Below are 135,367 nucleotides of genomic sequence, written 5' to 3' on the forward strand. Positions count from 1 at the left end.
AGGGTTTAGCTAGCGTCACACTGCAATCTTTAAAGGTCGTTTTCTCAAAATGAGTTTTTTCTCCTACTCTGAGTTCGAAATGTCCACTTCAGTAGCAGTTACATACACCAAACCTTCCAGTTGTATTCCTATCAATATTATGAAGGCTTTTACAGAAGGGTTTGGTCATATATAATTCATAGCCTGAATTATATAACATTTTATACCTAAAAACATGGTGAAAATTGATATTTTAGGGCTGTTGACAGTATTTTCTGATTTATGGAGTGATACAAAGAGATATCCAAAATCCCTTCTGTAAAAGCCTTAGATACTAATATGACTACAAAATGAAACAATAATTTTGATCCTGGCTTTATCCAAAATTCAGATTTCGGTTCCTGAAATGTGTTAAAATATGCGCATATTTCATGAGATAATGGTTCATTTGGATATTTAAACATGCTATTTCAGAAAACTTGTAATACAAAAAACAATTGCCTTATTGTAAGTAATTAACTGGAGAAATCTTTAGCTGATATCTTTAAGTTAAAAAAATTACCCTATTCACCTGGGGTGTCTCGCCTTAAAGAGACAAAATTAATGAATGCAGCTCTCGCCAAAGCTTCCAGGTTGAGTTCCTTGCTCCATACAAGCACCACCTTCAAGGAGAAATTTGAGAAGGAGTTTGGGCAGCGTGGAAACCCTGCCTCTGTTACCACACGCTGGAATTCTACACTGAGGCAACTGAAATCAGTCCTCAACTGTGACCACCTGAGACTGTCTACAGTTCTTGAAGATGGGGGACACAAAGAGACAGTATTCACAGCTAGATAGTGGAATCAGATTGGGGAACTAGTGGATGTTCTTCAGCCTTTTGGGGAAGCCACAGACCTCACACAAGGAGAAAAAATTGTGACCATAAGTGCTGTGGTACCCTCTATCCTTTCTCTTAATCACCACCTGGAAAATCAAAAATAGAAAGTGCGCTACTTGGGTGGCTTGATCCGTGGGCTGCAAGGATCACTCCAAAGAAGATTCAGAGGGATCTTTGTCAATGTGAGGATGGCAGATGAAGAGAGTGGTGGAGCAACCTTAGGCAAGGCAAGGCAAGGCAAGTTTATTTATATAGCACCTTTCAACACAAGGCAATTCAAAGTGCTTTACAAAAATGGAAGACATTAAGAAAATGGCATTTAAAATCAGTCATTAAAAAGAAAAGATAATAAAATAAACATTAAAAGAAAAAATACATGGATAAAAGTTACAGTGCAGTTTAAGATATGAATAGTTCAATTAAAAGCAGCGGCAAAAAGAAAAGTCTTCAGCCTGGATTTAAAAGTAGTAAGAGTTGCAGCGGACCTGCAGGTTTCTGGGAGTTTGTTCCAGATATTTGGAGCATAATAACTGAAAGCTGCTTCTCCATGTTTAGTTCTGACTCTGGGGACAGAAAGCTGACCAGTCCCTGAAGACCTGAGAGTTCTGGATGGTTCATAATTTAGCAGTAGGTCAGACATGTATTTTGGGCCTAAACCATTCAAAGCTTTATAAACCAGCAACAATATTTTGAAATCTATTCTTTGACACACAGGAAGCCAGTGTAAGGACTTCAGAACAGGAGTGATGTGATCCACTTTCTTAGTGTTAGTGAGGACTCGAGCAGCGGCGTTCTGAATTAGCTGCAGCTTTCTAATAGATTTTTTAGTGAGACCTGTAAAGACACCATTACAGTAGTCCAGTCTACTGAAGATAAAAGCATGGACAAGTTTTTCCAAATCCTGCTGTGACATTAGTCTTTTAATCCTGGATATATTCTTTAGGTGATAGTAGGCTGATTTAGTAACTGTTTTAATGTGACTGTTGAAACTCAGGTCAGAGTCCATGACTACACCTAGATTTCTGGCTTTATCTGTTGTTTTGAACATTGCAGACTGAAACTCAGCGCTAACTTTTATACGTTCTGCCTTGGCTCCAAAAACCATTACCTCAGTTTTATCTTTGTTTAATTGGAGAAAGTTCTGACACATCCAGTCATTGATTTGTTCAATGCACTTACTCAGTGTTTGAATTGGAGCATAGTCTCCTGGTGAAATTGTTACGTAAATTTGTGTGTCATCCGCATAGCTATGGCAACTTATTTTGTTGTTTTTCATTATCTGAGCCAGTGGTAGCATGTAGATGTTAAAGAGAAGAGGCCCCAAGATGGAGCCTTGAGGTACCCCACATGTCATATTTGTCAACTCAGATGTGTATTTACCTATATAAACAAAGTTTTTTCTGTCCTTTAAGTAGGACTCAAACCAATTTAGAACTGTTGCCGAAAGTCCCATCCAGTTTTCTAGTCGGTCTAGTAATATGTTGTGGTCAACAGTGTTAAACGCAGCACTGCATTTTCTTGCCAATCACTTCCTTTACCTTAGTTGGAACAATGATATCTATAACATTTTGAATTTTTGAATTAAAATGATCTACTAGCTCATTTACTGAGATGTTAGCAGGGGCAAGTGTGGATGAAAAATTATGAGTAAACATTTCCCTAGTATTTTCAGTTAAATATCGCTTTGTGGTTACCTCTTTCTGAAAAATGTTGTGAACAGAAATAGAGCTCTCAAAGAAAACACAGGAATGATCAGAGAGTGCAACATCAGCCATCACAACCTTTGAGATATTCAGACCCTTTGAGATAATTAAGTCCAGAGTGTGCCCCTTATTGTGCGTGGGCTCCGCCACATGCTGAGTTAGTCCATAGTTATCAAGAACACAAAACAGTTCTTTAGCCCCTCTGTCCTGGGGGTTGTCAACATGGATGTTAAAATCACCAACAATGACTAGACGGTCAAAGTCAATACACACTATAGACAGCAGTTCAGTAAAGTCATCAAAAAAGCTTGCACAGTATTTGGGTGGTCTATAGATATTTAGGAACAGAGCTCGAGAGGAGCATTTCAGCTGAAGGGCCACATATTCAAAAGAAGCAAAGTCCCCATAAGATGTCTTCCTGCATTGAATGGAATCATTGAACAAAATAGCAACTCCACCCCCTTTCTTATGCATTCTTTCCTGACTCATAAAACTAAAGTTGGGAGGGGTTGATTCGATAAGAACAGCTGCACTGTTATTTTGTTCAATCCAAGTTTCCGTTAAAAACATAAAATCGAGATTGTGCTCAGTGATAAAATCAAAGACCTGACATTTAATAAAGCTAGTTTAAGTTTGTTAAATACACTATCAGTAAGATTTTTTGTGACAAGCTGTGGCTGACATGGAATCACTGCTAACTTTGATAACTTCACACAAACGTTTGAGCACTTCCTGTTTCTAAGCTGATTCACCGCTCTTAATCTATTACCTACCAACACAGATATCGGCAAAGCTACAGGCAGGAAGGGCCCCGGCATGTGCTGGAAAGAGTTGAGAGTGCCAAACGCCCTTGAGCCTGGACCCAGCACATATCAGTAAGAGTTTGTTGCGTTTTGTACACACACATCCTTATCAGGCTTCGGAGACTGCAGATGCTTTCTTGAAGGGAGGGGAGGTGGTTGGCGTAGGCACGGTGATGAAGACGGGGGAGATGGTGCGCATCTCTGCTTCGGTGATTTTGGTGGGCGTTGTGGAAGGGCGGGGGTAAAGGACATGCTGCCAGGGGGGGGAGGTGGTTGACGTAGGCTTGTCTTCGGTGATTTTGGTGGGCGTCGTTGAGGGGCGGGGGTAAAGGACATGCTGCCAACCCTGCGTATCGCCTTCATGTGGTCATCGAACTACAGGGGGGAGGGCGAGGGTGAAAGGGTGAGCGGAGAGTAGAGAGAGCTGGGGGATTAATGAAGAGTATCCTCAAAACCTTACCCTTCTCTGACCCTATATTCCTAAAAGCTGCTCTGCTGGATCCCTCATTTGGCACCATGTGGTTGACCCATGATGTTTTGGTCACTGAAAACATCAAGGAGGCTGTGTCTATGATGATAAAAAGTATGTTATATTTTTGGTGGTAATCTAACTTAATATCACACCATAGATGAGATGAGTTATAAAATAAATTGACATAGATTGCCAGGACATGGTTTCTTATGATAACCCACTTATGTGTTATGACTGTTGGTATGCAGTATTCAACCCCTGAATCCATTTTGTGACTACCTTTTTTTGCTTGTGTTTATCAGACTGGATTCTCAAAGAGGTGACCAAGACCACCCCGACCACCCCAACCACCGATGAGCAGGACCAAATGACAATGGCAGAGCCAGACAGCCAGCCTGGGCTGTTCTCAGCATACCGCAAAAAACAGAAGAAAGACTCAAGTTCGAGTCCCCAAATTCAGCTGAACCACTATTTGGACATTTGTGATGGACAAAGCTGCCTTCAGTTTTGGGCCATGAACAGGCACACCCTCCCCTCTTTGTTCAAGGTGGCGGTTAAAGTTATGGCAGTCCCTGCATCAAGTGCACCTGTTGAACGTGTGTTCAGCCATGGCGGGGTGATAATGCGACCCCATCGCTCACAATTGAGTGACAAAGTGCTAACCAATTTAATTTTTTGCAAATGCAATGCAGCATTGTAAGTGGCTATTCACCTTGTGTTTCTAGGCAGCAAAATCGTTACCAGCTTGCTGCTTGTGAAATTCCACCTGGTTTGGTTCAGGAATATTCACACTAGCTAGTATTTTTGCCACAAAGTCAAAGAGACATCCATGTTCCATAAACGTCAGGCATGCTTGAAAACCGTTATACTTGAATAGTTTGAATACGTTTCCATGGCTTGATGTAATGTTTAGTTATGTAAGTATTTAGTGGCATACTACAATAATAATACTTGAATAGTTTGAATAACCTTTCATGGTTTGATGTAGCCTAATGTTTAGTATGACAGTAATGTTTACATTTTTGGATGTATATTTTAATTTATTTTCAATTTATTTTTATACATTAGTTTTTATTTCATACACTATTACGTTGTGAAAATAAGCTTTAACTTTAATGTTGGAAATAAAACTCAACTTTTCATAACCACTGTCTTTTAACTGATTTAAATGCGGAAACTGGGCTTATTCATCAGAATTTCGTATGACTTGACTTGACTTGCTTGACCTGAGCAATGACTTGACTTGACTTGCTTGACTCTCACCACAGTGACTTGGGACTTGCTTGATACTTGAAGGTCAAGACTTGAGACTTGCTCATGACTTGCACATGTAGGACTTACTCCCACCTCTGGGTTATACCAGTGGTTCCCAAAGTGGGGGGCGCGATCCCCCCTGGAGGGCGCAGAGGCATGACAGGGGGGAAAATGGTTATTAAGGCGAGACACCCCAGGCGAATAGGGTATTTTTTTTAACTTAAAGATATCAGCTAAAGATTTCTCCAGTTAATTACTTACAATAAGGCAATTGTTTTTTGTATTACAAGTTTTCTGAAATAGCATGTTTAAATATGCAAATGAACTATTATCTCATGAAATATGCGCATATTTTAACACATTTCAGGAACCGAAATCTGAACTTTGGATAAAGCCAGGATCAAAATTATTGTTTGATTTTGTAGTCATATTAGTATCTAAGGCTTTTACAGAAGGGATTTTGGATATCTCTTTGTATCACTCCATAAATCAGAAAATACTGTCAACAGCCCTAAAATATCAATTTTCACCATGTTTTTAGGTATAAAATGTTATATAATTCAGGCTATGAATTATATATGACCAAACCCTTCTGTAAAAGCCTTCATAATATTGATAGGAATACAACTGGAAGGTTTGGTGTATGTAACTGCTACTGAAGTGGACATTTCGAACTCAGAGTAGGAGAAAAAACTCATTTTGAGAAAACGACCTTTAAAGATTGCAGTGTGACGCTAGCTAAACCCTCCTGTTATCTGGATGATAGCTTGCGCATCGACGCACTCCGTGAAGGTATTTCACGTTCGGGGTCATTTGTTTTTTGTATAACCTTGCTTTGTGCAAGTGACAATTGTTGTCGTCTTCTCTGTGAACGTTTTTTTCTCCGTTATTTTGCCATTTTCAGATTTAAATTTCTAGCGGAAAGCTAACCAGGAAGTGCTTTAGCACACCACGTGACGCATCTGAACGAATCACGTTGTCAGAAATTGACACCAGCCAATGAGATTTCGTTTCTTGGTTTAAGACCCCTTTGCACTTTCACGATTGGTTGCTGATACAAAGGAAATGACCATATTTGGATCCGATGAGATTGTGCAGGAGAAACGGAGCTTTCCAACGATACCTCTGAAGACATGGTGCAAACAGCGGTCGCGGTACTTTATGTTACGTTAGAATGCTAACTATTGGTGAATGTAGGAGAAATCTACAGACGCAAATAGACAAACTATAGTAAAATAAACACTTAAATGTGTATTTTGTACGTTTTCCTTCCAAAAGCCTGAAAGAAAACATGTTATGGAATCAAAATAGCACAAAATCTCAAAATGGACCAGTGCAGGAAAAACGATGTTTTTGCCTGCCGTGTCTCGCCTTAAAAAAAAAAGAAAATCATAATTTGAAAAATGATTGATTCGAAAAGAATATGATACAGTACAGTACTGTTACGTCTGGGTCTCTGTGTTTCATTGCACTGAGCCTGTTTTTCAGGTCTCAGGCTCGAAAATGACATTCCCAGAACAAATGACCATATCTTCCCTTCTAAAAGGGTTAAATTAATAATCTTTATTCTCAAAGTAATGATATACCTGTGAGTTGTATGTAGAAAAGTCAGAATCAATATAGATGTTTTTTATTTTAAAGAAAATTCAGATTTTACATAGTAAAAAACTGTAAATTATAGTGTCCGTCCAAAAATTATTTTTTACTTATAGTGAAAACTACCCTTGGATGATGGGTTAGTAGACTAAAAGCTTTAGGAATCCAAAGTACAACATATAATAAGTACCCTGTATCAAGATTGATGCAAAACAAGTGAAATTTGATATTTTTAGAGAGATTTAGCCAAAAAACCCCACTTCTGGGGTCATTTGGGTGGATTTGACCTATCTCTGGCCCCCCTTGGTCGATTTTGATGAATGAAATCTCTTTGTAACCGCTAGAGCCAATGGAATCGAGGGAAAGTTCTATACACACCAACACGTTAACAAATAAGGAGTGAGAGTGACGCGTGACCAAAACCGGAAGCTGCATACTTCTGCATCATGAGGTTGTTAACATTGCAATTTATCAGTGGATGTCTGCTGGAAGCACAATAACTGCATAGTGTTTTGCATTGCTTTTAATTTCAGTTAATATAGTGGTGAGAGACTCCCAATACATTAGATTTATAAGTTCATTAATTGTCTCGTGTGATGCATATTTCCCGGTGAGCATGAAGCCTTTCAGAGTGGGGTTTTTCTCAGCTACGAGTTCAACTAGCTTTTTGAAATTGCTCTCCTTATCCGCATGCCCCCTGATTGCTAGGCCCTGTCGGGTTAGAAACTGCAGACAGCGCAGTTGCTCCATCATTCCATCTCTTATTTTTTCCTGCTCAATACGCTGTTGTTTGACAAGCTGTATGTTGACTGGTGTTTGACTGAAGAAAGCACACTTTTTTTTAATACACTCTGTGGAAATGAGACTTTTCGTGGCTGTCCAGGAGGCTTGGGCACTTTTTCCAGTTATTAACTCCGGTATTAACAAAGCTATCATCTCCACATTTTGAGAAAGTTACAAGCCGTTTGACAGCAGCAAATCTGCATATTTCACAGAAGGCCCGTTTAGTGGTTTTGCAAAGAATTAACCACTCTCTGTGTTTGTACCATTCTGCGTTGAAGTACCTTTCTCTTTACACAAATAATCTAGCGGTCTCCTTTTTTTACGACAGTTTAGCTGTACAGCTTAGTTTACCCGTCTCAATGTCCCGACAACAAACCTCCATGCAGTCGGAACCAGCCTGTTTCGGTTCAACGACGGCGGTGGCGGCGGTTTTGACAGTCTCTGTGGCCGCAGAGGAGCTACTGCTTTTGGGTTCATCTGGCTTCGCTGTTTCTATGATTGATGAAGGTCCAGGCTCCGGAGATGTTCATGTCAGGGATGTGACCTTCCAGCAGACCCGGCGTCATGGGCGGGCCCCATGGGGCCGGGCCCGCCCATCCAGGATTTGGGCCCGCTGTTTTAATCAGGGCTGAATACAACATTTTAATTGTTTTATTATTATGTTTGTTGTTGTTATTTGTAGAGCTTTGTCCTAATATTTATTTTTGTATTAAACTATGTTGAAAGATTAGTTTAATATCATTTTTTTATTTTGCTAGCAAATTCTGAATGAAATTCTGAATGAAAGGCTGCGCGCAAGACTGGTTTTTTGCTGGGTTGAGTCGTGTGTGGGTTTTTGAGGCAGGTAACTGGCTGGTAGTAGGCAGGAAGCTGTATGCTGGAGTCTGAAATACGATGCTCCATCTGTAATCTATACAGATAATTTATACAATTTATATATTTATATAAAGATATGTAGCTTTTCAAAGCTCACAATGAACAGATAGTAACAGCGTAGTGATTGGGAAAGAGAAAAAGTTAAACATTTCTCAAATCTCCAGCAGTCTTGTGACCTTGGATTATAAACTCCACAACGATCTGTTTAACCTGTTCCACTCTGAGCCTGTTTTTCAGGTCTCAGGCTCGAAAATGACATTCCCAGAACAAATGACCATATCTTCCCTTCTAAAAGGGTTAAATTAATAATCTTTGTTCTCAAAGTAATGATAAACCTGTGAGTTGGATGTAGAAGTGTCAGAATCAATATAAATGTTTTTTATTTTAAAGAAAATTCAGATTTTACATAGTAAAAAACTGTAAATTATAGTGTCCGTCCAAAAATTATTTTTTACAGATAGTGAAAACTACCCTTGGATGATGGGTTAGTAGACTAAAAGCTTTAGGAATCCAAAGTACAACATATAATAAGTACCCTGTATCAAGATTGATGCAAAACAAGTGACATTTGACCTTTTTAGAGAGGTTTAGCCAAAACCACCCCACCTCTGAGGTGATTTGGGTGAAAATGTTTTTTTTTCCATATCTCTGGCTTCCCTTGGTCGATTTGGTTGGTTGACACACCCTTCTGACCGTTAGAGCCAATAAAATCGAAGGGGGAGGCCCACACCCACACACGTTGTAAAGAGAAAAGTGGGGGCTTCGCGTGTAGAAATCGAAAGCATATTGGATTAATGTCTCCTTCTGGAATTTGGAAACTAAAAAGCAGTTGTATTGCTTATGGATTATCAGAAATAATTTCAAAGAAGGCACAGACACATAGGATGAACCTATGGATTAACTGCAGCATCGTTTTTTTATCGTTTTAATGCCATTGAAGACCACTTTTGACCAAGGTAAGCCATATTAGCGTTTTTAGCTACTTAGCTCCACATGTTATGATGTACGCTTTCGTTTATAGCGTCGCGAATGTTTATCACTGAGTGTTGAGGAGGGCACCGTTAGATTCAGTGTCTCCAGGACACCAAAAAAGAGTGGTTGTTTGTGCATCTAGGATAAGTAATAAGGGAGTTCTGAGTGAGTTTAAGTGCCGCATTACGTTCCATGTTTTCGCCCGTGGCTAATTCAGAGGCTGAGTGCTAGCATTGTGGGGTTTTTTTTGAAAAAAAAAATTAAAAAGATCAGTTAGCTGAGTTTCTTCCCGTTACATGGATATAACACATTCATAGTTTTATTCAATATTAAGATTCCTTAGACGTTGTTTCCTGCAAATGACGGTACCGGGCGGAAGGTGCGTAACAGGTTAACAAGATCAGAAATAAAACAGAGAAGAAGGAAGAAACTGAAATGTTCCAGAGGGCGGATGGTGAAATAAGAAATGGAGGATGAGCTCACATTTAATATCTGAATATGACAAAGAAATGTTCCAACCTCTGAATGAGAGTTTAGGCAGGTTCAGACTCATTAAATAAAATACCCTTTTAAATATTTAGCAAACAGTTTTTTATCAATCAATCAATCAATCAATCAATCAATCAATCAATCAATCAATGTTTATTTATATAGCCCAATATCACAAATGTTACATTTGTCTCAGTGGACTTCACAGTTTGTAAAGAATATCAGTATGACAATACGACACCCTCTGTCCTTAGACCCTCACATCGTACAAGTAAAAACGTCCGGAGAAAACCCACAGTTTAAAGGGGAAAATGGGAGAAACCTCAGGGAGAGCAACAGAGGAGGGATCCCTCTCCCAGGACGGGCAGACGTGCAATAGATGCCGTGTGTAAATTGAAAAGATAATACATTTACAACATAGGTAGTCCAAATGTTTGGAAATGCATCTGTCTATAATAAGAAGATGAATCCAGGATATCCATCCAGGACTTATGATCCAGGACCACAGCAACAGGCACAGCCACGACTCAAGATCCAGGGCTCGCGATCCAGGACTCAGGACCACAGCAACAGGATCAACCACGACTCAGGATCCCGGCGTAGATAGACACCAAAAAGAAATTTGGGGAAGCTGGGTTATTCGGAACATGAGAGTACACATGGTACAGACAGAGAGAAGGAAGAAGTAAGGTGTCCCCCGACAAACTAAGCCTATAGCAGCAAAACTAGGGGCTGAATCTAATCAGCCCTAACTATACGTTTTATCAAAAAGGAAGGTCTTAAGCGCACTCTTAAAAACGGATAGGGTGTCTGCCGCCCGAACACAAACTGGAAGCTGATTCCACAAATGTGGAGCTTGATAAGAAAAGGCTCTGGCTCCCATTGTACTTTTAGAGACTCTAGGAACAACTAACAACCCTGCATTCTTGGAACGCAATGCCCTAGTAGGACAGTAGGGTATAATGAGTTCTTTAAGGTAAGATGGCGCCTGCCCATTAAGGGCTTTTTAGGCGAGAAGAAGAATTTTGAATTCTGTCCTGTGTTCTATAGGGAGCCAGTGTAAGGCAGCCAGAACAGGAGTAATGTGGTCCCTTTTCCTAACTCTGGTTAGTACACGTGCTGCAGCATTTTGAATCAGCTGAAGCGACTTAACTGACTTCTTGGTACAGCCTGATAATAAAGAGTTACAATAATCCAGCCTTGAAGTAACAAATGCATGGACTAGTTTCTCTGCATAATTTTGAGGCAAGATATGCCTGATTTTAGCAATGTTACGTAGATGGAAGTAGGCGGTCCTTGAAATTGATGTTATGTGGGCGTTAAAGGATAAATCCTGATCAAATATAACACCAAGATTCCATACAGTCTCACTGGAGGCCAAATGAATGCCATCCATAGTTAGTATATCTTTAGATAATTTGTTTCGTAGATTCTTTGGGCCGAGTACAATAACTTCAGTTTTGGCCGTGTTTAACATCAAAAAGTTTAAAGTCATCCATGTTTTTAAGTCCTTGAGGCAGTCTTGAATTTTATTTAGATGATTAATTTCATCAGGCTTGATTGATAAATATAGTTGAGTATCATCCGCATAACAATGAAAATGTACAGAATGATTCCTTATAATATTGCTTAACGGAAGCATATATAATGTGAACAAAATAGGTCCAAGCACTGAGCCCTGTGGCACTCCATGGCTAACTTTGGTTTGCATGGAAGATTCATTGTTGACACATACAAACTGAGAGCGTTCAGATAGATAGGACCTAAACCAGCCTAAAGCAGTTCCCTTTATGCCAACTAAGTGCTCTAGTCTTTGCAATAGGATATCATGGTCGATTTTATGTATCTTCGAGTTGTGCCATTTCCATGCATTTAACCAAAAGTGAAATGTCAGAACCAAAATGCATTTAAAGAATGTACTTTTATGTAATGGAACTCAAGAATGTCAATAAAATATTGTAACTCTGTGGTTTCCTGTATTTGAAATCAGTGTGTGTATGTGTACATGTATAAGTTATGTTGTGGGGCCCATGAGTACTCAGTCACATCCCTACAATTTAAATGATTACGTTAAAGTTTAAAGACTTAATTAACCCCTGTGTTCTGTTCACATTTTGCACTATTTGGTACTGTTCAGCTCAAATTGACCCGAGCCAGGATAGCGGCTATAGCGGCTGTGTAAAAAAATACAGACATTTAAATGAACATACACAATCCCTAACATATGTTGACTATATCTCAATCTTAAAACAAATATTATTTATGATTAATGTTTGCACTCATTCCCTACTCGGAGTGTCATGCCCACAGATTAAGAGATGATGCTGATCAACAGAGACTAATACCCCTTTCCCACAAAAGCGGTTCCCGGGCCGGTTCGGACCAAGTGCCCGATTAAGAAACGGTTCTTCCTGTTTCTACCGCAGCGGGACAGGCTCTTGGCCCCAAAAAACTGTTATTATCCGGCACCACTCAACTGCCCGTCGAGAACCAAGAACCAATATGTCACGCTTACGTCGGAGACCGGGTGGAAATTAACCTGAGCAATAACAGTTTGTTTGTTTTACAGAATAAAGTTGTTACAAGCAGAAGCGCTCAGCAATGTGACTAGAACGTGACCACACATACAAAACACACTTATATAAAGTCAGGCAACACTAACCAGGCTTAGTGTGATGCTGTTTATTTTTAACGTACTTTTAATGGCCATCCGTTCGTTGTTATCTCCCGTTTTGAAGAACAGCACCCTGCTTCAGCGGCATTCGTTTTCCTGTTGTGTTTTTATCATAGCAGCTATTGGGTGGAATTGGTACATGGGCTACACAGGTTGCCATGTCAGACTATCACAATTAAATCCTAATGAAAAATACATCTGTAGAAAACGGCTCATCATCAGGGGTATAAGAAGGACAAGGAGAAGGCCTGGCTTCACTCTGTACGTGCAGTTTTTTTTGTAGCATTTAGAAGAACAGGGGGCATTTATTGTAAATGCTCAGGGGAAGGGGGAGCAGGGTTTACCGAGGGCAGTTATCTAGTGTAATAAATTAAATTATATGGGACTTTCAAGGGTTAGAATAATTTCAGTCAATCATTGAATAAGAGGTGCAATAAAATCCTTTTTTAATCTATGAATCATCCCACTGTAGCTGGACTTCAGACTGATGTCAGCAGTGTGTGTAGGTGTGGTTTGCTGCATGAAGTCTGTGTTTAAGGAGGTGTTGTTGCAGACTAACTTCACTTCTTCAGCTCAGCAGCAGACCAGCTCCTCCCTCCAAAACTAACTATGGTCAGCAAATTTGACCTGCTGAATGGTAAGTTGATAAACTGTATTCATGCTGTTGATTGTAACATTTTCATTTAAATATATATTTATTGTTACACATACATCATTTTATAGTCCAACTCTGCCATAGAGGGAAATGCTTACAAGCCAAACCTTTTGATTTTAAATCTGCAGTATATGAACTCCTTGGTGAGTGGAGAGGGAAGTATTTTTATTTTACAGACCAGCGCTGTTTTTATGGGCGAGGGGTGGGGGTGGATCTTTCAGAATTTTTTTTTTTAAAGAAATCCCTTGTTAACTTCATCTGAGAAGGTTCTGCTGGGTGGGCAGTATGGCAGCACTGGAGCACTACTCCGGTTTGATTGTTGACATGTTTGTTTATAAGAACCGACCCACCCTCTTATTGTATATCAGTTACTGATTGAACGCTACAGCTGATCTGATACTTCTGAAACTTACTGCAGTTTCACACCGATGTGAAACTGCTGTGAGGTTAAACTAAAAATCATCACTCTAAAGTATTGTATTGCATTTGTTTTCTGATTTAAGATCTAGTTAAAGGTATTTTTTAAATGTAATGTTAACAACAAAAAAGAGAACAAACTACTTTCTTCATACAATAGAAATAATTGTTCTATTCATGATCTGTAATATTTCTCCCATTTACTTTTACGTACAGGCCTACAATTTAATGCTGAGGGTGTAGGGGAGTTTTTCTGTCAGAATTAAACTTATTAGGGTTAGTAAGCTTGTAATAGGCTAGGTTATTTGTTTGCAGATGTGTCACTCACAAAACCTTATTATTTATATTTTCTGCACATCCATGACATCGTTTCACATCGTGAGGTGACACAGATTCGATGGGTACCCTCATTATCACTGAATTATACGAATTTGCGATGTTATAAACAAAAACATACATCAAAACAGGTGACGCTAGGTAGCTAAAAATGCTAACATGTTTACCTTGGCTCTGTAGTCTCTCCAAAGTGGTCTTCAATGGCATTAAAACGATAAAAACGCTGCTGAAGTTAATCCATAGGTTAATCCAATGTGTCTGTGTCCCTTTGAAATGATTTCTGATAATCCATGAGCAAACAGACGGATAATCCATGCTTTTACGTTTCTAGATGTCAGAGCTAGACTGTAGCTTCACTCTAATGCAAAATTACATGCACAAAGCCCCCACCTTTTTCTTTCACAATGATTGTGTGTGGGGGACTCCCTCTTCGATTCTATTGGCTCTAACGGTCAGAAAGAGGTGTCAACCATCAAAATCGACCAATGGGTTCCAGAGATATGAAAAAAACCCAATTTCCACCCAAATCACCTCAGAGGTGGAGTGTTTTTGGCTAAACCTCTCTAAAAAGGTCAAATGTCACTTGTTTTGCATCAATCTTGATACAGGGTACTTATTATATGTTGTACTTTGGATTCCTAAAGCTGTTAGTCTACCTTACCATCATCCAAGGGTAGTTTTCACTATAAGTAAAAAAGAATATTTGGACGGACACTATCATTTACCGTTTTTTACTATGTAAAATCTGAATTTTCTTTAAAATAAAAAACATCTACTGTATATTGATTCTGACTTTTCTACATCCAACTCACAGGTTTATCATTACTTTGAGAAAAAAGATTATTAATTTAACCCTTTTAGAAGGGAAGATATGGTCATTTGTTCTGGGAATGTCATTTTTCGAGCCTGAGACCTGAAAAACAGGCTCAGGGCTTAACAGGTTAAAGGTCCCATGTCATGGCCATTTCTACTGATCATAATTCCATTGTTGAGGTATACTAAAATAGATTTATACTGTGCCATTTTCCAAACTCACATTGGTTTCTCATACAGCATCTCTGTAAAGTATGTGTATTCACCGGTATTCACTCTCTGTCCTAAACGGCTTGCTGGAGCTCCTGCCCCCCCTCCCTGTGAGCCCAGTGTGCTCTGATTGGTCGCAACATTGAGAGGCTCGTTGCTGCGAGGAGCAGACAGGCTTCCGTGTCGGCGATACAGCGAGAACAAGCAAAACTCATCATGAGCACACACAAACACTCACAGCCGAAGTAAAAACAATAAGTGTGGCTTGATATTGAGTAAAAACAAGGTTTATAACACTGTGAGCATGGGTCTGTGGAGAGCATTTCTCCACGATCCCAACTTAGTAGCCCGAAAAACGTTTACCCATTTCAACAGTCGTGGTAGATACCTTGTTTGTTTTAAACATCATAAATACACAAACAACAATGAATACTTACAGGTTGTGTACCCGAATCTCCCGCTGGTCCAAACAAAGTAGGAACAGCATCGTTCTTCAGTGCCCTACGCTGTACATATCCGGCATGAATCGCCGAAAGGTTTGGGAAGCTTTGTTTCGTGAAAGGCTGGCAGAGGGTGTGGCATCTGGGTATTCACACGCCAGAGTACCCAGGAAGAAAATGAGAAATCTCCAACGAGGCGTTTTGGGGAGGTCTTTTCTGTGTTAGAGTTGTACTCCCTACAGGGTGTACTTTGAAGGTTTTTGACTCTGCAGACCGTTTACATGCATAAAAACCTTCATAACACGCAAGGGGACGGGTAATAACCGGAAAAGCATGACATGGGACCTTTACATAAAAACTAGGTTTTTGTGTATATCAGGGTTGCCAACTCTCACGCATCTGGCGTGTGACACACGCTTTCACTCTCAATCTCACGCTCTCACGCTGCCCAAACTATTCTCACGCCAAAAACAAGAATACGAAGACTATAAACGGTTTTGAAAACTTTTGTCACGTAGTGATCGTCTTCTCAATAGAACATCTTTGATAATGTCTTCTGGCCAATCAGAATCACGATAACGGCATGGTGTTGTTGCAGGAAGTCCCGACGGAGAATACTTTTGCGGTAGTACATCTCTATACATCGATACAACATTACGTGTTGATAGAAATCAACACGTAATGAAATAAGACCCCACGGTTTGATGATTGATAGGTGTGTGGGCTGTCTTTCATTTTGACACACAGAACAATGGGGGCTATCCACCCTTATCCACAATGTAAAGTAATTCACACAGCCTCTTCCCTCTTCTCTCTGTGAGGAGCAGCACTGCTGCAGCAGGTTCAGCTTTCAGAACAAAGTAACAAAAAACTAATATGGCATTCATTTTTTTAAATGTGTAGTAATAGATTTATTTATTTTTCTTCTCAAGAGAGTACCAGAATGTGTATTTTATGTTAGTATTTCAAAAAATCTCCTGGGGGAGAATCCCCCCAGACCCCCCTGCAGGGATCGGGTTTTCAGCATGTCAACTCTTTCACCTGTTGCAGGATTGGCTCCAGGTCGCCCTTTTTATTTACTACAAGACAAATGTGCCTTTTTATTTCATACAGTTCAATTTGGATTGAGACAGGGAAATAATCTAAACCTCACGCGTGGCGTTTCACTGACAGGGGGAGCGTGTATGTAATTACATTGCAAATACTGATTTGAGCCCCACCACTGTATGGGTTAGCCAGTGGCGAGCCGTCAGGGCCCTCTAGGCCCTCTGTGAGGTCCTAAGATATTCTAAAAAATAATATTTAAAAACATTTAAAAAATACATATCTTTTTTAAATATATATTTTTTTAATATTATTTTTGTTATATTTTTCATTAGTTTTACCGAAAAAAAAATTGATTTAATTGTATTTAAAATAACATTTCCAAAGAAATAAATCCTTCGAATCTGCCTGTTCAGTCTCTGTTGAATGTGAAGGGTTACATGAAAGAAGCTCGTCTGGCCCTCTCTGCGATTCACAGAGAGCCCGCTATAGTAACTGAACGAGAGAGTAATGTCAAATGACAGTACAATTGACCAATCATATCTTCCCTCTAAATGGGTGGGTTTTATTATCGCGGACTTTATGACTCCGCCCGCTGTGAAACTTTTCTTGTTTCCATAGCAACAACAACTTCCTGTCAACAGCGTGAACTCGCCTTTAAAATAAAAGCATGCCAAATTACACTTAAGACATACAACTGCAACGAAAGTAACAAACACAATGCAATATCATTTTCAATGTCAAAGAACACAAATTGGGTTCACAGGTGTGGGTCAGAGGGCCTAGGTATAAAGCTCACGGCTCCCCACTGGGGTTAGCCCTACCATAGATTACCCAACAAAAATACTCTGGAGCGCATGTGCAGATCTAAGATCCAGTAGAAATGATAAAAAAGTAAAACAAGTTTGCTGCTTATTGTTCTACTAGGCCAAAATAGAGTCAAAGAGTATATGAGAGTGAGAGTGTGTTAATTAATATATTTGGCAGTTTGGAGTAAGTCTGTAGATTTGTTTGTGTGTGTGTGTTTCATGTATAGGCCTCTCACGATAATTAATTTTGTTGGATACATTTTCCCGGAAATTATTGCGATAAACGATAATATTGTCGGCACCGTTGTATGACCATTTTAGACCACTGACATAATGATAATATATAATAATAATTCAAGTACATCCTTTCAAACTGCTAGTCCCATCCTCATGTAAATAGCAATTTATCGAGGTCAGAAAACTTATCGAGTTCATTTTTATTTATCGTACGATAAGTCAATTAATTGCTTATCGCGACAGGCACACAATAAAACAGTGGAAACAAACATGTTTGACTTTCATTAGTGAATGAAACTGTGTGCCCTTTATAGTCTGTGTCCATTATTGTGTATTTGTATATATTGTATATATATATCCTATATATATGCTAAGGTCCCGCTGCTGACACGATAGCAGTCATTTCGTGCGCATATGTGTAATTAAACCGAATTAAACCCATGATATCAAAATCTCACTCCAGCCAGGTACCCAAAGTTGGCAACCCTGGTATATATACCGGCCGTCCTCTTTTTAGGGCATTTGCTCCACAACTGTTTCAATCGAAGGCTGTCTGCCCGAGTTCCTATGCCCTTTTCCAGCTACTCTCCTATATTTCATGGTCATTCCCCCGCTGAATCCTTCCTAGCTGAATTATTTTGACCGCATTATCAGGGACATCTGGAATCCGACCGTGTGTCTGTCATGATCATGTTTTTTGTGTTTCACGTATTTCTTGTTTACTTTTAAAAAGTGTTCCTGCGACTTTGGCTGCGGTCGTCTTTCAACCAGGATGTTGTGGGTTAGAGCCCAGCCCGTACAGTCATCATGTCGACGATTCCTCTGGTGAGATACTGAACCCTGAGTTGCTCCTGATTGCCAATGGTGTGTGTGTGTGCGTGCGTGCGTGCGTGCGTGCGTGTGTATGTGTGGGTGCAACACACTCTCACTCCCTAAGCGTCCAGGAGCGACGCTCGGTCAGGGTCCCGTGGCGTCCAGTTGTGACGCGCCGAGGCTCCTTCAGCTTCATAAACGGACGCAAAGAGCTTTCAACTGATTGCAATGTATTCCCATCGGCGTCGGTATTTGACGCTTAGGGAAGCACGGCATTCGTTTGTGTCGGAGGCTGTTAAAGGCAATGTGAGCGTCCATTCCCATTGGATAACGGAGAATTGTACACCCGGAAGTAAGTATTCCCCTTACTGTCGATTGATTTGACAGTGATATCTCCACTACTCATCAACTCAAAAACACCAGATTACTGTATCCTTGTTAATTAAACGACATTGATAGGTTTTAGTGTGTGTACAATGCTTTTGTCACGTTTTCCCCTTAAATTCTGAGAAACAAGTCGTTTTCTATGAGTTTTGGATAGCCGAAGACATTACATTACCCACAATCCTCTGTAGCAACCATAGACTGTATAAAAAAATTAAATAATACATTATTCCGAGTGTGCTTGCTTTTCTCTTTGAAAGTCATCACATAACGGCATTGTAATACACGTTTCGGCTGCATTAAATATGACATATCTGCCGTAGTTAACTCTATTTATAGAGCCCTGATGACAAGACTTCTAGACAAACAGGAACTGCCGCCAAAACTGAAAACTTGACATGGATCTTAAATATAATAATATACATATAAATAAATACAATAAATATATAAGCAATTAAACAACATCTTACATTTCTTTTCACACAATACGTCTCCTTGCAGTATCAACACTAATTCGGCTGACTTTTATATTTGATCCAATTGGTAGATAGGCTGTATTTACGCCATAACGGTGCACAGCTGATAGAAAGGGACACCTACTGGTTAAAGCACGTTATTGCATTTTATAATTTTATTATTAGATATTAATAGGAGGATGTGCAAAACAGACAAACTAATAAGGCTTTATTTAAACATTAAAGAATACTTTAGGTTAAGGTCTTCTTTTGAATAAGAAAAAAGCTTTGGGGGTATAGAAGATGAATATGGAGGGATGAAACCCTCTTTGATGGTCACACATGCAGAGCACACAGCACACACAGTGAAATTTGTATCTACAGATAAATATTAAGCCTGACAAAGTACTTAACATCTAATATATTGCTTTCCTGCAATGTTAACTATGTTTAAGCACTTATTTTAACTGATATTATACATATGTATTATACTCTTATAAGATGTATGTAGATAGTATAAGAAATGTGCAGAATATGACAATGTAATGGTGGAGCTACACACATATTGATAGATGTCTTGTAATGCACTGTTGAGGAACCTGCGACCCAAGTTTTTCATTCATTGCATAACTACACCGTAGTTGTGTATAATATGATATGTCAATAAACCTTAGAAAATCTTGAAATCTTGAAAGGGATGTGCAAAATAGTCATTATATACAGTCTTTAATTAACTATTAGTGGAGAATAATGACGAGTAAAGAATATACTTTATAGGGATCCTATTAATATCTAATAATAAAATTATAAAATGCAATAACGTGCTTTAACCAGTAGGTGTCCCTTTCTATCAGCTGTGCACCGTTATGGCGTAAATACAGCTTATCTACCAATTGGATCAAATATAAAAGTCAGCCGAATTAGTGTTGATACTGCAAGGAGACGTATTGTGTGAAAAGAAATGTAAGATGTTGTTTAATTGCTTATATATTTAAGATCCATGTCAAGTTTTCAGTTTTGGCGGCAGTTCCTGTTTGTCTAGAAGTCTTGTCATCATGGCTCTATACATAGAGTTAACTACGGCAGATATGTCATATTTAATGCAGCCGAAACGTGTATTACAATGCCGTTATGTGATGACTTTCAAAGAGAAAAGCAAGCACACTCGGAATAATGTATTATTTAATTGTTTTATACAGTCTATGGTTGCTACAGAGGATTGTGGGTAATGTCATGTCTTCGGCCATCCAAAACTCATAGAAAACGACTTGTTTCTCAGAATTGAAGGGGAAAACGTGACAAAAGCATTGTCCACACACTAAAACCTATCAATGTCGTTTAATTAACAAGGATACAGTAATCTGGTGTTTTTGTGTTGATGAGTAGTGGCGATATCACTGTCAAATCAATCAACAGTAAGGGGAATACTTACTTCCCGGTGTACAATTCTCCGTTATCCAATGGGAATGGACGGTCACATTGCCTTTAACAGCCTCCGACACAAACGAATGCCGTGCTTCCCTAAGCGTCAAATACCGACGCCGATGGGAATACATTGCAATCAGTTGAAAGCTCTTTGCGTCCATTTAGGAAGCTGAAGGAGCCTCGGCGCGTCACAACTGGACGCCACGGGACCCTGACCGAGCGTCGCTCCTGGACGCTTAGGGAGTGAGAGTGTTTTGGTGTGTGTGTGTGTGTGTGTGTGTGTGTGTGCGTGTGCGTGTGCGTGTGCGTGTGCGTGTGCGAGTGCGAGTGCGTGTGCGTGTGCGTGTGCGTGTGCGTGTGTGTGTGTGGTGCTGCTCTGCATGAATGAGGTGTGAATTGGGTGTGAATGGGTGAATGACTCGCAGTGTGTAAAGATATTTGAGGGGTCCAGAAGACCTGATAAAGAGATTTATAAGTACAGTCCATTTACCTCCGTGTGTGATGTCTGTTTTTACTTCCTGTCTTTGTGTTTTCCCGCCTGTTTGTCTGATAGATGTCTTCCCTTGTGTTCGCTTTCTATGCATCGTCTATGATCCCCTCTGGTTTCTGATGTGTGGTTTTATTTTTTGCTTGTGTGATTCCCTATGTTCCTGCCAATGCTCCTGCACAAGTTGGGTATCCTTCTGATTTAATGTGTTGTGATGTGATTTGAGATTATATTGTTTGGTTTGATGTAAATGTGTTAATGTACAAAGAGAGGGGATATCAGATGTTAGAGGGTCTGACAGGCACTCCTTGTGGTTTATTTTTACAACCATAAAAGGTTCTATTTGGAACCTCAAAGGTATTTTGTGGAACTGCAAAGAACAAACATTTATTAAGAAAGCAATAAATCGTTTCTTTCTGTTTTTCAGTCTGTTCGTCTCAACCTTCTACAAACTGCCACAACACATACTCAGGCGATGCATACTACCACAATGATAAGGTTGTCCGGATTGTGATGATTGGGAAAACTGGAGCTGGGAAGAGTGCCACAGGAAACACCATTTTGGGAAAACAGTACTTTAAATCAGAGTTTTCTTTTGAATCTCTGACTAAAGACTGTGCTAAGGCCTTTGGGGAAGTGGATGGACAAAAGGTTGCTGTTATTGACACTCCTGGTCTGTTTGACACCAGCACTGATGAAAACAAGACCAGAAACGATGTTGGCCAGAGCATTGCTTATGCTGCTCCTGGACCCCATGTCTTCCTGGTCGTCATGAGACTGGGCAGATTCACCGATGAAGAAAAGTAGTCAGTGCAGAAAATTCAGGAAATCTTTGGAGAGGAAGCAGACAGATACAGCATGGTTCTCTTTACCCACGGTGATCTGCTCAAAGGGAAACCTATCGAAGAGTTCTTGAAAAACAGCAAAAAGCTGCAGGAACTTGTGGACAGATGTAAAGGGCAGTACCACGTCTTCAATAATAATCTGAAGGATCGTTCTCAGGTCAGAGAGCTGATCGACAAGATCAGAAATATCACAGAGAAGAACGGAGGAAGCCATTACACCAATGAAATGTTCCAGAAGGTAGAGAGGGCCCTAGAAGAGGCAAAACAGAGAATCCTTAAAGAGAGAGAAGAGGAAATGCGCAAAGAGCAGGAGGAAATGGAGAAGAAAATATCGGAAAAGTATGAGCAATCCATGAAGGAAATGAAAGATGACAGAGAGAGGTCAAAAAAGCTACTTGAAACTCTTGAAAGAGAAATGGAGGAGGAAAGGAGGAGATTTAGAAAAGAGCAGGAAAGGAGGGCCAGACAGGAAGCTGAAAACAGCCCTTTAATAATGAGGTTTATGAATGGCGTAATTAAAGCATTTAAATCCTTTACAGGTTGGCGTGAGAATTAGCAAACCTTTTTAATTAATCTTCACCGTCCCCCTTTTTGAATTTCGTTGTGTGGTGTGATTTATAGTTTTCTCAGTTATATCAGGGGTGAGTTGCGACCAAATACTAAACAGTGTCACAGAATGTCAAGAACAAAGATGTTAATATGGTAAAGTGGTGTTATTAATCTGATATCAACTGAACAATGTTTTTCAGATGTTGTGTTTTCATTGTTTGATTGCTTTTGCTTTTACTATAGGAAAAAGAAGAAAGAAGGTTTTGTACTTTAACTTCCTCCTCCCCGTAGGTTATGCAGACCTCTCTGAAATGTAGTAAGTAAAGCCATAAGACATGGGGAAAGCTGGATAGTGAAAGTTGTGTGTCTGCGTTCAACGGCTTAAGGGTTGCTTTTAGATGCACAAAGCGTGGCACATGCATGCACTTAGTTAACTGATATGGTTATATTTTGTCAGTTAGGCAAGGTGGCTTGATAACTCCCTCTACACAACTTTAACAAAGCTCTTGCTCTGCATTTCACCTATAGATGTACACTATTTAACAGGTATAAACAGGTATTTTTAACTTAATTTCAGTACCTTTTTAATTCCATAACGATGGCAGCCATATTAGACACTCGCCATGAAACAAGAAGTTGTTGTAACTTCATTGTACAGTCTCCAAACTACCAATGTTGCGTGCTTGATAAGTCATAGCACCACCTAAAGGCAACAGGGAGTCAGCCCCATGTGACAAACATTATGAAAATAACAATGTGTGGTCTACAATTGATGTTTGGTAACATTCTGTTTGTTAATAGTGTTTCTCTAGCACCACATAGTGGACATATAAAGTGGTGCAAGGTGTGCAATGTATATGTAATTTCCAGCAAATCACACTCCATGCAACATGTGTGATATTAATACTCTGTTGTTTACCATAGAACATAAATATGGCATCTTTCTGGAATTTAGTTTTTTGTGGTTTAATGGGTCATTTATCTCAATAATGTAAGAAACGTGTGGAGTGCATGCATGTTTTTCAGGTAATCACTGAAAAGACTGCACCACAAACAATGATTATTATGTAGAGATTGTGAATAATGTGTTGCTGAGTGATCATGAAATAAAGGGGAGGCTGTTGCTCAGTGGGTTAGTGCGCTGAACTTAGCGCGCTGAACTTTGAATCCGGGGATAGCAAGTTCGAGTCCCACTGCAGTCAGCATGTCGTTGTGTCCCTGGGCAAGACACTTCACCCCAAATTGCTCCTGTGGAGATTGTCCACAGTACTGAATGTATGTAAGTCGCTTTGGATAAAAGCGTCTAACAAGTGACATGTAATGTAATGTAAAGCTGATAATAAATGAGTAATGCTTTACTGACATCATTCGAGGTATATGTGTAAAAATACAATTAATCCTAAAGAAAAGGTGTACAATTCCACACAGTGGGATGAAGAAAGGTTTTCTGATTTCTGATCAGAAGTTGTAAACACTGCATCCTTAAGTTGTGTCACTTATATACAAATCAGTGGGACAACGTATTCATCCCACAGAGGGGAAATTGCATTTGTTACAGCAAGAAAAGAGCCAAAGACAGTTTAATATAAACCAAAATCAACACATCTGGAGATACATGATTTTCACTGGACAGGAAGGGGAGGAAAAACTTGAAATCTGAAAAGTATCTCAAGCTCAATAAGTATATTTACCTCTAAGATGTAGTGGAACAGAAGGGTAGGCACGTACAGTACTTTTTGATGGGTTACATTGTTAACCCTTGGTTATTCAGCATGATGACTACAGACAAAAAAGACTATCCGAGGCGCTTTGTCAATATATATCAATCGAGTATCCACAGAATACACAATATGAAATGTAAATACTGAATTCAAACTCTCTACAATCGACCAATGTACTACCAAAACAAAAAAACACGCACATAGGTTACTTTATAAAAAGTGTGCAAATGTATTTATTTTCCTATCCATGTGAAACATTTTTAAGTGAGGGGGGGATCTCACATCATGAAATATTTAAGATTTTGAAGTTAAATGCATCAAACTGGTCCACATTGATGGCAAAATTGAGATCTATGAATACATCTCTCAGCATAGATGGTTCTGGTCCACACTCCAATACAGTAGGTGGCGGTAAGGCAAGAAGAGGAGAAGTTCACCCGGAAGTGAGCCTCACGTGTTTCCTTCATTTCTCCATGTGTGTGAGTCATGGATGTATAGAAGTTTGTTTGGGCTCCTGATTATAACTAAAGGCAACTTATACCTTTTTTAGGCCCAAAATGGGGTAATTTGTAGAAATATGAAAGATAGAAACTAAACATGTTGTAAGGACTATTTGTAAAAAAAAAATTCTTATTAAAATAAATGTACAGCTAGAGGCCACTGCTGCACCATTTCAGTTCAGGTTGTACGCAATTAAGAAGTCAAACATCCAGGCAAGATTACCATTTAGTTTGATTTTAATTTCCAGTATTTTTGTTCATCATGGTGCCTCTCTCTTGCTCTGGTAAAAAAAAAGACAAAGTCCCTTCAAGGTGCATCACTTGACATTGACAGACCCTCTACCTTTATCACCAAACCTGCCATTCACATAATAAACCCTTTCTATGGTGCCAATAACGTCTACAGGAATAAAAGAAAAATATAAATTGAATGACATATCTCCTAGACATGTTCTAGATTATTTAAACCTAATTGAGCCCATCCCCCTCACTGTCAACATTGTTCATGTGGTAGTTGAACCATTTTATAAATAGCGAGATTGCAAAATATTTCTTCATTTTTTTCAGACCTCCCATCAGAATCAAACACATACAATAACGCTGAGCTCCGGATTGTGTTGGTGGGGAAGACCGGAGCTGGGGAGAGCGCCACAGGAAACACCATTCTGGGAAAAGGGTCCTTTATATCAAAGTTCTCTCCTAAATCTCTGACTGTAAACTGTGCTAATGACATTGGTGAAGTTGATGGACAAAGAGTTAAGGTTATCGACACTCCTGGTCTTTTTGACACCAAATTTTATGAAAAGAAGACCAGAAAAGATGTTGCACAGAGCGTTGCTTTTGCTTCTCCTGGACCCCATATATTCCTGGTCGTCATCAGATTGGGCAGATTCACAAATGGAGAAAAGCAGACAGTGCAGAAAATTCAGGAAATCTTTGGAGAAGATGCAGACAGACACAGCATGGTTCTCTTTAACCACGGTGACCAGCTCGAAGAACAAACTATTGAAGAGTTCTTGAAGGAAAGTGAAGAGCTGCAGGAACTTGTGGACAGATGTAACGGCCAGTGCCACGTCTTCAATAATGAGGTGAAGGATCGTTCTCAGGTCAGAGAGCTGCTCGACAAGATCAGAAACATAACAGAGAAGAACGGAGGAGACCATTACACCACTGAAATGTTCCAGGAGTCAGAGAGGGAGCTAGAAGAGGAAAAACAGAGAATCCTTAAAGAGAGAGAAGAGGAAATACGCAAACAGGGAGAGGAATTTCAAAAGAGTTTAGATAAAAAAATCAAAGAGGATAGGGAGAGGTCAGCAAGGCAGATAGAAGCTCATGAAAGAAAAATGGAGGAGGAGAGGAGAAGAGGAAGAAATCCTAAAAGCAGCTAGCAAAATAGAAATGGAGGAGAAGAGGAGGAGAATAAGAGAAGAGGAGGAAAGGCTGAGAGAAGCTCGCAAAAGAGAAATGGAGTAGGAGAGGAGGAGAATAAGAGAAGAGGAGGAAAGGAAGGCCCGGAAGGATGCTGAGGACAGCGCTTCAATAATTGACGACATTTGTGCCGTTGTGAAAAAAGGTTGGAGATCTGTGAAGTCTTGGTTTTCATGATACAGTCTGACTGTCACGAACTTGGAAACACAAGGTATTGGACTAAAATGCACGACCCAGGAGACAGAGGTAAAGTATGAGTAAGATACTTTATTCCAAAAACAGGATAATAAATAAGGATCGACACTCTGGATGAGGTGACAAAAAAGGTTCAAAAAGGCACAGAAGAAAATCGCTCACTAAGTGAGGAACAAACTTACAAAATAATTCGAGAGCATAAATCAGGCATGAGACAAGGTGAGTAATCGCAGGCACGCTGACTACTTGCATAGAGACAGGACAAGACGAACTGACAAGGAACAAAGGGAAGCTGGGGACTATAAACAAAAGGTAACTGGACACAGGTGGAAACAAACAGAGGCGGGTCTGACGCTGATGAGGACGGGAGACACACACCAGGATAGGAAGTGGGAGACAAGACAGAAAATGGTTAAACAAAAACATGAAACATGGACTTAACATTTTTGACGGGACACAACACTGACCCTCTGGAATACCTCCTTGTTAATCTTCACAGTCCTTCACTTGTTTTTTGATGTGATTTATAGTAATATCAGTTATTTCTGTGGTGAGTTTTACTTTTTAGAGAATAGCATTTATCTAAAGGTGAAACATCTTTTCAACTTATTTCAGAAACATGTCAGAACCAAAATGCATTAACAAAACTTTATGTAATTAAACTCAAGAATTGTCAATTAAGTGTTGTAACTCATTTAGTGGCTTGCTCATGGGCACTTGTGCAGGAAGTGAACCGGCGACCCTTTTGTCCCAATGTCAAGGCACTACAGACTGATCCACTGCTGCCCATTTAAGAAATTACATTTCTCAAATATTCAAAGATGATTTTGTAGTACTGGTTTCACAAATCCAAGCTAAAAACAAAGGGTGACAGAGCTTTACTGCGTCAGAGCTCGAGCCCGAGGATCTGAGGCAGTGACTCACCTTTTTATTAAAGCTTTTAACTAATGATGACACCACTCTGTTTTACTCGACATCCATGTTCTATTTTTTTTTACTTTTTTAATTGTATATGTACGTTTCTTTCTTCATTTAAAGGGGACCTATCATGCAAAATGCACTTTTGTATGTCTTTTATACATAAATATGTGTCCCCGGTGTGTCGGGGAACCCAAATATTTTATTCGGGGTACAACGAGCGGATACAGATTTGCTGCCGATATGTCTAAAGTCAAATATGAATCCTGATTGGGCCAAATTTGACCCCGAGTCACCCAAAACAATTCTGCTGAGTCTTCCCAGACCCGAACACCAGATTATACACTTTTTTTTTTAGACCTTCAGACTTTGCTAAAATTGTTTAAATCAGTTTTGTAGTGTTTATATAGCTGTTGTGGAGGATACTGTTATATCAATCTTGGACCTAGTCATAGTAACTAGGTATGTTATTAAGTTACAGTTTCCATAGAATCGTCTCTTTGCTAATTATTACGTTAAGTGAGCTGACGCCAAGCTCAGAGGAAATGCATAGAGGCTACACTGTAAAAAAGATTTTTTTTTTTTCAGTTTTTCCCCAAAAAAATTAACAGTTTTTTATTGTATTTCATAATTACAGGAAATCAAATAAAAATTACAAGAATAAACGGTTTATTTAAATGTGTGATGTATTTTAACAAAAAAAAACTGTTAAAATGGAATACATTATTTATCTGTTTTTTAGCCGTTTTTAAATGCGAATATAACAAAACTAACCGTAAAAATAAATGATTTTCTGTTGGCAAAATTAGCTGCATTTTCTGTAATTTTACTAAAAAATACTTTTGTTATGGATCTATATCACTGTCAAATACTGTTAATACTCATTAAAAAAATGTATAATTGCAAGAAAATATATGAGTAAAGAAAGAAATGTTTTTTTTGCTTAATTTAACCACTACTTTATAAACTGAAAAAACACAGGTATTGACTACATACCTACATTTGAACACATTTTGACTTGTATTACTTTGAGGATTGAATTGTTAAATATGTGAATTTCAGGTTATAAAAACTGTAAAACCATAGAGTTAAATACAACAACAACTAAAGTTGACTGTTAAGCACCAAGCCTGTTTTTCATGTTTCAGGCTCGAAAATGACATGCCCAAAACAAATGACTACAACTTAACTTAAAAGGGTGATATGAATAATTTCTTTTATCAAAGCAAGGTTACATCTGTGAGTTGGATGTAGAAGTGTCAGAATCAATATAGATGTTTTTTATTTTAAAGAAAATTCAGATTTTACATAGTAAAAAAAGTAAAAATTATAGTGTCCGTCCAAACATTCTTTTTTACTTATAGTGAAAACTACCCTTGGATGATGGGTTAGTAGACTAAAAGCTTTAGGAATCCAAAGTACAACATATAATAAGTACCCTGTATCAAGATTGATGCAAAACAAGTGACATTTGACCTTTTTAGAGAGGTTTAGCCAAAACCACTCCACCTCTGAGGTGATTTGGGTGAAAATGGTTTGTTTTCCATATCTCTGGCCCCCCTTGGTCGATTTGGATGGTTGACACCTCTTTCTGACCGTTAGAGCCAATATAATCGAAGGGGGAGTCCCCCACACACACACGTTGTGAAGAGAAGAGGTGGGGGCTTCGCCCATGTAATTTTGCGTCAGAGTGGACCTATCTCTAGCTCTGACATTTGGAAACGAAAAAGCAGTTTTATTGCTTATGGATTATCAGAAATCATTTCAAAGAGGACACAGACACATTGGATTAACCTATGGATTAACTGCAGCATCGTTTTTTTATCGTTTTAATGCCATTGAAGACCAGTTTTGACCAAGGTAAGCCATGTCAGCGTTTCTAGCTACCTAGCTCCACATGTTCTGATGTACGCTTTCGTTTATAGCGTCGCAAATGTTTATCACTGAGTGTTGAGGTTTTTTACACAGATTCTGTGTCTCCAGGAGATGCTAATCGAGGGGTTGGCTGTGCATCTAGGATAAGTAATAAGTGAGTTATGAGTGAGTTTAGGTGCAGTTTTAGGTTACATTTTTTCGCTCGTGGCTAATTCAGAGGCTGAGTGTTAGCATTCTGGGTTTTTTTTGGAAAAAAAAATTAAAAAGATCAGTTAGCTGAGTTTCTTCCCGTTACATGGATATAAAACATTCATAGTTTATTAAATATTAAGATTCCTTAGACGTTGTTTCCTCCAAATGACGCGTTTATCCGCCCGGTACCGGGGGGGCGGCGTAACAGGTTAACATGTTGGGTGTGAATTCCTACCAGAGCACAATACAGATATAAAATGATGCTATAACCCACAAGTAACAGGCATAGAATGTGTGACTTTAACTCAATATTTAAAACAGAGTGATTGGCGCACAGTATGCAAAAAACATATTGAGTTTCACTGTAAGTGAAAAATTAAAGGATCTAGAAGTTAAATAACATTAACATTTTCCCTAGGCCTTATCACACTAGCATGTACAATTTAGCCCATAACATTGAACATGCTAGCAAGCACTAACAGCCAGACTCTGAATATCAAAACCTTGTTAGCAGTTAGTGCTACCACTATGCTAAATTGGTATTAGCATTGCAATTACAGTAAAACAAACAACCTATGTTGTCCTTTTAGACGTCTAATAATATCCAACTATTCAAATCCATCATATTGAAAGAATAGGCCTTCACGCATGTTGACAAGGCTTGTAACTACAGTGAAAGACCTTTACAATCCAAGTAAATTAACTTAAATATGTATTGTGATAATGTCCCACACAGCTAGTTGGTTACAACAATCTATAGTGATGTCACAGGGATTTCAGGCAGCAGGTAGTTGAAGGTTAAGTATCTAAATTCACTTGTTAACCTGTTAAGCCCGAGAGACCCCGGTACCGGGGCACTCCCGCAACATCTTGCAGGAAACAGTGTCTGAGGGCATGTTCATTTAATAAACTATGAATGTTTTATATCCATGTAACGGGAAGAAACTCATCTAACTGATTTCTTTTTTTTTTTTTTCAAAATAAAACCCACAATGCTAACGCTGAGCCTCTGAATTAGCAACGAGCGAAAAATGCTAAGAGATTACTGCACCGAAATTCACTCACAAAACCTTATTATTTATCTTTTCTGCACATCCATGACATCGTTTCACATCGTGAGGTGACACAGAATCGATGGGTGCATACATTATCACTCCATGATACGAACTCGCGACTTTATAAACAAAATCAGACATCAAAACATGTGGCGCTAGGTAGCTAAAAACGCTAACATGGCTTACCTGTCTCGTAGTCCTGGTCAAAAGTGGTCTTCAATGGCATTAAAACGATAAAAACGCTGCTGAAGTTAATCCATAGGTTAATCCAATGTGTCTGTGTCCCTTTGAAATGATTTCTGATAATCCATGAGCAATAAACCTGCTTTTCCGTTTCCAGATGTCAGAGCTAAAGTATAGGTTCGCTCTGATGCAAAACTGCATGCGCGAAGCCCCCACCTTTTTTTTACCATGTGTGTGAGAGGGGAGATTCCCCTTCGATTCTATTGGCTCTAACGTCAGAAAGAGATGTCAATCACCAAAATCGACCAATGGGTTCCAGAGAAACAGTAAAACCCCCATTTCCACCCAAATCACCTCAGAGGTGAAGTTTTTTTGGCTAAACCTCTCTAAAAAGGTCAAATGTCACTTGTTTTGCATCAATCTTGATACAGGGTACTTATTATATGTTGTACTTTGGATTCCTAAAGCTTTTTGTCTGCCTTACCATCATCCAAGGGTAGTTTTCACTATAAGTAAAAAAGATCTTTTGGACGGACACTATAATTTTCAGTTTTTTACTATGTAAAATCTGAATTTTCTTTAAAATAAAAAACATCTATATTGTTCTGACTGTTCTACATCCAACTCACAGGTTTATCATTACTTTGAGAAAAAAGATTATTAATGTAACCCTTTTAGAAGGGAAGATATGGTCATTTGTTCTGGGAATGTCATTTTCGAGCCTGAGACCTGAAAAACAGGCTCAGGGCTAAACAGGTTAATCCATTTGCTATGGCTATCTGCCTCGTGGAACAACAAAGTTTTTCTTTCTGTTTGTTTAATATAGGAATAAATCTTTGTCTATCACACTTTGCTTCTGTAGATCTCCCATCTGACTTTTTTGTGAGCTTGTGTTTTCAAAAAGTAAATTGAGCATGTTTTATGAGACTGAACAGTCACCGACACACACATATATGCATATATGCATGCATATATATATATGCATATATATATGCATACATGTGTCCAATGCAATGCACATATTTTTTCATTCTTGAATATACTATAATATACTTACTTCTTATTTATTTTAAAGGAGAGGTGTCATGCTTTTCCGGTTATTACCCGTCCCCTTGTGTGTTATGAAGGTTTTTATGCATGTAAACGGAGTGCAGAGTCAAAACCCTCAAAGTACACCCTATACTGTAGTGAGTAAAACTCTAACACAGAAAATACCTCCCCAAAACGCCTCGTTCGAGATACGTCATTGTCCATTTGATTCTTCCGGGTACGGTATGATGTCAAGCCGCACCCGGAACGAAATGGACCAATCCGTGTAGCCGTTACGTTACGTCCGCGGAGCCGTTACGTTAAGCCCCCGCTGATTGGTCCAAATTGACCAATCCACAGACTTCCTCACACACACATCTGTGTGCAGGGAGCAGGCAGCTCAGCTGATTTCTCCTCCCTGGCTGCAGGCTGATAACAGACAGTTGGGATCGCGGCGAAATTCTCTCTGCAGACCCATTCTCACAGCGTTTATCAACCTTTTTCTTACTCAATATCAAGCCAGACTTATTGTTTTTACTTCGGCTGTGAGTTTGTGTGTGCTCAGGATGAGTTTGGCTGTGTTTCGCTATGTATCCTAAACAAGGAAACAACACCTCCACGGAGCTCAGCGCGATTCACAACGTCCCGACCAATCAGAGCACACTGTGCTCACAGGGAGGGTGGGGGATGGAGCTTTTGGAGCTACCCCTCTTTAATGCAGCTGCACATGCAGAGCACACAGCACACACAGTGAAATGTGGCCTCTGCATTTAACCCATCCTAGTACCAGGAGTCTAGTACTAGGAGCAGTGATGAATGAACATATTTTCTGTTGCTGTAGCTAGCTAGTAAGGGACATTTCTTCTTTATGGACAGAGCTAAAATGGGGTTTTCCCTGCATATTGACAAAATTCGACACATTTGAAATGTTTTGCCCACTTCAGTGACAAGTCCCTGCCACGGGCAGGATTCGCCACCTGGAGGTGCTCTATGCATGTGTCTGTGTCCACCTCGTGGCCATTTTTGTCCACTTGGTCTCATAAGTGTTTAAATAAGGTAAACAGGTGTATTTTGTCCCCAAACTTTGTGGATGTGGTCCAAACGGCCCTGAGTGTCCCTGTATCAAGTGTGTAGGCCCTGCAACGTTGCTAATGTGTGGGTATGTTGTGTCAGCTTCATGGACCCCAATTTATGCAGAAATGTACCTGATGTTGACACACATACTTATCAAACATATAGCTGTAATATTAGACATATGAGATACGCCAGCAACTCCACTTCCTGAGGTCCTAGAGACTCGGGGAGGGTCACGTTGGATGTGGGGTACGTGCAACCGAACAGAGCTTGTTATCAAAAGTTATTAATTAGTAGCACTATTTCACAATTTTATAGAAAAAACTTATGTTTGTCCTAGAGACTCGGGGAGGGTCACGTTGGATGCGGGGTACGTTGAAATGGGGGGGTTCAAAAAAGCCTGAACCGAACAGAGCTTGTTATCAAAAGTTATTAATTAGTAGCACTATTTCACAATTTTATACAAAAACTTATGTTTGTCAACATCAAGTACATTTCCTGATAAATTGGGGTCCATGAAGCTGACTCAACATACCCGCACATAATCACTCACCTGGGGGTAAGATCATCCATGATTCTGTTGATAAATATGTTTGTCAATATCAAGTACATTTCCTGATAAATTGGGGTCCATGAAGCTGACTCATCATAACCACACACAAGCACTCATCTCGGGGTAAAATCATCCATGATTCTGTTGATAAATATGTTTGTCAACATCAAGTACATTTCCTGATAAATTGGGGTCCATGAAGCTGACTCATCATAACCACACACAAGCACTCATCTCGGGGTAAAATCATCCATGATTCTGTTGATAAATATGTTTGTCATGTTCGTACATGTCCTGATAAATTGGGGTCCATGAAGCTGACTCATCACAACCATACACAAGTAACCACACACAAGCACTCATCTCAGACTAAAATCCTCAATGCATAGCGGTTTTAATGTCATGCCCCTGGTTACCTTAAGAATTTTTTTTAATTTTTATTCAGTATTACCAGGGTCACAAACTTCTGACCGGGGTTCCCTCTTGGTTTAGTCCGTGGGGGAGTGCTTAAGTGTGGGTACACAGGTTCGCCTGGTGCACGAGGTTATGGAGGTGGGGGTCATGCTGGTGCTCAAGTGTCCATAGAAGTCATACCCACCCCAGCATCGTCTTCATTTTGGGGGTATGGTTTGTCCACCCCATGGACCTCAATTGTATTTGAGGTTGACATGTTAATTTAAAGGGGACCTATCATGCAAAATGCACTTTTGTACGTCTTTTATACATGAATATGTGTCCCCGGTGTTCCAGGGAACTCACCAAGTGTCAGAAAACACAACCCTCTCTATTTTCCTCCATACCCAAATCTCTAAAAAAGGGGCTGCAGCGGATCTGATAAAAACTGATCCAGATTTGAACACTGTCCTGACGTCAGGACAGTGGCGCTACGGCCATTGGGCCAACTCCACCAATCAGGATGGCTAAAATGCATGATCTGTTTGGTATTTTGAAAAAAAAAAAGTATAAATATGCCTTATATAGGTATGGTCCTATACTATATTATTCAAATATAGCATGATAGGTCCACTTTAATACATAACTCAACAAACTGATAGCGGGTAATATGACAAGTTGTACCCAGGAATTATCTTCATTTTGGGGGTATGGTTTGTCCACCCCATGGACCTCAATTGTATTTGAGGTTGACATGTTAATTTAATTGTAAAACTTCAAAACATGTTGAATCAACATTTGGGAACATGACTGGACTGATATGGACATTGTTGTGCATATATGTATGTACTCTATTTACACCACTCTTACCCAGGATTGAAGCTCCTTTCCTGCCTCGTCAAGTGCTGTGGAGCAGCCTGTTCTCTGGGTACCGTCTGTCTGTGTCTGTGCCAGGCTGAGTGAGCTGGGACCAGGGACCAGGAGCAGGAGATCTACTGTATGTCCAAAGCCGACTATGAGTGCACACATGCAGCCTGTCCTGCTCCAGGAACCTGGGTGCTCTCCTGTGTGCTGGAGAGGAATTTACAGGCTTCTCTCCCCACTGTATCCCCTCCAAATGAATTTGAATCATTATTACCATTATTAAGGGGCTGCATGAACACTTTCCCCGTATTATAAACACTGTTCCTGCCTTGTCAAGTGCTGGCATGCGCCCTGGAAGTATCACACTATGTAAACAATGTTTACCCATGATTGAAGCTCCTTTCCGGCATTGTCAAGTGCTGATATGCGCCCTGGAAGTATCACACTATGTAAACAATGTTTACCCATGATTGAAGCTCCTTTCCTGCATTGTCAAGTGCTGATATGCGCCCTGGAAGTATCACACGATGTAAACAATGTTTACCCATGATTGAAGCTCCTTTCCTGCATTGTCAAGTGCTGATATGCGCCCTGGAAGTATCACACTATGTAAACAATATTTACCCATGATTGAAGCTCCTTTCCTGCATTGTCAAGTGCTGGCATGCGCCCTGGAAGTATCTCACTATGTAAACAATGTTTACCCATGATTGAAGCTCCTTTCCTGCATTGTCAAGTGCTGATCTGCGCCCTGGAAGTATCACACTATGTAAACAATGTTTACCCATGATTGAAGCTCCTTTCCTGCATTGTCAAGTGCTGGCATGCGCCCTGGAAGTATCTCACTATGTAAACAATGTTTACCCATGATTGAAGCTCCTTTCCTGCATTGTCAAGTGCTGGCATGCGCCCTGGAAGTATCACACTATATAAACATGTTTGACCACTAATGTACCCATGATTCAAGCACTTATTCCTGGGTACATGTGTTATCTTTTCAACCTGGGTCTGTGATACAAGTGAACCGACACTTAAAACCTCCTGAATTAAAACATTTCCCACGACTTTAAACACTAATGTACCCATGATTCAGACACTTATTCCTGGGTACATGTGTTATCTTTTCAGCCTGGGTCTGTGATACAAGTGAACCCACACTTAAAACCTCCTGAATTAAAGCATTTCCCACGACTTTAAACACTAATGTACCCATGATTCAGACACTTATTCCTGGGTACATGTGTTATCTTTTCAGCCTGGGTCTGTGATACAAGTGAACCGACACTTAATAGTCTAATGGCCTGTGGGATGAAACTGTCCCTGAGTCTGGTGGTTTTAGTCCGGATGCTGCGGTACCGCCTGCCAGACGGCAGCAGACAGAACAGTTTGTGGCTGGGGTGATGGGGGTCTTTTATAATCTTGAGGGCTTTCTTTAAGGTTAACCTGGTATTTTTACTCCACTACATTTATTTTAGTTACTTTACAGATTTGGATTAATGATGTGAAATATAAACAACCCTTAAATCAGACTTTAGTTACACCTGAGTACAATTCAGTGAAGGTGATTGTCAAGTGCCAACAATCAGGCGAGATATTTGGTAGTGGGTGCTTGGGAAGACTAAATATTTATCTGCAGATCCCTATAAAGTATATTCATTACTCGTTATTCTCTACTAATAGTTAATTAAAAACTGTATATAATGGCTATTTTGCATTACATTACATTAGACGTTAAGTACTTTGTCAGGCTTAATATCTGTACATACCCCCAAAGCTTTTTTCTTATTTAAAAGAAGACCTTAACCTAAAGTATTCTTTAATGTTTAAATAATTCCTTATTAGTTTGTCTGTTTTGCACATCCTCCTATCAGGCACTAAACTGTTTTATTGTAGAGATCACTTACAGTATCTTCTTGATATTTTCTATTCTATATTATTTATATCATTGACCTTCCACTTTCCCACTATATTAAGAGTATGTACTCTTAATATTTAAATGTTTTCATCAAATATAACACATTCAAATGTGCTTTACAAAAATGAAAGACATTAAGAAAAAGGCATTTTAAAACAGTCATTAAAAAGCAACACAATCTACCTGCATTGCAATTACTCTAAACGTGTAATAACGTGCTTTAACCAGTAGGAGGTGCGGGTTAAAAAGTTTACAGTGTTAACAAAATAAAATATACTGCTGTTTCTGGTTTAGTTTACGACGGATATATTCTGTTATTGTTTTGATATTTGTAACACAAAAGCGATGTAAAAAAAACCACAGCAACACAGAAAAGATGGTCTTAACATGACCCAGCAGTCTAGTAGTTAATAAAAAACAATAATATCAAAACAAATTATTACTACTAACTTTATTGTGAAATTAAAACAGAACGGTAAAAGAATAGTTTCCGGTCTATTCTGAGGCCCGATCTCTGTAGATAAATAAAGAACTACGACAGATGTGTAATGTTTAATGCAGCCAAACCATTCATTACAATGCATTTATGTGATGACTTTCAAAGAGTAAAGCAAGCACTGCTGAGTAAAGTATGATTTTATCTTTTACCAAAACGTTTTTTTTTCATATGGAATGCAGTTGGAGGTCAACCAATCACAGAGCTTGAGGCAAAGCGGGACAATAGCTGAGGATTCTGGGTAGTGTAGTGTCTTTGACCATCCTAAACTCTGAACAAATATTTGTTTCTCCGAATCGAAGGGGAAAATTACAAAAGCATTGTACACAATTTAAACCAATCAATGTTGTAAACTAATTTAATAAAAATCACAGTTGTTTACACACAATGCACTGTTTTTTGAGAACAAAAATGCGTAACTAATGCACCATAATACATTATGACGAAAAATAAAAATTATTATGAATACAAATAAAATAAAAGAAGCCTCCCGTGAGTTACTACAAGCTATAAAGTAGATTTTAAAAACGTTTTATAGAATAAAAGCTCACTGCTGGACGTTGTAGAAATGCGTGTGTGCACCACGACAAAGAAGCCTCATTCACTTTACATTGGGGTTGTTTGCGTGGTGCAGACACGCAAATGTAGCAAAGTTCGTGACTCCACCACGCACTGCGGTGTTAAGGAATCGTGGTGGAGTCACGCATTCTGGTGAGACCAGGTTGGTTAGGCTATGTGTTGTGGAGTAATGCATTCAAGTTAGTTCACATTTTAGTTGTTATTGCCCCTGCTGACAATTGTGTGGATAATATGTAGCCTACAGTCAATGGAATTTCACATTTTGCTATCCAATGTATGTTATTTTAATGTTGACCCATAATACTATATCTATATATTTTACAGGAGTATTGTTGAAATTCATAGGTCGAACTAAGCCTGCAGAACCACAAGTCAAGAAGACAGAGGAGCCAGATAGCAGTGGTGACTGAGGCAGAAGAAATAAGGAGAGAGGGCCTATGCAGAGAGGCAGACATCAGTAGTGAGGAATCAGACCCAAAAGACACGAGGACACTAATTTTACTTTTCACATATCACTTTATTCACTATTCAGCTTAGTTATTTATTCAGTTATTTTATTACTGGTACTGCTAATTGCACTATGCGTATTGTTGTATATTGTACATACGTATGTATTTACTACTACTACATACAAAATCAAGGGTTGTAGCTTTGTGTCAGTACATATTTCAGGGTTTTTCTATGCCTTTGTTCATCTAAATTCTAATACTCATAGGCGACTACAACTCCTGCCGATGCTGAGGCCCAGTTCTCCCTTCCCACCACCCCAGGCTCATTGTGCTAGGTAAAACTCTCATTCAATAAAAGTAGTCTTTTAAAGGTGGGGTAGGTAATTTTGGAGAAACCAGCTTGAGTGCGCTAGAATTTGAAAATACACAGCCGGAAAAAATCTGCCACTTCCTTACAGAGCCCCTCCTCCAACACACACAAACGCGCATATGACCAATGAGGGCACGAGATAAGTTTGTGCACAGATGGAAGGCTGACAGGCAGGTAGGCCATCCAGTCATTTCAGCCGGGCCGGCTAAAATGATTGGTCGTGCTTTTTACAGTACCACGGCTTCCACAGATGACATTTTTTTATGGATTTTTTGTCAAAGCACTTAAGATATTCATTGCTATCGGGATGTTAAGAGCATTCCATGGAATATAACAGAAAGTGTATCTCGAGCCGGTTTCTCAAACTTACCTACCCCACCTTTAAAGATGAATGCAATTACATTTTTAAAAGTTTTAAACGGAACTGTTACAGATGCAGATGCTTGGTCCAAATTCCATAAAATATACCAACCAGTAGCGCCACACTAAGACGAAAATGTACAAAGCCTATTCTTCCACTATTTGCATTCCCACATTATTCACCAAGCCAGCCCATGCTTTAATATAGATATTATGGATATTGTTATAATTCCTGCTGTCTTTTGTGAACTTCTAATTATTTGTAATTGTTCTGTTCCACAGATGCTGTAGTAAACCACCATCCAGGGACCAAAACATCAGATATAAGAAATTCCATTAACACAAGAATTTGTGAGTTAAGGCACCAGGTGAAGCGAAAAAACAAGATGGACGATTAAATAGGGTACAAGACTGTTTTTTTGGCCCTGTTCCGGACCTTGTTTTAATGAGTGATCAGCTCATGTTTAAAGTTGTCACCAGGTGAAACAAAAAACAAGATTGTTAAATAGGATAACAGACTGCTCTTTTTGGCCCTGTATGAAATAACAATGCATAATTTATTAACTACTATACAAAATGTAATACATTTTCCCTTCATTATGTAATAACACCTCCTTTTGTAATCATTTGCCCATTATGTAGTAAACAAGTTCAATGCAAATATGTAATACATGTCGCCACATTTTGAAATATATTATTACGTATTGCAGTGGTTATTAGAAAATGAGTTGCAAACAATAACATTACAACTGTTTATTTATTTATTCAACCATGAATCATCCTTACTCATAATTTAAAAATATTTCAGTAGAATATCTTTCATTGGCCAAACCTAGATCAAGTGTTACCATATTCATTAGCCAACATGTATATCAACATCAATTTTGGGATATATTTACAGTTTGGTTATGGTTACATAATGATTATTACAGTTTTTTAAAAGGGCAACTCACGCATTTTGTAATAACCATTGCAAAATGTAATAATTTATTGCAAAATGCAGGGAAATGTATTTTATATTGCATTCAGGCTGTTGATTACAGAATGCAGCAGATTATTACAAAATGTGGGTTTTATTACATAATTACGTGGAAATTGTCTTGAGTCATTACATAATGTGTTGTTTATAGGCCTTTTCTTTTATTCTTTCCTTGTCCTTCTTTTAATGAGTATTTTGATAACTGTTACACATTGATAGAAAAAAATGAAAGATTTTTTTTATCAGAACATGCATTTCTCCTCATTGTGAACATATATTGCACTCATGTTCGGAATATATGGTACGTACATGGTCTTTTATACATCTGAATATATAGTGCATACATGTCCCCATATAATTGTGAATATATACCGCATACATGTCCTCATATTAATCTGAATATATAGTACATACATGTCCCCATATAATTGTGAATATATATTACATATATGTTCCCATATAAATCTGAATATATAGTACATACATGTCCCCATATAATTGTGAATATATAGTACAAACATGTCCCCATATAAATCTGTATATATAGTACATACATGTCCCCATATAATTGTGAATATATAATACATACATGTCTCCATATACATCTGAATATAGAGTACATACATGTTCCCATATACATGTTAATATATAGTAAATGTATGTTCACATATATACACAACCAATATATTATATATATTTACATATATTACTCAATATATGGAAAGCGGCAATTACTGATGTATTATCCCATATATTGCAATATATTAACACAATATATTATTCTATATATCAATATATTGTAATATATTAACACAATATATTATTCTATATATCTTCAATATATTTTGTAGATATGAATAAATATGTTTTTCATGTTGATTATTAATCAGTATCAGTTGGTGTAGCCAACAGCAAGATTTCTTTTATTAAATCTTTTCAATTAACCAGTAAATCAGAAAAAAAGATAATGCAATATATTGACAGTTAATATATGGGGAAATATATTTTCTTTGTGTAAGGGTCACTTTAGTCTAAGTTATCTCAGTGGGTCTCAAACGGTTTGGTCACAATTTATGTAAACAAATATTTCCAAGGCACTCCTTTATAATTATTAGGATAAATAACAACAGGTTTGAAATCATTCCAATGTATACTATAGGACAGTAAACCAAAAATATCGTTTAAAACTGGAGATATAAAAAAAAATGCATTAATGTTAACTAGGTAAAATAAGATATGAATGAACAACAAAAATAAAATAAATTACATTTATTTGTTATTGGCTATGGGTTATTGGTTATGTTATGTTCACATACTTATTTGATTATTAAAATGTAAACCGATCTTTTTCATATGGGTGTTTTAGAGTTGTACCCCCTAGATCTAGTCTCTAGTAATTCTGCTCAAAGTGCACCAGATTGAAGCATTTTATTTAAAATGTTAACAAAAATCTTTCCGGGGAGACATGCCCCCGGACCCCCCTAGAGGATGTGCCATCCACCCCCCAATTAAAACATGTTCATACAATACTGAATACATTTGAAACCTTCTTTATGTATATAACCAACATGTCAATAAGTTTGCTTTGTTCTGCTTTGTACTACTGAATTTCCCCACGGGGATTAATAAAGGTCCATCTTGTCTTATCTTATCTTATCTTAAGTTTCAGTTTTTGTAGTGTATTGGTCTTTTGAAGAGATTTTTCATTTATTCTTTATATATTCTATTGTGTATTGCTTGGAAGGTGGGGGGGGGGGGGGGGGGGGGCACCAAATCATAATCTCGCCTAGGGCACCAAAAGGTCTAGGGCCGGCCCTGCCATTGGTGTGTTAAGAGATTTTGGTAGCACTACATCCTCGACGGCACACTTTCATTCAAATCTCACATCAGTAATATCACTCGGTCTGCCTATTTCCATCCACGCAACATCAACCGCCTCCGCCCGTCCCTTAACCCTAAGACCACCGCCATTCTTGTTCACACCCTGGTCACTTCCCGCATCGACTACTGCAACTCCCTTCTCTTTGGTCTCCCTCTCAAATCCATCCACAGATTTCAACTGGTTCAGAACTCTGCCGCCCGCATCATCACCAGAACCCCCTCCATTAACCACATCACTCCTGTTCTTCAGCAACTTCACTGGCTCCCCGTCAAATCCCATATAGTTTTTAAGATTCTGCTCCTCGCCTTTAAGGCCATCCATAACCTCACTCCTCTGTACCTCTCCGACCTCCTGCACATCAACACACCCATCCGCACACTCAGGTCTTCTGCTTCCCTCAACCTCACTGCACCCCCCTTCCGTTTAACCACCATGGGGTCCAGAGCCTTCAGCCGCTCTGCACCCCGCCTCTGGAACTCCCTCCCACCTGACATCCGCAACACTGACTCTCTCCCCATTTTCAAATCACGCCTCAAAACATATCTCTTCACACTCGCATATCCACCATGATCATTATCCATCACACATCCTCTGTTTTCTTTTTATTTATTTGGTTATTTGATTGATTGATTTATATACTGCATTGTCTTGTTTATGTTTCTTATGCTGGTGTTATCTATTGTGTATCTTGTTTTTTATGTATTTGTACGGCGACCTTGAGAGCCTTGAAAGGCGCCTATATAAAATAAATGAATTATTATTATTATTATTATTATTACATCTTATTTATTTTTTAAACCAATTATTTTCTTCTCCATGTCCCCTAGGGGGCGCCGTAATGTATATATTAATTGCAGATAAAGTAATATTGAAAGATATTGAGTGGAAAGAAAATGGTTGAAAAATATTCCAAATGTTTCAGAGATGACTCTTTAATGATGTCACAGCAGCAGCTGATCATCAGTGTGTACGTAAAACAAATGAAGCTCAGGAGCAATGTCATACTTTATGTTTATTGAAGAAGCTCAGACAGACTCTGTTTAGAGTTTGAAGCTAATCAATGTTGATCACATTTCCGCATTCGTCCACTTCCTGCGTGATGATCACCACTCTGGAGGTTGTGATGGTCTTGGTAGTGCTGACAGGGCTGGGAAAGAACACATTCGGTTATAATAGCTTTATTTGTTACTTTTTTATTTAGCTCATGATACCATGCAAACACGCTCAACTCAGCTGTACTTAGTGTTTACTGATAATAAGCTCCTTTTAGCATGCTAACACCAATCTCAGCTGTAGGCTACCTAGTGTTTACTGATAATAAGCTCCTTTTAGCATGCTAACACCAATCTCAGCTGTACTTTGTGTTTACTGATAATAAGCTCATGTTAGCGTGCTAACACTTATCTCAGAAGATTTACAGTATTTTTCCTAATAATTAGTTCATGTTAGGAATGCATACTCACAGTAACCTCAGATACACCCTGTGATTTCAAAAAATTGCTCATGTTAGCATGCTAACACTAAACTCAGATAGTTTGTATTTCTAAAGACTGGCTGATATTAGCATGCTAACACTAAACTTAGATTGTGGGTATTTTTTCCACATCTAAAGAGTCAGGCGCAGGGACAACTTTTCCTTGGGCTCACCTCTCTCCGTCCAGCAGCCTCCTGTACTCGGCGATCTCCAGCTGCAGTCTGGTCTTGATGTCCAGCAGCATCTGGTACTGCTGTCCCTGCCTCTCCAGGTCACCCCTCAGCTGGCCCAGCTGACTCTCCAGAGCCTCCACCTGCCTCTGGTAACCTTCCAGCATGATGGAGTAGCGGCTCTGGGTCTCAGCCAGAGACATCTCCACAGCTCCTTTCTGTTCAGGAGGAAGAGGGAGGACTCACTTAACACTTTAAAATCTACTCAAACTGTCAGCACAGAGGGAAAACTTTGTCTACATCCATTTCCATGATTTTTTCAACTTTAAATATGCAAAGTATATCTTTAATATTAGATGTAAATAGTGCACCTTGCTGATCTGCGCCTGCAGTTTGATCTCCAGACTCTGCGCTAATCGTCTGACCTCTCCAATCTCAGACTTGGTGATGTGCAGCGTCTCAGTGCTCACAGAAACCTCTTAGTTCAGCTCGGCTGTCTGTGAGGAAAAGGTTGTTATTACATTTATGATCGAATATCAAGATTTCAGACAGAAAATCATAACAAATTAAATGCACTTAAAAATCTAAAAAGTAGAACAAAATAAATCAAGTAATACATTTGTATTTTTTTTACATAGTGTTATAACTTTATATAAAATATAAATTATAAAAAAGGCCAAAATTCAAATACTTTTTACAAACACTAAGAGAAATCATAAAATAAATTGGAATTTAAAAGACGACAAAAATCAACATGTTTAAAACACAAGTAACTTTGATATTATGTTTAAAAATGTAAACGTGAAAGAGAAATCTTAAAAATTAAAGACTTGAACTACAATGAAAGAACAAAACAAAATAATAAATTATAAAAGTCACAAAACTAAACAAATTGTTGATAAACTTTAAACAGGAAGTCCTCGTGGTGTAAGATGAGCTCTCACCTTGGTATGGAACCAGGACTCCAGGTCTTTGCGGTTCTTGGAGGCCATGGTCTCGTAGTGTTCTCTGATTTGGGCGATGACGGCGGACAGGTCCTCCTGAGGAGCGGCGTCCACCTCCACGTTCACCTGACCTCCAATCTGGTGCCGCTGAACCAGCAGGTCCTGCAGGAAAACGTCACTTTAGACTTGTGTCTTTTTACCTTTTCATTTATATTTCTGTGTGGCTTCAGGGTCTCACCTCGTGGGTCCTCTTCATTCTGATCAGGTCATCTTTCAGAGCCTCGATCTGCATCTCAATATCGGCGCGGCTCAGGGTCAGTCCATCCAGGACCTTCCTCAGCCCGGTGATGTCGGCCTCCACCGACTGCCGCATGGCCAGCTCGTTCTCATACCTGCAGCACAGCAGAGTTTAACATTTAAAAAGAATAAATCAGGAAAAGGAGTCTCTCACTCACTTCATCTTGAAGTCCTCGGTGGCCAGCTGGGTGTTATCGATGGCGATGACCAGGGCGGCGTTTCCACGAGCAGCAACGTTTATCTAAAAGATCCAAAAGTTAGAGAAACTTAAAAAGAAACTTAAAAATAAACAATAATGTAAAAATATTACACTAAGTGTATTTTTTTTAATATGTTATGAAACCCAATATCGAGTAGTACAAATTAAATAATTCAAACAATGTAAAATGTTGAAGACAATAATGTCGTTAAAAGTTATACAATAAAAATAAAAATGTACAACTAAATAATGTTTTAAGTAAAAAATGAAAACACATTTTTTAAACTTTATTATGTAAAAGTTTTAATCGACTATTAATATAAGACTTGTTACTTGTATTGGAAAAATCCTGCTTCACAAACACACCCACCTTTACCTCCTCAAACAATCACTTGTAAATGGAATCTAAATCACCCAAACTAAACTATAAGCCCCAGCACCTGAGAGGACCTGAGCAGAGTCTGTGTATTCTGCTGTTTAGCTCAGACTGCAGCGCTCCTGTCTCTCCGTTCTCACCTGGTCCTGCTGGTCTATGATGGTGCCCCTGAAGGCGGAGGAGTCGTGGGCCTCAGGCCGGCTCTTGCTCTCCAGGAAAAGTCTGATCTTCAGCTCCAGCTCTCCGTTGGCCTTCTCCAGGCTGCGCACCTTGTCCAGGTATGTGGCCAGGCGGTCGTTGAGGTTCTGCATGGTGGCCTTCTCGTTGGCGGACACGTCCACGCCGTCGGTCAGGTTGAAGGACCTGCCAGCGGAGAATGACGAGTTGGCCTGGGAGACACGGACTCCAGACAAGCGAGTGCCTGTTTTTCCTGGCCAAGGTCAGGGTCCTTGAACACAACACGAGCCTATCGTGTCATCACGTGGTATATGTTTCGGCTGACAGGGGTGTAGTTCTGACGGAGAGCACCAGAACGCCGCTCTGGCAATTCAGAAATTGCAGTACTCATAAGGAGCTGTACACATGCCGCAGTTTTTGCGTGCCTGTGTCTTTAGTTGAAAGCCCAGTGGCGATCTGTTCATCTGTCATACTGATCATACAGTCAATAACTTCTTTGTTATTAGCATCTGGTTAGCTAGCTATGCTAACGAATATAAGAAGCTTTTTCTACAACCAGTGAGGTAAAGGCACATCTTTATATGATCATTATAGTTGTAAAAAAATAAGAGAAAAACAAGTATAAAATACTATAGGACAGTAAAAAACTGTTGTTATTAATAAACAAGAATACAGTTTGAAAGGGGAGTGATTTGTAAAATATCCACAAAGAAAAATAAAATCTGCTTACAGGTCTGTTTTATATGGATGTTGAGAGATGTACCCATAGATCTCTTAATGTTTCTCTCAAAGTGCACCAGATTGATGCATTTAACTCCAGAATGTAAAAAGAAAATCTTCCCGGGGGAGCATGCCGCCGGACCCCCCTAGAGGAGGATAGGTCCCCCCCCCCCCCACTTAAATCATGTTCACATGGATAGGAAACTAAATACATTTGCTTGGTGGTCATGCCACAACCGTGCACGTGAATGCATCCGCGAGTCATGGTAAAATATCTGGATTAACCTGTTTAGCCCGAGAGACCCCGGTACCGGGGCCCTCCCGCAACATCTTGCTTGAAACAGTGTCTGAGGGCATGTTCATTTAATAAACTATGAATGTTTTATATCCATGTAACGGGAAGAAACTCATCTAACTGATCTTTTTTTTTTTTCTTTAAAAAGAAAACCCACAATGCTAACACTGAGCCTCTGAATTAGCAACGAGTATAGTGTCCGTCCAAAAATTATTTTTTACTTATAGTGAAAACTACCCTTGGATGATGGTAAGGTAGACTAAAAGCTTTAGTAATCCAAACTATAACATATAATAAGTACCCTGTATCAAGATTGATGCAAAACAAGTGACATTTGACATTTTTAGAGAGGTTTAGCAAAAAAGAAAACACTTCTGGGGTCATTTGGGTGGATTTGCCATATCTCTGGCCCCCCTTGGTCGATTGTGATGATTGACACCTCTTTTGAACCATTAGGCTTCTAGCTTCCGGTTTCGCTATGAGTAGTCGCATTTTCGAGAGCTCCCGCTTTGGAGGTTATTCCTCACGATTTTTTACATATTTCATCCTCCTGACAATATGGATTATGGACTCCTACCTCAACTCATCAATGAGGCAACATCACTTAGAGAAGGAGAGTAGTGAAAGCAGGGATAAAATGAACCACAATGACTTTTACCTTCTCAACGGCTGGGAAAGGAAACACCTCGCTTTTGGAAGTGCAAGCATTCATGCATTATTAACTGCAAACCCGACGCGAAAGTACTTACCCCCGTCAGGCAAACTAGACCGAAGAAGTATGATCGTCTTGGTCTTATTGTTAGCGGGAGACATCCATCTGAATCCGGGCCCGGTGCAGACAAGAAGCCATTCCTGCATGCTCGAGGAGCTAGCATCACAACTAGCATCACAACTAGCATCTCTTCCGCTACAGCAACAACTACGCGACGACAACAGAGACCATGGAGACAGCGGAGACCGAGGAATCAACGGAGACTTCGACATTCCCCCGGGGACGCCTCGGCAGACAGACACGCATGAGGCAGTGACGAGAGGAAGAGAACCGAGATCCGAGGGAACAAATATCCACCATGTTGTTAGCCACCCTGCTAGCATATCGACGGCTAAAGCTACAACGGAGCCTCCCTCCCCCCACCACCCCACCGCTCCAAGCACCACGGCAGGCCGCAAGCCGTTTGCTGTAACGGACAAAGACAAATATCTTCAAGCTGACGACATTATGCATTTAAACAACAAAATGGACTACATATTTTTCATCTGAACACTAACAGCCTGAGACACAAACTGGCTGAACTCAGGCAACTGTTCATGAACGGTAAGGCAAGCATATTATGCTTTTCTGAGACCAAATTGGACAATTCCATTACAGATTCAGAGATTGAAATTGAAGATTATCTTGTAGTGAGAAGGGACAGGAACGTGAATGGAGGTGGTGTCTGCATGTACATACATAAAGACACCAATTTCAAAAACCGTACTGACCTGCATCATGAAAATATTGAATCTGTGTGGGTTGAAATTCTTTTTGACAATGCTAAATCTGTAATAGTCGGGACAATCTATAGACCACCGGAACAGAGTGACTTTTATGATACATTAGATGGGTGTTTGGCTGATGTGGGGGATGTAGAGACAATTATTATTGGAGACTGGAACACGGATATGCAACGTAAAGACACGTCCGTCTTCAAGTCCTTCAGTAGGATTTGTGATCTGCACGGCCTCAGCCAGTTAATCACCCAACCCACCCGGGTATGTGAAACAACACAAACTACCATTGATCTCATTCTGACCTCTGACAGGTCCAGGATCTCCAGTAAAGGGGTTATAGCATGCGGTTTAAGTGATCATTATATGATATTCTGTACCCGCAAAAAGCTAAAACAAAAGGCCGGCTGTCACAAAACAGTCATATCTAGAGACCTCAAAAACTACTCTAGCGAGGCCTTTAACCTAGAACTGGAGAGCCTGGACTGGTCAGATGAGCTCAGTGGTACACAAGTTGAAGAAACATGGCTTGGTTTCAAAAACAAATTCTCTGCAATACTCAATGATTTGGCCCCCCTAAGAACAACCAGGGTAAAAAATCGCGCTGAGCCGTGGATGCACTCCGGCATACTGACCGCCATGAAAACCAGAGACAAAAAATGCTCTGAGTTTCATAAAAGTCAGTCAATGCTTTCCAAAAGCACGAGCAGTGAACTCCAGGCCCACGTGACTGAACTAAAAATTGAAAGAAACAGACTAAGAAATGACGTAAGCTCCATGATCAAAACTGCCAAAAAGAATTTCATCAATGACAAAACTGAGGAAAACAAAAATAAACCCCGTGAACTTTGGAAATTACTCAATAACCAGCTTGGCTGCAGTAAAAAACTCAAAACGAGATTTTCAAACGTAAACATAAAGACAGATAACAGGCTCATCACAGACAAACTGGATGTGGCCAAGTACTTGAACATTTTTTTCACAAACATAGCCACAACTCTTGTAAATAAATTACCCTCCCACTCAGGGCTTTTTGGAGTAGATCACATCATGACCTACTACAAAAACCTAGGGTACGCAAAGATGATTTCAGTCTAGCAAGGGTAACAACAGCAGAGGTACTCATTAAACTGAGCGCCCTCAAACCTAACAAGGCCACTGGCCACGACAATATCCCCTCCAAATTCCTCAGAGACACAGCAACCGCCATCTCACCAGTCATAGCTCACATAATTAACCTCTCCATAAAACAGGGAAAAGTACCCAAAGACTTCAAAATTGCAAGAGTAACCCCCCTGCACAAAAAGGGCAGCAAATTGGACCCAGGCAACTACCGCCCTGTTTCTATACTTACCTCCATCTCGAAAGTCATGGAAAAAAATAGTATATGAACAGGTCGAAAAGTACCTCGCAGAAAAGAAACTAATCTATGAATTTCAATCTGGCTTTAGAACATCCCACTCCACTGACACATGCCTTCTTTATTTGAACGACCACATCAAACAAGAGGTGGACGAGGGTAAATACTGCGGCATGGTGATGCTGGACCTACAAAAGGCTTTCGACACTGTCAATCACCCCATTCTGATTGACAAGCTAAAAGCAATTGGTTTTGATAAACTATCGGTGAGCTGGATGCAATCCTACCTGGAGGGGAGAGAACAGATGGTGGAGGTAAACGGTACTCTGTCCCCCCCCCTCCCAGTGAGCTGTGGTGTTCCACAAGGAAGCATATTAGGTCCGTTACTGTTCCTAATTTATGCAAATGACATGTCATCAGCATGTGACTGCAACTTGTTCCTGTTCGCGGACGACTCAGCCCTGCTGGTCTCTGACAGGAGCAGATTGCAGGTTGAAAAAACCCTCAGCTCCGAGCTCGGCAGAATCTGCACCTGGCTCGCCGATAATAAATTATCATTACACCTGGGTAAAACAGAGTCCATTCTCTTCGGTTCGAAACATAATCTCAGCAAATCCGACGACTTCTCAGTTGCAGTGGGTGACATTATTGTCACAAGTAAGAAGGAAATTACATACCTAGGATCTATTCTTGAGGCAAACCTCTCCTGTGACAAAATGGCATCCAATGTAATAAAAAAAGTCAATCAAAGAACTAGATTCCTATACCGGATCTCCTCTCTGGTAAACAAAAACACCCTGAAAACTCTGGCAGGAGCACTCATTCAAGGGTACTATGACTATGCTTGCACGTCATGGTACCATAGCACCTCCAAGGCGCTAAAAATAAAACTTCAAACATCGCAAAATAAACTGGTCAGACTACTGCTTGACCTTTCATCTAGAACCCACCTCACCTCTGCCCACTTTGACAACCTAGGATGGCTTAGAGTAGACGACAGAGTACAGCTACTTGCAATGGGCCTGGTCTACAAGATCCACTACACCTCTATGGTACCCATGTACATGTCAAAATTCTTCCCAAAGGTCAAGGAATACCATGATCATAACACCAGAGGGAGCTCCACAAATCATGTAAAACCCAGATTTGGCACAAAAAAAGGGGAATACACGTTTCGCAATTATGCCACATCAAGGTGGAACGCTCTTCCCACAACTGTAAAGGAAAGTAAAACTATACTTACCTTCAAAACCTCTCTTAAAGAGCACCTTCGGGGGAAAGCATTGCAAAACTGGCCCCGGTAATGGTACAAATCTCAACCTGTCGTACAATGGACAGCTTCCCCCCCCATCTATGTATATACTCGCATTTTAGACTCTGTTACTAACTGTATATCTGTAGACTTGGTATGTCTTAAATGTCCGGTTAGGATGTATTAGAACGAAATCTAAAATGAAAATTGTAAATAAGCCATCTGTATGTAAAAAACCACCTGTATGTAAATTGTAAATAAGCCATCTGTATGTCAAATATGTCTTATATGTCTTAAATGATATGATGAATTGGAAATGGGGGACCCTGATGTAAACAAGACGAAAGTCTTTCTCTGGTCTGCATCCCCTTAACAATTGTATGTTTTGAGCTGTACTGTACTGTACCCAATATACAAGCTGTTAATAAACTTTTCAATCAATCAATCAGAGCCAATAGAATCGAGGGGAGGTTCCTGAAATCCATCTAAACATTACCATTGGTGAATGCATGCCAGCACTCCCAAAACCGGAAGCTGGGTTGTAGCTCTCACAAGCATGCATATGAAATCTCAGTTTTTGAGAGTTTTTGACAAAGATGGAAGGATGGATTATCAGTAGTAATTTTTAAGTGACACAGAGACATTGGATTAACCTTGAGCAGCGTTTGTATTCCCTTGAACACAACTTTTGATCACAAAACTGTGGAATCTCAGCTTTCAGATGATATGTCATTTGTGCAGATAATATTAAGTATAAAAGATCGTTTTTGCTAGTTATGACCGGAAGTAGCATTAGCCCGTTTTCGCTAAGGGCTCATTTAGACGCCTCTTGTGAGAGTTGTGTTTTGTTTCTGTAAAAATGGTTCGTATCGTCAGTTAGCTGAGGTTCTTCCCGTTAGGTAGGTATGACACATTCATAGTTTGTAAAATGTTAAGAAGCCCTGAGACAAAGTTTCATGAAAAAAAAAGCCCGTAGCCCCCGATGGGGTTTAACTTAAGCGTTCTGCCGCCCGAACACAAACTGGAAGCTGATTCCACAAAAGTGGAGCTTGATAACAAAAGTCTCTGGCTCCATTGTACTTTTATAGACTCTAGGAACAACCAACAACCCTGCATTCTTGGAACACAATGCTCTAGTTGGACAGTAGGGTATAATGAGCTCTTTAAGATAGGATGGCGCCTGCCCATCAGGGCCGGCCCTTGGCATAGGCAGTATAGGCGAATGCTAAGGGCGCATCAACCCATCGGGGGCGCCAAAAATTGGGGAGAAAAAAAAAATAATAATTAGAATAAACAAAGTACATCTTATTATCGTATACTAACAGAACTACGCCTCTATTGCGTACAGCGCCCATATGGCACACCCCCCCCCCCCAAAAAAATCCAGTTGAACTGCCGCAGCCCCAGTAAAAACCAGAGGTTTTTGTGAAATCGTTCTTTTTTTGAAATAATGGTTTTAGTGTGCAATTATAGGTTTTAATTTTGTATTTGTTTTAATTTAAAATAAATCAAACTCCCAAAAAACGTATACAGCTTCTGTGTGCCTTTATTAACATTGGAATAGACTGTGTAAGCGGCCGCAGGGGGGGGGGAGAGCTTTAGAGAGCTCTCTCCTGAAAGACTGAGAGGCTCTGAGGCTCAGCCAATTGGTCAGGGCCGGCCCTGCTGCCCATTAAGGGCTTCGCAGGGTTTCTCTGCATTGTTTTGAGGCAATGTTACGTAGATGAAAGAAGGCGGTCTGTGAGATTTGTTTTATGTGGGCGTTAAAGGATAAATCCTGATCAAATATAACACCAAGATTCCTTATGGTCTCGCTGGTGGCCAAATAAGGCCCTAGCCACACGAGGACGATAACGGTCATATCCACTACAGTTCTCTATTGTTTAGACGGTTCGGCCACATGAGGCCGACATGGAAACGCATAAAACGATAACGATAACGGGTCCCAAGGTGGGTAGATCCGCAAACTAAAACGCTCTGGGGGGGCAAACGGCTCCGTGTTTACGCCTATACAATCATTTCCTGATAACGTTGAAGCAATAGCCCCGCCTCTCCCACCTCTCCTGCTCAGAGATCAGCTGCTGGGCTGTCAGAACAGGGGGAGGAAAAGAGAGGCTCCGTTTTTTATTCTTATATTCTTATATAGAGTCGTTATCAATTTGTTTTAAAGCTCAATAAATAACAAAGAAGACCTCTGACCGGCACTTTTCTAATTTTGTCCGGAAGATTTAAACTTTAACGGACATGTTGACCGGCGAAAAAAACTGAAACAGTGCGGCACTGACACTCTGCCGCACGGTTCCCTCGTCCCTTGGAAGAGGCGGAGAGGTGGGTGTTTTTCATCTGCTGGTGGACTACCGGAGAGATTTACAGCAGGAGCAAACGCTTGCCTCGGGGAGGAAGAAAAAGAGCCAGAGCGTCCACAGCGGAGAATAAACAGAAGGGCAACCATGGCAACCATGCGCTGCTTTTGTGGCAGGAGTACAGCGCCACTTACAGGCCCGGCATATGTACATATAGTACATATGGAGCCTCTCTTTTCCTCCCCCTCTTCTGACAGCCCAGCAGCTGATCTCTGAGCAGGAGAGGTGGGAGAGGCGGGGCTATTGCTTCAACGTTATCAGGAAAAGATCATATAGGCGTAAACACGGAGCTGTTTGCCCCCCCAGAGCGTTTCGTTCGCAGATCTACCCACCTTGGGACCTGTTATCGTCATCGTTATCGTTTTATGAACCGTCTATATGATAGAGAACTGTAGCAGATATGACCGTTATCGTCCTCGTGTGGCTGGGGCCTAAATGCCATCCAGAGTGAGTTTGTTTGTTTGTTTGTTTATTTATTTAAAGGACAGTGCACATTGATCAACATTGCTGTAAACGTGCCAGTATTAGCCAGCAGGCTCATTTTCAACTGTTGTCCTTTTTGGCAAGATGTTAAATAACCACAACAAGACTAGATAAATAAAAACATAATAAAAAAGAATACACTCAGCAACAGACAACAACAGTACAACAATAAATAGGAACAGGCAAACATGCAAACAGATTAAATACTATCATACTATGATACAGTTAAAAGTGTTCACATTTTTGATTGCTTAAAAGCCAGTTCTTATGATAGTGGTTAAATGTATGATAGGAGGTGTTATTCCTTATCTGTATTGGTATTGTGTTCCAACGTGTTGATGCCCTCACAGAGACACACTGTTTACCAAAGGAACTGGACCTAAGAGGGACTACACAGTCCCCTCTTAGGGCAGACCTTGTGGTTCTGCTGTTAGAATTGTTCTGCTGTATAAAAGTGCAGAGTGGTGGTGGTGCCTTGCCGTTAATAATCTTAATGAGACATGCATCAGTGTGTTTTAAAAGATTTTCCCAGCTGAGCAGGTTATGCTTGTCCAGGATTTTGCAATGGTGGTTTTGCTTAGGTTTTCTGTCCAAAACTTTAACCATTACAATTCTCAGTAACGCAGTTACACATTTTAACCCGAAATTAAATGGTGTTTTGTTTTTTAAGAATTCACAAACATCGTGAACATTCCGACACCAGAAAGAAATGTGCGAGTAGATTAATAAACCTGATGTTTACTATTTGGTTAAAGTACACCTATCATGCTATATTTAAATGATATATTGTAGGGCCATACCTATATAAGGTATATTTATATGTTTCTGTTTTCAAAATACCAAACAGATCATGCATTTTAGCCATGCCTCATTTCACTCTATGTGCTGTTTGCTGTCTACTGGGCTGATTCTATGAGCTGCAGCTGACCACACCCCCCTGGAGGAGAGGATAGCCGTGCTCTGATCAAGTCAAGAGGGGGAGAAAAAAAGATCTCCGTCCTCCGTGTTTTATTATATAGAGTCGTTATTCATTTGTTTTAAAGCTCAATAAATAACAAAGAAGACCTTTGACCGGCACATTTCTAATTTTGTCCGGAAGATTTAAACTTTAACGGACATCTTGACCGGCGAAAGAAACTGAAACTGAAACTCTGCCGCACGGTCCCCTCGTTCCTTGGAAGAGGCGGAGAGGTGGGTGTTTGTCATCTGCTGGTGGACTAACCGGAGAGAATTACAGATGGAGCATCTTATTTCAGACAGTTTGAAACGCGAGGGTCGTGATTGGTCCGTGATTGGTCCGTGATCGGCCCGTGATCGGTTTGTGATGAAGAGCCGGCCCCCAGTCTGACTTGATACCACCCCCGTGATAAATACATTTAATTATTGTGAAGCCAGCTGCAATGGATCATTGATCCACCAGGGGGTGCAGTGGGGTTCCACACTGGAGCTTATGTGAAATCAACTTCGATACAGTAAGCTGGATGTACAGTATGTCTGGTACTAATGTATAGCGGATCTTTGTTAAGATCCATATGTCACGGATAGGATCATAGTCTGTGCTAAATAAGACATGTAATCATTTACAAAACATCACCATGTTGTTATTTAACAAAATAATGTTGTTTAGTCGAAAAAAACGAACGAGAGGAAATGCAGCCGGCTCTCCCGATTTTTTATCCTAATTTAATCATCATCTTCACCACGATCATTTATGTTTTATGTTCGCCGAATTTATTTCCAAAATCACACGATAAATACATTTGTGAAGCTTGTGAAGGGAAGATGACAGGCATCTCTCACTCGCAATCTGCTCCTCCGCACCGCCGCCCCCTCCCTCCGGGTGAAATTATGAATGTACAGTAAGGCATATAGTGATCATAGATAACACGGCAGGGTCCGTTACAGTTTGTTTTCATCTGATTTCAAATAAACAAAGTCTTGGCTTTCAGAATATTAAACTTGTTTCGGCAAATTTAGATGATAAATACAACTATGAAGCTTGTAACGGCATAATTACTTAAGCGGAGAACGGAGTAATTTAACGTTACAGCAGGCATAACAACAGCCGGTGTTTATTTTATTATATATAGTCGTTATTCATTTGTTTTAAAGCTCAATAAGGAAGATTTAAACTTTCACACACGTTGACCGGCGAAAAACTCTGCCCGGTTCCCTCGGCCCCCACCACGTTGAATAAACAGAAGGCTGCTTTTGTGGAGGAAGTTACAGCGCTACGTACAGGCTCGGCATATGCAGCTTTTTCCAGCGGTATCCATAAATCTCTTAATTTTGACCTCAAAGTGCACCAGATTGATGCATTTAACTTCAATATAAAGAAAAACATCTTCTGTTGTAACAACAATAACATTATAAATAGTAACATAGCTGAACATGGTATTGCACATTTAGCTTTCAGTGTTACTGACCTGAGATGTTTTTATTACATGAATTAAGGTGACTGAGGCTTTTTAACATAGACTTTTCAGTGTCCCACATACCCACATACCGTTCACCATCACCCACCCCCCTACTGTATGTTGATTTTTGACTTTGTTTGCCGACATGTAAATGGGTGGCATTTGGTACCTACCCCCCTCTGAGTGAATACCTGTTGTACCTGTCCGGGGCTAAGCCCATAGGACGATGCTCTGATGTCATCACCCTCGCACATTTGTCATATGTTTACAAAAATTGATGTTAGCACTTTCTCGTTCTTAATATATGCTATATTTAGGGTCGATATGTGTTGAATTTACTTTAAAATAGCAGATCACTGTGACCGGATATAGTTTTTTCGGCTTAGTGAACGTGTGTCTCTTCCTCCGCGGCTCGTCCGTGCAGAGAGTTTGCAGCGGTGTGTGTCAGCAACGTGCAGTCAGGGGAGGCACGGATTGGCCGTCGGGAGAGTCGGGACTTATCCCTGGCCAGCTGTGAGTTCTGGACCCCCCCCCCCCCCCCGTTGACAATTCACGAGCGTCTAACTCTCTCCCCCCCCCCCGTCGCACCTTCTAACAGAGCCCCCCCACATATCAAATCCCAATTTAACCCCTGGCCTCTGGAGCAGAAATGAAAGAGTTTTAAAAATGTTTACGTTTTGGTAAGTTTTTAGAGAAATGTTGTAATATTGCAACGTTGGCCTTAGGTGGGAGCAGAATTTCTGTATTTCTACTCACATTGTCTGAATAAATATATTGAACAACTAAGGGTTAATTTGCAGGATTGATTGCTTACTTAGCCCTATATCAGTATATAGCATGAATAATAATCACACATCACTCATATTTGTTATGAATAATCATTTATCATTTATTAAATAGTAAGTCGCTTTGGATAAAAGCGTCAGCTAAATGCAATTTATGAAAGCCTCACTCAGGATTTTTTTACCAAGTGTTTTTATTGCTCTTGGGGCATTAAAAACAAGATTTTAACTTTAGTTTTTTATATAATATCTGCATTTTCTCTTGTGAAAAACTAAGTCTTAGTTTGGCCATAGTTATTTAATATATAAAGACTATATATTATTGATTAGATATACTTCATTTGATCTAAAATATTGATCTGTTCAAATGCTCTTCTAAACAAAACTGAAAGTCCATGAAAAGCTGTCTTCCTGTTTCTGTGAAGGAAGCGCCATCTCCTGGTTAAATCCTGAAATTGAAAATCTGGCAACGCCCTCTTGGAAAATAGTGGGAGGGCTTAACATTCCCAGATACTGGTCTTTGGCAGGTTTTAGGCAGGTAACTGGCAGGTAGTAGGCAGGAAGCAGTAAGCTGGAGTCTGAAATAAGATGCTCCATCTGCTTGCCTCGATGGGGAGGGATTGCATTGAATTAAAGCAGCGGGAGCAAACGCTTGCCTCGGGGAGGGAGAAAAAAAGCCACAGCGGAGAATAAACAGAAGGGTAACCATGGTAACTATGGGCGGGAAGTCTTGGGCGCTGCTTTTGTGGCAGACTACAGCGCCACTTACAGGCCTGGCATATGTACTACAGCGTGTCCAGCGCTTTCAAGCGGCAATGGCCGGCCGTGGCCCAACCCCACATTCCCCTGATAGGTGGAGAGTTGGCCAAATAGCCGTAGCGCCACTTTCCTGACGTCAGGACAGTGTTCAAATCTGGATCAGTTTTTGTCAGATCCGTTGCAGCCCCTTTTTTAGAGATTTGGGTATGGAGGAAAATAGAGAGGGTTGCGTTTTCTAACACTTGGTGAGTTCCCTGGAACACCGGGGACACATATTCATGTATAAAAGACGTACAAAAGTGCATTTTACATGATAGGTCCCCTTTAAGATGGCGGGAGGAACTTTTGAGCGATGGGTGTTCTCACATTATTATCAGTTCATTAGAGAAAAAGAGAAAAACATAATAGTCTGGCCGAATCGGAAGCTCTGAGTCGTTTCCAAGATGGCAGCAACCTCGCCTCCTCAATAACACCAGTGAGGATATTTTAACATTACATAACTAACATGCATACTACCTTGACCTTTCTGACAGCATTTAAGAGGACAGCAGTTTGTTTTCATGCCATCCAGCCTTCATGCCATCCATTAAAGGAGTATTTTTTGAAACGCTTCCAAAGTTTTTAACATCTCTTTTGGGTAGTTTAGATATATTAGCCCCACAGGCACAGGCTCTTGACGCATCCGGGATTTGAGGGACTTCTGTTCCTTCAATCACTATTCTTGCATCCGCACCCCAGTCAATCTTCAGCACCTCATTGCTAACTTCCACTTCACCATCCTGAAATAAGTAGAAAATACATTTCAGTGTTTTTTGTGCAATCAGATTCGAAAACATTGCATTGTGTTTCAGGTTAACACAAGTTACAGTTTGATTTAAGCATCGTCTTTACTTACCAAGCTTTCCTTGAAGAGATCCTCCTTTTCACGAAGACACACCACCAAGCAACGGATAGCAACCTCTCTTTTTTCCACCAAATCATCCTTAAAAGGAGAACATTTTAATGTCGAGAAGGCATTGTCAGTTGTTGTTCATATTTATTTTAATCAGTTTTTATCAAATGTTACGTTAATTCTAACAAGAAAAAATATATATATAAATAAATATATACATACTGTATAACAAATAATGAACTTTGACTGCATCTGTGAAACAAAGGATACAAAAAGTTAGCTAATCAGTATGCTATGCATGCTACAGTAGCTTAAAACAAGTAGCTGATGACTACCTTACAGCTTGTGTTATATGCAGTAAGCAGCTGTTGTAAATGAAGCTGAACAAAAATGGCTACTTACCAGGTAACTTTATAGATTATTAAGTTAAAATCCTGTTGTTCCACTGCTATCAAGAGTTCCGCTTCCAGGATGAACGCAGATTGCTCCAACTCCACATGCGGTCTGGCAGAGTCCAGGCGTGGGTTCAGTTTTGAAATGTTACCGTTGAAACTCAATAGATATGAGTTACTCTAACTTAGTATTTCTCTATAGTTGAGTCAATGCGGATTTTCTTTTTCAAAATCATTACATTTGTAAGTAAAATTTGTTTTGTTATTTTTCAGTTTGACCGACTTAAAGGTGGGGTAGGTACGTTTGAGAAACCGGCTCGAGATCAGGGTTCCCGCGGGGTCTTAAAAAGTCTTAAAAAGTCTTAAATCTGATAATCTGAATTTAAGGCCTTAAAAAGGTCTTAAATATGACCAAAAAAATAAGAAAGGTCTTAAATATGATTTAGAAGATCTTAAAAATGATCGGATTTGAAAGGTACTTCTGTGTTGCGATCGCGTCTAAATGTGTTTTGGGGGAAATGTCCGGGCTGCAAAGTAACCAGTACTGTAAGAGCCTTTCAGTTCCCCCCAACAATTTGTATTGAAATAAATCAACATGGAACCAGTAATCACTAACTTTGTTCCCCCCGGCCCCTTATTGGAGAACACCCAGCTAGTAACCTAGCAAGCAAGCTTCAGCTAGCGGCAGTCAGAAACTCATGTATCTTAGAATCTACTTAAAAATAAATATGGGGAAGTGTAAGTTCAACCGTATTTGGTTGGAAAACATCGAATTTAGTGCTTGGTTGAAACCAGTGGAGGGAACGTGTTTGAAGCCCGCTGCACCTTTTGCAAAAGAAATTAGCGTTTGTTTTGCTAATGCAGCGTTAGCTAGTGCAGCAGCTCCCGCAACAACACCGGGGGACCTCCGGGCGACATGTGGGTACGTCAACCCTAAAAAAAAAGCGGAGGTGCTGTAGACGCTAAATACCGTAGCTAAACACCAATCATACAACAGCAACGATGAAAGATTGTAGCCAAGGCAGCAGAGCTCTGAATATAGCTCTTGTCACTCTCTCTCACACACACACACACACACACACACACACACACACACACACACACACACACACACACACACACACACACACACACACACACACACACACACACACACACACACACACACACGGGCTGCTCGATTATGGCAAAAATCATAATCACGATTATTAAATCCATACAAAAATTTAATCTGTGGAAGCCGTAATACTGTAAAAAGCACGACCAATCATTTTAGCCGGCCCGGCTAAAATAACTGGATGGCCTACCTGCCTGTCAGCCTTCCATCTGTGCACAAACTTATTGCCCTCATTGGTCATGTGCGCGTTCGTGTGTGTTGGAGGAGGGGCTCTGTAAGGAAGTGGCAGATTTGTTCCGGTTGTGTATTTTCAAATTCTAGCGCACTCGAGCTGGTTTCTCCAAAATTACCTACCCCACCTTTAATAAAATGAGTTGTAAACTAGCTAAAATAAGTTGAGGTAAAAAACACAATTTTTTATGTTGAAAAAGTATTTTTTTTTAAGTGTAATCTACTACCCCCATGAATCATTTTTTAGAGTGTATTTCCTTAGCAAAACTGCATTCCCTAAGCATTATTTCTAATTTGTCAAAGAAAATAGCTTTTGCAGACGGTGGTCTGCACACTCCAATGAGAATGAAAGACATCTGTGGTGACATGCTAACATTAAGACAGATATGCTCAAGCTCATTCTCTAGATGAGTGTATCTTTAGATAATTTGTTTCGTATTCTTTGGGCCGAGTACAATAACTTCAGTTTTGTCCGTGTTAATATACAAAAATGTAAGGTCATTCAAGTTTTTAATTCTTAAAGGCAGTTTTGTATTGTATTAAGATGATTGTTTTCATCAGGCTTGATAAATAAATATAATTGTGTATCATCCGCAGAACAATGAAAATGTACAGAGTGGTTCCTTATAATATTGCCTAACGGAAGTATACTGTATATAATGTGAACAAAATAGGTCCTCCATGGCTAACTTCAGTTTGCATGGAAGATTCATCGTTGACACATACAAACTGAGACCGTACAGATAGATAGGACCTAAACCAGCCTAAAGCAGTTCCCTTTATGCCAACTAAATGCTCTAGTCTTCGCAATAGGATGTCATGGTCGATAGTATCAAATGCAGCACTGAGATCAAGCAAGACAATAATAGAGACAAGTCCTTTGTCTGAAGCTATTAGAAGGTCATTTGTGACTTTAACCAGAGCTGTCTCTGTGCTATGATGTGTTCTAAACCCAGACTGAAAATCCTCAAATTAATCATTGTTTTTTAAGTAATCACACAACTGTTTTGCGACTGCTTTCTCAAGGATTTTTAAGAGAAATGGAAGATGAAAGATAAAACCTCTGGATCGATGTTGTGCTTTTTAAGAAGAGGTTTTATCACAGGTACTTTAAAGAATTGTGGTACGTAGCCTGATAGTAAAGACATATTAAATATATTTCATAAAGCACTGTTAATTAATGGGAAAACTTATTTTAACAGTTTAGTTGGAATCGGGTCTCAGTAACACGTTGATGGTTTAGAAGAAAGAATAATTGAACTCAGTTGTTCAAGGTTTATGGGAGAAAAGCAGTCTAAATTACTAGTGTTGTATTAGACCTTACATTTCCAGGAGCTGATGATAACACTTTACAGATAGAAGGCAGGAGGTGATTAATGTTGTTTCTAAAGAGTAATAATTGTATCATTAAAAAAGCACATCAAATCATTACTACTGAGTGCTATAGGAATAGAAAGCTCAATAGAGCTGTGGCTCTCTGTCAGCCTGGCTACAGTGCTGAAAATAAATCTTGCATTATTCTTCTTCTCTTCTATTAATGATGAGTAATAAGCTGCTCTCGCTTTACGGATTGCTTTCTTATAGTCATTGAGAGTAATATGCCAAATTAAACAAGATTCTTTGAGCTTAGTTGAACGCCATATCCTTTCAGGTTGTCTCGACTTTTGCTTTATTTTGCGGGTTTCAGGGTTATGCCATGGAGCTAGTCTTTGTTGTTTTATTTTCTTCTTTTTCAAAAGAGTAACAGAGTCTAATGTTATTCACAGCGAACCTGTAGCACTATCACCAACATGATCAATTTGGGCTGGTGTTCATTTTTTACAAGATTCCTCCCTTACATAAAAACATGGTATTAAGTTAAATGTTGATGGAATCTCTTCCTTAAATTTGGCTGTAGCACTCACAGATAGATTTCTACTGCAGGACATTTTTGACTGTCTGTTTTTAAACACACACTAACAATTATAACAGCAACTTTTGTCTCTTTGTAGAAACTTTGTGTTGTGTTTAGTGATGCACTCTCGGTACAATGACATCAATTCTGGTACAATCACATTTTAGTTAAATCACCACACTAACAAGAAATATAGTTTGACAAACTGAGGTAAATTGGACTCTCTTTTATTGTTTAAGCATTGTTTGATGAAGATGTCCTTCGCTCCACCGCTGAAGCTCAGTTGGCCAGTCTAGCGGCGAGACGCTGAGGTCGAGGAAGAGGAGGAGGAGACCACCTTTGTCTTCGTCATGGTCCTTGAGGAGGAGGAGGAAGAGGAGGTGCTGACACTGCAGGTCAATCAGAAAACAGAACAGTGTGAGCTCAGTGTATTATTATGCAGGTGTTTTTCAGATCTCACTTATTTGGTTAAAACATTTCTCGTTAATGTGTTTTATTTCCCAACATACTAAGCTTTCTCTAGAAGAATTATGACTATAAATCAAAGACAATATTCTGAGAAATATATTCAGATTTTTCTCAGAATTCTGACTTTATTCTCAGAACTCAAAAAGAAAATTGATTTTGGTCAGATCTAAAAGAAAATGCACATGACATGAGGCCCTAATCCTCTTCTGTACTTCTCCACACTGCACAGAACACCTATTTATTTACTAAATAAATGTGTCTTTTAGAAGACACGGCCACAATGCCCCTCTTGCTTCCAGGTGCGCAGCGAACACCTGAGCCTCCTCCAGCCGCGTCTCACCTGCTGCTGGTCTCTCCGTCCAGCAGCCTCCTGTACTCGGAGATCTCCATCTCCAGGCGGGTCTTGATGTCCAGCAGCATCTGGTACTCCTGTCCCTGCCTCTCCAGGTCAGCCCTGAGCTGCATCAGCTGCTCCTCCATGCTGCTCACCTGCACAGGTAACGAGAATGACAGGTTAAACACTCCATATGTTCTGCCACTAGAGGGCACTCTATCAGAACAAGAGGAAAATATAAATGATGTCAGTAAATACCCCATTGGCAAATGTCTGAAGCTTTTATGTGTCTTAAAAAAGGTGGTTGCTAACAGGCAGGGTTGGGACAGTTACTTTACTGAGAATCTAAATATTAAAGTAATTTAACCAGATTACTTTCCGTAACTTTTGAATAACTTTAATATTAAATGCGGTGCAAATAAATACAAGATGAGATGGTTTTTACTTAAGTGTATTTTGTAAGACAACAAAACAATGTGACCTTAGAAAAGAAGAAACCAAGATGTATTATTTAGTATGAAAAATGTGTCCTCTGCTCAGAGATTTCATTTATAGGAAAACCTGCCTTTCATTAAGCATGTTCAGGCAGTAGCACGTACTACAGTTTAAAAAAGCAGAAATAAAATCTGAGCTGACAGAAAATGCTTTGTTTTAGTTTAATAGACACAGTTAAGCTCACATACACTATGTTATGAACATATAGGTTCACCTACTGAATTAAAAACAGAACAAATGAACCAAAGAAAAAGAAAGCTCTTTTACATTTTTTGGAGTAACATTGTAATCCTGCTAGTAATCACAGTACAGTAATCTGATTACCGGTATGAAACTGTAAGGGAATACAGTTACCTTTTTTTGTATACTGATTATGTAATCACATTACATGTAATCAGTTACTCCCTAAACCTGCAAACAGGCGGCTAAATGGGAATACTGCTGTGACTCAATTGGTAAACGTCCCTTAGTACACTGCATGTGGATCACTGTGAACATTTGTGCAGTGCCTGAAATTCGACCTTGCTCGACTAAGTTTTCTCAAACGCACACGGTTGTTGTGCCCTCACAGGAAGTGACAATCGCTGCTGTTACGTTACCAGTACCATATCATTAAAGACTGCTCAATTAAGCCTATAAAATAACTCATTTTTGACACCAGTATAGGGGTACTTAAATAGTGAAAAAACCCACAAATTATTTTATAACTTTTGTTGGTTTAGCTCTAACCACAAGTTACCGCAATCCCGGATAGTCGTGTAACTTCCATTAGGAGGTCTCAAGAAGTGAGGATTTATCAGATTTATTTTCTCCTAAAATGTCCCCAGTAGGGAGTCTTCTCCAACTCACCATCACCTTGATTCAAATGACACGTATCTCTTAAACATTCAGGATGTAACTACCCGACTCACCAAATAGATACTTTTGAATACAGAAACATTACATATTATACTTTAACAAGTGTTCCAGTCTTACCTGCATCTGGTATTGGGACAGCTGCATGGAGAAGCGGACCTGTATTTCGGCCAGAGATGCCTCCATAGAGCTTTTCTGCAAAAACAGAGTTATTGTTTCAGATTAATATCTATGTATATTTCAGCTGTATTATTTATGTATGAAACAGTACGCCCAGTGATACAAGGTTATTCAAATGAGCTCCATGCTTACCAGCTGAAACATTGAGTCGATTAACACATTAATGCATCAAAAATTGTGATACAACAACATTTCTTTTGTATTCTGCAGAATTAGTTTGACTTTTGGTACATTTACTGCTAATATTATTATCTACTTGAGTAGCAATTTGAATGCATGACTTTAACTTTTAAGAAAGAAAATCATACAATTAAAAACAAAGCGAGAATATGAAAGTAAAAGTAGCGCAAATAGTTGTCAATACAAAATAAAACAAGGTGATATAAATGACATTGAATTTGAATGCACAGGGACACTCACATTGCTCAGTGCGGCCTGCAGCTCGACCTGCAGAGACTGCAGCATGCGTTTGACCTCCGACACCTCTGACCTGCTTGTATGCAGAGTCTCCGTCTGCGTCACCACCTCTCTGTTCAGCTCCTCCGACTGCACACACACACACACACACAGTCATTTTAAGTATCTTTGTAATCATGTTGTGTCTCTTTGTAGTCATTTCTGCCTTTTTTAAGTCATTTTGAGTGTCTTTATAGTCATCTTATCGTTCTTTGTAGTTATTTTGTGCAACTTTGTGGTAATTTTGTCGACAGGAAGTGAAGTCAGGGAGTTACCTTTGTCTGGAACCAGATCTCCAGCTCTCTCTGGTTCTTGGCGGTGACGCTTTCGTAGTACTCTCTGATCTCGGCCATCTCCTTATTGAGGTCGGGACCCTGAGCGGCGTTCACCTCCACGTGTACCTGGCCGCTCATCTGAGCACGCATCGCCAGCAGCTCCTACAGGGAAACAACAAGAAACAAGAGTTTACCTACTTCTATTTGTTATAGTACACAATAAAAGAACATGTTTATGGCTTTAAATTATCATTATAAGGTTAATGATAAATATAATGGCTATACAACAGTATTATTAACATTTAGATTGGCTCCCTACAAGCATTGATTTCACTTTACATTCATACAAATATACAAAATACATTCAAATTGATATACGTCCTGATCAGATTTGATTTCTAATAAATATTACATAACAATGTGTTTTTAATAATGCAGTACTTTTCAAGTTTGATTAAAGAGGCCTGGAAGAAAACCTGCTACACTTATTTATGACTTACATTTTTAAAAGTAGATTTTAACAGCGGTCTGTAATTAAATAAAGCTAGCTTTTTTGTGCTCTCTGACCTCTTCATGGTTCTTCCTGAGGAAGATCAGCTCCTCTCTCAGACCCTCGATCTGCATCTCCAGGTCGGACCGGCTCATGGTCAGCTCGTCCAGGACTCTCTTCAGGCCGGCGGTGTCAGCCTCAACAGACATACGCATGGCCAGCTCGTTCTCATACCTGCACAGAATGACATTATAAATAATATTTTAAAATACATTTAAATAGATTTTGCTTCCATAACATGCCATTTGAAAGAAAGTATCCCAAACAACATTTAGGAGTTTATTTGACTAAATGTGTCTATTTGTGTCTATTTGGTAGCAGCACTAGTTGCAGTAGTTGTTGCAGTAGTAATTGTAACCGTTGCAGTAGTAGCAGTGCAGGTTATACTAATAGCAGCACTAGTTGCAGTTGTTTAGTAGCTGCAGTAAAAGATGCAGGTATTACAGTAGATGCATAAGATGCTGCATTAGCTTTATTTGCTGTTGTAGTAACACTACCAGTGTAGTTGTAATATAGCTAGTAGTTCATGACCTTCGTCAGTTTAGACCTGATCAACCTGTATGAACGGTGTCTTCACACCTGTTCAGTATCAGTGTTAGTGTGGGGAAGGTAAACAGGTGTCAGTTGACTGACAGGTGGCAGCAGCAGGCTGTCAGCCCACTCTTAAAACTGGTTCTAATTAACACGCTTCAGGAGAGTAATCTGTTAATCTGATATTTTACAGAATCATTCATGCACAACTTAACGTGTGTGTGTGTGTGTGTGTGTGTGTGTGTGTGTGTGTGTGTGTGTGTGTGTGTGTGTGTGTGTGTGTGTGTGTGTGTGTGTGTGTGCACGTGCGCACGTGCGCTCTCACTTGGTCCTGAAGTCGTCTGCAGCCAGCCTGGCGTTGTCGATGGTGAGATGAATTGTTCCGTTCACACTGATGGCGCCGTGAATCTGGAAAAAAACAAACAGGTTCTTTTAAATGTATACACAATATTCATCTTCTGATGGAAGGTATGAGTAACACATCTAAAGTGCATACACAAAGCTATATCTGTTTTCATTTATTAAAGATACTAATACATCTCCCCCCACTTCCATTAGTTATTTCATACGTTATAATACCACTACTACAGTTGTTGCTTAAAGAAATAAATACACTGAACAAACACTGTTTGCTAGTGACGTACAGTATATAACATGATCAGATGACAAAATAAAAAGTAATTTATATCCACCCAGATTATAATGGAAAACATTATTACATTGTAATCACATAGTTTGTATATTATTTTGTAAGTGATAAAAACTGAGTAATATGATATAATAGAACAAGACTTGGATTTACTACGTTTATTGAGGTAAAGGATATGAGTACACTGCAGTTACTCAGTTACCCTACTTAGTACTATCACTAGTGTAATTTTGTGGTACTTGGCTATTTTCCACCCATATACCTTTGTTACTTCTGAGTCGTCAGAATCAGAGATACTGCATTTTATTTCTGATTTCGAAACAGTTGCTCTATTTTAGAATAAAACCAAATAAAACATATTTTTATAAAAATAGAGATGTTCAAGTAAAAAAGTGAATATTGTAATGCAATTTGTAAAATCATTAAATATTGTTGTCATAAATTACAATTTTTTTTTATTATACAAATCACACTTAAGAGTTAGTGAACTATGAAGATTTTGTTATACTTTCATGTATTTAAAATTATTTTGGGCCAGTACTTTTCCTGCATTATCTGAGAACAGTACCTTGGCGGTGAGTTCTGCGATGGTGGCGGTGAAGGCTCTGTAGTCTCGGGTGTTGGGGCCGGCCTTGCTCTCCAGGAACTGTCTGATCTTCAGCTCCAGCTCTCCGTTGGCCTTCTCCAGGCTGCGCACCTTGTCCAGGTAAGTGGCCAGGCGGTCGTTCAGGTTGTTCATGGTGGCCTTTTCATTCCCAATGATACTCTCATTCATGCCAGCCATGCCAGCCATGCTGAAGCTCGTGCTCATGCTGCCGTAGCTGCTGCCTCCGCCACAGCCTCCTCCCATGGAGATGCGGCTCCCTTGGCCTCCCGCCCCGCCGTACACGCTGCCCGCCCTCATGCCAATCATGTTGCCACCGGAGGAGCTCCGCATGGAGGAAGATGAAGAACGACGGAAGGACATGATGTCTTTGTGCAGGCACAGAGAGGAGAGTGAAGGGCTGCAGCACGTGCCTCCTTTTAAACCTTCAGCTCCATCAATCACTCCACAGGTGCAGCTCTGACAGGTATGCACAGGAAGCCTCTCCTCTGTGGGTGGGACCAGGTATGGTCAGAGAAAAATGTAACCTTTAAAGAGCTGCACACAGGCGTGACAATGCATGTTTGTATCTCTGTCAGGGTGTTGCTCTGTGACCTTTGGAACTTATTACTCAGCAGCAGTGGTGGGAAAAGTTCTCAGATCATGTACCTTAGTAAAAGTAGAGGTACCAGAGTGTAGGAATACAAGTAAAAGTACAAAAGTATTACCATAAAAAGATACTTAAAGTACTCATTGTGCAGATTGGCCCTTTTCAGAATATATGCTATGTTTTATAATTATTGATGCACTAAAGTGTTATCAAAGCTGGTAAAGGTGCAGCTAGTTTTAATGGCTTTGTATACTGCGGGGTAGCTTGTGAATTTACCCCAGGTGTAACTAAAGTATGATTTAAGAGTTGATTATATTTCACATCATTAATTCAAATCTGTAAAGTAACTGAATATATTAAATACATGTAGTGGAGTAAACTACTCCATTTACCTCTGAATCTTAGTGGAGTAGAAGCAAAATGTAACATAACATGGAAATACTCAAGGAAAGTACAAGTATCTCAAAGTTCTACTTAAGAACTTGAGTAAATGTGCTTTACCAGCTCTGCCCAGACGGCATCTGGACTTTACTCTATTTGAATATTTCGAAGTTGTCCCAATTTACACTTACCACATTTCATCCCAGACTGACAGACAGATGTTGACTATGTGTACGTTGCGTTTAAATGAGCCTACTGCATATTGAGTACTTTTGACAAGTACATTTTGCTGAAGTAATGCAGGACTTTTACCGGTCTTGGAGTATTTTCTGTTGTTAAAAACAATTCAAGTTAATTTAGCTGATAATGCTGGTGCACTATTTTTTTATTTGTATTCCATTGATGTCCCTTACGCTTGGGACATGTCCCCTCCAGTTTTGTTTTTGAATGTTCCTTAAAAATAGCATGCACAAAGCTTGTGATGAATGAGACTGCATTAAGAGAGGTTTATTTGCACAAGAGAACATGTTCAAACTACTGTTCCCACTTGGTGGGTGTATTTCTGGGGACCCAAGTGGTACAATTTGGACATGTGCCACATTTCATTTTAGGAGACTTTGAATAACAAAATAGAGATGGATAGCAAACATCTCTCCTGCTTTGCAGCAGCGGGGCAGGGTGAACAGCACGCTGTGCAGCAGCGGGGCAGGGTGAACAGCATGCTGTGCAGCAGCGGGGCACAGCCAGGCACCGCACTAATTGTAGTGTGTGGGGTGCATTACACTAGTTTTTCTTAATTGGAAAAAAGTGTCTCACCACTTGTTGAAACAAAGTCACGTTCATGTTTGAGAGATTGATATTACTACTTTTTCTTAAGTGAAACATCTAAGTACTTTGTGAACCACTGCTTTAACTGAAGTATTCAGTTTCAAATTAAAGGTACATTCTGTCTTTACTTCGTAGACTATATCAGAGCTCCTAAAGTTGCACACACATATAAATGCTTTTGTGTATCACTGTCAGTGTGTAAGGTCTTTATTAGCCTGCAGCTCCCACAGACCTTTGCATTGTAATTACCCAGCACGCACTTGTACAAGCAGATCTGTCGAAACAGGTAGAAAAAGATCAAGTTCAGGCACTGAAAAGGTCATTTACAGAAGAATACTAAATGTCACCACACTTGTTATGATTGTGGGCGAGGTAATCACACACTGACAGGAATCTAAATGTCACCAAGTGGAGATTAAAGTTTATAGTAGCTGCTGAAGTCACGGCCCAATGATATTGAAAGAAGTCGGATAACTGCTTGCATCTCACAAAACACACAATAGAAACAGATTAAAATAAATATGAGTTTAGTTAAAGAGCAATGCATGGTTAGGTTTAAGTTCGGTCATTTTAATAATTTGCACAAAGACATTTTTAGTTTTTTCAGGTCACATTTGCAGGACTTTGCTGCATAATGGAAACATTGTTGTTTATTTCTTCTATCTCAGAAACAAAGAGTGTTTTAAACTAAGTGCAGTGGCTGGGAAAGCATGGAGAAACTTTAGGAAGCAGTTTTTTTTTCGGTAGAACAATAAAGACATCTTAAATATATAAAAAGAAAGTGCCTTTGACTTTTCTTTGTACTTCTTTGTGTCTGCATGTATCCTTATCCAAAAAGAACCTCTAGCTAAAATGTTTTTAGTCCAGGAAGTGCTCCTGTACAAAGAACATTGTGGGAAAAGGTCAGATTGTTCATTGTGTGTCTCTTTGTAGTCTTTTTGTGTCTCTTTATAGTCATGTGTGTCTCTTTGTAGTTGTTTTGTGTAGCCTTGGTAGTTGTTTTGTGTAGCCTTGGTAGTTGATTTGTCTAGCCTTGGTAGTTGTTTTGTAGTCATTGTGTGTCTCTTTGTACTTGTTATGTGTCTCTTTGTAGTTGTTTTGTGTCTCTTTGTAATTGTTTTGTGTCTCTTTGAAGTTGTTTTGTGTCTCTTTGTAATTGTTTTGTGTCTCTATGTAGTTGTTTAATGTCTCTTTGTAATAGTTTTGTGTCTCTGTAGTTGATTTGTGTAGTTATTTTGTTAGTCAATATCTCTTTGTTGTTTTTGTTGTATCTTTGTGAATGTTTGTGTTCCTTTGTAGTTGTTTTAAAAACATCTTTCTGTAGTTGTTTTCATGTTTTTGCAGTAGTTTTATTTATAATCATTTAGTGAAGAACTCTCTTCTTGGTAGTTTCTATTTTTGTGTCCATTTTTTATTCTCTAGTTGATTTGCATTATCTTACGGTAGTCGTTTTTCTTTCTGTTTGTTTAGTGTCTCTCTGAAGTCCTTTTATGTCTCTTTGTATTCATTTTGCACGTCCTTCTGTAGTTGTTTTGTATCGTATTTTGGTACACTGTAAAAAAAAAATGTTTTTTTACAGTTTTTCCCCAAAAAGAATTACAGTTTTTTATTGTATTTCATAATTACAGAAAATCATATTCAATTTACAAGAATAAACGGTTTATTGAAATGTGTCATGTATTTTAACAAAAAAAAACTGTAGAAATGGAATACATTATTTATCTGTTTTTTAGCAGTTTTTTTAGCAGTTTTTAAATGCGAATTTAACAAAACTAACCGTAAAAATAAATGATTTTCTGTTGGCAAAATTAGCTGCATTTTCTGTAATTTTACTAAAAAATACTTTTGTTATGGCTATATATAACTGTCAAATACATAACAAATACTGTTAATACTCATTTAAAAAATGTATAATTGCAAGAAAATATATGAGTAAAGAAAGAAATATTTAGTAATTTTGCTTAATTTAACCACTACATTGATAAACTGAAAAAACACAGGTATTGACTATCCTATTATAGTAAAAAAAAAACTACATTTTAACACATTTTGACTTTCACTTTATTGCTACATTTGTATTAATTTGAAGATTTAATTGTTAAATATGTGAATTTCATGTTATAAAAACTGTGTAAAACCATAGAGTTAAAAAAAAACTTGACTGTTAGCATGTTGGGTGCGAATTCCTACCAGAGCACAATTCAGATATAAAATGATACTATAACCCACCAGTAACAGCCTGTGGGTTATATAGGAGACATTTGGCTATGCCATGATACATCTATAAACTAGCTCATAGCTGTCAGCATTCACTGCAGGCAAACCTAATGTGACCATTCACTTATGATTTCTAAGTAGAAGAAGAAGAAGAAGAAGAAGAAGAAGATATCATGTATTCATCACTCAGAGGGAAATGTCTTCCCCCACTCTGTTGTGTTTAAACACATTACACACACAGGGAGGATATACTGTACATGCACAAACACACAGAGCATATACATGCACAAACACAACCACATGCGGATAGGAGAGGGGATCGCAGAGAGGCTGCCAGATAGCCGGCGCCAGGGAGCAGTTTTGGTGTTCGGTGCGTTCACAGCCCAAGTAACATTGACCTGCTGATCTCTTTCAACACAAGAAAAAGCTGTGCCAATTTCTGACATAATTTAGCTTTTCAGATGATCAGAGACGCGAAGCTACCGCAAAGTCACTTGTGCAGCTAACGGTGATTGGCAGACAGTGTGCAAAAAACATATTGAGTTTCACTGTAAGCGAAAAATGAAAGGATCTAGAAGTTAAATAACATTAGCATCTTCCCCTAGGCCTTATCACACTAGCATAAGCCCATAACATTGAACATGCTAGCAAGCACTTACAGCCAGCCTACTCTGAATATCAAAACCTTGTTAGCAGTTAGTGCTACCACTATGCTAAATTGGTATTAGCATTGCGATTACAGTAAAGCAACTCTACTAACAAACAACCAACTGTTGTGCGTTCACAACTGTTAGAAATTAAAATCAATGTTAATAGCATAATTAGTCTAAAATATATCGTCAGTTTTAAAAGCTGTTTTATTGTGAAAAAACCCGGAAGTTCTCAAAGTCTCAATGCCAAGCTTTTATTCTGAAAATCCTTCATATCCGGTCAGTACATAGCATGTCGCGAACAATGTTTTAAACTAACTTACAGCTGTTTATAAGGTATTAAATAGAAAGTCATGAAAGAGAGAAGGGGAAAAATCGGCCCGAAGCGCCAAACACCTGGCCCCTTCTCCCGTGGGCACTTAGAACATTTTTGACAATTTTTCAAAACTTCATTTTTGATTATTTTAAGATATAATTAAGCGTTTTCTTCACTTTGTTTTGCTTTCCACGGGTGGGGGCGCCTGGCAGGCCGCCAATGAGCACCCAAATTCGGCCTGGATCATCCAGGATTTGTGGGCTAAGCTCCATAAACTGACTAAATCACCCAGAGAGGTCACCTTTCTAGCCCAAATATATATAATACAAATACATTTAAATAGTAAAAGGTGCACTTGTGCTCTGCATTACCCGGAATTTTATTTTCATAGCCCCATGATAGTGATTACAAATCATTTTCATGGGAAAAAAGTGTTAAAACGCCTGAATAAATTATATGCAGGACCCCAGTGAGCTCCAGACTATGTGCATTGTGTTGGGGAACCATATAAATGATAGAATAAATGCATTTAAATGCAAAAATAATGATTTAAAATCATTTTAGGGGGACAATTGTGGAGAGGAGCCTGAAAATGACTCTACAGCAGGCCGCCTATGAGCACCCAAATTCGGCCTTCTTCACGGCACCACCACCCCTTCTGTGGAGGGTATTCTCGTGCCCCTGGTGACTCTACAAGGGGGGTGGTTTTTATGGTGCTTCTATGTCCGCCCATCAGCATCCATATTCGGCCTTCTTCACGGCACCACCACCCCTTCTGTGGAGGGTATTCTCGTGCCCCTGGTGACTCTACAAAGGGGGTGGTTTTTATGGTGCTTATATGTCCCGCCCATCAGCATCCATATTCGGCCTTCTTCACGGCACCACCACCCCTTCTGTGGAGGGTATTCTCGTGCCCCTGGTGACTCTACAAGGGGGGTGGTTTTTATGGTGCTTATATGTCCGCCCATCAGCATCCATATTCGGCCTTCTTCACGGCACCACCACCCCTTCTGTGGAGGGTATTCTCGTGCCCCTGGTGACTCTACAAGGGGGGTGGTTTTTATGGTGCTTATATGTCCGCCCATCAGCATCCATATTCGGCCTTCTTCACGGCACCACCACCCCTTCTGTGGAGGGTATTCTCGTGCCCCTGGTGACTCTACAAGGGGGGGTGGTTTTTATGGTGCTTATATGTCCGCCTATGAGCACCCAAATTCGGCCTGGATCATCCAGGATTTGTGGGCTAAGCTCCATAAACTGACTAAATCACCCAGAGAGGTGAAAGAGGACACATTGACCCAGCAGTAAGTGCTTGAAACGTGGGTAAAGGTGTGTTAAACTGTGGGGTAACATGTTTCAAATGACAGCACGGTGCTGCTTGTTGGCAGGCTGACTCAGTTCACTTGTCTCACACACACCCAGGGGGGGAAAGATAACACTTGTACCCAGGAATAAGTGTTTGAAAGGCGGGGAAAAGTTGTTTGAAATAGTATAATACCTCCAGGCCGCATAACTGCACTTTACAAGCCAGAAATAATGTTTAAATGGTCGGGGAAAGTATTTTTAAATGTCTGGAAGAGAGTTTTAGCCAGTCATTTTGCACGAAATCATTTAACATTGACGGTCTCCTGAAAATGCACAGAATATGTGCTTTTTCAGGAGACCGTCAATGTTAAATGATATCGCGCAAAATGACTGACTAAAACCCCGGAATAAGTGTTTGAAAGGCGGGGAAAAGTTGTTTAAAATAGGCTGATACCTCCAGGACGCATAACATGGGTAAAAAGTGTGTTAAAAGGTCGGGGAACATGTTTCAAATGACAGCAGACTGGTGGTTGTTAGCAGGCTGGCTCAGTTCACTTGTGTCACACACACCCAGGGGGGGAAAGAGGACACATTGACCCAGGAGAAAGTGCTCAAAACGTGGGTAAAAGTGTGTTGAAAAGTGGGGTAACATGTTTCAAATGACAGCACACTGCTGCTTGTTGGCAGGCTGACTCACTTCACTTGTCTCACACACACCCAGGGGGAAGAAAGAGGACACATTGGAGCACACATTGACCCAGGAAAGAGTCCTCAAAACGTGGGTAAAGCTGTGTCAAACTGTGGGGTAACATGTTTCAAATGACAGCACACTGCTGCTTGTTGGCAGGCTGACTCACTTCACTTGTCTCACACACACCCAGGGGGAAGAAAGAGGACACATTGGAGCACACATTGACCCAGGAAAGAGTGCTTGAAACGTGGGTAAAGCTGTGTCAAACTGTGGGGTAACATATTTCAAATGACAGCACACTGCTGCTTGTTGGCAGGCTGACTCACTTCACTTGTCTCACACACACCCAGGGGGAAGAAAGAGGACACATTGGAGCACACATTGACCCAGGAAAGAGTGCTTGAAACGTGGGTAAAGCTGTGTCAAACTGTGGGGTAACATGTTTCAAATGACAGCACGGTGCTGCTTGTTGGCAGGCTGACTCAGTTCACTTGTCTCAGACACACCCAGGGGGGGAAAGAGGACACATTGACCCAGGAGAAAGTGCTCAAAACGTGGGTAAAAGTGTGTTGAAAAGTGGGGGTACATGTTTCAAATGACAACACACTGCTGCTTGTTGGCAGGCTGACTCAGTTCACTTGTCTCACACACACCCAGGGGGGGAAGATAACACTTGTACCCAGGAATAAGTGTTTGAAAGGCAGGGAAAAGTTGTTTGAAATAGTATAATATCTCCAGGGCGCATAACTGCACTTTACAAGCCAGAAATAATGTTTAAATGGTCGGGGAAAGTATTTTTAAATGTCTGGAAGAGAGTTTTAGACAGTCATTTTGCACGAAATCATTTAACATTGACGGTCTCCTGAAAAAGCACATATTCTGTGCTTTTTCAGGAGACCGTCAATGTTAAATGATTTCGTGCAAAATGACTGGCTAAAACCCCGGAATAAGTGTTTGAAAGGCGGGGAAAAGTTGTTTAAAATAGGCTGATACCTCCAGGGCGCATCACCAAACATGTACAAGCCAGGGAAGATGCCTGAATCCCGGATACTGAAGTAAAAAGATATGATTCTACACTGTATTGAAGTAAACATGTATTATTTTGAATTGTATTTTAGTGAACATGTATTGTTTGAACTGTTTTATGTAATCACAACTCACTGACTTAGAGATTCTGTGTTCCAACACACCAACCTTGTCTGTTTTACCCCTAAAAGCAGATGTCGTCATTAAGGTCGTTAAAGACAACATTACATCGCTTCTTATCATCCCTAAAAGCCAGATGCTGTTTTTAAGTCGTTAAAGACATCGTTAAATAGGTGAAGAACGCATGGGAAGGGAATGTGGTGTAGATAAGGTGGAGATGAACGTTGACTTTTGACCTGGTGAAATTTAGGATCTCACTCTCTGTTCGGAACTCTGATTGACCTCGGCCAGAAGCGAATCCAGCCAGTCAGGGCACTTGGGGGAGGTGATCAGCTTACACAGCTCCTCCCCAGGGGCTCTCTAATTCGCTTGGGAGGAAAATGGGAAGGAGGAGTCGACAAATCTCCGCCCCAACGACAGATATGAATACTGATGTTTTTGAGTGTAAAAATGCTTTTGGGTTTGGTGAGTTGGTTTGATCCCGATATCTGTCCGAATCGCATCACAAACCTGAAGTCCAATTTCTTTTTGGTTTGATGAGTTGGTTTGATCCCGACACATTTATCCCTCTTAGGTGCCTTACAAACAATGGACGTCCGCTCTCGGGAGCGTCGGAGTGGTGCGGTCACCCTAAGTGACAGACCTAAAGTATCCGGGATTCAGGCATCTTCCCTGGCTTGTACATTTTTGGTGATGCGCCCTGGAGGTATCAGACTATTTTAAACAACTTTTCCCCGCCTTTCAAACACTTATTCCGGGGTTTTAGCCAGTCATTTTGCACGAAATCATTTAACATTGACGGTCTCCTGAAAAAGCACATATTCTGTGCATTTTCAGGAGAGCGTCTATGTTAAATGATTTCGTGCAAAATGACTGTCTAAAACTCTCTTCCAGACATTTAAAAATACTTTCCCCGACCATTTAAACATTATTTCTGGCTTGTAAAGTGCAGTTATGCGCCCTGGAGATATTGCACTATTTACAAAATGTAGCACTCTGTTTATTTCACACCTCCAGGAGAGACCAGGGGGAAATCACCTCTCTCTGCCCGCTCACAGAGCCCCGAAGGACGGACTAGAGACCTCCAGCACCAGTCCCTAACAGTGGGACTCTGTTTATTTCACACCTCCAGGGCGGAGACCGGGAAAATCACCTCTCATTGCCCGCTCACAGAGCCCCGAAGGACGGACTAATTACCTCCAGCATGGGCCCCTAACAGTGGGACTCTGCACCTCCAGCAGAGACCAGGGGGAAATCACCTCTCTCTGCCCCCTCACAGAGCCCCAAGGACGGACTAATTACCTCCAGCATGTCCCCATAACAGTGGGACTCTGTTTCTTTAACAGCTCCAGCAGAGACCAGGGGAAAATCACCTCTCTCTGCCCGCTCACAGAGCCCCAAGGACGGACTAATTACCTCCAGCATGGGCCCCTAACAGTGGGACTCTGCACCTCCAGCAGAGACCAGGGGGAAATCACCTCTCTCTGCCCCCTCACAGAGCCCCAAGGACGGACTAATTACCTCCAGCATGTCCCCATAACAGTGGGACTCTGTTTCTTTCACAGCTCCAGCAGAGACCAGGGGAAAATCACCTCTCTCTGCCCGCTCACAGAGCCCCAAGGACGGACTAATTACCTCCAGCATGGGCCCCTAACAGTGGGACTCTGCACCTCCAGCAGAGACCAGGGGGAAATCACCTCTCTCTGCCCCCTCACAGAGCCCCAAGGACGGACTAATTACCTCCAGCATGTCCCCATAACAGTGGGACTCTGTTTCTTTCACAGCTCCAGCAGAGACCAGGGGAAAATCACCTCTCTCTGCCCGCTCACAGAGCCCCAAGGACGGACTAATTACCTCCAGCATGGGCCCCTAACAGTGGGACTCTGCACCTCCAGCAGAGACCAGGGGGAAATCACCTCTCTCTGCCCCCTCACAGAGCCCCAAGGACGGACTAATTACCTCCAGCATGTCCCCATAACAGTGGGACTCTGTTTCTTTCACAGCTCCAGCAGAGACCAGGGGAAAATCACCTCTCTCTGCCCGCTCACAGAGCCCCAAGGACGGACTAATTACCTCCAGCATGGGCCCCTAACAGTGGGACTCTGCACCTCCAGCAGAGACCAGGGGGAAATCACCTCTCTCTGCCCCCTCACAGAGCCCCAAGGACGGACTAATTACCTCCAGCATGTCCCCATAACAGTGGGACTCTGTTTCTTTCACAGCTCCAGCAGAGACCAGGGGGAAATCACCTCTCTCTGCCCCCTCACAGAGCCCCAAGGACGGACTAATTACCTCCAGCATGTCCCCATAACAGTGGGACTCTGTTTCTTTCACAGCTCCAGCAGAGACCAGGGGAAAATCACCTCTCTCTGCCCGCTCACAGAGCCCCAAGGACGGACTAATTACCTCCAGCATGGGCCCCTAACAGTGGGACTCTGCACCTCCAGCAGAGACCAGGGGGAAATCACCTCTCTCTGCCCCCTCACAGAGCCCCAAGGACGGACTAATTACCTCCAGCATGTCCCCATAACAGTGGGACTCTGTTTCTTTCACAGCTCCAGCAGAGACCAGGGGAAAATCACCTCTCTCTGCCCGCTCACAGAGCCCCAAGGACGGACTAATTACCTCCAGCATGGGCCCCTAACAGTGGGACTCTGCACCTCCAGCAGAGACCAGGGGGAAATCACCTCTCTCTGCCCCCTCACAGAGCCCCAAGGACGGACTAATTACCTCCAGCATGTCCCCATAACAGTGGGACTCTGTTTTCTTTCACAGCTCCAGCAGAGACCAGGGGAAAATCACCTCTCTCTGCCCGCTCACAGAGCCCCAAGGACGGACTAATTACCTCCAGCATGGGCCCCTAACAGTGGGACTCTGCACCTCCAGCAGAGACCAGGGGGAAATCACCTCTCTCTGCCCCCTCACAGAGCCCCAAGGACGGACTAATTACCTCCAGCATGTCCCCATAACAGTGGGACTCTGTTTCTTTCACAGCTCCAGCAGAGACCAGGGGGAAATCACCTCTCTCTGCCCCCTCACAGAGCCCCAAGGACGGACTAATTACCTCCAGCATGTCCCCATAACAGTGGGACTCTGTTTCTTTCACAGCTCCAGCAGAGACCAGGGGAAAATCACCTCTCTCTGCCCGCTCACAGAGCCCCAAGGACGGACTAATTACCTCCAGCATGGGCCCCTAACAGTGGGACTCTGCACCTCCAGCAGAGACCAGGGGGAAATCACCTCTCTCTGCCCCCTCACAGAGCCCCAAGGACGGACTAATTACCTCCAGCATGTCCCCATAACAGTGGGACTCTGTTTCTTTCACAGCTCCAGCAGAGACCAGGGGAAAATCACCTCTCTCTGCCCGCTCACAGAGCCCCAAGGACGGACTAATTACCTCCAGCATGTCCCCATAACAGTGGGACTCTGTTTCTTTCACAGCTCCAGCAGAGACCAGGGGAAAATCACCTCTCTCTGCCCGCTCACAGAGCACCGAAGGACGGACTAGAGACCTCCAGCACCAGTCCCTAACAGGGGGACTCTGTTTATTTCACACCTCCAGGGCGGAGACCGGGAAAATCACCTCTCATTGCCCGCTCACAGAGCCCCGAAGGACGGACTAATTACCTCCAGCATGGGCCCCTAACAGTGGGACTCTGCACCTCCAGCAGAGACCAGGGGGAAATCACCTCTTTTTGCCCGCTCACAGAGCCCCAAGGACGGACTAATTACCTCCAGCATGGGCCCCTAACAGTGGGACCCTCCATAACCTTGCACACCCTGAGTCCCCGGGCCCCCACAGTTAAGCACTCCCCCACGGACTAAACACAGGTATTCACACCCACCAGAACCTCGTGCCCCTGGTGACCTTACAAGGGGGTGGTTTTATGGTGCTTCTGTGTCCGCCCATCAGCATCCATATTCGGCCTTCTTCACGGCATCACCCCCCCTTCTGTGGAGGGTATTCTCGTGCCCCTGGTGACCTTACAAGGGGGTGGTTTTATGGTGCTTCTGTGTCCGCCCATCAGCATCCATATTCGGCCTTCTTCACGGCATCACCCCCCCTTCTGGGCTGGAGGGTATTCTCGTGCCCCTGGTGGTCTTACAAGGGGGTGGTTTTATGGTGCTTCTGTGTCCGCCCATCAGCATCCATATTCGGCCTTCTTCACGGCATCACCCCCCCTTCTGTGGAGGGTATTCTCGTGCCCCTGGTGGTCTTACAAGGGGGTGGTTTTATGGTGCTTCTGTGTCCGCCCATCAGCATCCATATTCGGCCTTCTTCACGGCATCACCCCCCCTTCTGGGCTGGAGGTTCAAACACTTTAACTTTTGTTCACCCTCCTCTGGCTTACACCTCCTCCGCCAACACTTGAGCGCTCATCACAGGGTTCAGCACCAAGGAGAGTGCCTCCCCGGTGCTGATGGAAAGTGGCACTTTTTCTGCCCCTGGTAACCATCAAGGTTATTGTTTTTTTTTTATTTTTTATTTTATTTTAACAAAAACCACAGTACACAGAGCCTAAAACATAAACTATTTACACGTACTACTGCTGCTATAACAGTACTACTAAATTTCTTAACCTACGTTTTAAAGTGCAGTTATGCGCCCTGGAGGTGTTGCACTATTAACAAAATGTATGCCCAGGATTCTGGCACCTTTCCTGGCTTGTAAAGTGCAGTTATGCGCCCTGGAGATATTGTACTATTTACAAAATGTATACACAGGATTATAATAATAATTATATACACGGTATACATATTCACAATGTTTAGCGGGATTCAGGGGACCAAATTAGGCGTCTAATTCTTACGGTGCACCAGGGCAAACAGGTTGAGTCCACGGCCCCTGCCCCATCATCAGGAGTGTCAACCAGCCCCGGTCCCGACTTCATTGGCCTCTTTCCCTCCCGCTTCCGCTTCCGCTGCTGCTGCCGCTCCAATGACCCATCAGGTGAAGATGATAGAGCAGTACTGTTATAGCAGCCCTCTTCGGAGGTCTCCCCATCTGACAGCGGTAGACATCCTTCTGATGATGATGCAGCTGCTGCCGCATCTGATGACGCCCTGAACATGGAGCGGATTCTCAATGCCTCCTTTATACCTGGCGCATTCGCGTAGAACCGGTCCGCCGTGGTTACGTCGTGACACATAAACCTGGCGAGAATCGACCGGCTTTCTGGATCTTGGTGATGCTTGATATTGTCAGCCAGGGCAGTGCGCAGGATTGTGAAGGTGACGGCTGTTTTCTAGCCCAGCATCAGCCCATGCCCTCTTCAAGTGAGCGTTCAGGTTCCTGGAGGCCCGATTCCCCCTTGTGAAAAGGAAGAATTCATTCTGAGGACCCAGCAATGCCTCTTTAATCCCCATCCACCGCATGACCCAGCTAAACTCCTCTACTGTAAGCGCCAGCTGTGCTTCGCCATATGTCTTGGCCGTCTTGTGATCCTGCACATGGATGATGTAGCCCTCAGCAGTTCCCCTTATGGCTGCCTCTAAGACCTCACTGTTTTTCATGTTTGCGTACACGCCCGTACGGTGGCCATACAGGAGGCTCCAATGGAGGGTGAGATAGCCATAGAGAAGCTTCTGGGTGGTTGAGGTCGGCGTGCCGGCCATCAGGTCGAGGAGCTCCGGGATGCGCTTCTCAGCGGCCGCCATGGCGGCGAGAAGCTCCGCCTGGCTCGGCAGACGATCCAGTTTGTTCCTCTTCACCTTAAACTGATGTAGAGTGACTGCCTTATTCAAGTGTTTCATGTTGGCTTTCACCTCTCTCATTATGTGGGTCATATCAGACTGGGTGAGCTTGCACCCCCGGGGCTTTGACTCAGACATGTACCCCATGAACTGGTGCACATTCTTCAGGAAGAACTCTGATGTTGTGACTGCCCGGCCCGGCTTTACAATATACTCGCTCCAGCCACGGATCATCTTCATGTTTCTTAGGAACAGCCAGTCTGACAGGCGGTTAACACCATGGGCCATGTATACTATGAAGTTCTTTATCCGGCTGATCTTCGACACAACATTGTCTTTCTGTTTTACTGTCGGAGCGACACCCAAACAGTGATCCAAGTATGTCTGAAGGTACGCCTCCATGCTTCTAGGCAACGTGATTTCACGCATGGTATTCCCCCGTCCACACCCAGTGGACCAGTAATTTGAGGGAGAGGGCAAGTCATTAGCCAGCTTAGAGGCACGGGTCTTCCGGCATACAGGGGTCTCGCTACCGGAGGCTACTGCAAACATGACAGTTTCCACCGGGGTCTTCACAGGGGTCTCGCTACCGGAGGCTACTGCAAACATGACAGTTTCCACCGGGGTCTTCACAGGGGTCTCGCTACCGGAGGCTACTGCAAACATGACAGTTTCCACCGGGGTCTTCACAGGGGTCTCGCTACCGGAGGCTACTGCAAACATGACAGTCTTCACCGGGGTCTTCACAGGGGTCTCGCTACCGGAGGCTACTGCAAACATGACAGTCTTCACCGGGCTCTTCTCAGGGGTCTCGCTACCGGAGGAAACTGGTAATATGACAGTCTTCACTGGGCTCTTCACAGGGTTCTTGACCGGTCTCTTTCCACCGGAGGCTACTGCAAGCATGACAGTCTTCACTGGGCTCTTCACAGGGTTCTTGACCGGTCTCTTCCCACCGGAGGCTACTGCAAGCATGACAGTCTTCACCGGGCTCCTCACAGGGGTCTCGCTACCGGAGGTTACTGGGGACTGCATGACAGTCTTCACCGGGCTCTTCACAGGGGTATTGCTGCCTGAGGCTACTGTGTTTATGCCGGAGGTATTTGGGATTGCCAGGCCCTTAAATCGTATACATTCGTCCTCTTCCTCAAGAACAGCAGCACTCTGCTTCCTGGGTTTTAGCTCCTTTTTCAGCCTGGAGCGCAGGGTCTTCACCTCATCATTGAGGGCATCCTTCTGAGCCCTCAATGCCACATTTTCCAGCATCACCTGCCTGCAGTCCTCGTTGTCACACTCGGTATGTGGGGAGAAGGGTGGAGGGTGCCCGGGGTATTCCTCCTCATTGTCTATATCCAATGATGTAGCCATTCCAATGATGGGGTTAGTCTCACGGAGGTCATGGAGCAACTGCAGTGCCACACTATGCTTCAGCCTTGCCATGACCTGATGTGCCTTATGTCGGGACAACTCAGGGTGGTCATGTTTTACATGACGGTCCAGTCTCTTCCCAGCGTACGAACACCCAGCGATGGGACAGGGTTTGGTCCGAACATTTATCCTTCCACTGGCTATTTTCAGGAGGATTCCCCTCTCCTCCAAGTTCCGCACTGCATGCTTGTGCTTAAGGTGTTTGTTCAATGCCAGATAGAAGAGTCTGCACACCGGGCATTCAGATGACATCCTTCCTGAAACACACATAATGATTTTGATCAAAATTATGTTATAGTTCTCCGTTTATATGCGTTAGCGTGAGCGGTGGTTGCGACACTGGGTCCGATGCATCAATTCATGGTGCATGGACGAAGGGAAGTATTGGGTTACCACCGGGTCAGATGGTCCCACTTCCGCACCAACGCGGGGCTGGTGATGGCAACATTGGGTCCGATGCATCAATACATGGTGCCCCGACCATGAGAGGGTTTGGGGTACCCCGGAACCAGGCACCACCCCAGCAGGAAACGGGTTGTATGGTCAAAGGAGGAAAGAGTGATAGAACCGGGGTAAAGCAAAGAAAGTGTCCGACAATAGTGACTTGTGAGGCGGCCAGAGAGTCTGTCATATCTCGGTCCTATCCTCCAGGCAACGCTGTGGCCAAAACTGGGCTAAAAACTAAAAAAACTAAAAAATAGCCAGCAGCAGTCCCCTGTCGACTCATGTGACATTCCTCCAGGGTTACATAGAACCAGGGTGTGGGCTCCGAGCCATCTCCGAGACATCTCTAGTCCGTGTTGATAATGGGGGAAATGTACCCCAAAATAGTCCTTCATTAGCCAGCAGCAGTCCCCTGTCGACTCATGTGACATTCCTCCAGGGTTACATAGAACCAGGGTGTGGGCTCCGAGCCATCTCCGAGACATCTCTAGTCCGTGTTGATAATGGGGGAAATGTACCCCAAAATAGTCCTTCATTAGCCAGCAGCAGTCCCCTGTCGACTCATGTGACATTCCTCCAGGGTTACATAGAACCAGGGTGTGGGCTCCGAGCCATCTCCGAGACATCTCTAGTCCGTGTTGATAATGGGGGAAATGTACCCCAAAATAGTCCTTCATTAGCCAGCAGCAGTCCCCTGTCGACTCATGTGACATTCCTCCAGGGTTACATAGAACCAGGGTGTGGGCTCCGAGCCATCTCCGAGACATCTCTAGTCCGTGTTGATAATGGGGGAAATGTACCCCAAAATAGTCCTTCATTAGCCAGCAGCAGTCCCCTGTCGACTCATGTGACATTCCTCCAGGGTTACATAGAACCAGGGTGTGGGCTCCGAGCCATCTCCGAGACATCTCTAGTCCGTGTTGATAATGGGGGAAATGTACCCCAAAATAGTCCTTCATTAGCCAGCAGCAGTCCCCTGTCGACTCATGTGACATTCCTCCAGGGTTACATAGAACCAGGGTGTGGGCTCCGAGCCATCTCCGAGACATCTCTAGTCCGTGTTGATAATGGGGGAAATGTACCCCAAAATAGTCCTTCATTAGCCAGCAGCAGTCCCCTGTCGACTCATGTGACATTCCTCCAGGGTTACATAGAACCAGGGTGTGGGCTCCAAGCCATCTCCGAGACATCTCTAGTCCGTGTTGATAATGGGGGAAATGTACCCCAAAATAGTCCTTCATTAGCCAGCAGCAGTCCCCTGTCGACTCATGTGACATTCCTCCAGGGTTACATAGAACCAGGGTGTGGGCTCCGAGCCATCTCCGAGACATCTCTAGTCCGTGTTGATAATGGGGGAAATGTACCCCAAAATAGTGCATCATGACTCAGCAATCATCACACTCAACTTTGGTGAGAACCGGGCAAAGGGGTCAAAATCCGTCAATGTGGGGGGTGAAACGGCTGTACGCGAGCCCTGGGGGGGGCACCCGGGACCGGGCAGTGCCCCCGGCAGAAGGAACCGGGTCAAACGGGCCAAAACAGGAAAAAAAATAAAAATAAAAAGAACCAGGCAAAAGGGGGGAAAATGGGAAAAAAGTGTCCGAAAATAGTGCCTCATGACCCCGCAGGAGTCCCCCGCGGACTCCCCTGACATTCCTCCATGGTCGAAATCATCCAACTCAACTTTGGTGAGAACCGGGAAAAGGGGTCAAAATGTAAAAATTGTACCCCAAAATAGTGCCTCATGACCCCGCAGGAGTCCCCCGCGGACTCCCCTGACATTCATCCATGGTCGAAATCATCCAACTCAACTTTGGTGATAACCGGGCAAAGGGGTCAAAATGTAAAAATTATACCCCAAAATAGTGCCTCAAAATCGGGTAGAGTCACCTGCAAAGTGCCCTCGCATTCCTCCATGGCTCAAAATGTCGAACTTAAACTATTTGGAGAACCAGAGAAATGTAAAAAATACGCCCCAAAATAGTGCCTCAAAATCGGGTAGAGTCACCTGCAAAGTGCCCTCGCATTCCTCCATGGCTCAAAATGTCGAACTTAAACTATTTGGAGAACCAGAGAAATGTAAAAAATACGCCCCAAAATAGTGCCTCAAAATCGGGTAGAGTCACCTGCAAAGTGCCCTCGCATTCCTCCATGGCTCAAAATGTCGAACTTAAACTATTTGGAGAACCAGAGAAATGTAAAAAATACGCCCCAAAATAGTGTCTCATAATCGGGTAGAGTCACCTGCAAAGTGCCCTCGCATTCCTCCATGTCAAACTTTAAGTATTGAGAGAACCAGGCTGGGGGGTCCTTGCGCCACAAAATGAGGCCCACTCAAAGTGCTTGGTGAGCGGATACATTCTTCCATGATTTGCAACAGCCGTTATTTTTCTGAGTGCACCCAAAAACTGGGTTTCCGATTTCGTGCAGACGGTAGTTTGAAAAGTATGGATGAATCTTTTTGACAGAGAAGTGGAAATGAAGCCCAGGGACTTTTTCCCCTTCTCCGTTGTACCAACCATCGGAGAAGGGGAAAAATCGGCCCGAAGCGCCAATAGTCTGGCCCCTTCTCCCGTTGGCACTCTGTCATTTTTTTGACAATTTTTCAAAACTTCATTTTTGATTATTTTAAGTTATAATTAAGCGTTTTCTTCAATTTTTTTTTGCTTTCCACGGGTGGGGGCGCCTGGCAGGCCGCCTATGAGCACCCAAATTCGGCCTGGATCATCCAGGATTTGTGGGCTAAGCTCCATAAACTGACTAAATCACCCAGAGAGGTCACCTTTCTAGCCCAAATATATATAATACAAATACATTTAAATAGTAAAAGGTGCACTTGTGCTCTGCATTACCCGGAATTTTATTTTCATAGCCCCATGATAGTGATTAAAAATCATTTTCATGGGAAAAAGTGTTAAAACGCCTGATTAAATTATATGCAGGACCCCAGTGAGCTCCAGACTATGTGCATTGTGTTGGGGAACCATATAAATGATAGAATAAATGCATTTAAATGCAAAAATAATGATTTTAAATCATTTTAGGGGGACAATTGTGGAGAGGAGCCTGAAAATGACTCTGCAGCAGGCTGCCTATGAGCACCCAAATTCGGCCTTCTTCACGGAACCACGACCCCTTCTGTGGAGGGTATTCTCGTGCCCCTGGTGAGCACACGTTGACCCAGGAAAGAGTCTTCAAAACACAGGTAAAAGTGTGTTAAACAGTGGGGTAACATGTTTGAAATGACAGCACACTGCTGCTTGTTGGCAGCCTGACTCACTTCACTTGTCTCACACACACCCAGGGGGGGAGAAAGAGGACACATTGGAGCACAGAATGACCCAGGAAAGAGTCTTCAAAACACAGGTAAAAGTGTGTTAAACAGTGGGGTAACATGTTTGAAATGACAGCACACTGCTGCTGGTTGGCAGGCTGACTCACTTGACTTGTCTCACACACACCCAGGGGGGGGAGAAAGAGGACACATTGACCCAGGAAAGAGTCTTCAAAACACAGGTAAAAGTGTGTTAAACAGTGGGGTAACATGTTTGAAATGACAGCACACTGCTGCTGGTTGGCAGGCTGACTCACTTGACTTGTCTCACACACACCCAGGGGGGGGAGAAAGAGGACACATTGACCCAGGAAAGAGTCTTCAAAACACAGGTAAAACTGTGTTAAACAGTGGGGTAACATGTTTGAAATGACAGCACACTGCTGCTGGTTGGCAGGCTGACTCACTTGACTTGTCTCACACACACCCAGGGGGGGGAGAAAGAGGACACATTGACCCAGGAAAGAGTCTTCAAAACACAGGTAAAACTGTGTTAAACAGTGGGGTAACATGTTTGAAATGACAGCACACTGCTGCTTGTTGGCAGGCTGACTCACTTCACTTGTCTCACACACACCCAGGGGGGGAGAAAGAGGACACATTGACCCAGGAAAGAGTCTTCAAAACACAGGTAAAAGTGTGTTAAACAGTGGGGTAACATGTTTGAAATGACAGCACACTGCTGCTTGTTGGCAGGTAAACATTGTTTAATTGTTTAAGTGTTTTTAAATGTATGGAACAGTGTTTTGTCTCTTTCAAAACTCTCCCGTCATTGGCCGGATACATGGGGATGATTTTATATTCACTATGACCGTTACTATTCCAGTGAGACGAAGTACGTCCGGTGACGGGAGTGATCCCATGTTAATTTTGTCCAAAAACCAGAGCATTCCCTTATCCTTAGGGGACCCCACAATTGCTTTGGCTTTGTTCTTGACATAATCTCTATTTTATCCATGGTTTTGTCAGTTACAGAATGTAAATGATGAGTCCAAAAATAACGTATGCAAAAATCGGAACAGAACGTGGTTCTTTTTCAGGTGTAAAACAAAAAGTTTTCACTTTAGTGTGCAATCTTGTAGAAATCTAAAGACAATTCGTCTTTCCTGTAGTTTCTATCTTAAATCGTATTTATATTTATTGTTTTGTTCCAGCTCTGCCAAATCAGTTCTAGCTTCCAATACTTCTCTGGAAGTTGCCAGTGAAGGGTGACAATGTGTGAGGTGGTGTCAATTTGCTCCTTTTTCTTTACCTTTAAACCGGAGCGCGTGTGAAGTTCATTACAACTTGTCACGGTTCCGACCACCGGGCATCAGCCCACTCTGTTTTGGGAACTTTCACCCTCACCCAATCACCTGGCCGAACAGGAGTCTCTTCTGATGTCTCGTCTGGTATCTGTGCAGTTTTTCCTAGCCTGTGTAGACAAAAACTTGGATAATATTACTCAGAGCTCTGACATATTCATCCACTTCTATTTGTCTAATATCTAAAACTGGACCACTCCCTCCTTGGAGGAGGCCCAAGCTTTGGTATACCTTTTGTTGTTATGCGACTTATTGTTGACAACATGTTATTATTTATTAACTACAACGTTACCGAAATCCATTATCTGACTAATCATGACCTTCCCTCCTTTGATCATAAAATGCTCAATTAATATCGCAATGATTACTCTATTATGAATAGGACATGGAAAACCCATAACGTCGTAGCAAACACATATAAATTCTCTGTGTACCCACAAGGCGTACAAAGATGTTGTGTGATGTATCGTCTTCCAATGGTATAAATGCACATTGACTAAAAATCTGCCATTAGCACAAAAATATAGTTTACTTCTTGTTAGTTAAATAATGGCTTTTGTCATGGTACTATGTATCAGTGTTGCTGCGGAAAAAAACACACTGGTGTTGCTAATACGTCTTAATAGTTCTAGGATTAGAGATTGGCTGACACTGTTAAACAAACAAATCATGACAAAATAATATGTCTTTAAACTAGAGGGAAATACGAACTATACTCACAGAGGGTTACACGCAGAAGAACATGAAGGGCTGATGTCCCTCACTTAAAAATAGATATTGCCTTATGCACTACTTTATAAATCAGCAAATTCACTTGAACATAAATAAATGAAGACTGATTCTTGAAACTGTTGTAAAAAACCCTACAACTTCTTCATCCAAGCTCAGTGTTATGTTATTTAGTTGGCAGCTCATGCCTTAAATCAGAAACTTCAGACCTATTATAAAAATGTGTTTATGAGAGAATGTAATCTGACTCCATATATCCTATGTACTGGCTGGTAAATGTTGTGCCAGTTTCTGTCACTCTGTCACTGTTCTCCCGCTAACAGTCACTCTCTAGTTCTGCTGGGTTCTTGTTGACTTCTTCACTGGTTTGAGACAAGCGATCTTATTGAAACACCTCCCTTTGTAGCCAGACTTCACCACAGCAGAATTGAGTTTCTGTTTTCAGGTCTCAGCAGCTCCACATCAGGTGTATCTTCGCCCCTTGAACTGCAGTCGATTTAAACAGGAGGACTTGGTAAGGACTCTCCGTCTTGGGCGAGGACTAGGCTTTCATCTTCATCTTTTGGGCGTAAACCCATTGTCTTGACCTCACTAGCTGTGTGAACACAATAGTTTTCTGTGTGGGGGAACAACATCACTCGTAATCTCTTTCCTTCTCATAATTAGAAAAATAGTCTGCTAAATGTTCTACTATTTTTTAATCTTCTTCTACTAATCTGTGGATGATTTATATTTAAATGCAATATGCTACTCACTATTGTTAAATAACATTCAACACATTCATGTTTGGAAATACTATTCCTCTTTGACATCCCTGAGACCCCCTGCCTCTGTTGTAGTCATGGAAACCTCCCCTGGGGTAACTGTGTGGAGGGCCGTTGTTTGGTGCAATGTTCTGCGGACACTCTCTGGACCAATGTGTCAGCTGACCACATTTGAAGCATCCTTCACTTTGGGAACCTCTTGCTGTTGATTGAAAACGTCCTCCTCCTCTGCCCCTTCGTTGATTCTGTATGTGAATATCTATCTCAGCCGCCATCTGCCTTGCCGCTTTCTTGTTATTAGCTTTGATATCTTCCTCAGCTACCTGTATTCTCAAAAGTCTTAGTTGTAGTGCTTTCATTTCTTCATCATGTTCTCTCTTTATTGTCTGGTATTTCATATCGTGGTGAATGAGATGTTGTCTCCATTCTTCAATGGGTTTAATGTCTAATCCCACCTTCTCTTCCAGGCATGCCTGCACAGATCTGGGAAGGGCTTTAATGACCGCATTCTTCCACAACATCACGACAGCCGGAGAAGCGTCATGTCGTTCTCCAGTGCAGTCCTCCCACACTCCTTCACATCTCTTCAAGAAGGCATCCATGTCTTCCTCCGTTCCTTTTTTCAGGCTGGTGAGGGCATGTAAACTGCATGCTGTCGGGTAGATGTGACGAATAGCAGCCCAATAGCTCGACCTGATTTTGTTGAATGAAATGTAATCTGGAGAGTTGGCGCATTGGGCCTCGAAATCTACTGCTCTTGCCTTTAGTCTTCCTTCTATCCGTCTTAGCAGTGCCCTCATGTCTCCCAAGCACAGGTCGTCTTGGACAGTGTACTTCTCCAGATCATTCACCCACTTCTGACCTCCTTTGGTGAGTGGCGGTAGCTTGGACACTAATGCTTCCATGTCCCTGTGAGTCCATGGTTGGTATTGAAATCCTCCTTCTCCAGCTGCTATCACCGGTATCATGTGGATTGTGCAGTTCTTGAGTCTTCCAGCTATAGCTACTGTTGTAGCGTCTTGAGATCCGTCTTCCTCTCTTCTTTTGAGTTCCTCCTTCAGCTGGTTAACTTCACCAGATAGCATCCTTACTTCATACTCCAAGTCTTTGACACGTGTAGCTGTGGGGAGTCCATCCAACTCCAATACTTCTCCTATAGGGGCTTGGTGAAAAGGGTTGTTCTCTGATATGTTGGAAAGAGACACTTCGGTTAGACTTGGATTCTGCTCTTGAGTTTGGATAACTGGAGCCTCTTCTGTTATTCCAGCTGTGTCTTCCTTCACTTGCAGATCTGCCGCTTCTAACACATGTATGCTGTTTGTCAATCCCTGGCTGGCATATTTCAGATGGAGTAGCAGACTTGTAACTGTCGTTTTTCTTTTTTCAGCTTTGTTCATAGCGCTTTTTTCAGGTCCATACCAAAAGGGGTGTCTGGTGTTGATCCATGCTTCTTGCTGGTGTAAGTATCTCTCATTCTCATAAGCACTTATAGCTTTTCTATGGGCTTTCGTTGGTCCAGGTTGATCATCTGCTGGAATCAATCGTCGTGTTTGCCATTGTTTCAACAATTCCTGTATTTGATTCCCTACTTTCTGTCTATCATTCGGATGTGTTGTAGCATCTGATCTGACGTGTACTCTCTCCTTAATATCTGCAGTTGAGCCTGGCACTGCGGGTGCTCTTAACTTGGTGTCTTTTGGTGACATATTTCTTAAGTAGTTGGATATAGTTATTAAATGTATCAAAGATGAATCACTAATCTACTGAATAGTACCTTCGTTCCTGATAAAAAATATCCTATGTCATCCGAACTTAACTTCAATATCTGGGATTCTTTTTTTTTTTTTTTTTAAAAGATTAATAAAGTAAATAAAAAATATGCAAATTTTGAAAATCAGATTTTTTTTTTTTTTTAAATAAAAAATAAAAATTGTACAGTGGCTTGGCTTTGAAATATGCAAATAGAAATCTTGTAAAAATCTAACTTTACTGTGTATAGTGTATTCTAAAGTGCATGAAATTATGCTAATATCACAAACTGTGTTTACTTCAATTATGTGGTGTTTAGATATTCTACAGTCTAGGTTGAAAGACTATTATGTAAGGTTTCTTATCTTAATATCAGGAACCACCTGTGATTCTATCTATGTGTGATGAAGTGCGTGTTCATCTATAACACTTGAAAGTAAACTTTAGCATATTATTATAATCAATTGGTGTTGTATTTATACGTTTTTTTTTTTTTTACCCCTATTTTGTGCAACAATTCTGTACAACCAGCAGAGTGCGCTGTTGTAATTTTTCAGCTTTTTCCACCCGTGGAAGCCCTTCTAAAAACGGACTTCTTTTTAACAAGAAGCTTATTTTCTTAATAACTACCTTTGATATGGGAAGGAAATTCACTTTATGATTAAACAGTAAAGGATAAACCAGCGAATACACATTTGCAAGCACAATTTTTAAGGATTAAACAATAAAACATAAACCAGCCATCACACATTTGCACAGTAAAGCATAAACAGGTAAAACTCCTTTGCAAGGACTAATATTTCAAAAATCAGATTTGAGCTTTAGAAAATACAATAATCCTTTTCTTCAAAGACCAAACTCCAACGGTATAGATAACCTGATTCAGCAAAATGGAATATCTAATTCCAACTTTGACTCAAGAAGAATGATTTGTTCTACACACTATGGAGGTCATGAATATTGAATTAGCCTCATGTGAGTGAAACTGAATGGATTTCAAAAAACAACTGGTCCTCTGAATTTGCATTTCACAGAATGGCGACTGCCATGTTTTTGTTTGTCAACATGAGGTCAAAACAAGATGGCAACTGATTTCAAATGCTGACCTGCAGAACAAAGAGTTTTTTGCAAGAAGAATGGCTGTCTCTGATGCGTTGAAATCCTGAGGTGTTGATCTCAACAAAGAAACCACATTCCAGGCCAAACTTCAGAGCAGTATAACAGCAAGACACTTTCAATATGCTGAACAATTTAAACAAGTTAACAATACAAATAGTTAGAGACCATCAAAACTATTAGTCTATGGTCGTCTGAGCAACTCTCACGCTATTATACGACCAAATGGGAAGCCAGTCAAACACTATTAGAATAATATCGTCTATCTAACGCCCGAATGCCGCATTTCCTTCCGTAATGCACACGCAATGATTAAAGAGTATACTTCAGACTTCCACAGACTCTTATCGCCAATTAAACAAGAGACCATCTCACTTATTTGGGACAATGAAACAAGACGATTCCATCTGTTCTTGAGACTAAAAACGAGAAGATTCCATCAATTAACTCTTTAACAAGAAGAGTCCATCTTTAACTTGCTAATAAAAACGAGAAGATACCATCTATTTCTCTTTCAAGAAGATACCATCTATCTTGAGAATATACAAACGAGAAGAGTCCATCTATTTTACTCGTCAAACACAATATAATATATAAATACCGGCTCAAAAGCACATTAATATATATCCGGCTTGTAAAACACACACATTATAATCATGCAGTTAATTAATGAACAAAGAAAAAGAATAGAGACTTACCCTTGCTTGGTCTAAAACAACGCCACGTGGTGTGATTTAAATTTAGATATTTAAGATTAAATTAACAGCTGTTCTCAGGATGTCCTGCTCGCCACAAAACACACAAATCTAAAATGGTTCTAAATAAGCTATTGAAGAATTTGATATAACTGGCTTCTTCTCACCATTTGTATCTGGGCCCTGTGTGTCATGTGGGTCGTAGTATCTCCGTTGAAACTAGCCGGTTTCTCTCCCAGATTGCTATCACATCGGGTGTCGCCAGTTGTTGATAAATCGTGATCTTCTCGCTCCCAGGAAAGAAACTTAAAATAATGAGACTAATGGAGTCTCTGAAAAGGTTCAAATGGGTACTTTCATTAAGTAACGTGGTTAACCTGTTCCACTCTGAGCCTGTTTTTCAGGTCTCAGGCTCGAAAATGACATTCCCAGAACAAATGACCATATCTTCCCTTCTAAAAGGGTTAAATTAATAATCTTTGTTCTCAAAGTAATGATAAACCTGTGCGTTGGATGTAGAAGTGTCAGAATCAATATAAATGTTTTTTATTTTAAAGAAAATTCAGATTTTACATAGTAAAAAACTGTAAATTATAGTGTCCGTCCAAAAACTATTTTTTACAGATAGTGAAAACTACCCTTGGATGATGGGTTAGTAGACTAAAAGCTTTAGGAATCCAAAGTACAACATATAATAAGTACCCTGTATCAAGATTGATGCAAAACAAGTGAAATTTGACCTTTTTAGAGAGATTTAGCCAAAAACCCCCACTTCTGGGGTCATTTGGGTGGATTTGACCTATCTCTGGCCCCCCTTGGTCGATTTGGTTGGTTGACATACCCTTGTGACCGTTAGAGCCAATATAATTGAAGAGGGAGGCACACACCCACACACGTTGTAAAGAAAAAATGTGGGCGCTTCGCGTGTGCAAAACGAAAGCAAAGTGGAGGAATGTCTCCTTCTGGAGTTTGGAAACTAAAACGCAGTTGTATTGCTTATGGATTATCAGAAATCATTTCAAAGAAGGCACAGACACATAGGATGAACCTATGGATTAACTGCAGCATCGTTTTTTTATCGTTTTAATGCCATTGAAGACCACTTTTGACCAAGGTAAGCCATATTTACGTTTTTTAGCTACTTAGCTCCACATGTGATGATGTACGCTTTCGTTTATAGCGTCGCGAATGTTTATCACTGAGTGTTGAGGTTATTTACACAGATTCAGTGTCTCCAGGAGTGGTTGGCTGTGCATCTAGGATAAGTAATAAGGGAGTTATGAGTGAGTTTAAGTGCCTTTGTAGGTTCCGTTTTTTCGATCGAGGCTAATTCAGAGGCTGAGTGCTAGCATTGTGGGGTTTTTTTGAAAAAAAAAATTAAAAAGATCAGTTAGCTGAGTTTCTTCCCGTTACATGGATATAACACATTCATAGTTTTATTCAATATTAAGATTCCTTAGACGTTGTTTCCTGCAAATGACGCGTTTATCCGCCCGGTACCGGGGGGATGGTGTGAAACAGGTTAAAGAACAAGCATAGGTAAGGAAGAGACAAAGCCGGTGATGTCTCCAGGGAGCTGCAGCGTAGGAAAAGAGACCGGGTTGTCCTCTCTCATCTCTTTTATCCTCTTCTCGTTCTCTCCCGCTGTGCAGATAGTGGGACCTCCCTTCTCATCTGCTGGTTCGACATCGTGAGAGAACCGATGATCTCGACATTCTGTATTCCCTGCCTACTTCCTTAAGCCTTTTCTCCTCCTTATCTCTGTCATGACTTTCTATTTAATACCTTATAAACAGCTGTAATAGTTAGTTTAGAAGTCCTAGAAACACCTCTACGGCACAGTTCTCATGTACGGTAACTCCCTCTGACGTCATAGCTACTCACGTATGTGTAAACACTCTACGATCAACTGTACCTTCATTTAATATTCAACAGTAATAATATCTCAACGTCTATAGATGTAGTGTTAAAGTCCGTACGTTTTGGTGTGCTACACTCCATGTCATTTTCATTTTATTCAGAAAACACATTGTTAGCTACATTCTACATACTGTCCGGATATGAAGGATTTTCAGAATAAAAGCTTGGCATTGAGATTTCCTGAGAACTTCCGGATTTTTCCACAATAAAACAGCTTTTAAACTGACGATATGTTTTAGACTGAATAATGCTATTAAACATTGATTTTAATTTCTAACACTGTTATCCACCGAGCTGGCATCCTGGTTAAAGAACTCCCAGTACCTACTACCACCTCATTTGAGTGTGTTGCCTTCAAACTGGCTGGGTCTGCTAAATATTTCAAAAAGGTCAAAAACAGTTGTATTTGAATGGAATGAATACCTATAGTGATATTTCAATTCAATAAAATGAGTCAACACTGTGGTACCTGAGAAAGGTCAAATGGCACTGATGGCACCAAATGTACCCAAAGTTGAGTCCGCCTGGACCTACCTGTGCCAAAATATAAAAACAATAATAAAGTTTCACTAAATTAGCATCAATAGCCGCATTCACACCAAGTACTTTGCCGTACTCAGTGCCGGCACTCAGCGCCCCGGCACTTATTACCCAAGGGCACTTAGTACAGATCGCGTTCACACCGGAATAAATTCCCTGAGGGAAGATTACGCAAATGAGCCGCTGACATCACTTCGTCTTCTTCTGCTTTGGGTTTACTGGCAGGCCGCAAACAACTTCACGGCGTATACTGCCACCCGGAGTCCCCGGCCGGAAGTCCCCGGAGTTGGGGACTGGCTTCAGTAGAAGCTGCTGGGACTCCCAGCAGCTTCTAGAAGGGTGGGCGGAGGGGGCCCGGAGGAGGGACGCACAACCAGGACCAAAAGGGTGGGTGGAGGGGGTCCGGAGGACGGGCCCGGAAGGGGTCCCGGGCGGACGGCCCGGGGGCAAGGCAGAGTCCAAAAAGGGGTGAAGGCCACAGCGGGCGAACTCAGGGGCCCGGGCATGAGAGCGAAGGCAGCGGCCGGAAGAGTCAGGAGGCCGGGCCCGAGGGCGAAGACCACGGCTGGGGAACCCAAGGGGCCGGGCTCGAGGGCGAAGGCAGCGGCCGGAAGAGTCAGGGGGCCGGGCCCGAGGGCGAAGACCGCGGCTGGGGAACTCAGGAGGCCGGGCTCGGCGAAGACCACGGCACTCAGGGGGCCGGGCTCGAGGGCGAACAAGAAGGCGGCGACGGGACAGCTCCGGAGGACGGGCAGGAAGGCGCTGACGGGACAGCTCCGGAGGCCGGGCTGGAAGGTGCTGACGGGACAACTCCGGAGGACGGGCAGGAAGGCCATGACGGGACAGCTCCGGAGGACGGGCAGGACCCAGTATCGGCCGGACAGGAACCGGAGCCGACGGGACAGGCGTAGACGGGATCCTGAACATGACATGGGCTGGTGTCAATGGGACCCCGGATGGAGCAAGGTCTGGTGTCGACTGGACCCCCAACGGAACAGGACACAGAGTTGGCAGGACCCCCGGCGGGACAGGTGTTGGCGGGACCCCCAACAGAACAGAACATGGAGCTGGCAGGACCCCCGGCGGGACAGGTGTCGGCGGGACCCCCAACAGGACAGGATATGGTGTAGGCAGGAAATCTGGCGGAGCAGGTGTCGGCGGGACCCCCAACAGGACAGGATCTGGTGTTGGCAGGAAACCCGGCGGAGCAGTAGTCGGCGGGACCCCCAACGGGACAGGACATGGGGTTGGCAGGACCCACAGCGGAACAGGTGTCGGCAGGTCCCCCAACGATACTGGACGTGGAGTTGGCAGGACCCTCAGCGGAACCCCCGGCAGAAGAGTAGTCGGTGGGACCCCCAATGGGACAGGACATAGGATTGGCAAGACCCCCGGCAGAATAGTAGTCGGCGGGACCTCCAACGGCACAGGACATAGGGTTGGCAGGACCCCCGGCAGAAGAGTAGTCGGCGGGACCCCCAATGGGACAGGACATGGAGTTGGCAAGACCCCCGGCAGGAGAGTAGTCGGCGGGACCTCCAACGGGACAGGACATAGGGTTGGCAAGACCCCCGGCAGAAGAGTAGTCGGCGGGACCTCCAACGGCACAGGACATAGGGTTGGCAGGACCCCCGGCAGAAGAGTAGTCGGCGGGACCTCCAACGGTACAGGACATGGGGTAGGCGTCGGCCGTAGAGCCAACAGGACACGGGGGGCTGGCGTCGGCCGGAGAGCCAACAGGAGACGAGGAGCTGGAGTGGGCCGAACCACTGACAAAACACGGGGGGCTGAAGTGGGCCGAACCACTGACAAAACACGGGGGGCTGGAGTGGGCCGGGGAGCCAGTACTGGAGCCGAAACTGGAGTCGGGACCATGGCTGCTGGGACCGGAACAGAGGCCTGGACCATGGCTGTATGGGCCGGTTCTGGAGCCGGAACCATGGCTGTTGGGACCAGAACTGGGGCTGGAACCATGGCTGTGTGGGCCGGTTCTGGAGCCGGAACCATGGCTGTGTGGGCCGGTACTAGAGCAGGCACCATGGCTGCTGGGCACGGAACCGGAACACGGAACCATGGCTGTGTGCGATGGTACTGGAGCACGGTACCATGGCTGTGTGGGCCGGCACTGGAGCACGGAACCATGGCTGTGTGGGCTGGTACTGAAGCCGGAACCATGGCTGCTGGGGCCTGTACTGGAGCCCAAAGCATGGCTTCTGGGGCTCGGGCTGCTAGCCTGGACTTGCGACTCCTCCTCTTATGAGCCTTTTGGAGGCTCCTTGGACCTCCAAAAGCCAGATGAGTACCCGAGAACGGCTCCTGGACAGGAGCAGGAAATGGGGAAGAAGCAGGGGCTGACTCCAGACGGAACACACCGAGACGTACGGTGCCAGGCCGGGAACTGGGAGGCAGGAGGCTAGCATGCCTGGAGCTAGCAGGCCGGGAAACAGGTTTGACCTCAACGCTACCAAAAAAGTCCTCAATCCAATCGGGTAGTAACTCCCTTAACCAGGGCCTTGAGGTTACTTCTTGGCGTGCCGTAGAAATGATAGACTGCCTCTCTTCACTACTGGAGGCATATCGAAAGTCATTCCTCAAGCATGTTAAATTGTACGTCACCTCGTACAAGCTGTCTGCTGGGTCCATTTCTGGTCGGTTCATTCTGTTAGGTAGCGTGGAAAAGGTAGGACCCAACTGCAGACTACAAAAAGAGGCAACAGGTCTAGAAACAAAAAATGAGCTTTATTTACAAAGCTGATAGCAAGGGTAGCACTAGGAATGAGAGCCAACAGGAGGGGGACAGGAAAAACCGACAATGAACCGACAAGGCACACAGGGGAAGACAAGACTAAATACAGAGAGGGGTAATCACAAGACAAGACACAGCTGGGGTAAGGGAGGCAGAAACACAAGGGCAACAGGTGAACACAATCAGACAATCAGACACACCAGGGAAACTAACGACAGGAAGGCAAACACAGGAAGAAGGAACAGAGAAGACACAAGGAGGAAAACATTTCAAAACAAAAGGTGGAAAATGAAAACATAAATACAAAACCGTAACACTGAGTTTCCATTCCCCATAACATTGTGTTAATGGGAAAGCCCTCAGCTGTGGGGCCGCAGCTATAAAGCTGTGATACTCTCTGATGACCCACTCCGCCGCAAAACTCCCCGTAAAGGGAAGATTTGCCCGTGGGGGGTCGAAGAAGAAAGGGCCGATTATCTATAGAGGACCCTGAACGCACCGCCGCACGCTCACGTGTGAGCGCACGCTCCACCATAATGCTATTTTCCTCACTATGGAAAACAGCATCAACCGGAGTTTTTACAGGCGTAGTGTGTTTTACTAAGGCCCCTGAACGCACCGCCACGCGCCTCTTTACAAGTGCGGGCGTTGCTATAATGCAGCCCCTATCACTATAGTAAACAGCATTATTTGGAGACTTAGCTTCAGGCATAGAATGTTTTCTAACAGAAAAACGTCGGCCATAATGTCCCTGTACCCGCACCGCACTATAACAGTGCTGCCTGCGGTTTATCACTCTCATCTGCGCACTCCCACTATCCTCCTCCCTAACGGGAGCTATAGCTGGGGCGGCGAGTGGGGAATTTGTACATTCATCAATATGTGCAAGTGTATTGTGGAAACAAAGGACACTCAGACTTGGATACAGATCAACACCATCTTTATTTTTAAAGGTCTTAACGGGGATCTGGGCATTAAACAGGGAGGAGGCGGGATTCGCCCTCGCGTCCCCGGTAGAGGGAATCTCTCCCCCCACCGAGGCGCTACCTCCCCCCGCTAGACAACTCCGCGAAGATGGAGCTCCCCACCCGGGTGCTCTCTGCTGTTGCGGAGCCTGCCTCGGTCGGGCAGCCCTTCCCCGTGACTGCCGGTATGCCGGTGCCACGGGGTGGGCCGTAGAGGTGGAAGGCGCCGCAGCTACGGGACCCCCGTGCCGGCGCCTCTCCCTCCGCTTCACTGTCGCATTACGCTCCCTCCGCTGCAAGGCAACGCGAGGGGGGACACGTATCGGGGCCTGAGGAGGAACCAACGGTAGCATGCGGCTAAGCTGGACTCTCTCCTCCTCTAGACGGCTGAAGCGCTGGGTGACCGAGGAGACCGACCCAAAGACCTCCTCCGTGGACACGGGGGCTCCGAGGAGATCTTCTTGGTCCTTCTTAGAAAGGGCCGTGAGTCCTAGCCACACGTGACGAGACGCCACTGTGGCCAGGGAAATCATCCGCCCTGCTGCGGTGGCCACGCCATAAATCAGATTATTCATCTGACTAACAGCGCGGTCCGAATAATCGCTCTCGTCCTGAGACGGGAGGGCGGGGGCGTCTGCCTGAGGGGTGATCAGGAAGACGCCAACAGGCCAAGATTATCGGCCGCAGCCGCCATCTGCCTACCAAGCTTGAACAACTTATCCAGATATTCCAGGTGTCTCGGTCCCGGGGCAGCGGGGGCAGAGGACGTTTACCCTCCGCCCAACCAGCCGCGGAAGCAGATGGGCCGCCAGGCTCTCATCGAGGGGTGGGGGGGCACACCTGGACATGTCGTGTCTGAACGATCCACCACCTTAACGATACCCACCATGGCGGCTATCGGGGCCTTCGTTTTTAATGGCTGCTGCCATGTCGCCTCCACACACCGCCATACCTCTGGCAGCTGGGCCAAAGCGAAGGTCAGCTGCGCCGGACGCACCGGGCCGTAAATCTCAGGCGGTTTACAGGCCTCGGTGGCAGCAGTGGGGGGAGCGGTAAGCCTACATGCTCCGCCGCCAGAGTCATCACCGCCGGGAAATCGATCCGCGCAGACCTGAGAGTTGGACCTCCGGTCAGCGAGGCGTCGTCCTCGTCCTCCATCGCAACCAAGCCCGCCTGGTCCCATGGAAGGGAGAACCGGGACGACGTCACCTCGCTCCCCGAATCGCCTACGTCCACGACGTCGAGCTCCAGATCCTCCGACTCCTCCTGCGGGGTAGCCCTCGCCAGGAAGTGCTGCCCACGATGCTCTCGTGTGAGCCGCGGGATCATCTGGCAGTCTGGGCATGTCGGCGTCGGGCCCATATTACCCACCGCGTGGTCAGGCCCCAAGGACGAGAAGCAGAAGGGTAATTAGATTCGGGCATTTCGGGCAGGTCCTACACTTTACTCTCTCTTTCTCAATCGTCTCGAAGCTCGTGGAATCACTTCCGCTGCTGAAGAGAAAAGGATGATAGTCAGGAGGCGAGGCCTCCTTTTATACGGTGTGATGCACGCGCATTCAAGTAGGCCCGCCCTAGGCCGGCTACGTCTATAGAAGTCTCAGTGGGAGAATGCACGCAGGATAAGGTAGTACCCATAGAGTCCAGTAGAGGGCGGAGCCTGTGAGAGATATAACTGTAAATGATAGTGTCCGTCCAAAAATTCTTTTTTACTTATAGTGAAAACTACCCTTGGATGATAGGTTAGTAGACTAAAAGCTTTAGGAATCCAAAGTACAACATATAATAAGTACCCTGTATCAAGATTGATGCAAAACAAGTGACATTTGACCTTTTTGAGAGGTTTAGCCAAAAACACTCCACCTCTGAGGAGATTTGGGTGAAAATGTTTTTTTTTTCATATCTCTGGGAACCCATTGGTCGATTTTGATGGTTGACACCTCTTTCTGACCGTTAGAGCCAATAGAATCGAAGGGGGAGTCCCCCACACACACTCATTGTGAAAACAAACGGTGGGGGCTTGCACCAGAGTGAAGCAATCTCTCGCTCTGACATCTGGAAACGAAAAAGCAGTTTTATTGCTTATGAATTATCAGAAATCATTTCAAAGAGGACATAGACACATTGGATTAACCTATGGATTAACTGCAGCATTGTTTCTTTATCGTTTTAATGCCATTGAAGACCAGTTTTGACCAAGGTAAGCCATGTTAGCGTTTGTAGCTACCTAGCGCCACATGTTTTGATGTACGTTGTCGTTTATAGAATCGCAAATGTTTATCACTGAGTGTTGAGGTGGGCACCCATCGATTCTGTGTCTCCAGACGATGCTAATCGACGGGATGGCTGTGCATCTAGGATAAGTAATAAGGGAGTTATGAGTGAGTTTAGGTGCAGTGATAGGTTAGCATTTTTTCGCTCGTGGCTAATTCAGAGGCTGAGTGTTAGCATTGTGGGGTTTTTTTGGAAAAGAAAATTAAAAAGATCAGTTAGCTGAGTTTCTTCCCGTTACATGGATATAAAAACATTCATAGTTTATTAAATATTAAGATTCCTTAGACGTTGTTTCCTGTACCGGGGGAGCGGTGCGTAAGAGGTTAAAGGACAGAAAAAACGTTGTTTCTATAGGTAACTACACATCTGAGTTGACAAATATGACATGTGGGGTTCCTCAAGGCTCCATCCTGGGGCCTCTTCTCTTTAACATCTACATGCTACCACTGGCTCAAATAATGAAAAACAACAAAATAAGTTACCATAGCTATGCTGATGACACCCACATTTACATAACCATTTCACCAGGAGACTATGCTCCAATTCAAGCATTGAGAAAGTGCGTTAAACAAATCAATGATTGGATGTGTCAGAACTTTCTCGAATTAAATAAAGATAAAACGGAGGTAAAAAGTCAGCGCTGAGCTTCAGTATGCAATGTTCAAAACAACAGATAAAGCCAGAAATCTAGGTGTAGTCATGGACTCTGACCTGAGTTTCAACAGTCACATTAAAACAGTTACTACTGTAAGTCAGCCTACTATCACTTTAAGAATATATCGAGGATTAAAAGAATAATGTCACAGCAGGATTTGGAAAGACTTGTCCATGCTTTTATCTTCAGTAGACTCGACTATTGTAATGGTGTCTTCACGGGTCTCACAACTAAATCTATTAGAAAGCTGCAGCTAATTCAGAACGCCGCTGCTCGAGTCCTCACTAACACTAAGAAAGTGGATCACATCACTCCAGTTCTGAAGTCTTTACACTGGCTTCCTGTGTGTCCAAGACATTTATTTCAAAAATACTGCTGCTGGTTTATAAAGCATTGCATGGTTTAGGCCCAAAACACATTTCTGACCTCCAGCTAAATTATGAACCATCCAGATCTCTCAGGTCTTCTGGTCTGCTTTCTGTCCCCAGAGTCAGAACTAAACATGGAGAAGTTCAGTTATCATGCTCCAAATATCTGGAACAAACTCCCAGAAACCTGCAGGTCCGCTGCAACTCTGACTACTTTTAAATCCAGGCTGAAGACTTTTTCTTTTTGCCGTTGCTTTTAATTGAACTATTCACATCTTACACTGCACTGTAACTTTAATTCATGAGTTATTCATGTTTTATTATCTTTGCTTTTAAATTAGTGTTTTTAAATGCCATTTCATAATATGTTTCTTAATGCTCTTAATGTCTTTCATTTTTTACAGCCCAATTGCCCAATTGCCTTGTGTTGAAAGGTGCTATATAAATAAATGTGCCTTGCCTTGCCTTGTACATCCACCCACGAAGTTGGCAGAAGGCCCGTGGTACAGTGTTTCTTTTCAGATTATTAAAAAACTCTGTATTCTAGTGTTGTTTTATTTAAAAGTACAGTAACTCAGAAATGATTTGAAAGCTTACACAACATCTTTAAACATATCTATTTTACCTCATGTTGCAAACACACACTACGAGCTACAACTACAACTACTGCTCTGTATGGGCACTTGTGGTGGCATTTTAAAGAACAGGTGGCATTTATTTTAAATGCTGATGGGAGGGTGAACCAGGTTTGCTGTTTATAGTTATCTAAATGAACAATGAACATGCAGCTGGACTGGATATTCAAGCTGTGCTAAAAACAGAACAATAAAGGGCGTGAATCAACAAATTCCAACGATCATTGAAGAGCTGAGAAAAAAAACAGCCGTGAAACTATGATTGTGTGTGAACGGGTGAATGCTGATATGTAAAGAACATTAAGGGCTGATATCACAACATTATTTTGTTCAATAAAAACAAGGTGATGTTTTGTAAATGACTACATGTCTCTTATTTAGCACAGAATATGATCCTATCCGTGACATATGGATCTTAACAAAGATCCGCTATATCTATCAGCTGTTTATGTCACATGAGTTCCAGTGTGTCAGCTTTTTAATCACTGTTCCCCCTGGTGGATCCATGATCCATTGCAGCTGGTTTCCTTATAATTTATCAAGGGGGTGTATCAATTCATGCGGGGGGTTTTCCTTTCAGCGAGGGCCCACGCCGTGCCCATCACGGCCCCACATCGGTAGGGGCGTCTGAAATGAGGTGCTACATCTGTATAAATCATCCGATCATACCTGGACTTTCGACTGTGATGTCAGCAGTGTGTGTGGGTGTGGTTTGTTACATAAAGTCTGTATTTAAGGAAGTGTTGCTGCAGACTAACTTCACTTCTTCAGCTCAGCAGCAGACCAGCTCCTCCCTCCATAACCAACTATGGACAGCAAACATGCCCAACTTGGTAAGTGAATCAATTGTATTGTTAATGATGATTGCAACTTATCCAAATACAGATTTATAGATGGATAGGTACCTTGATATATTTCCTATTAATGAACAGATCAAAACAGTTAATACAAAATTAATATTTCTTAAATTCCAACCATTTTAAGAGCCTGGATGATTTTGCGAATGCGAGACTGCTTTTACTTGCTTGTATTACATTCTTCGCAAGACTACATGAAACTTACTAAGAATAATACGAATATTTAGGGGTAGCCAGTCAGAAGTGTCTTTGGGCTCCTGATTATAACTAAAGGCAACTTATACCCTTAAAAGTTTTAGGCACAAAATGGGGTAATTTGTAGAAGTATGAACCTAAACATGTTGTGGTGACTATTTATAAAAAAGGTTTTCTCATTCAAAAAAATGTACAGCTAGAGGCCACTGCTGCACCATTTCAGTTCAGGTTGTACACAGGCAGTTAAGAAGTCAAACATCCAGGCAAGATTACCATTTAGTTTGATTTTAATTTCCAGTATTTTTGTTCATCATGCTGCCTCTCTCTTGCTCCGGTAAAGAAAAAACAAACACGGTCCCTTCAACGTGCATCACTTGACATTGACAGACTAACTACACTGTAAAAGATGACATGTAAAAAAACAGTAACTTACCTTACCACAAGTAGCCTCTATTACTGTAATTTTACATGAAATATTTTTCTTTTAACATATATTATTTGTTAGAATAGAGTCATAAACCTCTAAAAAACTGAATAATTATCTTTAAAAAATGATAAAGAAAAGCTAAAATACGGAAAATTACTTTTATTATTACGAAAGAGTACCGTATATCTAAGACCATTTACAAGTAAAACACAAAGAAAAGAAAGTCATTTTACTTTGCAAAAGCCTTAGTTTACATAAACTATCACGTTGTTTGCCAAAGAAATCTGTAATTTTACAAGAAAGGTTTTTATAATTCCATGAAATCTTTTTCAGTCATACACCTCTAAAAAAAACAGAATACATATTTTTTTAAATGATAAAAAAAAGCTTAACGACAGAAGATTACTGTTGTTATTTAGAAAAAATGCCGTAAATTCAAGATTCAAGGCTTTATTGTCATTTGTAGCTTAGCTTCAGTGCAGATATGTCAATGAAAAACTGAAGTCACAGGCTCCTCCAACAGTGCAACATATATATAGAACATAGAACAAATAAAACAGACAAAATAGTGCAAGTAAATGGAATATGATTGCACTGCCGTACCAGGCCATGATGCAGCCAGTCAGGATCCTCTCTATGGTGCACCGGTAGAAGATGCAGAGTATCCTGGAGTCCATGTTGAACCTCCTCAGCCTGCGGAACAATTACCTCATAATGTCCAGGGACTTTTCACACAGAGAGAAAACATGTTGAGAGGAAACTGCATTTATACGAACAAATTCCAAACTTCATTGCATCACAACAGAAGGTGTTCATCTGTGGAATAACTGTAATGATGAGCTGAAATACCGTGCAACTTTATCTAAACTGAAACTCTTATTTAGAAACCAAATCCTGAATGGTTCTGAGCAGGACCTGTGTTATTATTTGAATTAGTTATTTCTTTTTGGTTGTTTTGTACAACATAATGATTTGTTTAAAGATCCCATGTCATGGCCATTTCTACTGATCATAATTCCATTGTTGAGGTCTACTAAAATAGATTTATGCTGTGCAATTTTCCAAACTCACATTGGTTTCTCATACAGCATCTCTGTAAAGTATGTGTATTCACTGGTATTCACTCTCTGTCCTAAACGGCTTGTTGGAGCTCCTGCCACCCCTCCCTGTGAGCCCAGTGTGCCCTATACAGTCCTACCTGAATCCCTATTCAAACCCAAACAGATCATGTACAAAACCCTGCTCCACAAAATGTTTTATGTCTCTCTTAATAATAATACGATGTTTAACCTTTTGGACCTTAGTGTCCCTAATTGTGGCTGCAACACAGTGATCAATCACATCATTCGCAAATACTCCCACAGATGAGTATTTATAGGGAACATTAGTTAGAATGAGATCAATTAGGGAGGATTTATTAGGGGACTTAATGTTAGGGCGAGTAGGACTGTCAACAATCTGAGTAACATTTAAAGAGATACAAAGGTTTTTAAAATCCTCTGATACTGCAGTTAACCAGTCCCAGTTAAAATCTCCAAGCAGCACTATTTCCTTGTAGTCAAGTTTAGATAAAAGATTTGCTAGCGAAGACAAGGAGTCCTTGACAGCTGAGGGGGGTCTGTAACAGCCCACCACCATGACCTGTTGCCCCTTTGCCACTTCTAAAAATTCGAATTGCTTACTGATAGATTTGGAAACTAATGTGGTTACACTGAACTTATTCTTAACATAGATGGCAACGCCACCACCTTTATTAGGCCGGTCGGAACGATACATATTATAACCATTTAAGGATATGTCAGAGGCCAAAATAGATTTATTTAGCCATGTTTCTGATAAAACAATGACGTCAGCGTCAGTCGAGCTTGCCCAAATGCGGACAAAATCTAGTTTACCTAACAGACTGCGCACATTCAAATGGATGAAACCCAACCCAGATCTAGATTTAAAATCAGCAGGAGTAGCGATCTGACTACTACTACTGGGCGGACCAGGGTTAGGTTGTACATTTCCTGACAGTAATAACAACAAAAAAAACAGGCATCTTTTCCTCTTAAACGACACACATACATTGTCATCTACTTTAGAATCACCGGAAAAGTCTGCAAGAGTGTGATTTGAGCTTAAGAAGCAGTCCTGAAGAACCATCATCAACAAAAAAGACAAACATATTTTGTCGAGCAGATTGTCTGTGACAAGGCATCCGGTAATTGTTTGTGTAACACATCCGAACCTTTACAGGGGATGTCCACTGCGGGAGGTAGAACAGACCTGAATCCAGTCGACTTCTCAGGATGACGAGAGAACTTCTCATTGTCCAAAATAGCTAACAGGCATAGCAGAATCACGATAGGGGCCATTTTCCCAGACCAGCACAGCATCCGGATAGGCGCGCAAGCAGGCCCGAAACGTGGAGGCGCTCCGGTCTCTCCGCGTTATCCCCGGTGCAAAACCTCCTCAGCACAGCAGTATAGGATGACGTTTGTCATGAAAAATTATGTCTCAAGAATGTAGGGTTTGGGAATTATGGCAGTTTAAAAAAAAATATGAAGACAAATTTCAAGATTTCCTACACTCTAGCTGTGACATCACGCACTCTAGTTAATGTTAAAATCTGAAGAAAGCCTCTTTACCAAGGTCTGAACAATGTTTAATATCTCTAAAAGTAAGAATCAGATTTAAAAGTTGTGTTACACGAATAATGTCGGAAAGATGTTTAACATTTTAAAGTTGGAATGAGTGAAAGTATGAATGAGTTAGCAGTTGAAGTCGCATGAAGATTTGTTGAAGTGTGAAGAATTTCTCCATTGACTTCAATGGTTAAAAATGTGATGAATTATGGGATGTATCTCTGGAATTATGAAAGTTATGAATGAGAAAAGTAATAGCCATCGATTCCTGACCGAGCTGAACGTTTTGATGTTTGAACGGAATTTCTGCGATGTTCAATGCGGGAGAAGAAGACCGGCAAAATAACGGGCGGAATAATAATAAAGAATTTTGTGCGTAGAAGAACAGATAGTTGGAATGCTGTTAACAGCATTCCCACTAAATAACTAAAGAAGCAGTGGTAATAATAACAACAACATGAAAGAGTCACATCTAATAGAATATATTTATGCATTTATTTTAAATGTGAAGCAGTCAGTTTATAATTTTAGCAGCACTGTCCTTTCAAGCATCTTTGCAAGACTTTGTCTTTATATCTTTATAGCCAGAGGTGTAAAGTAACTAAGTACATTTACTCAAGTACTGTACTTAGTTACACTTTTGAGGTATTTGTTCTTTACTTTACTAGAGTATTGATAATGTTTTTCGACTTAGTACTTCTGCCCCATAAGTACTTCTGCACAATGACTACTCCTACTTTTGGTACTTTAACTATATTTTGATGATAAAACTGTTTCTACTTTAACTTGAGTAACATTTAGAATGCAGGACTTTTACTTGCAAGTCAACATAGTATTCCTACACTCTGGTACTTCTACTAATACTCAAGTATAAGACCTGAGTACTTCTACTCTTATTCAAGTACAAGATCTGAGTACTTCTCCCACCTCTGTTTATAGCCTTAACATAGGATCTAAAATATATGGATAATGTGAAGTTGTGTAACATTATGCCCACGAATAAATCTATTATAAAACTAAGGATTAAGCTAACATTAGGAGTTAGTGACAATGTATGCTAGTTAGCTAGCTAAACTATTTATTAAATAATATTGCGAAAAAGTAACTCACATTCACTGCACATCACGCTCAGCCACTCCAGCATACATCTTGCGCACCATTAAAAAAAAAAACACCTTGCATGGCATTGAACAACTCACTTTCACAGCAGGGTAGCTAGCTGCTACCGTAGATAGCTAGCTGCTACCTAGCTAACATTACTTTGTTTTCGGTCGTTTATCAAAATGTATACCATAGTTAGGACTTTGACGTTTGCAATGTTTTAAGTCTTGAGTGTTTTGAATCCGTTGATAAATAGTTTTTACCGTTACCTCTCAAAGTGCTGCTTCCTCTCCTCGCGTGCCGTGTTCTTCACCTCCTGCGTGCTTACTGCGTGGTCTCTCTGTACATAGATATACATAAACACGCGTTTGGGGGTGCGGGGGGGGTGCGGAGCCTCGCAGATGGGGGTGCTGCAGCCCCCTCAGCACCCCCCCTTCCCACGTCCACTGCTCAGGCTGAGTTCAGGCTGAGTTTCGCAATGTCTCGCTGTCTCGCAGACCCCACGCAGCAACCAGGAAAACGACACCAGTAATACAGCTCACACTGTCCGCTCCTCATGGCAGCGAGCCGCGCAACGTCCCGCCAACACGGCACTCAGACCCCACGCAGCATTCTCATCTGTTTGTCATTACTGGTGTCCAGTGGCGGCCGGCCCATAGGGGCGCTAGGGGCGCCGCCCCCCCCTCTTCCCACATTAAAAATTAAAAAAACTAAAAAATATATATTTTATTTTTATTTTTATTTTTAATAAACAAGGTAAATATTATATAATTGGTATCAGTAAAATGTATAATCTACAATAAAATCTCGTTTAAAATTGTGTTACGATGTCTAAAGTTACTGATAAGTCACATGTTTCCTGCCTGGCCTTGCCCGTGTATCATTACTCTCTCTCGTCTGGGCGCTATGCACAGCGCCCAGACGAGAGTGCAGCAAGTGCAGCAGAAGCCAACTGTTGCTATCTTTAAACTATGCCGCCGAAACATAATTTCAGCCAATCAGCGTCGTCAAATCTGATGGTCACAGGGCTCCTCCGTGAGCGCCCGGTGCAGTCTGTGAGTTGTTTGGACTCGTATCCAAGGAGACAAAACAGGAAGCTGTCATACACTCTGGAAGCTACCATTAGCAGCTAATGAAAACTCCGTTTTTGACATAAAAATGGAATTATGGATCATCAATCATTTTTCAAAGTGACAGACACATTGGATTAACCTATTGATTAACCTTCAGATGCGTTTTTCTCGTTTTTGATCAGAATTGTTATTCTGCAAAAGGTGAGCATATCTCCGTGTTTTGTTACCTAAAGCTACGTTGTGTGATGTCTGTATTCGCTTCCCCTGTCGCGAGTTCTGATCGCTCAGTGATGATACTTATATTTCTAGAATATGTGGAATCTCAGTTTGTAAGCTTGTTTGTGCATATCCGATAAGTATATCGATTGATTTATACCTAGAGTGCGTTAGCATTTTTTCGCTCAGGGCTCATTTAGACGCTTCTTGTGAGACTTGTGTATTGTTTCGGTAAACATGGTTCATATCATCAGTTAGCTGCGTTTCCTCTGAGTAGGACACATGAATAGTTTATTACATTTTAAGAAGCCCTGAGACACAGTTTTGTGAGGAAAAAAAACGGGGGAAAAAAGCCCCTTAACAGGTTAAATGGGAATTAAATCAGTGTTCCCAAAGCCCCGGTGTTCTGCAGTTTGTGTGGGCCTACTGTACTGTTGCACAGTTTATGCTGTAGAAACTATGTCCAGGACAAGGTGTTTGGAGGTTTTGGAAGATTCATAGCTAACCACACTGAAGTTATGGAGGTATTGATCAGTCTTCTCATATTTTTAAGCCTCAAATTGTCCTCCCCCCTCTAACATCACCAGAAGTCATAATTTAAGGGGTCTTTTCTCAAAAAATGTTAGCCCCACCTAAAATATTTTCCACCAGCCGCCACTGCTGGTGTCATTTTCTGGTTGCTAACAAACGCCATTGTAACACATAATCACTGACGTTCCACTGTGGGTGAACTCATCAGAACAGAGTGGGCGAGCTGACCAATCAGAGCACAGTGGGCTCATAGGGAGGGGGGGTCAGGAGCTCCAACAAGGCGTGTAGGACAGAGAGTGAATACACATACTATACAGAGATGCTGTATGAGAAACCAATGTGATTTTGGAAAATTGAACAATGTAAATCTATTCTAGTAGACCTCAATTATGGAATTATGATCAATAGAAATGGCCATGACATGGGACCTTTAAAGTCACACATTTTAGTCCATTGATACATTTCTAAAAGCTACTTCCTCTTTTTTTTGTGTTGAAAGACATCAGCAGGTCAATGTTACTTGGGTTGTGAATGCACCGAACTCTGTCTGTTAGTGCTTGTATATCCTCCCTGTGTGTGTAATGTGTTTAAACACAACAGAGTGGGTGAAGACATTTCCCTCTGAGGGATTAATAAAGTTTATCTTCTTCTTCTTCTTCTTCTTCTTCTACTTAGAAATCACAAGTGAATGGTCACATTAGGTTTGCCTGCAGTGAATGCTGACAGCTATTTTATTTAGCTAGTTTATAGATTTATGATGGCATAGACAAATGTCTCCTATATAACCCACACGTCTGTTACTTGTGGGTTATAGCATCATTTTATATCTGTACTGTGCTCTGGTAGGAATTCACACCCAACAGTCTGTTTTTCTTTGTGTATTTAACTCTATGGTTAATCCTGAAATTCACATATTTAACAATTCAATCCTCAAAGTAATACAAGTCAAAAATGTGTTAAAATGTAGTTGTTTTACTATAATGGGATAGTCAATACTATACAATAGCCATAACAAAAGTATTTTTTAGTAAAATTACAGAAAATGCAGCTAATTTTGCCAACAGAAAATCATTTATTTTTACGGTTAGTTTTGTTAAATTCGCATTTAAAAACTGCTATAAAACAGAGAAATAATGTGTTCCATTTCTACAGTTTGAGTTCAAATACATCACACATTTCAGTAAACCGTTTATTCTTGTAATTCTAATATGATTTCCTGTAATTATGAAATACAATAAAAAAACTGTTACATTTTTTGGGGAAAAACTTTTTTTTACAGTTTGCCTTTATCACCAAACCTGCCATTCACCTCACAAATGCTTTCTATGGTAACACTAGCGTCTACAGGAATAAATAAAAAATATCAATTGAATGACATAGCTTCTAGACATGTTTTAGATTATTAAACCATCTTGAGCCCACCCCCCTCACTGTCAACATTGTTCATGTTGTAGTTTAACCATTTTATAAATACCTAGATTGCTAAATATTTCTTAATTGTTTTCAGCCCTCCGATCAGAATCAAACACGTACAATAACGATGTACTCCGGATTGTGATGGTGGGGAAGACCGGAGTTGGGAAGAGCGCCACAGGAAACACCATTCTGGGAAAAGAGTCCTTTAAATCAAAGTTCTCTCCTAAATCTCTGACTGTAAACTGTTCTAATGCATTTGGTGAAGTTGATGGACAGAACGTTAAGGTTATTGACACTCCTGGTCTGTTTGACACCAAGATTGATGAAGAGAAGACCAAAAACGATGTTGGCCAGAGCATTTCTTTTGCTTCTCCTGGACCCCATGTCTTCCTGGTTGTCATCAGACTGGGCAGATTCACAGATGAAGAAAAGCAGACAGTGAAGAAGATTCAGCAAATCTTTGGAGGAGATGCAGACAAATACAGCATGGTTCTCTTTACTCACAGTGACCAGCTCGAAGGAGCACCTATCGAAGAGTTCTTGAAGGAAAGTGAAGAGCTGCAGGAACTTGTGGACAGATGTAACGGCCAGTACCACGTCTTCAATAATAAGGTGAAGGATCGTTCTCAGGTCAGAGAGCTGCTCGACAAGATCAGAAAGATAACAGAGAAGAACGGAGGAAGCCATTACACCAGTGCAATGTTCCAGGCGGCAGAGAAGGCCATAATAGAGGAGAAACAGAGAATCCTTGAAGAGAGAGAAGAAGAAATACGCAAACAGGAAGAGGAAATGGAACAAAGATTAGAGAAAAAGCATGAGGAACAATTTAAGAAAATCAAAGAGGATAGTGAGAGGTTAGTAAGGCAGATAGAAGCTCATGAAATAAAAATGGAGGAGGACAGGAGGAGAATGAGAGAAGAGGATGACAGGCTGATAGAAGCTCGCAAAATAGAAATGGAGGAGGACAGGAAGAGAATGAGAGAAGAGGAGGAAAGGCTGAGAGAAGCTCGCAAAATAGAAATGGAGGAGGACAGGAGGAGAATGAGAGAAGATGAGCAAAGGCTGAGAGAATGTAACAAAACAGAAATGGAGGAGGGGAGGAAGAGAATGAGAGAAGATGAAAATCTGAGAGAAGCTGAGAGAAGAGAAATAGAGGAGGAGAGGAGGAGAGACAGAATAGATGAGGAACAACTGAGAGAAGCTGAGAGAAGAGAAATAGAGGAGGAGAGGAGGATAGACAGAGAAGATGAGGAACAACTGAGAGAAGCTCAGAGAAGAGAATTGGATGAGGAGAGGAGGAGAGTAATGGAAAAGGAGGAGAAGCTGAGAGAGGCTCAGAGAAGACAATTGGATGAGAATAGTAGGAGATTAAGACAAGAGGAGGACAGGAGGGCCAGAGAGGAAGCAGAGAAAAAGAAATCTAAATGTACAATTTCATAGATTCCTTTTTTTAGGTAATACCTAACAACTGAGATGTTTTGCATGAGAGAGTCTGACCTTCTGATGCTGGACAGCAGCAGATTTACAGAACCTCCTTGCTAATCTTCAGTTTCTGATGTATTTGTTAGGTGTGATTTATAGTTATATCAGTTATTTCTAGGATTGTGTGTTTTGACCAAATACTAAACAAATGTCACACATTGTCTAGAACCAAGATCTCTGATTTGTTCTTTGATTGCTATTGCTTTTATCACAACAAATCAAAATGTTTAAATCTTTATTACACTACATTACATGACACTTTTATCCAAAGCGACTTACATACTCAATACTGTGGGCAATCCCCACAGGAGCAATTTGGGGCTAAGTGTATTGCCCAGGGACACAACGACATGCTGACTGCAGTGGGGTTTGAACCTGAGCTCCCCTGATCCGACCACCAACGTACTAGCCCACTGCGCCACAGCCTCCCAAGATCTCTGATTTGTTCTTTGATTGGTATTGCTTTAATCACAAAAAATCGAAATGTTTAAATCTTTATATGTAATGAATTTTGAAATCAAAAATGAAAAGGATGGAACACACATTAATGTGTAAAGACAAACATCTAGTGATTAATAATGTGCATTAATAAAGACTGTTGAGTTCACATTGAGTGTATTATGTGCTTTTGTTGTTTATCTAAGATTAAAAGAGGGTTTTAAGGGTCTATCTTAATAGAAATCACAGTATTATTCACAACTGGATCTAAATAAAAATGTAATTGAAAAGAAGAAATAATGCCTGAACCCATTAAAAGCTAACTGGAAATGAACGTGTGCTAAATCTGAGCATTTTAAATTGTGGTAACTTTAAGGATTTTCCATTATTGACCTTTATCTCCAGAAAATACCTTAAACTCCTTAATTGTCTCAATAATAGCTGAACTTTTTAATTGGTTTGGACAACCAATCACTACAGCTTTGGAGAGGAACTTTAAGGACAATCTGGTAAATACATTTGTTTGTAGCATGACAATTCTTCTGAAAACAGAGCCAAGCAGTTTGCATCAACACATGTATCTAAAGGGATAAGTTATCTTGGAACTATGTATCTTTGTTTTAAACATGATAAGGGTTCTTTGTAAACAGATATTACCCAGTAGTATTCACGTGTTAATAAGCCCACTTTTAAAATAAATTCAGTCAATTAGAACATGTTCTAACAATTCTTAATTAAAAAAAAAAGCCCAATAACTTGAACAAGCTTAAAATAGACCCTTCATATTTCCCCTTATAAGTAATCTGAGGCTTCTGTTTCAAGGAATGAGCTGAAAACACTGAATAAAGTAAACCCTCCGGAGAGCTGAGATGAAGGCTGTTTGTTTCTTGAAGCATATTCTAGTATCAAGAATAATTGACCTACATTTGATTGAAAAAGTTTGGACCCCCCTGATCTACATAATACAATATAACGAGTACTCTACATTACTGTCTCACTAGGCTACAGGAATATATAGAAATATACTACAGAATGGCGGTGGATTTAATATACATTATAATTATGCAAACTGTTCTTGGTTATAGAAGAAGAGACACTTAATAAGCTCTGGAGCAGGGAGTCCTCGACCAATCAGAGGGGAGGTGTTGATCAAAATATATTTATTTTACACAAGATCACATTACAAACCTTTAAAAACTAAATTCAGTAAATGGTGTTGATTTAGTTCATGTAAAATACATACATACATTACACAAACATACATACAGACTTTTGCAGCTAATATTTTAATAAGTTTTAGTGCTGGTCCGAAGGAATGCTCGGATATTAAAACATAAGAACATCTTCTATTTTCTTGCATTGTAGTCCAAAAATGTTGGGATGCTTTCCAGTGTTGGTTAACTTATAATGAACCAAACAGCCCAGACTCAAGACATGATAATATAACATTCAGCCTTCAATTTGAAAACAAAAAAACAGAGTTTGGAATTAGCTATATATTTCAAACACAAAAGTCGCTTTCTTAAAACATCCCCAGTATGAATTGGTTTTCTTAATGATATGAAATTATACCAAAAGTTTAAAAAAGCCCAACAATTTGAAAACATTTCGAAACACCTTAATTTCTGAGAGACCCCTTTTTATTTTCTGTTTTTTATGTTCCTAACGCCCTCCATTTTTTTTAAATGTGCCTTTACCTGATGTATTGGAATACAAAATAACTGGCAGGGGAAGGATAATGTTAGAGTGCTAAGTTGCACTAACTCTCCTACTTTTTAATTATATTTACTCCAGAGATGAGTAATGCAAACACAGAATGAATGTAATGGTGTTGATTTAGAACAGATAAAATACATGTTGCTCTCACAAAGAGTGAGGGTCCATTCCAGCAAAAAGTAAATGAGTCCAGGATTATTAAAAACAACTTGACTCTGCTTTTTTGACTGTAAATGAGTTTGAGTTTTTCGGATAGCTCAGCCTTTGGTGTCTCCTTGCTCCTTTATTATAGCTTCTATGGTATTTAAATGTGATTTGGATATGATGTGTTTTATTGAACCTTTTTGTAGCACATGGTTCATATGCAGACCACTAATGCCCTTTGCATGTGGAAAGTAAACAATGAAGTATTTCTTTCTCTTGTAAAGCCTGTCCTGCAGCATGTGTGCTTTCCTCTTCTGCTGCGGGGGGATTCCTTCACACAGCGTCTGTCTGATTGTACTGTCTCTCTCCTCAGATTTAAAAGCAGTTTTCAGGAAACCTAGAGCTGAAACTAGAGTCTGGGGGGCCGAGGAGGAACGACCGAGAGGAGGAACGCCTGAGAGGAGGAACAGAAGACGAGTGCAGCAAGTGTGTGTCTGACCTATTTCAAAACAACCCACACACTCCCCTCCTCCATGACCCTCCGTCTGCAGTCTCTCAGCTGAATGAAGATCCTTCTTTACGCTGAGGGACAAACAAACCCCCCTCCTCTCCGGCAGAAACAGGAACTGTGTTTAGTGGTGTTTCCTTTTTAGTAAACCCTCTTATTGTTTTGAAATCTGACTGCATTATTACTGACTCTTTTTTTAAACTTTCGGGTATCAAAAGTAGGTAAGGATTATTACTGACTCTAACCATCATTCACTGACAGCAGCATTAACGGGGTTTATAACAGAGTCAGGGAAACACCTAATGGATATGTGGCTTTAATTATGCATTTAAATACAGATATACAGAGGTGTAAAGTAACTAAGTAGCCTACATTTATTCAAATACTGTACTTTTGTGAGGTACTTGTACTTTACCTGAGTATTTCCATTGTATGCTACTGTGTACTTTTACCAATTTTGGGTAAAATAAAGTATAAAAACAAATAGATCAGTGCAGTTCCACAGACTGACCAGCAGGTTTGATTGATTGATTGAAAAGTTTATTAACAGCTTGTATATTGGGTACAGTACAGTACAGCTCAAAACATACAATTGTTAAGGGGATGCAGACCAGAGAAAGACTTTCGTCTTGTTTACATCAGGGTCCCCCATTTCCAATTCATCATATCATTTAAGACATATAAGACATATATGACATACAGATGGCTTATTTACAATTTACATACAGGTGGTTTTTTACATACAGATGGATTATTTACAATTTTCATTTTAGATTTCGTTCTAATACATCCTAACCGGACATTTAAGACATACCAAGTCTACAGATATACAGTTAGTAACAGAGTCTAAAATGCGAGTATATACATAGATGGGGGGGGGGAAGCTGTCCATTGTACGACAGGTTGAGATTTGTACCATTACCGGGGCCAGTTTTGCAATGCTTTCCCCCGAAGGTGCTCTTTAAGAGAGGTTTTGAAGGTAAGTATAGTTTTACTTTCCTTTACAGTTGTGGGAAGAGCGTTCCACCTTGATGTGGCATAAAGGTGTCAGGTGTCAGGTGTCAGGCTGTGGCCCCTAGAGAGGAAAACTAATGCAGGAAACTCTGCTCTACCAGCGTGAAGTTAGTTAAAAGCCCAAAGTGCCATAATTCGCACGTATATTTATATATATAAAGTTCAAGTGGTATGTTACTCAAGCACAAATAACAATGCACATTTTCTGTTTATTGTAATTTATATTGTCTTGTATAATAAATTAAGTTATACTCCATAGCCTACATGACCTAACCCAGTGGTTGTCAAACTTTTTCTGTCATTCCCCACTTTGAACAGGTGGGCCTTTTCAAGCCCCACCTGTTCCTCATCGCTCCAATAAAATGGTAGGCCAAGCTTAAAATTGTCAAATGTATCGTTCTATAGCAGGGGTCTCCAACCTTTTAGGGTGAGGGCTACTTTCAAAAAATAAAACAAGTCGTGAGCTACTTTTACTCCTCTTTTTTTTTTTTTGCAGTGTATATATTTAGCACATTTTAACATGATGATATGCTGACCTTTAACCTTTGTGTGCTGTTTGGGTCTGTGGGACCCGTTTGCAGTGTTTACTAAAATAACATGTATTCAATTTAATTATTTTAACCTGCTTTATTTGGGGGTGGACCTCCCCTCCACTAGGGTGGTCGGGGGGCATGCAACCCCGTGAAGATGTTTTTTTAAATGTTGAAGTGAAATGCATCAATCTGGAGCACTTTGAGCACAACATGAATTGATGGAAACAGCTCTCAACACTCAGATGAAAGGGAGCTGTAGACTTTTCAATAATCCAAACATCTTTAGAATATGATCACAACCAATAACAAATCATTTAAACTGGTTTATTCTTATCTTATGTTACCTAGTTAGCATTCTTTATTTCTATTTATGCATATTTTACTAATCACTCCCCTTTAAACTGTTTTTTTTTATTTTTTACTGTCCTATAGTACACATTGGAATGATTTCTTACTTTATTTTTTACAACCAGGCTATATTAAATAGATAAAGGTGTGCTCTCTCTCTCTCTGTCTCTCTGTCTCTCTCTAAACATAGACCTATTTTTAAAGTGGGGGGACACAAACGGGATTTCGAAAAGTGTCACGGTTAAACTCCTTATGAAGTGGTGAGGTGCCGCTCCACATTGCTTTCTTCCCGACTGCAGCGCTGTTGTGTGTGTGTGTGAGAGCGATTCACATGTGTGTATGAGAGATTTTTACATATGTCTGTAAATAATTTTGGTTTCAGTTGTGTGTGTGTGAGCAGGCTCGGATTGGCCATCGGGAGATTCGGGACTTTTCCCGGTGGGCTGCTGCCTTCGGTGGGCCGCTGGCTCTGGCATAGGTGGGCCGTGGACTTTCACAGCTCCGCTGCGCCGGTACCGCACCCGCCGCCGCAAATACCCGCCGTTGTGAGGCTCCGGCGGGTCCGGCGCAGCGGCGCTGTGAAAGTCCACAGCCGTTGCGAGTCTCCGACTGTAACAGTCCACTACCGCCCGCGAGGACCCAGGTTCGATTCCGGCCTGAGGTCCAAATAATTAATTAAAAAAACATTTTTTTTTTAAATCTCCCGTTCATCACGTCCATTCGCGACCCACCTATCACATCTCTGCGCCCCACCAGTGGGGCGCGCCCCACACTTTGAGAAATGCTGACCTAACCCAAATGAACAAATGGACCAATCCGCGGAGCACCTCACACACCAGGATCCCTTGGCGTCACTATCTCGTCTACTACAGGGAGTCCCATTGACTTGCATAGAGCTCCCTGAACGCTGGTAATAGACGAGTTGGGATCACGGAGAAATGCTCTCCGCAGACCCATTCTCACAGCGTTTATCAACCTTTTTCTTACTCAATATCAAGCCACACTTATTGTTTTTACTTTTGCTGTGTCCCGCTGTATCACCGACCCGGAAACCACACCGCCAGCGAGCTCACACTGCAGCAGCCTCGCAATGTCCCGACCAATCAGAGCACACTGGGCTCACAGGGAGGGGGGGGGGGGGGAGCAGGAGCTCCAACAAGCCGTTTAGGACAGAGTGAAATTCAGTGAATACACATACTATTCAGAGATGCTGTATGAGAAACCAATGTGAGTTTGGAAAATTGCACAATTTAAATCTATTCTAGTAGACCTCAACAATGGAATTATGATCAGTAGAAATGGCCATGACATGGGACCTTTAAATAAATGAAGCCACAGATTGAGTTACAACGTTTTATTGACATTATTGAGTTTAATTACATAAAAGCACATTTTGTTAATGCATTTTGGTTCTGGCATGTCTTTGAACAAATATTAAAGATGTTTTCACTTTTAGTTAAATGTCGCTTTGGATAAAAGCGTCTAACAAGTAACATGTAATGTAATGTAATGTAATGTGTTGTACTTTAGTAAAAGTAGAAGTACTCAGATCTTGAATTTGAGTAAAAGTAGAAGTACTCAGATATTGTACTTGAGTACAAGTAGAAGGCTTTAACTGCACATTTTATTACTGATCAACATTACACAAATGCATATTGAGGATATATAAATATTGCTATGTTACTCTGACTCGTGTTTCCTGCATTAGTTTTCCTCTCTAGTCGCCACAGCCTGACACCTGCTGGTCAGTCTGTGGAACTGCACTGATCTATTTGTTTTTATACTTTATTTTACCCAAAATTGGTAGAAGTACACAGTAGCATACAATGGAAATACTCAGGTAAAGTACAAGTACCTCACAAAAGTACAGTATTTGAATACATGTAGGCTACTTAGTTACTTTACACCTCTGAATATCTGTATTTAAATGCATAATTAAAGCCACATAGCCATTAGGTGTTTCCCTGACTCTGTTATAAACCCCGTTAATGCTGCTGTCAGTGAATGATGGTTAGAGTCAGTAATAATCCTTACCTACTTTTGATACCCAATAAAGAAAGTTTATAAAAAGAGTCAGTAATAATGCAGTCAGATTTCAAAACAAGAAGAGGGTTTACTAAAAAGGAAACACCACTAAACACAGTTCCTGTTTCTGCCGGAGAGGAGGGGGGTTTGTTTGTCCCTCAGCGTAAAGAAGGATCTTCATTCAGCTGAGAGACTACAGACGGAGGTCATGGAGGAGGGGAGTGTGTGGGTTGTTTTGAAATAGGTCAGACACACACTTGCTGCACTCGTCTTCTGTTCCTCCTCTCAGGCGTTCCTCCTCTCGGTCGTTCCTCCTCGGCCCCCCAGACTCTAGTTTCAGCTCTAGGTTTCCTGAAAACTGCTTTTAAATCTGAGGAGAGAGACAGTACAATCAGACAGACGCTGTGTGAAGGAATCCCCCCGCAGCAGAAGAGGAAAGCACACATGCTGCAGGACAGGCTTTACAAGAGAAATACATACTTCATTGTTTACTTTCCACATGCAAAGGGCAATAGTGATCTGCATATGAACAATGTGCTACAAAAAGGTTCAATAAAACACATCATATCCAAATCACATTTAAATACCATAGAAGCTATAATAAAGGAGCAAGGAGACACCAAAGGGAGAGCTATCAGACAAACTCAAACAACCGAGTCAAGTTGTTTTTAATAATCCTGGACTCATTTACTTTTTGCTGGAATGGACCCTCACTCTTTGTGAGAGCAACATGTATTTTATCTGTTCTAAATCAACACCATTACATTCATTCTGTGTTTGCATTACTCATCTCTGGAGTAAATAGAATTAAAAAGTAGGAGAGTTAGTGCAACTTAGCACTCTCTAACATTAGCCTTCCCCTGCCAGTTATTTTGTATTCCAATACATCAGGTAAAGGCACATTAAAAAAAAATGGAGGGCGTTAGGAACATAAAAAACAGAAAATAAAAAGGGGTCTCTCAGGAATTAAGGTGTTTTCGAAATGTTGTAAAATTGTTGGGCTTTTTTTTACTTTTGGTATAATTTAATATCATTAAGAAAACCAATTAATACTGGGGATGTTTTAAGAAAGCGACATTTGTGTTGTAAATAAATTGCTAATTCCAAACACTGTTTTTTTGTTTTCAAATTGAAGGGTGAATGTTATATTGTCATGTCTTGAGACTGGGCTGTTTGGTTCATTATAAGTTAACCAACACTGGAAAGCATCCCAAAATATTTGAGCTACAATGCAAGAAAATAAAAGATGTTCTTATGTTTTAATATCCGAGCATTCCTTCTGACCAGCACTAAAACTTATTAAAATATTAGCTGCAAAAGTCTATTTTTTATTATAATTTTAGCGTATATGTTTGTTTAATGTAAGTATGCATTTTATCTGAACTAAATCAACACCATTTACAGAATTTAGTTTGTAAAGGTTTGTAATGTGATCTTGTGTAAAATAAATATATTTTGATCAACACCTCCCCTCTGATTGGTCGAGGACTCCCTGCTCCAGAGCTTATTAAGTGTCTCCTCTTCTATAACCCAGAACAGTTTGCATAATTATAATGTATATTAAATCCACTGCCATTCTGTGTCTGTAGTATATTTCTATATATTCCTGTAGCCTAGTGAGACAGTAATGTAGAGTACTCGTTATATTGTGTAATATTTAGATCAGGGGAGTCCACATTGTTTTCCACTGAGAGCCACGTACAAAAAAAACCTAGCAAGAGCTGAGCCTCTCACTAGAGGTGAGATATACGGCTTCAAAAGTTAAGTTATAAGTTAGCAAAATCTATCAAAAGTAGTTAAATTATTCTTGATACTAGAATATGCTTCAAGAAACAAATGTATTTACCAGATTTTCCTTAAAGTTCCTCTCCAAAGCTGTAGTGACTGGCTGTCCAAACCACTTAAAAAGTTCAGCTATTATTGAGATAATTAATGAGTTTAAGGTATTTTCTGGATATAAAGGTCAATAATGGAAAATCCTTGAAGGTACCACAATTTAAAACGCTCAGATTTAGCACACATTCATGTTTGCTTTTAATGGGTTCAGGCATTATTTCTTATTTTCTATAATGACATGAAAACAAATTATTTAGATCCAGTTGTGAATAATACTGTGATTTCTATTAAGATATACCCTTAAAACCCTCTTTAATTAAACAACAAAAGCACATAGCACACTCAATGTGAACTCAACAGTCTTTTATTATGGCACATTATTAATCACCTGATGTTAGTCTTTACACATTAATGTGTGTTCCATCCTTTTCATATTTGATTTCAAAATTCATCACATATAAAGATTTGAACATTTGATGATAAAAGCAATAGCAATCAGAGAACAAATCAGAGATCTTGGTTGTGGACAATGTGTGACATTTGTTTAGTATTTGGTCAAAACACACAATCCTAAATAACTGATATTACTATAAATCACAGCAAACAAATACATCATAAAGGGGACTGAAGATGAACAAGGAGGTTTGGTGAATCTGCTGCTGTCCAGCATCAGAAGCTCAGACTCTCGCATGCAACACATCTCAGTTGATAGGTATGATCTCAAAAAGGAATATATAGAATTGTACAGTCAGATCCCCGGGGTTCAGCTAAGGCTCTGGCCATCTTTTCCTGGTTTTCATCTCCTAATCTGCTCGAACATTTCTGCATTTAGCTTTTGCAACCTCTCTATGTCATTTTTGGCCTCTTTTAATTCTTTCTTATACTTTTTTGCTATTCTCTTTTCCATTTCCTCTTCCTGTTTGCGCATTTCCTCTTCTCTCTCTTGAAGGATTCTCTGTTTCTCCTCTTCTAGCTCCCTCTCTGCCTTCTGGAACATTTCAGTGGTGTAATGGCTTCCTCCGTTCTTCTTTGTTATCTTTCTGATCTTGTCGAGCAGCTCTCTGACCTGAGAACGATCCTTCAACTTATTATTGAAGACGTGGTACTGCCCGTTACATCTAGCCACAAGTTCCTGCAGCTCTTCACTTTCCTTTCTGCCCAGTTTGATGACGACCATGGGGTCCAGGAGAAGCATAAGAAATGCTCTGCACAATGCTCTTTCTGGTCTTGTTTTCATCAATCTTGGTGTCAAACAGACCAGGAGTGTTAATAACCTTAACTCTTTGTCCATCAACTTCACCAAAGGCATTAGAACAGTCTACAGTCGTGGACATCAGCTAATGGATGTAAAATGACAGTCACAAGCTAACACAAGCTAACGTTAAAGAAAAAACTCATCACTAATTTATTATATATTTGTATTACAATAGAGCAATTTTTCTGTCTCTACATTATCAATTGCTAGAAACAGAAGTAGGTACAAACCTTTATTTAATTTAAGAAACTAGCTCCCTCTGCTGTATGTAGAGGACCTATTTGTTGGAAGATTGTTCAAGACAGAATCAAAACTACTCATCAGTGTGGATTTAACCCAGCAAAATAACCCAACATTCTCAAGCCAGTGTTTGAGAATATAAAATAACCCAGCAAAAAATGTAATCAGACCAGAAACAATTAATATTATATATTTCCAACTTATCAACAGTCTGGTAGTTTTTTTCTTGTATTGGGACAACGCCCAGAGGGGGGTTGTCCCAATAGACACTGGTGGTGGTGAAGGCATGAAGGGATTGATGGAGGTCCGTCTGAAGACGAGTGGTTTAAGCTAGACGTGAACCCTGGTTTTGGAGAAATGGGAGGTGGACGGGGTGGAGGAGGGCTGCGTCCAGTCTCCTGAAATCACAGCTGTCAGGAGGGGAGAAAGCAGATTTAAAGGTTTGACGATGTTCTATGATTGGCTTGTGGGAATAGAGAGGAAAGTGATAGGTTTAGCTGGGGGGTGAACAACCCCGATCGGTGATTGGAGGGGTGAGCGTAGTAAGAAAGGAAATATGTGAATGACAGATGTAAAGATGGTCTTCCTGGTTGAATTTGCGCTGAGCTTCATTTCAATCAGGAGAGACATGTTTTTGATCAATCAATCAATCAATCAATGTTTATTTATATAACCCAATATCACAAATGTTACATTTGTCTCAGTGGACTTCACAGTTTGTACAGAATATCAGTATGACAATACGACACCCTCTGTCCTTGGACCCTCACATCGTACAAGGAAACACTTCTGGAGAAAACCCACAGTTTAAAGGAACATGGGAGAAACCTCAGGGAGAGCAACAGAGGAGGGATCCCTCTCCCAGGACGGACAGACGTGCAATAGATGCCGTGTGTAAATTGAAAAGATAATACATTTGCAACATAGGTAGACCAAATGTTTGGAAATGCATGTGTCTATAATAAGAAGATGAATCCACGAGGATATCCATCCAGTACTTATGATCCAGGACCACAGCAGCAGGCACAGCCACGACTCAAGATCCAGGGCTCGCGATCCAGGACTCAGGACCACAGCAACACGATCAGCCATGACTCCGGATCCCGGCGTAGATAGACACCAAAAAGAAATTTGGGGAAGCTGGGTTATTCGGAACATGAGAGTACAGGTACAGACAGAGAGAAGGAAGAAGTAAGGTGTCCCCCGACAGTCTAAGCCTATAGCAGCAAAACTAGGGGCTGAATCTAATCAGCCCTAACTATAAGCTTTATCAAAAAGGAAGGTCTTAAGCGCACTCTTAAAAACGGATAGGCTGTCTGCCGCCTGAACACAAACTGGAAGCTGATTCCACAAATGTGGAGCTTGATAAGAAAAGGCTCTGGCTCCCATTGTACTTTTAGAGACTCTAGGAACAACCAACAACCCTGCATCCTTGGAACGCAATGCCCTAGTAGGACAGTAGGGTATAATGAGTTATTTAAGGTAAGATGGCGCCTGCCCATTAAGGGCTTTGTAGGCGAGAAGAAGAATTTTAAATGATATCCTGTGTTCTATAGTGAGCCAGTGTAAGGCAGACAGAACAGGAGTAATGTGGTCCCTTTTCCTAACTCCCATTAGGTTACTACCCTAACGTTACCCTAACTTTTATTTTTTTCACTTTACAAGCCAGGAAAGGAGCTTGTAAAATGGGTAAAAGTACTTTAAAATGTCGTGGAAACTTGTTTTGAATAGGAGGAGAGTGTACCCAGAGAGCAGCATGCAGCACCTGGCATTTCAACCCAGGAACTAGAAAATGCATTTCCTGCAGAAAATGCGTGCGAATGCTGTAAACTGTGAACATTTGTGGCTGAATTTAGCTGAAAATGCAGAAAAAGCTGAATATGTTATTAGCTGAATGGTAGCTGCTTTTAGCTACAGAGACCAAGTCAGTGTGTTGCTGAACTTAGCAGAGAAATGCAGAAAAGATAAATGTTTTGAATCAAATTGTTACAGCTCAAATGCATTGCAATGACTTCCATGTTAAAAAAAAGACTTTAAAAAGCTGAATATTTTAAAAAGTATAACATATTTTGAAAAAGTTGAAAGTTTCCCATCATGTGCTGAAAAGTTTGATATTTGAATGGTTCCTGCAACTGGAATTAGGCTGAAGGAGTTAAATAAAGATATTACATGTAAGTAGTAGTGAAGGAATGTTTACAAACACCTGTGTGTGTAAGCCCAGAGATCAAAGGTTACCATGGTGACGACATTATCAAAATACCTGTTTACGTCTGTCTGTCTGTCTGTCTGTCTGTGGCCCCGGCCCCACGGGAACGCATACGGCAAAACGCATAGGATTAACGCAAACGCAATCGCCAAAAAGCTTCCGTCCACACGCAATATACACCGGATAGTGTCTGCCCACACGAGACAGCTCCATTTAGATCCAACCGCTGGAAAAGCTGCAGTACATATGCCGAGCCTGTACGTGGCGCTGTAACTTCCTCCACAAAAGCAGCGACTTCCTCCACAAAAGCAGCGAAGAAGAATGGTTGTCATGGCTGCACTTCTGTTTATTCTCCGCGGTGGGGGCCGAGGGAACCGGGCAGAGTTTTTCGCCGGTCAACGTGTGTTAAAGTTTAAATCTTCCGGACAAAATTATAAAAGTGCCGGTCAAAGGTCTTCTTTGTTATTTATTGAGCTTTAAAACAAATGAATAACGACTCTATATAATGATATATAATACTAAAATATACGGAGCCTCTCTTTTTCCTCTATTCTGACAGTGTCAGTGTCTGTCTCATGCAGCAGCTGATCCAGTAATGAGTGACTCGACAGTCAAAATAAACATATTTATAACTAGTTTAGTTTGAGAGGTAATTAAGATAGCTAAGGGTGATGATCTGACTTGAAGTGTGTGTTTTGCTCCCGCTGCATCACAGCGGGAGGAGCTGCGTGTCTCCGTCCTGTCAGATTAGACTTCACTCGCGTTTATGTCCATATCGAGATAAAGATAAATAATCTGAATTCAGTGTGCAGTGTACTTTTGCGGGGGTGAGCAGCAGAGGTGGGGGGAGGCAGGGCTATTGCGTCATCTTTATCACAAAATGATCGTATAGAGGCGATCACACGGAGCCGTTGGACCCCCCAGAGCGCTCCGTTCCCAGATCTATCCACCTTTGGACCCGTTGTCATTTGCGGGGTCCGTTTCTATCATTTCGTTACGGCCTCGTGTGGCAAAAAGGGCTATACGCAAGAGAAATATGCGGATACAACCCGTTTTCGTTCCCGTGGGGCCGGGGCCTGTGTCTCTGTCTGTCTGTGGGCATGTCTGCTCTGATTAGATGCTGCTTGTAGCTACAAAAACCAAGTATGTGTGTTGCTGAACTTAGCGGAGAAATGCAGAAAAGTGAAATGATTTGAATAAAAATTGTTACAGCTCAAATGCATTGCAGAGTAGGAAAAATAGTGAAGAAGCTTAATATTTAAAAGAAAAGGTTTCAAAAAAGGTATAAACCACAACATTGTCCTGAAATAGCTGAATAAGTTAATAGTTGAATGGTTTCTGCAGCTGAAATTAGGCTGAAGGAGTTAAATATCAGATGTAAGTAGTATGAAGTCTCCATCAGACAGAAAATAATAGGCTGAGACAGTCTGTTAAAGTCCAGTCTGTCAGTGTTGTTTCTGTTCCTGAGCACATACTCATAACACCCAATCATAACACCTATGTGTGTGTGTCCAGAGATCAAAGACAGCCAACTGCAGCACTGAGTCCCATAATAATGCATTGAGGAGTATATCTGACAATTTTGCCACCTGTGAGAGAGAGAGAGAGAGAGAGAGAGGTGAGAGAGAGAGAGAGAGAGAGAGAGAGAGGAGAGAGAGAGAGAGAGACTCTGTGTGTAAACAGCATTCGCTAATGAACAGTTAGAACTGACTGAGCATGTCAGATGGAGTGATGACATCATCGTGTTTATAGTTGAGCTAACGAGCTGCCTAGAGATCAAAGGTTTCATTGTTCTGAATGAGAGATGAACCTCTTACATGTGAACGTTTTGTGGAAGAACGATAACAGATATCTGTGAAATTTCAAAACATGAAGCATGTCAAGGAAGTTGAGTATCTGAAGTGTAATTTTTGTGTACTTTCGGGTTAATAATGTGGCCTTTTTGGCAGTTTAAGAAAGGTGTGCGGATGCTGCTGTGAGGAAATATCTGCCTGAAATTACAATGGGCTTTAAAGGGCCCATGTCATGGCCATTTCCACTGATCATAATTACATTGTTGAGGTATACTAAAATAGATTTATACTGTGCAATTTTCCAAACTCACATTGGTTTCGCATACAGCATCTCTGTCAAGCATGTGTATTCAGCAGTATTCACTTTCTCCACTAAACGACTCGTTGGAGCTCTTGCCCCCCCCTCCCTGTGAGCCTAGTGTGCTCCGATTGGTCAGCTCGGCCACTCTGTTCTGATTAGTCAACCACCAGAGAGGCTGCGCCCATGTCTAAACGGCTGCTCTCAGCCGAACATCAGTCTTATCATGGCGTATATTTTATATACATATATATATTTTTAACTGTTGTTATAGAAGAGTGTGACGGCCCCAGGGCCTTTGTCTTACGATGGGGTGGAGCTGAAGAGGCTAATCAGCGCGATCACGGACACCTGGCCGGAGCCGAGGTGCTAGCCAGCTGCCGGGAGTCACACGGCAGCCTCTCTCCCTCCAAGCAGCACAGCAATCCTCTTCCCTGACCACGTATCTCTGCATTTACCACAATAAATGTGCCGTGGTTTTGTAAACTCGTGTATGTCTCCTTGTCTTTCCGTTGTGGCCTTCCGAGTGTGGATCTATCTAATCAATCTAATGAACAGCTTGTCAGCTAATATGCTAACCTAGCTTTGTTTACCTTGGTAGCTAACGTTAGCTCGGAGGAACGGCAACTATAATGTAGAGTAATAAAACTACTATGAACAAAAGCTAGTGGTTCATATTAGGCTAGCAATAACGTGTTTATAATTGCAATGTTATACGGGTAGTCTGCTACGTTCGGTCATACATTGTAACGGTCATGAATACATTGTTTTGCGCTAGCATACAGCTAGCCTCGTAGCTATACATGCAGTATATGTCCTGTCACAATGTACGTAAATCACCCGGAGTATACTGTATGAGTATTCCGTGTGTGTGACTGCAGACATTCTCCTGCCATGACAAACATGTAAGGCCATCTGCTGACATTGTAGTTGATATATTTAAACGCTAGCAACGTAGCATCACAAAAATGTTTTTTCCGACCAAAGCTAGCTCTAGCTCTAGCTCTAGCTCCGTGTTAGATCGGTTGCATACACGCTACGCCAGCTATAATGTAATTACGTTTCGCGACTGACCGCACGGCAAATCACCCAGAGTATACTGTCAATAGGTATTTTGTATGTGAATGCAGACATTCTCCTGCTATGAGATACATGTATGCAAGGCCATCTGCTGATATTAGAGTTGATATATGGAAACTCTAGCAACTTAGTTAGCACAGTTAGCACTGTGTCAATGGCTTAGCAGTCCAACACAGTTTACACATTTTAAACAGTCTTGTTTGATAAATACACAAATAACAATGCAAACTTACAGGTTGTGTACCCGGATCTTCCCCTGCTCCAAATGGTCCAAACAAGCTGTGCATATCCGGCCTCAAACTGGGCAATGTTTTGGAAGCTTTCGTCTGTGAAATGCCGGTTCTTCGAACCTCTGGAGGAACACGCCGCTGCTGGTGTGGCCATAGCTCTTCGGGATTGGTCCATTTCGTTCCGGGTACCGCATGACATCATGCGGTACCCGGAAGAATCAAATGGGCAGTGACGTATCTCCAACGAGGCGTTTTGGGGAGGTATTTTCTGTGTTAGAGTTTTACTCGCTACAGGGTTGTACTTTCAGGGTTTTGACTCTGCACACCATTTACATGCATAAAAACCTTCATAACACACAAGGGGACGGGTAATAACCGGAAAAGCATGACATGGGAGCTTTAATGGAGACATGTTGAACGTTTTTGTCACTTCATGCCCTCAAGAGGCATTTTGTTTAATTATTTTGTTTAATTATGTGTCATTTTCCAACCTAGGAGAGGTTTTCCTACGTTTTTCATGAAAAAATATGTCTGAGGAGTGTAGGGTTTGGGAATTATGGCAAGTTTAAAACATTTTTGGGGGAGCACTGCTGCACTCTGTTTTGAGATCAAAGCACTCTAGACTTAACGAGCTGCTTGATTGATTGATTGATTGAAAAGTGTATTAACAGCTTGTATATTGGGTACAGTACAGTACAGCTCAAAACATACAATTGTTAAGGGGATGCAGACCAGAGAAAGACTTTCGTCTTGTTTACATCAGGGTCCCCCATTTCCAATTCATCATATCATTTAAGACATATAAGACATATTTGACATACAGATGGCTTATTTACAAATTTTCATTTTAGATTTCGTTCTAATACATCCTAACCGGACATTTAAGACATACCAAGTCTACAGATATACAGTTAGTAACAGAGTCTAAAATGCGAGTATATACATAGATGGGGGGGGAAGCTGTCCATTGTACGACAGGTTGAGATTTATACCATTACCGGGGCCAGTTTTGCAATGCTCTCCCCCGAAGGTGCTCTTTAAGAGAGGTTTTGAAGGTAAGTATAGTTTTACTTTCCTTTACAGCTGTGGGAAGAGCGTTCCACCTTGATGTGGCATAATTCCGAAACGTGTATTCCCCCTTTTTTGTGCCAAATCTGGGTTTTACATGATTTGTGGAGCTCCCTCTGGTGTTATGATCATGGTATTCCTTGACCTTTGGGAAGAATTTTGACATGTACATGGGTACCATAGAGGTGTAGTGGATCTTGTAGACCAGGCCCATTGCAAGTAGCTGTACTCTGTCGTCTACTCTAAGCCATCCTAGGTTGTCAAAGTGGGCAGAGGTGAGGTGGGTTCTAGATGGAAGGTCAAGCAGTAGTCTGACCAGTTTATTTTGCGATGTTTGAAGTTTTATTTTTAGCGCCTTGGAGGTGCTATGGTACCATGACATGCAAGCATAGTCATAGTACCCTTGAATGAGTGCTCCTGCCAGAGTTTTCAGGGTGTTTTTGTTTACCAGAGAGGAGATCCGGTATAGGAATCTAGTTCTTTGATTGACCTTTTTTATTACATTGGATGCCATTTTGTCACAGGAGAGGTTTGCCTCAAGAATAGATCCTAGCAGTGGCGGCCGGTCCATAGGGGCGCTAGGGGCGCCGCCCCACCTCTTCCCATATTGAAAAAAATAAAAATAAATAATAATTAAAATTAAAATAAAAAAAAAAAAATATGTTTAAAAAAATATATATGTTTTTATTTTTATTTTTAATGAACAAGGTAAATATTATATAATTGGTATCAGTAAAATGTATAATCTACAATAAAATCTCGTTTAAAATTGTGTTACGATGTCTAAAGTTACTGATAAGTCACATGTTTCCTGCCTGGCCTTGCCCATGCACCTTCTCTCGTCTGGGCGCTAAGAGAGGAGCCTTCAACCAGTGCAGCAGCAGCCACCAGCAGCTGACTGTTGCTATCTGTAACGTGTAAACTATGCCGCGAAAATATAATTTCAGCCAATCAGCGTCGTCAAAGATGACGGTCACCGGGCGCCAATGTCAGCGCCCAGTGCAGTCTGTGAGTAGTTTGGACAGTGACTCGTATCCGGTTGACGCAGTAGTTGATGAGGATGGCTTCGTGTGCAGGTGGAGTCTCCGGACCTCGGTCCCCCGCCTAATTCTGTTCAAGAGCTAATCTCCAATCCTTTCGAAAGGAGAAGTTTGGCAGATAAATTGTTGCTTAAAGACCTTGCACCGGACCAACCCGATTTGAATATATCGCAGCAATCTCGTGAAAAAGACAACATTTATACACGAGGCTTCACAAGTAGCTGGTACACAAGAAAGGCTTGGCTAGCTGGATGCAAACAGGTAAATGCTGTCTTTTGTTTCCCATGCTTGGATATCACTTTATATGTAGAGAGGAGGTTTCCCATGGTTGTTAGAAGTTTATTAATAAGTGGGCATTTATCACAGAAGTGATTGTTCTGTCTCCACGTTTGTTGCATTGTCTGTGATGTATTTTCCAACGGTTATAGCTCCTGTTCTGTCCCAGCAACACTACACGGTTTGCAGCTCCACCACATTTTTGGTTTATCTTCGGTGTCGCTTAAAATCTGCTTCCCATCGGACTAAAACCTCCACGTAATCTGAAGACAGATACTTGAAGTTATTTAAACCTTTTGCAAACGTTATGTTCTTTCTTGCTCTAGCCTTGCCAGTTACATTGTACATAACACATATATTATCATTATGCTAACTGGTTGTTCGTGTTAGACGATGTAGCTTTTTCATTTCTGAGTTATTGCTATATGTAAATAAGCCTGTTTGTAAATAATCCTCAGAGAAACAAAGAAAAAACACAATTTATGACATTTTGTGCTGTGGTTATTTTTTTTAAATTGCATTTATTCACAGTTCAGTTTGAAATGCTGTAGTGACTTGTATTGAACCACTTAAATATTTATAATTAATGCTACTGAAAAGATGCTATTAATTTTATATCTCACATGCAGTTCACTGTAAAGCTACTTGGTGAAGGTGTTGGTTCATAAAACATGAACAGTTTTAAGAAAGAAAAAAACAGACCAGTTCTGAGAACACAAATTCCTGGTAAAGTAGTAGATGTTCAGGTTGATAAATAATATTTTCCACACTGAAGATTATGGAGGTATTGATCAGTCTTCTCATATTTTTAAGCCTCGATTTCTCCTTTCCCCCCCCCCTCTAACATCACCAGAAGTCATCATTTAAGGGGTCATTTCTCGAAAAAAAATTCCAGAGAGAATGGACTCTGTTTTACCCAGGTGTAATGATAATTTATTATCGGCGAGCCAGGTGCAGATTCTGCCGAGCTCGGAGCTGAGTGTTTTTTCAACCTGCAATCTGCTCCTGTCAGAGACCAGCAGGGCTGAGTCGTCCGCGAACAGGAACAAGTTGCAGTCACATGCTGATGACATGTCATTTGCATAAATTAGGAACAGTAACGGACCTAATAAGCTTCCTTGTGGAACACCACAGCTCACTGGGAGGGGGGGGACAGAGTACCGTTTACCTCCACCATCTGTTCTCTCCCCTCCAGGTAGGATTGCATCCAGCTCACCGATAGTTTATCAAAACCAATTGCTTTTAGCTTGTCAATCAGAATGGGGTGATTGACAGTGTCGAAAGCCTTTTGTAGGTCCAGCATCACCATGCCGCAGTATTTACCCTCGTCCACCTCTTGTTTGATGTGGTCGTTCAAATAAAGAAGGCATGTGTCAGTGGAGTGGGATGTTCTAAAGCCAGATTGAAATTCATAGATTAGTTTATTTTCCGCGAGGTACTTTTCGACCTGTTCATATACAATTTTTTCCATGACTTTCGAGATGGAGGTAAGTATAGAAACAGGGCGGTAGTTGCCTGGGTCCAATTTGCTGCCCTTTTTGTGCAGGGGGGTTACTCTTGCAATTTTGAAGTCTTTGGGTACTTTTCCCTGTTTTATGGAGAGGTTAATTATGTGAGCTATGACTGGTGAGATGGCGGTTGCTGTGTCTCTGAGGAATTTGGAGGGGATATTGTCGTGGCCAGTGGCCTTGTTAGGTTTGAGGGCGCTCAGTTTAATGAGTACCTCTGCTGTTGTTACCCTTGCTAGACTGAAATCATCTTTGCGTACCCCTAGGTTTTTGTAGTAGGTCATGATGTGATCTACTCCAAAAAGCCCTGAGTGGGTGGGTAATTTATTTACAAGAGTTGTGGCTATGTTTGTGAAAAAAATGTTCAAGTACTTGGCCACATCCAGTTTGTCTGTGATGAGCCTGTTATCTGTCTTTATGTTTAAGTTTGCAAATCTCGTTTTGAGTTTTTTGCTGCAGCCAAGCTGGTTATTGAGTAATTTCCAAAGTTCCCGGGGTTTATTTTTGTTTTCCTCAGTTTTGTCATTGATGAAATTCTTTTTGGCAGTTTTGATCATGGAGCTTACGTCATTTCTCAGTCTGTTTCTTTCAATTTTTAGTTCAGTCACGTGGGCCTGGAGTTCACTGCTCGTGCTTTTGGAAAGCATTGACTGACTTTTATGAAACTCAGAGCATTTTTTGTCTCTGGTTTTCATGGCGGTCAGTATGCCGGAGTGCATCCACGGCTCAGCGCGATTTTTTACCCTGGTTGTTCTTAGGGGGGCCAAATCATTTAGTATTGCAGAGAATTTGTTTTTGAAACCAAGCCATGTTTCTTCAACTTGTGTACCACTGAGCTCATCTGACCAGTCCAGGCTCTCCAGTTCTAGGTTAAAGGCCTCGCTAGAGTAGTTTTTGAGGTCTCTAGATATGACTGTTTTGTGACAGCCAGCCTTTTGTTTTAGCTTTTTGCGGGTACAGAATATCATATAATGATCACTTAAACCGCATGCTATAACCCCTTTACTGGAGATCCTGGACCTGTCAGAGGTCAGAATGAGATCAATGGTAGTTTGTGTTGTTTCACATACCCGGGTGGGTTCGGTGATTAGCTGAAGCCGTGCAGATCACAAATCCTACTGAAGGACTTGAAGACGGACGTGTCTTTACGTTGCATATCCGTGTTCCAGTCTCCAATAATAATTGTCTCTACATCCCCCACATCAGCCAAACACCCATCTAATGTATCATAAAAGTCACTCTGTTCCGGTGGTCTATAGATTGTCCCGACTATTACAGATTTAGCATTGTCAAAAAGAATTTCAACCCACACAGATTCAATATTTTCATGATGCAGGTCAGTACGGTTTTTGAAATTGGTGTCTTTATGTATGTACATGCAGATACCACCTCCATTCACGTTCCTGTCCCTTCTCACTACAAGATAATCTTCAATTTCAATCTCTGAATCTGTAATGGAATTGTCCAATTTGGTCTCAGAAAAGCATAATATGCTTGCCTTACCGTTCATGAATATTTGCCTGAGTTCAGCCAGTTTGTGTCTCAGGCTGTTAGTGTTCAGATGAAAAATATGTAGTCCATTTTTGTTACTTAAATGCACAATGTCGTCAGCTTGCAGATATTTGTCTTTGTCCGTTACAGCAACCAGCTTTCGGCCTGCCGTGGTGCTTGGAGCGGTGGGGTGGTGGTGGTGGGGGGAGGAGGGCTCCGTTGTAGCTTTAGCTATTGATATGCTAGCAGGGTGGCTAACAACATGGCGGATATTTGTTCCCTCGGATCTCAGTTCTCTTCCTCTCGTCACTGCCTCATGCGTGTCTGTCTGCCGAGGCGTCCTCGGGGGAATGTCGAAGTCTCCGTTGATTCCTCGGTCTCCGCTGTCTCTGTTGTCGTCGCGTAGTTGTTGCTGCAGCGGAAGAGATGCTAGTTGTGATGCTAGCTCCTCTAGCCTGCAGGACTGGCTTCTTGTCTGCACCGGGCCCGGATTCAGATGTATATCTCCCGCTAACAATAAGACCAAGACGATCATACTTCTTCGGTCTAGTTTGCCTGATGGGGGTAAGTACTTTCGCGTCGGGTTTGCAGTTAATAATGCATGAATGCTTGCACTTTCAAAAGCGAGGTGTTTCCTTTCCCAGCCGTTGAGAAGGTAAAAGTCATTGTGGTTCCTTTTATCCCCGCTTTCATTAATCTCCTTCACTAAGTGATGTTGCCTCATTGATGAGTTGAGGTAGGAGTCCATAATCCATATTGTCAGGAGGATAAAATATGTGAAAAATCGTGAGGAATAACCTCCAAAGCGGGAGCTCTCGTAAATGCGACCACTCATAGCGAAACCGGATGCTCCATCCACACTAATGTTAAAATCTGAAGAAAGCCTCTTTACCAAGCTCCAAACTAAGTTAAATATTGCAAGAAGTGTAAAAGATATGAAGAATCTGAATAACAAGTTTTATAGCTGAAGGTGTTGTGATCATTTGAAAGTTGGATTGAAGTGTCTAGCTGAAATTATGTGGAAGGAGAAGCATTTGGCGCAAAGTGTAGGAAAAGAGGATTTGAAGGCATCTCCCATTGACTTCAATGTTAAAAAAAAGAGTTTAAAAAGCTGAATATTTCAAAAAGTATAAAATATTTTTAAAAAGTTGAAGGTTTCCCATCGATTCCTGAACAGGCTGAATAGTTTGATATTTGAATGGTTTCTGTAGCTGAAAGTAAGCTGAAGTTATGGAGAGCCAAAGTATGGTTGAAATAATAATAACTAGAAAATGCATTTCCTGCAGAAAATGCGTGCGAATGCTGTAAACTGTGAACATTTGTGGCTGAATTTAGCTGAAAAAGCTGAATATGTTATTAGCTGAATGGTAGCTGCTTTTAGCTACAAAAATGCAGAAAAAGCTTAATATTTAAAAGAAAAGGTTTAAAAAAACATGTATAGCCTTGATGTAATGAAATAGCTGAATAATGTAATAGTCGAATGGTTTCTGCAGCTGAAAATAGGCTGAAGGAGTTAAATATCAGATGTAAGTAGTAGTGAATGAATTTGTATTAAGATGAGAAAAGAAAGTAAAAAGGCTTGGGAAAGCAGCAGAATATTTGAACTGCAAACTTTTGAACTAACTTGATGGTGAATTATCTGTCGCCATGGCAACGGCATTTGATGACACCCCATAATACGCTTAGATGTGTTGATGGCTGCATCGTTACCAAACCTGTGAAGTTTTGGGCCATTTCGATCATTTTCACTGAAGTTATGAGAAAACCGTGTTTCATGGTGAGCATTGTGTTGCCATGGCAACGGCATTTGAAGAAATCTCAAAACTGTCCCGTAGATGTCTTCACGGCTGGACTGTTAGCACACATGTGAAGTTTGAGCACTTTTTGAACATTTTCATAGGAGTATTACATTACATTAGGAGGTTACATTACTCTCTCTCTTCTCTTGATCGCCCCTCTCTCTTCTCTTGATCACCCTCTCAATCTTCTATCGCCCTCTCTCTTCTCTTGATCGCCCTCCTCTC

At 41.4% G+C, this 135,367-nt stretch overlaps 3 protein-coding genes and 1 pseudogene across 3 annotated transcripts; 2 read left to right on the plus strand and 2 right to left on the minus strand.

Annotated features, from left to right (window-relative positions):
• Positions 1-21,686: 21,686 nt before the first annotated feature.
• Positions 21,687-26,006, plus strand: LOC117469223 (GTPase IMAP family member 4-like). The gene is made up of 2 exons (XM_034113606.1): positions 21,687-21,901; positions 25,621-26,006. Exons 1-2 carry the CDS (start codon positions 21,862-21,864, stop codon positions 26,004-26,006), a joined length of 426 nt encoding a protein of 141 aa, XP_033969497.1. The 5' UTR covers positions 21,687-21,861.
• A 16,454-nt stretch (positions 26,007-42,460) lies between these two features.
• Positions 42,461-45,289, minus strand: LOC117469224 (annotated as a pseudogene).
• Positions 45,290-61,700: 16,411 nt separating this feature from the next.
• On the minus strand, positions 61,701-67,278 carry LOC117469331 (keratin, type I cytoskeletal 13-like). Its single transcript, XM_034113761.1, has 8 exons — positions 66,851-67,278; positions 65,959-66,041; positions 65,120-65,276; positions 64,553-64,714; positions 64,242-64,367; positions 63,762-63,836; positions 62,298-62,446; positions 61,701-61,878 (listed from the first exon to the last, which is right to left on the minus strand). The coding sequence occupies exons 1-8, from the start codon at positions 67,247-67,249 to the stop codon at positions 61,782-61,784; spliced, it is 1,248 nt and encodes a 415-aa protein (XP_033969652.1). The 5' UTR covers positions 67,250-67,278; the 3' UTR covers positions 61,701-61,781.
• A 21,970-nt stretch (positions 67,279-89,248) lies between these two features.
• Positions 89,249-112,254, plus strand: LOC117469225 (GTPase IMAP family member 9-like). Its single transcript, XM_034113607.1, has 2 exons — positions 89,249-89,336; positions 110,906-112,254. The coding sequence occupies exons 1-2, from the start codon at positions 89,249-89,251 to the stop codon at positions 112,252-112,254; spliced, it is 1,437 nt and encodes a 478-aa protein (XP_033969498.1).
• Positions 112,255-135,367: the final 23,113 nt, after the last annotated feature.

Source organism: Trematomus bernacchii, unplaced genomic scaffold (assembly GCF_902827165.1).
Source record: "Trematomus bernacchii unplaced genomic scaffold, fTreBer1.1, whole genome shotgun sequence".
Lineage (NCBI taxonomy): Eukaryota > Metazoa > Chordata > Actinopteri > Perciformes > Nototheniidae > Trematomus > Trematomus bernacchii.

Excerpts from the sequence above, each read along its gene's own strand:
- LOC117469225 (XM_034113607.1), top strand. The coding sequence starts at position 89,249 with ATGTCGTTCTCCAGTGCAGTCCTCCCACACTCCTTCACATCTCTTCAA. Across the intron at positions 89,337-110,905 it reads CCGTTCCTTTTTTCAGGCTG|CCCTCCGATCAGAATCAAAC; the intron begins GTGAGGGCATGT and ends AATTGTTTTCAG.
- LOC117469223 (XM_034113606.1), top strand. The coding sequence starts at position 21,862 with ATGGTTCTCTTTACCCACGGTGATCTGCTCAAAGGGAAAC. Across the intron at positions 21,902-25,620 it reads TGATCTGCTCAAAGGGAAAC|CTATTGAAGAGTTCTTGAAG; the intron begins CTATCGAAGAGT and ends TCGAAGAACAAA.
- LOC117469331 (XM_034113761.1), bottom strand. The coding sequence starts at position 67,249 with ATGTCCTTCCGTCGTTCTTCATCTTCCTCCATGCGGAGCTCCTCCGGT. Across the intron at positions 66,042-66,850 it reads TCGCAGAACTCACCGCCAAG|ATTCACGGCGCCATCAGTGT; the intron begins GTACTGTTCTCA and ends GTTTTTTTCCAG. Across the intron at positions 63,837-64,241 it reads TGCAGGCCGCACTGAGCAAT|AAAAGCTCTATGGAGGCATC; the intron begins GTGAGTGTCCCT and ends CTGTTTTTGCAG.